Source organism: Podarcis tiliguerta, assembly GCF_965153285.1.
Source record: "Podarcis tiliguerta genome assembly, chromosome: 5".
NCBI classification, from domain to species: Eukaryota; Metazoa; Chordata; class Lepidosauria; order Squamata; family Lacertidae; genus Podarcis; species Podarcis tiliguerta.
In genome coordinates this window covers 52922183-53066361 of record NC_139538.1, presented here as the reverse complement: position 1 = coordinate 53066361, position 144179 = coordinate 52922183, and the positions used below count along the sequence as shown (strand labels likewise).

General features: G+C 41.1%; 1 protein-coding gene across 3 annotated transcripts; it reads left to right on the top strand.

The window, feature by feature from the left end:
- The first annotated feature begins 27611 nt into the window (after positions 1–27611).
- On the top strand, positions 27612–141540 carry FGFR2 (fibroblast growth factor receptor 2). 3 transcript variants are annotated; one of them, XM_083439618.1, is made up of 18 exons: positions 27612–28464; positions 36347–36610; positions 58633–58899; positions 60790–60864; positions 67560–67729; positions 82906–83029; positions 101494–101684; positions 102521–102665; positions 107029–107225; positions 116742–116893; positions 119892–120013; positions 121606–121716; positions 123727–123917; positions 129499–129621; positions 131039–131109; positions 132649–132786; positions 136723–136828; positions 139685–141540. In XM_083439618.1, the coding sequence occupies exons 2-18, from the start codon at positions 36436–36438 to the stop codon at positions 139847–139849; spliced, it is 2523 nt and encodes an 840-aa protein (XP_083295744.1). In that variant the 5' UTR covers positions 27612–28464; positions 36347–36435; the 3' UTR covers positions 139850–141540. The 3 variants fall into 3 exon arrangements, with proteins under 3 accessions (XP_083295744.1, XP_083295745.1, XP_083295746.1); XM_083439619.1 differs by lacking the exon at positions 102521–102665 and adding an exon at positions 104303–104447 and having other exon boundaries at positions 27808–28464; XM_083439620.1 differs by lacking the exons at positions 58633–58899; positions 60790–60864; positions 102521–102665 and adding an exon at positions 104303–104447 and having other exon boundaries at positions 27819–28464.
- The last annotated feature ends 2639 nt before the right edge of the window (positions 141541–144179 follow it).

Genomic DNA, 144179 nt, shown 5'->3' with positions numbered 1-144179 from the left:
AAATATGGATGGATAGTCCAAGGGATTTGGGAGATTCTTCAAGGCAAAACCAGTTCAGGTAACATTAGTCCAGTGGTTGCCAACCTTTCATGCTCCAAAGGCTAGCCATCTAATTTGACTCAAGAGTCATGGAGTTGATTTGACCTTTTAAAGTCTTGGCTCACATAAATCTTTCCTTGCTGATGAGAATGTTAAGTGAAAATGAAACATGCTTCTTTTATGAGACGGTATTTCCTGCCTTGCAACTTATCATTTCTCATAGAGCTTATTACAGAGGGCTTGTTGTTCGCTGACTAGACTGAACACAGGTATAAGCTGTCTCTGTACACGTATAGGTGTTTGTGTGAAAGGCTGTCCATTGGTTGATTAGTACAGCTCAGTTGCCATGTAAATAAGTGCACAGGTACATAGAGTGTACACTCACTGACTGTAACCTGCAGTGCTGTATCCAGGCTTTGTGTTCAGGTTTTCCAAAAAACGGAACAGGTGTTAAAACACATGAATTACATGGGGATGGTATTCCAGGGTTAACCACCAGCATCTGCAGTAGCAGAGCTTGGAGATATCTTTACCTGATACTAGTGCTTTTTTCTGGGGGGATGCAGGGGAACACATACCCCTAAACATTTTGTGAATCTAATGGGAGAAAAAACTAAAAAAATAAAACTTTTAGTTTCTTCTCTAGCACAGTGAATCACCAGTTTCGTGATTACCCCTGATGGCGGCCTCATTTCCTATCACCACAGTGTTTCCTGAGTCTCAGATGGAAGCGAGCGTTTAATGTGTGAAGCAGTATGGAATGTGGATGTGTGGTGTTTTACTGGTGAAAGTTTGGACTCATTGAGGGGCAGTATTTCAAAATGAGTAATGCATGTTCTTTGTACTTTTGTCCATTTACTGTATTTATTTTCCCCGATTTGAACTATAAAATGGTGATTTTCTTGAGTCAAAATGAGATTACCCTTAAAAATTTTTTAAAGAAAAACAAAACACTGCCTTATACCATGGGAACTTGTTTCCACTCTGAGGTGACTAAACTTGAATCATCTAAGTACAACCAATATAATTAAGGCTCTGGTAACCTCTGGCTTTTGAGTACAGTGGTACTTCCGGTTACGAACTTAATTCGTTCTGGAGGTCCGCTCTTAACCTGAAACCGTTCTTAACCTGAGGTGCGCTTTTGCTAATGGGGCCTCCTGCTGCCGCAGCCGCACAACTTCTGCTCACATCCCAGGGCAAAGTTCGCTACCAGGAGACCTATTTCCGGGCTAGTGGAGCTCGTAACCCAAAGCGTGTATAAGGAGGACAGTATGTAACCTGAGGTTCCACTGTGCTGTAGTGTATTGGTCATGGGGTGGCCTTTGAAGGCTGTTAGAAACTGTAGTTCAAAATACAGCTACCACGTTCTTGACTGAAATCTTGACCATCTGGTAGGAATATATTTTACCACTGGTTTCTGGTCCATATGTGAGCTTTATTAATGTATAGGGAATAGGATTTGAACTCATATCACTCCTGCTCCAAACCGCTTCCTAACTGGTTTTCTATTGTGATCTAAAGGCCTTTGGTCTGATTTCTGTGTCCGTTTTTGTTTTCTCCTTCTGAAATACAGACTGCTGCCCAGTCTTTTCTATGAGGAGAAGTTCCAACATTTGGGGCTTTTAATTTCAAGAAAATGTGAATAATAAGTGACACGATAAAAGTGTAGAAAAAGGATGACTGGCATGGAAAAGTGGCTAGAGAAAGGGCTTTCCCCTCTTTCTCATAACACAAGAGCTCATGGTCATCCCATGAATCTGAATGTTGGAAGATTCAGGGCAGATAAAAGAAAGTACTTCTTCACACTGTGCATAATTATAGTATGGAAGTCACCCACACAAGAGACAGGGATGACCAGCAACTTGGATGGTTTTGAAAGAGGGTTGGACAAATTCATGGTGGATAAGGCTATCCTTATCCTTAAGAGCCATGATGGCTAAGCTCTGCCTCCTTAGGTGGAGGCTGTATGCTTCTGAATATCAATTGCTGGAAACTGTAAGAGGAAAGAATGCTGTTCTGCTCAGATTCTGCTTGTGGGCAGAGTAGACGGGCCACTGGCCTCATCCAGCAGGCTCTTCCTAGGTTTATCTTACCGTGTTTTTTAATGGTTATGTTAATTATATGGTATGCTTTTATTTTAAGTTGCTGATGTTATCTGCCTGGAAAACTTCACTTTGGAATGGAGGGGTGGGATGAAAAAATACCAAAAGAAATAGTGTGGCTGAGGTGATTAACAATGTTGATTAATAAGGCAGGCAGGGAAATCATGAGGCTTAGAGGTTCCCCTCACAGGGCTGCAATTTCCAGCCCTCTTAAACTACAGTACCCAGGATTCCTTGGGAAGAAGTCACAGCCTTTAAATGTGTGTTGGATGCACTTTAAATATATGATGTGGATATACAGGGACTATATGCCTTGGAGAGAACTTCCCTCCAAGCATTTCACTTGAAGAAAAGACATCTTGGCCCACTGGTGACTGGAGAGCTCACTGTACCGAGCCAAGAACAGAAGGGTCAGATGGCTGAGGCAACCTTTAGCGAAGACTTGTAATGCATTGTTTCCTCTGAGACTCCCTGAGCCTTTATTGCTCCTTTAAAATGGAATTTGCAGCCCTGAAAGGCAGAGGGATTTATTTTATTGTGAACATATTTTCCTACTGAAAATGGTCCATATGTTTAAGTATTTGATGAATGCTGCAGTACTTAATAATACTATTTACTACAAATATAGATAGATAGGGAGTAAGCAGGCAGTGTGTGTGTGTGTGTGTGTGTGTGTGTGTGTGTGTAGCATCCACACGCAAGCTTTCCAGTGTCCAGATGTTCATGCTCATTGTGAGTCCTCCCATGTAAACATTTCCCCTGCAGACAAGCAACCTCTTAATGGTGACAGGAAGCAATGAATTGTTGCTGCTGCTAATTGTGAACTTCGTTGATTCTTGGGAGAAGATTTGAAGATTTGGGGTAGAGAATAAGTCTAAAACAAGGAAAGCCATTAAATGGATGCTTTTCTGATGGCAAAATCTATACGTGATACAAATTACTTAGGAAAGTACTTTCGAGTGGGTTGTAATTCTGCCACCACCAGAGCCATGAGTGAGCAGTCAAAAGTCTAAGATGAAGCGTCATCTATTTCCTTTTGTCTAGTGTGATGGGTTTGCAGGGGACAAGGATCCTCTACCATTTCTGTGTGCTAGTATCTCCATAATTTATGAAATTAGGAAATGCTGGGGTTTGATCAATGGATTTAGCAAGGCCTAAATAATTTTAAGTCAAGCCAGCTTCCTCAGGAGCTTGGTAGAGAGGTGCTGTCAAAGAGCAAAGGCAGGTGATGACAAAGTCATTGCCCTGACAAAAGGTGAGACATTCAGCATCAGAAAAGAAAGGAGAGGGCTACCAGGTTTACAGGGGGTGAGATGTCACCGCCTTTGAAACGAAGGTTGCCAGGGTGACAGGGGATGGATGCTGGAAGCAGAAGCCGAGGTGTTTTCTTGCAATGACTGTTGGGAAGAATCAGGTGGAAGTAGGCAGAACTCCATGCAGGGACTGAAGGGCAGCAGCCATGCTGGCTGGTTGGAGCAGGCTGTTACAGAGAGATGGGGCTTAGGATGCCTCTGAATCCAATGCTGGGCTGCTAGGAAAGGATGAGCCCCCTTGGGATTTAAATGCTCTGAACTCTCTCTACACTTAAATAGGTTGTAAATATGTGCTGTCAAAGAACAAAGGCAGGTGATGACAAAGTCATTATCCTGACAAACCATATCTGTCAATCATATTTACCCTGATAAACCATATTTCATAAAGATGACAGTCTCCATTGTGTCTTGATTTCCCAACAGAAACACAATCCTAGTTAAGTACCAAGACCACTGGAATTTTGCTACTGCTCAGCAGAGATTGGGCTGGCCTGTAACACCTTTACCCCATTCGGTAGAGTATGTCTTACTGAAAGGGTCCCTTCCGGACATTACCATACTGGCCAGGTCCACTGTACCAGTGTCTGCAATTCCATCTTGAAGATTTCATTATCCTTAACCATATCTCCTCTTGAGTAGCAGTTAGCTCTTTGCATGCGTGTCAAGGTTTCCTTGATGATTGCTTTGACCTAGCAATTAGCAGCAATTTTGCTGGTCTCCACATTTGCAAATCTGTCATTGTTGCATTGAACTGAGAGCAACCCTTGGGGTGGGGAAGCATTTCATATAGATGCTGTTTCTAACTACTTATCAAGATAAATCATGCAGGGGAATGCCCCCATAACAGATCAACAATAGGGATCTTGCTCCCAGACCACTGCCTAAGGCAGATGATCCTGTCCACGAGTCCAACAGGATTGCTGCGAATACTGCCTTTAAACCACCAAGCCTCTTGGGCTTGTCAGTTGTAATTACAGCAGTTCAAATCCATGTGATAGAGTGAGCTCCTGTTGCTCTGTCCCAGCTCCTGCCAACCTAGCAGTTCGAAAGCATACCAGTGCGAGTAGATAAATAGGTACCGCTGCAGTGGGAAGGTAAATGGAGTTTCTGTGCACTCTGGCTTCTGTCACTGTGTCCCATTGCGCCAGAAGCGGTTTAGTCTTGCTGGCCACATGACCCGAAAGTTTTCTGTGGACAAACACCTGCTCCCTTGGCCTGAAAGTGGAGATGAGCACCAAACCCCATAGTCAAATTTGACTGGACTTAGCCTTTACCTACTGTGAATAACTTTACTTAAGTATGATATAAATGTTGTGCTCACTTCTGTTTTGTACAACTATATTTTAGGACATTTATTTATACATCAAAACTGACCATGAAAAGGAGGCAGTTGATTTTGACAGAGGTGGAATCTACACACATATAAAAAACGTTCTGAAAATGCTTTTAAAAAAAGCTTTTTAAAAAAATATTGAATTTTCCATAAATTCACCATGGCCATCTAGTTCCACATTGTATATTGCATTTAAAACACTTAAAACGCTTATTTTTATTATAAACACTTATTTGCAGCTGTATAGCTGAGTCCTGAGTGAGTTGACTGTTGTAGCTTTTATTAATGGTGGTACTGATTGAAAGCCCACCTCAGCCATAAGTTGCCAAACTTAATTGGGCTATGTGTATATAGTACAAGACTCTGAGTTGAGTGCTTTAAACCTAATTGGCAAATAAGTTGCTTTTCTCCCCCATTTCATTGCTTGTTTCATTAACCAGCAAAGAAATTACCCCCCTAAATGCTAAATTCTCTAACTCTCCTTCATGATGTGATTTAAATGAATTACCAAGTACATTATAGCTATTAATCTGTAAAGTTTTATAGGCATGAACATTAAAATTTTGGCTTATGATTTGTTTGAAGGAGAGCAAAGTAGGAGTTGCCTATGGAACTATCCCAAAACAGTGTTCTGGATGACGACGCTGACGATTTACCCACCCTTCAGCCTAAGGTCCCTGGGCGAGTTTCCACATTAAAACACAACATTAAAAACAGGTGTGTTTTTTTTTAAAAAAATTTACACTCACAAAAATAATGTTTGTCCTTAAAATATACACCTCAAGTGTCAAAAACCAGTGTAAAGAGATGTGTCTTCAACATTTGCCAGAAACGGTATAATGAAGGTGTCAGAAGTACCAGGGTGCTTTACGGAATTAAGACGATATGAGTAAGAACATAAACATTTGATTTTTGAAAATCAAGACGGCATTCATTAAAAGTAGAAGAAAATTGAAATTAAGGGAGCAATTCTAAGTTGTGGGGGGCAGATTTGAGGCTGTTGGATCCTGTGGGCTTCCTTCTCTGCTGGTGGCAAGGGAGGTTCATGGGATAAGCAGTAGAGACTGGTCCATGCAGACAAATGCCCCACCAGTCTGTCCTCAGCCAGCACCTACCTGCCTGGCTTCTAACAACCAGTTGAGGTGGTAGCACTGGCTTCCTCTCCTCCTCCTCCTCCTCCTCCTCCTCCTAAGTATCAGTGTTGCCCTTGTAGAACCTGCAAGGAGGAGGATGGGGGACAAAACTAGAATCAGCTGACTTTGCCTGTTATTGGCCATCTACTGTTAGAAGCCTCCTGTTGCAGCAGCAGAAAGCTCCACCACCATAGCTGAACTGCCAAATGTTCATCACTTTTTATATAGTTGGACATTTTAGCAAGTGAGGAATAAGTGGAGTGGCTCTGCCAGTTTCTTGGAAATATTGGATTAGCCTTTATTAGAGTGAGGATCAGTAAAGTTGTTTTGGAAATGTGCTGATGAGTGGACCCTTCTGGCTTTCCTGCTGAGAGGAATCTCAAAGGGGTTATTTATTTTACCCATGGCATGCATGGGATAGATTAAGTCACTTAATTCTATTGGAGAGCTGGCTTTACTCCAAAGACAAGGAAGATGTGGGTTTTATTAGTCTCTGGTTTGAGATTCTACTGTTTAAAAATGGTTTAGTGGATCTGATTTCTGTATCTTAGTATTATCAATGACCATTGTTTGTCTGTGAAATAAGAGCACCCAAGTTTGCTCGGTGACATCAGGAGGCTTTCAGCACAGCCTAAATGTAAGGTGAGGCTGGGGAGAGGAAGCTAAAGATATCTCTAAGGGATTTTCAACTGCTGGTCTGATCATGTACTCAGTTTGGTTTAAGCTCCATCAAACTCTTTGAGACAAAAGTGTGGCAAGCTGTACTTAGGAACTGCAACTCGGGTTTTTAACCCTTGAAATTGGTTGAAATCATTGGTAATTTAAGTACTTCTAAGGTAGCATTCATACAAGCGGGGCATAATTTCAAAGGACTGCTGTGAACAAAACATGCTGGAGCATTTGGTTTGTGCCTGGGTGTTCTTGCAGAACTCCAGTAACCCAAATGATTATTGGTACTAGCATTAGCATTAGCTGGACCACATTGAATTATATTGTGATGGCACATCTAAATTCTGCAGCTTGCTCTATATGGTCCTCTCTAAGTTTTAATTAAGACTCAAATCACAAACCTTCAGATTCTGCTAACGTACGGCATGTCTGCCATTTTGGATACGCTCCAATGCTATCTGGCCTGTGGTGTCTGCATAGGCTGCTCAGGCAGTTTCTGGCAAGATATGTGATGCAGACACCTTGTTGAAGCTAAGCAGGTCTGGGTCTGGACAGTGCCTGGAGGACAGACTACCAGGTGACTCCCCCCCCCCCGCAAACTCCCTTGAGTTCTATGATGGAAGAAAGGTGAGATATAAATAATTTTTTAAAATCATATCGAAATAGTGGGGAGTAGTAAACATGGTTTCAGAGCAGGAGTTATTTTCCTGCTACCATCTCTGCCATGCAGCCTATTATCTGGCCTTATTGTCTGTGCATAATTTATCCATGATTGAGCTTCAATATATCTTTGTCCTCACTTGAGGAGGGGTGTTAGATGCTCAGCCAGCCATTGCTGCTTCACCTGCGGGGCAGGAATCCTGGAACGAAATCAATGCAAATAACAAATGACTGAATGAGCTACACTTAATATGTAGCTCCTCTTTGGGCTTCCCTTCCATGTAGCTAGCTGCTGGCTACCCAGGGCAGCATGGAGAGAAAGTGGCGGTCCCACTGTGCAAGGGCAATAAGACTGACTAGCTCCTAGAGACTCTGATTTTTCCACACAGAATATTTGGTGTACCATCAAAAAATAGGTCTGAATGCCAGTGCCATGTTCTCTCTTCACTTCTCTCCTGTTTTGAGGCTTAGGCTGGAACATACCGACCTGGATATGATTCTGTGACAAGCAGCAAGGAACAGCGCTATTGCAGACACCAATGTGCTCATGCAGATGTTGCGAATTTGGGAATGTGTCGTTTCCCTCCCTCTTGAAAAATCACAGCAAGTCATTTTTGACTGGCAAGAATGTTAGCTGTTAATACCACCTAGAGCTGATTTTCCAAGTCAAATATTTCAAATAGACAATATGCAATCGGTTTGAATGCTTTCCTGTTCTCTACTTCCAGTTGCAAACTTGAACTAGCTTCAGAGTGACACTGAATAGTGAGTAATCACATTCTCTCTCTCCCCCCCCTTTCTAGTAACATACACTACAATGGGTTTTGTTGATTTCCCCCCCAGGATCAGAGCCTTCCTTGTTTAGTTTGGCTGAATAGAGCAAAACAATAGGTTAAACTCTCATTCAGCGTTCCAGCGATAAGTTAGCTTTTTGTCCACTTCTTTGCTTTGTGACCTGAAATGCCATTAACATAATGGAATGGAATTTGGTCCCCATGTTCATATCACAACTCTGGGTTACATGTAAGAACATCAGCTCTATCCTAACACTTCCATAGTATATAACCATTCATAGCTGAGATGCCACTGGGCCATGAAATCTTTCCTACCTCCCCCCTATTTCAAAGTTGTGAGAAAAATGAAAAAAAAAAAAAAAAGTGTAAGTTTTGTACATTCAGTTTTGCACATTCTGCATTTCTAGCATAAACTCCAGAGACAGTCTCACCACCCATTTTCAGGGGAGGAATAACGCAAAGGCATTACGATGCAACATCCCATGAAGATTGAGAAATCGTGATAAAATGTTGCATGGTGTAATTCCTGTTTGAAGTTCAAACACTTGCTCAACCTCATACACCGGCCTTCTAATCTAAGGTGTCGTGTCTACATATTATTTTACAATATTGAAATGTGTTGCATGCCTCTGAGATAGATGGTGCAACCAGGGGAGGCACGTGAGGTCTATCATCGCGATCAGGTGTGAGTTTTTTTAAAACTCGAAAGAGCAGCCACTATGATGAGGGGATAGTTTTTGACCCATTTCCAAATGCTGCTTTCATGATCTAATTGGAACACCACCTGCCAAAGCTGCTATTTGTGATGGAGGTGGGGAAGGGAAGAAACACACAAGACCTACCAAACATTTGAAGCACATTTAAAGTATAGATATTCTCCTAAAGAATCATAGAATCATAGAATCGTGGGAGTTTCTTTTATTAAGGGTATTGGGAATTGTAGCTTTGGGTGGGTAAACTACCATTCCCAGGACTGGAGGGGGAGAACCATGTGGTTTAAATGTGGGGTGGATGTGACCACAGGTAGCTGTATGGTACCTATATATTTTCTCCCATGAGACAAAAGGCAGGTAGTTTGGAGTTGAAACCGCTTTCTCCCAGTACAGCCAGATGGAATCCCCCCCCCCCCGGAATTTCCCTGACCATTCGCCATACTTTTCTCAAATAATAAAAGAAATTGCATTTGAAAAAAGATCAGAGAAATTCAAAGAAAAAGATCAGAGAAAATACTATTGGGGGGGGGCACAGGTTTTTTGTTGCACTTACCTTATCTTTGAGGTAGCCAAGGGGTGTTTGTGAATATTGTTTTGTAAATAATCCAGTGATTTGCCCTCTGCAACTCCATTGTCTGAGGTTTCCTGTAAGTGCAGGAAGGCAGCACAACTGCCTGACAGCTGCTCCTGCTTTTCATAAATTTTAAAAATAAAAACAAATCCTTCCCTTAAAACACACCAACTTCAGGTGCTAGGAAGTAGTCCTTTTGAATTACAGCTCCCATCATCCTTCACCATCAATGGGCTGGGGTCATTAAGGGTTGTAGTCCATAAAATGTGAAGGGAGCCAGGTTGCGGAATAGGACATATTTGATAAATGGGCTATAGGGAACCAGCCAGTGGCGTAGCATGGCTTGTCAGCACCCGGGGCAAGGCAAGTAATTTGTGCCCCCTAACCTGTGGATTTGCGCCCCCTAACCCGTGGATTTGCGCCCCCTAACTCTAACCCCCAGATGTTGCACCTGGTGCGGCTGGCCCCCCCTGCACCCCCCACGCTACGCCACTGGAACCAGCACACTGTCGGCATCTTCGACTGGACTGTGCATCCATTGCATATGCAAACTCTTTTCGGCGCTTCTGTGTCGATTAGTGATTTGCTATACTAGCAGGCCAGAAGAATTTTTGTCCTTGTAGCTATCTGTGGCCTGATATTGGGAAAGGTGATATCATTTACCACCCAAGCGGTCCCTTGCCTCAGTGATTGAGATGGAGTCGAATATCACACTTTGTCAAAATGTTTAATTGCGCATTCCTAACTTGTGCAGCCTTGGGCTCCCCCCAAGGCAAGGATGCTAATCTAATTGCTATCTAAACCACCACCATAAGATCCTCCCCCGCACACTTGCTGCACGTTTGTGTCAGTCTGGTTTGGCAATCCCTTTGAAGCCTTAGAAGAGGTTATCTATGTTCTCTCCAGCAAACGCAGGCAGGGTGTGTCACTGCGGAGGTGCATGTGATAGCAGAATGAGTTATACAGGAATTTCTCCCAGAGGCCACGGTTGCCTCTCTGTTTGGTCTGAGTGCCAACAGATATGATCATTGGATAAGTATCCAAAATGCAATTACAGAAGTTTTGAGACAAGGGGCTGCCTCCGTTCATGTTAATGGCACAATTGAAAGCAAGCATTCTTCGGCTGCAATCTTAAGCACCCTTACAAGGAGAGCAAAGCCCCACCAAACATTGTAGGACGTATTTCAGACTAAACACATGTAAGATTGCACTGTCAGGCTTTTTGGTAAATGTGAAGTGTGCACTAAAGATTATCTTCTCAGTCTTATCTTCCTTTGTACGCTCCTCTATCTATAGCTATCTGCATAGAGGGAAGGCTTTGATGGCTCATGCTTACAGCGTAACTCTCCGATTTGCAGGGAGGGGAAAACAACATACAGGATTTGTCCAAAAAGGGACCAGAAAGTGCTCCAAAAGGACCTCTCCAAACTGAGTGAATGGATGGTGAAATGGCAAATGCAATTCAATATAAACAAATGTAAACTGAAGAATGTCATGACAAAAATAAAATAAAATAAAATCTTAATTTCACATATACACTAAAGGGTTTGAACTGGCAGTGGCTAACCAGGAACGAGACCATGGGGTTGTAGTGGATAGCTCGATGAAGTTGTCAACCCAGTGTGTGGCAGCTGTGTAAAAAGCAAATTCCATGCCGGTATCATACCGCTATTATACAAATCTATTGTGAATCCACATATGGAATACGATATACAGTTCTGGCCACCTCACCACAAAAAATGATATTGTAGAGTTGGAATGGTTCAGAAAAAAGCCACCAAAATGATCAAGGAGACAGAACAACTCCCCACGAAGAAAGGTTGCACCGTTTAGGACTTTTTAGTTTACACAGAAAAGGTGAGTATGGAACAGCATGATTGAAGGTTATGCATGGCATAGAGAAAGTGGATAGAGAAAAGTTTTTCCTCTCTCTCATACATAACACTGGAACTTATAGACACCCAATGAAGCTGAATGATGGAAGAGTCAGGGCAGACAGAAGAACTTCACACAGCGCGTTGCTAAACTGTGGATTTCGCTCCCCCAGGAGGCAGTGATGGTCCCCAACATGGATGGTTTAAAAAAAAGAATTGGACAAGTTCACAGAAAAGAAGGCTATCAGTGGCTACTAGCTATGCCCTGCTTCCATGGTCTTACAGAAATGCATGTCTATAATTCATAGCAGTTAATAATACTAATGTTCAGAGGCAGTAATGCCTCTGAATGCCAGTTGGTAGAAACCACAGAAGAGCAGAGGGCTCTTATGACAGGTCCATTGGCCTGATCCAGGAGACTCAGCATAAGTCCCGTGGTAAGCAGAAGGATGCTGGGTGGTGGTGGCTGTCTCCCTAATGTTGCGTTATGCCACACCCCCATGTAATCCTACCCCCATAAAATTCATTTTTGAGACTGGCACCCCAGCCTGCTTCAAAATTTTAAATGCACCCCCCCCCACCCCACTCCAGGAATGTTGGTGACTCGAGCTTACGGGAACCATGTAACCATGTTAGCTCCTAGAAAGGATATTGCAGCACTATTGCTCCTACCTTGTCCTTTTAACACAGCATGGGATGGGAGCTAAGCAAATATTTGGCTTAGTAATATGTCACCTGAACCCAATATCATTAGACCAATGATGACTAATTCACCTATTGCCACTCTTCTTTGTAGCCTTTCCCATCCTAGTGTCTTGTGGACATTGTTGCAATACAATTCCCATCAGCCCTGACCATTGGGTGTGCTGATCACAAGTGCATCAGTTGGGGAGAGGCTGGCCTACTTGGTGAATGAGTCCTCTGAAACTATTGTTGAAAGTGTGTGTGTTGCTAGGAGGTTTGGAGTGGTCATGTTTGTGACAAACAATTCAGATGGTCCACAAAATGGGATGGGGGAAGCTTGTAGCCCCATGAAAAATGGAGCCTTGAATTTCTGGCACAGCTGCCCTGTAGAGTTTTGCTTCATTGCATTTTCACACCATAGCACTGGAAGCTCGGGCTATCAGATGGACAGGAGAGAAAGATCCTGGGAAAGTGTTCAAAAGCTTTTAAACATGCCATTCACCCACTGGAAGTGAGGGAGGGAGAGTCAACAGCATCGGGAAGTTTTTTGGCAAACCACCTGCGGTCTGCAGATCACAGGGTGAGAACCAATAATTTAGAGCAAACAAATAAACAGATCAACCACAGGTTCACCACAGAAACCTCTCCCACATCCTCTGGAGGTAATCAAAATGTGTGTAGCTTTTTTAAAAAAAGAAATTTATTTCTGTTTTGTTTTTTTAAAAAATACAATCCTACTGCAGTGACCCAAACAGCTTGCTATCATTCAATATCATAATAGGCCTACATAGAACCAAAAGAAAAAGAAAACGGAACCTTTTGGATATGTTGAGATGACTAAGGTAGTGTAATTTCTGGGGATCATTGAAATTTGAAGAACATTTTTGTATCAAATAATTAAAAAGCAATGTGAAGTTATGGGAGGGGATAGGAATGTCCACAGCAATGTGACTAGAAGCTTGATTGTAGAGGAATCTTCCTGCCATGTGATCCTGGAGATAATCGCCATAGGACTGATTTGTGAAAGTTCCATGGATTGACTTCTGCTTGTCCAAGGGAGCTTCCCCTCCTTCTCCTCTCTCCGTTTGGCTTTTGAAACTGCTCCCTCGTCTGCTCTGGGGTTTCCTCCATCCACCTGGATCAGATTCAGCGGAGGGGTGTTCCTGTAAGGAGGTGAGGGAGAGGAAGTTGTTGGATTCAGTCAAATGTCATCATTTACATCTTTCTGGTTTAATACATGATAAAAAGGAATTCACCTGCACCCCTTTTTCTCTGAGCTGGAGAGCCTTTCTCTTCCCTGAACTTTATCACATAGTTCATCCACTTTTAGCTTATGAAGGAAGCCAGACAACATTTGAATCAATAAACAATAAATTTGTTGTAAGATTCACCACTATGTGATGGTCATCTTCTAGATTATTCAAAATTCAAGTTAGGGGCTCAATTTTTATCTTTGTACCTTTTATTTGGAAAGTAATCTCAGCTGCCTAAAATGACCTTTACAGTGACAACACTAAAACTTTGGGATTTCCTAAATTCTATATGGTAGGCTCAAGCAGTATGTGGACCGAGAACTCCCAGAAGTGCAAGGTGGATTTAGAAGAGGCAGAGGAACCAGAGACCAAATTGCAAACGTGCGCTGGATTATGGAGAAAGCTAGAGAGTTCTAGAAAGACATCTACTTCTGCTTCATTGACTATGCAAAAGCCTTTGACTGTGTTGACCACAGCAAACTATGGCAAGTTTTTAAAGAAATGGGAGTGCCTGATCACCTCATCTGTCTCCTGAGAAATCTCTATGTGGGACAAGAAGCTACAGTTAGAACTGGATATGGAACAACTGATTGGTTCAAAATTGGGAAAGGAGTACGACAAGACTGTATATTGTCTCCCTGCCTATTTAACTTATATGCAGAATTCATCATGCGAAAGGCTGGGCTGGATGAATCCCTAGCCAGAATTAAGATTGCCGGAAGAAATATCAACAACCTCAAATATGCAGATGACACAACATTGATGGCAGAAAGTGAGGAGGAATTAAAGAACCTTTTAATGAGGGTGAAAGAGGAGAGCACAAAATATAGTTTGAAGCTCAACATCAAAAAAACGAAGATCATGGCCACTGGTCCCATCACCTCCTGGCAAATAGAAGGGGAAGAAATGGAGACAGTGAGAGATTTTACTTTCTTGGGCTCCATGATCACTGCAGACGGTGACAGCAGTTATGAAATTAAAAGACGCCTGCTCCTTGGGAGAAAGGCGATGGCAAACCTAGACAGCATCTTAAAAAGCAGAGACATCACCTTGCCAACAAAGGTCCGAATAGTTAAAGCTATGGTTTTCCCAGTAGTGATGTATGGAAGTGAAAACTGGACCATAAAGAAGGCTGATCGCCGAATAATTGATGCTTTTGAATTATGGTGCTGGAGGAGACTCTTGAGAGTCCCTTGGACTGCAAGAAGATCAAACGTATCCATTCTTAAGGAAATCAGCCCTGAGTGCTCACTGGAAGGACAGATCCTGAAGCTGAGACTCCAATACTTTGGCCACTTCATGAGAAGAGGAGACTCCCTGGAAAAGACCCTGATGTTGGGAAAGATGGAGGGCACAAGGAGAAGGGGCCGACAGAGGACGAGATGGTTGGATAGTGTTCTCAAAGCTACCAGCATGAGTTTGACTAAACTGCAGGAGGCAGTGGAAGACAGAAGTGCCTGGCATGCTCTGGTCCATGGGGTCACGAAGAGTCGGCTAAACGACTAAACAACAACAACATGTTAGGGAGGTCCCAGCACACACACACCCTCCACCAGTTTCTAATAAAGACTCTTGTTTGTTTGCCTGTATGGAAGCTACAGAGGAGTGTGTGAATGTGTGGAGAAATTTGCCTGCTGTACAATGATAACATTTATATCCACTGGCCCCCCCCACTCACTTTTGTCTCTGGCCTTGTCCGCCAGTGGCTTGTGGTCCCTGGCAGGCTACCCAAAGGGGAATGTGGCCCTTGAGATCAAAAGATTACTCACTCCTTCTAGCTTCTGAATGCCCTACATAAAAATTACTGGCTGATTTCTGTAAAGTCTGGCAATGCAAACTGATTTATCATATGATTTCCATAATTTCCAAACTTCCACTTTAACCTTTGACAGTAATGGGGTGATATGATCCTTATTTTGTGACAAGTGAACACGAAAAGAGATGGAGATGCTTAGGAGAGAAAAAGAACAGTTAAAACAAATCAGAGAATAAGCCATTTTTTTTTGTAAATACGGCCAGCAACTTGTGCAGTCTGAACCTAATACCCACTCTTGTCTAGATTTGTGCTCTGTTCAGGGGTGCTGGGGAGGCATTGCAGCATTATATGAAATACTTATCAAACAACAATAATAATAATTTATTATTTGTACCCCGCCCATGTGGCTGGGTTTCCCCAGCCACTCTGGGCAGCTTCCACAGAGACCAAAAATACACTAAAATGTCACACATTAAAAACTTCCCTGAACAGGGCTGCCTTAAGATGTCTTCTGAAAGTCAGGTAGTTGTTTATTGCTTTGACATCTCATGGGAGGGCGTTCCACAGGGCGGGTGCCACTACTGAGAAGGCCCTCTGCCTGGTTCCCTGTAGCTTTGCTTCTCGCAATGAGGGAACCGCCAGAAGGCCCTCGGCGCTGGACCTCAGTGTCTGGGCAGAACGATGGGGGTGGAGATGCTCCTTCAGGTATACTGGGCTGAGGCCGTTTAGAGCTTTAAAGGTCAACACCAACACTTTGAATTGTGCTCGGAAACGTACTGGGAGCCAATGTAGGTCTTTCAAGACCGGTGTTTTGTGGTCTTGGTGGCTGCCCCCAGTCACCAGTCCGGCTGCCGCATTCTGGATTAGTTGTAGTTTCTGGGTCACCTTCAAAGGTAGCCCCACATAGAGCGCATTGCAGTAGTCCAAGTGGGAGATAACCAGAGCATGCACCACTCTGGCGAGACAGTTCGCGGGCAGGTAGGGTCTCAGTCTGTGTACCAGGTGGAGTTGGTAGACAGCTACCCTGGATACAGAATTGACCTGCGCCTCCATGGACAGCTGTGAGCCCAAAATGACTCCCAGGCTGCACACCTGTTCCTTCAGGGGCACAGTTACCCCATTCAGGACCAGGGAGTCCTCCACACCAGCCCGCCCCCTGTCCCCCCAAAACAGTACTTCTGTCTTGTCAGGATTCAACCTCAATCCATTAACAATTAACCTTTAGCTGATTACCCAGATATTGCTTAGTATTAATGACACTTTTGTTTGGGCAAAGGTTTTGTGCATTGCTTGCGCCCCGTTACCTTCTCCCAAGTTCATCAGGTTTAAACTTCTGAAGGATGGGGTGAGAATAGAAAGCTTTGGGTTCGTTCACAAAATACAGATCACACAGCCAGCTGCAAACTACTTCCTCTCACCCTTGCTGAAATAATTTAATTCTGACCTTCACTGGATAACTCTGTCCATTTTCACAGCTGGGAGTCACAGTTGTCCATATTCCATAAACACATCTGAAAAGTCCACATGGATTGCTTATAGTTACGTTATTCTTGCAGTTTCTTTTGCTTCTTTAGATTCCAGGTATAAAAAGAGAAAGGGTGTAGTCTTCTGTTTGGCTGACTCTCTGACTTGAGCCTTAACCATTCTGCTTGTCTCTTGACATTCCTCTTCTATTTTTCATTTTTCAATTATACCGTCCCTTTTAAGGAATTTGTCATCCTCATTCCTCCCTACTCGCTTGGAGAATGCAGCCATTTCTGTTCAAGATGTGTCAGCTTCTCTGTTTTCCAGAATGTAATTGGCAGCTTGTTTCTACATGCTGAGTAGGTGGGAAAACAGATTGCTGAATGTAAGGCTTTAGGGAATATAACTCACAAGCGAGAAATTGTCCTTTTCTGTGCTGCAGCTTTTTAAATTGCATAAATGGTTAGCTTAGCGTGAACCTGCATATTCTTCTTTTCTCTGAAGAGCTAGATCGGTGAATAATGATATTGTGTGTGTACCAGCTTGGTGTTTATCATTTTTTGGTGCATTCCTATATTTTAAATTACATTCTTTATTTTTTTAATTTAAAAGGCATAGCAACTATTTTGGATCCTGCTGGCATTTTTATTAGTGAGAAATGGCTTTAAGTTTATTGTGAATGTATTTTAAAATGCTGCATGGTATTTAGAAATGGTAAGCTATTTAGAAATGCAGTCACAGTTTTTCTAGCAGATTTGATATTTGCTTACGGTCCAAGAGCTTCCCTCTTTATTGCTTTTCAGAGCAAAATATTTTGAAAACTAGTGCATTGCTTGAAATTGCCCTCTATCCCAACCTTAATCATGCATTACAACTTAACAATGAAGTCCATACCCTCCAATGAAGATAGGGGCGTCCTATTCCTTACCCTCCAACATTTCTCTGATGGAGATAGGGACGTCCTAAGGAAAAGCGGACATTCCGGAATTAAATCAGAAACTGGGATGGCTTCTGTAAATCTGGGACTGTCCGTGGAAAATAAGGACACTTGGAGGGTCTGTGAGGTACATGCTCTGAGTGTAGAATTTACAGCACACAACAGCCATACATTTATTAGAGGCTATGGCTGCGTACGCACCATACACTGAAAGTGCATTGAAAACACAATGTTTTCCCCAATGAATCTTGAGAAATGTAGTTTACCTTCCCCAGAATTACAATCCCCAGCACTCTTAACAAACTACATTTTCCCGGATTCTTTTTGTGCTTTAATTGCATGGTGTGAATGCAGCCTATGCCCAGAATCCCTGGGACTTTGCCCTTTCGTTTCTTTGAGTGGCAAATCGCCATGTCATGTTGCAAGGTACTTTGGGAAGATGTTATCTGTTATGTATTCAGTGGTCTGTGTTTGCCTGAGCTTGAGTCTGGACTAAGAATTCTGAGCTTGAGTCTGGACTAAGTGTTCTGATTCAATACATGATATCCAATCATAGAACATTTCAAGATTTGGGTCTCTGCCATTGGCCCTTAAACTCTGAGTCATGATTCGCAGCTTGGAAGTTTAGACAGCCAATCACATTGGGAGTGGGAGTGGCCCAGGCCTTCAGAAATGTATATAAGCAGTTGCTTTGCCGCTGTTATTCAGTTCTGTAGTTCAATATAGGTTATTGCTGTTATCACTGTGCCTTGCCTTGCCTTGTGGAAACCCACCTGCACTTCATTATCCATTCCAAAATAGAAGTGGTAAGTGGCATGAGGGGTTGTGGCATAAGAAATACTAGTCTAAAGTTCCTATAGGCATTTGGAACTAGGTGTGTGATTATTTGGATCGAGGGCCACTAAAATTTCTACTATGTCTTAAAAATAAAAGGACAGGTAAGAAGAAATGAGTTCTACAATGTCCTATTTAAAGAGCTGGTATTCTATAGGTTACTGTTGGAAATTCCTTTAATTTATTATTTTATCCACAGTTTCAAACATCTCTGTGTGTGTGTGTGTGTGTGTGTGTGTATATACACACACACACACACACACACACCGTATTTTTCGCCCTATAGGACGCACTTTTTCTCCTCCAAAAACGAAGGGGAAATGTGTGTGCGTCCTATGGGGCAAATGCAGGCTTTTGCTGAAGCCTAGAGAGCGAGAGGGGTCGGTGCGCACTGACCTCTCTCGCTCTCCGGGCTTCAGGAAGCTATCCTCCCAGCGACGCAAGCTCCCAGCCCCGCAAGCTCTGGCTCCCGTTATGGGGGCTGGGGTTGGGGGAAGCTCGGGCTTCCCCCACCCCAGCCCCGCGCCTGGGGGGGGGGAATAAAAACTTTTCCCTTTATCCCCCCCCCAATCTAGGTGCGTCCTATGGGCCGGTGCATCCTATATGGCGAAAAATACGGTATATATAATGTAAAATTTAGGAGAAGAATTTATTCTTTCCCAGAAGGAAATCAACAGACCATTCTATTGTAGTATCGCATGATGATGCCTTGGCTTACCAAGATGGACAGCTTGTTGTGCATACTCCATAAAACCTTGTGAAGCCTGCCAGGTTTCTTTTTTCCCTTTCAAAATATACATGCAGAACAAAAACAAAAACTAAGCACAGCAAACAACAACATACTCTTGATCACTCAGGTTGTGATGGGGCAGTGTTTTGATTTTTCAAAATGGATTTTGGTTGCTTATGAGCAGTGCTGTTTTTCTAGAAAAAGTGAACACCCTTGTTCTCTTATAATGGCAATGGTTCCCACCTGAGAGGTGCCGGAACTGAGTTCTGGTGAGATCCAACTGAAAAAAGCCCTGCTTATGAGCAATATGAGGACTCTACCAGAAGACCTGCTCATATCACAGTATGTCATGGCTGATCCTGCTGTGGAGCCATTGTAGTGGTACACATCCAATCACAATGGGATGATATCCACCATTAGCAATCTTCAATTTGGGTGGTGGAGGAAATTTGGCTCACAATAATCACACTGTTGGGTGGTTTGGCCTCTAACGCAGGCATGGGGAACCTCCAGATTTTTCTAGACTACAACTCCCATCATTCCTGGCTATTAGCCATGCTGGCTGGGACTGATGGAAGTTGTGACGCTCCAGCTGTTGTTAGACTCCCAAGTTTCCCCTCCCTGTTTGTGCACTTATATATTATATTATGCAGAGCTTGGAAATTTAGTACTCTTGCCCACAATCTCCTTTTAATACTCTCTTAATTCTGGCCAGTGGCAAAGATCCAAATAAACAGTTTCGCCATATTGATCACATTGATCTTATCCGTTGACTACTGTTGCTGGATTCAATGCTGGGCATTTTGCCACCACCAGCCAGTGGGAATGAAAAAAATGCATGTAAATTGATGTAAACGTTTTGCATGACCCACAAATCTATTGTACAATCAGCACTTGTCTCTTTCTTAGGACTTGGCAGGATTTTATATAGGTTACTGCTGGGAATTCCTTAGAGTTGACAGTGACTCTGAGGGGAAGAAACTATAGAAGTTGGATTGATTTCCAAAATTTACAATACAAAGCATTTTCTTTCTTTTTGCTGATTAATATTACACACACACACACACACGCACACACACACACGTGTATCTGAAAGACTTTCTTGCTTTGGTTACCATACAACTTTGACTCTAAACAACGCTGTAGTCCTTCGATGGAGGCCTGGTGGTTACAGAAACTGCTTTCTGATAAACAGGTCAATAAATGTCTACACACATGAGCAGATCTGGCATATCCCTTCCACTAGAGGGCCATGTAAAGTGCTCTTATTAACAGATAGGTAGTGCAAAGACATGAACACATCCAACCAGTTAATTCTGAGACCAGTCAGTTTCTAGGCCCAGCGCCAGGTTTGGGTGCTTAGCTTTAAACTCCTTCAAGGTCCAGGACCAACATCTATTAGAAATGCACCATCCCTATCTAACCCCTTATGCCATCCACATTCAGCACAGACAAGGCCGTGTCCATGAGCTTTACTCTGTGCAAAGGGAAAGCATCAGCCGCAAGGAGAAGATTCTTTCCTATAATTGCCCTGAGGCTGTGGAATTCCAGGCCTAGTGAAGGTGCACAGGGGTGTAGCGTGGGGAGGACTGATTGGAAGGGTGTGTGCTTGCCCTGTTGCATCCTCCTCATGTCATCCTTCCAGCCTGCACTATATATGTTTGACTGGGGCAACCTAGCCAGATGGGCAGGATATGTATGTAAAGGTAAAGGTAAAGGTACCCCTGACGACTGTGGGGTTGTGGCGCTCATTTTGCTTTACTGGCCGAGGGAGCCGGTGTACAGCTTCCAGGTCATGTGGCCAGCATGACTAAGCCACTTCTGGTGAACCAAAGCAGCGCACAGAAACGCCGTTTACCTTCCCGCCGGAGCGGTACCTATTTAGCTATTCACACTTTGACATGCTTTAGAACTGCTAGGTTGGCAGGAGCAGGGACCGAGCAACGGGAGCTCACCCCGTCATGGGGATTCGAACTGCCGACCTTCTGATCAGCAAGTCCTAGGCTCTGTGGTTTAACCCACAGCACCACCCACGTCCCTATGTATGTATGTATGTATGTATGAATAAATAAATACATATTGAATAAGATGTCCCTATTTTAATCAGAGAAAAGTTGGAGGGTATGTCTGTGTATTAAATCTGTTACATAAATAGTGACCAAATAGACAGACTAACCAGGGACAAAGTGAATCCATGGATCTGGAATGCCAGCTCCCTCCCCCCTTTTCATTTCTCCCCCCCCCCATCCCTTTCTCACTTAGTCCATATGCTAAGAGGCAGCACTATTCCTTCTTTTGAAAGTTGTGGTGCAGAGGGGTAGTGGGCTCCTAATTTTCCTTATTCCCTCTTGATGTATCATTACCAGAATGAAAAAGGACGTCTCAAGAGCTTTTTTTAAACAGCGACTACTCGAGGCATTTTATAAAGGGGGAAGAAACAGCAAGATAATAGGGTTCGGTTGGGGGTAGCAAGTGTCTGAATGGGCGCCTTGTCTGCCTTTTCTTTGGCTTGAAACCTGGAGCTGTTGTTCCTATTTCAGTTCAAACTGTCACCTTTAGCTCTTGATGGCTTTACTGCCCTTGCTGCTGAACCTCGACAGATTGGGGCTTATTTACCTATTCACACTCCGCTGTGGAACCTCATTAATAGGCTTATTAGCCACACTATTCACGTGCAGCAGAATTGACAAAAAGGATTCTGGCCACTTTGAGAAGAAGAGGGGCATGGTGATGATAATAATAATATATAAAAAAAACCCGTAAAGAGATTATTCCTTCATTCAGCATCCTAACTAGTGTGAAAAGCTTCCTGGGCTTTCTGAGATCACTTGAAGCCTAAATATGATGACAGCATTGATTTTTTTTTTTTTAACTGCCAAACATGTTTCTGCTTTTCTTTAACTGAGAGGGTTGTTGTGCCCAAGCTTGAAAATTGGCTCATTTAAATGAAGAGGGTGCTATTGATAAATTGTTGTCTTTTCATCACCCGAAAGAATAAATTCTGAAAACTGCTTCCAGACATAAAAATTAAGTGTCTATATGTTGTCATCTTTGGGGGAGCTTTTTCTTTTTTTAGAGGAAGCCAACTTATTGATGAATGGAGTAAAGCTATTGCTACTTCCTGTGCTCCCCGGTAATTTATGTGAGAATGTGTTAACAATGTTTTCAATGGGAGAGAGACACACTTGGAGCTGTGAAATCTGTACCATGCTTGTGACATGTTAATTTCTGAATTAGAAAACTCAAAACTTGTACCAAGACGTGTGGTGATTAAAAAATAAATAAAATAAAGGTGCAATTCAGCAAAAGCCTTTTGTGCGACAGGGGCACAAAGTTGTAGGAGTGGAATTCTGGAAATTTGTAAGCAAATTTGTGATATCTGCAAGAATGCAAATATAGAGATGGAGGATCTTAGTCTTACTAAATTTAGTAGGAATCTGCATTGGCTTTATTTCAATTGAGAGAACCAATCTTGTTGCAGATTTGTTGTCCTTGAAAGTTGCATTTATCTGTTAGCATTGAAGACATGATACAAAATGTTCAATTGTATTAAATAGCTGCAGAATAAATTAAGGCTCTTGTTTAAATGTCACTTTGCTGTAATTTAATTGATTCATCTATGTCCTTTATTTCCAGATACACATTTTTTAAAAGTTGCAGTGTAGATTTGGATTGCATGTTAAGATTATTCCTAATGGAGCGTTTCTTTTTAGACAACTGTCTATCTTGGCTTAATAAGATATGCAATTTGTTTCTGGCATCGTAAATATGTTTCTTACTTCCCAAGATGTTTATAATTTATATTGGTGATGACATTATAATATATGCTATTATATATACTCATTTTTATCTCTTGACCAAAGAACAGTGTTTTAGAATGTTAGACCTGGTAAAGATACAGATTCCAGAGTCATGGGTCATAAGGACATAACTGTGAAGGTAGAACATAGCCATCATGGCTAATAGCCACTGATCAACCTCTTTGCCATGAATTTGTCTAATCCTCCAAAATGTTGACCATCACCTCATCTTCTGGGACCAGATACCATAGTTACGTATGCACTGTTTAACTGAGTTGTTCAACACTGCTGAGCAGTTGTTAAGGATCCAGGACCTAAGGAGAACTAAGCCCTGAGCCCTGGCTTGCTTGTAGTCATTAGATAGTGGCCCTGTGATGAGGAAGTGTTGGGTTCAGTTGAGGACATCCCTTCACCTCTTGGGTACCACCTTGGCATCCACTCTTAATATCACCTGTGGGTTCTGGGATGCTGCAGGCCAACTTGGTCACCGATGGGGAACTTGGAAGCCTTGGCCAGTGGAGAGGGGGCTGCAGGCACCTGATCAACTTCACAGCATGGCTGGGATCAATTGGCAGGCAAGGTGGGTGAGTGACAAATGGCTGAGTAAAGAAGAGACAGAAGAGGACAGGTGAACAGAGCCTTAACCTGTTATCGTTATCTATCTGAACATAAATATGGGCCAAAGCAGTGCAAGGTATCCTGGGTCAATGTGAAAGCAGTTTAAGTTGCTTTTGTTTTTCTGTTATTGCAGAGCTGAGTCTGAATTTGAGAAGGTTGTTGGCTCTGTTAACATGGTATGCACTTTTGTGATAGTGTTTTATAAAGAAATAAGAACAGCAGAATATGATGGCTACCTTTAAATAATGTTGTAAGTACAAATGTCAAATCATGATTAGAAATATGTGTTGCCTTAGTAGTGGGCTTCTGACTACCCAAAATAGCACTGCTGGCAAGGGTTTTGGAGGAAACTAATTCATATGTTATATCAATGCTGGGCATGTGCTTTTCCCAATAAAGAAACCTATTGCCTTCCTTGTTTAGTATATTTATATGTGGAAGGCTATTTCTCTGCATGCGGATGAATGAATATGTCAGTCAAAATTAAATAGATTTATTTCAGAACAGTCCATCTTAAATGTTCACACTGGACTCTGATACTCTTCTTGTTGAATTTTAATTCATGAGCATGTGTAAACTGACACGATCTAACAATGCAATCTTATGGACTTGCTATCACATAAATGTGTGGCTAAACCTCTCCATTTTTGTATTTAAATCATGCCAAACTCTTATCTGAAACTATAAGAATTATATTTAAAACAACAATTCTGAAATCCTCATGGTATCATTAATTATTTGATCTAAAATTGAATATCCACCATTAACTCATGAAAGCAAACACTTTCTCAGGCTTTGTTTATCTTTTAGTGATGGTAATAAGGTTGTAGAAATAATTTAATTGAGATTGTTTAGTTAAAATCATTTCAAAATAGGTCATAAATAAAGAGGAGTTTAACAATGATAAAATGTGGTTTTGATTTGCCGCGGAATGGGCAGATTTTATTTTTCCTCCTTGAAAATGTGTTTTTGCCAACTGCCTTCCAAAATGCACATGTTCTGCTTTCAAAAGAAAAGTGGCTAACAGTGAAAGAATAAGTAAAGGTTGGAAATAAAGAAAGATTAAACCAAAATATTGAAAATAATTTAAAATGAAAAATTTTCCTCAAATGGCACAAAATAAACATCATTTTATTTATTTATTTATTTAGATTCTCCACCTTAGCAATCATTTTTGTGCTGTTAAGTGACAAAAAATAAAATAAAAAACAATGGGGGACTGGCAATAAACTGTCTGGCTTATTTTGGCCCTGGCCTTTTCTTGCTGCACCTATTCCCTATATTTGAAAACAGGGTACTTTCTATCCAAGGTGAATGTTTGGATTGTCTCCCAAAGACAATGTATTGTTTTACTGGTGAATATTCTCTAAGAAATGCTGTCAGCAGTTCAACAGTGAAAAGATTTTGTAAAAATCTTGAACATGTTACAAAAGGGACAGTGACCTTTCCATTGCAACAATATATTTGGTAACAATCATCCCTTTATTCACACTTAAAATGTTACCTGAGCAATATTGGCAGATGTGTGTCAAATTGCCTCTATCAAAACTGATTATGCGTTTGGCACTCTGAAGAGCTCTTCTTGGTAAAAAAGAAACCACACCACCACCACCATCCCACTGTCATGTAGACATATTATATGTCCCTGCAATACTCTCAATAAACATACTGATGTGTCTAACATTCTTTCTTATTTCACTTTTTAAAACATGCATCTGCTCCCCCTTTTTTTCTTTATTGTTACCTCTACACCCCCACCCCCACACCCCCCCACACACCCGCACACCAATTTTGCTATGTTTTGTGCGCATTATATTTTCCTGCCATTTCAAAACATGTATGTTTTCTGGGTGTAAGCAACCTACTGTTTTGCCCCAACTTATTGTACAAAGTTTCCATAACCTGGTAAGTATGTAACACAAACCAAAAGCCACCTTGAGCCCCAGACTGGGAGAAAGGTGGGATCTAAATAAACTTATAAACAAATAAAAAAATCCTAAATAAATAGATATAATAGTAATAGTAATAATAAATCATGGTTGAGCATGAATGTGTGGATTCCAGAGGAAGAGATTAAGCCACTTTGGTCCTACCTCTGGTCCTTCTGCGTCTGTACTGGGGTGAGGTCATCCATTGCTTAGCTCAGCATGGCACCCAAGTCCAGGTGTATAATTTGTTTCATCCCAGATAAAGCACAAGCTGTAACCATGTTTGTTCAGAGACAAACCATGGCTTAGCACACAGCAGGAATAGTAGTAGTAAAGTGTTCAGGGGTTCACACACTCGCACTATGATAGTAATATCTACTTTGTGTAACAACAGTTTCAGGCTATTTGAGAAATGTCCCTTCTTCCTATTCTTGTTGTCTTTCAAGTACAGTGGTTTTATCAGTATGCAGTGTCATAATTTTCCTCTCCCTCTCTCTCTTCCTTCCCCTATGGATGGCCAACTATCTCCAATCAGTTTCCTCCTAAATTCTTTCTACTCAGTCTCAGAAATTGGCCTGTGGTCCCAAGGGTAACCCTCATTTTCCCCACCTCTCTTTCTCCAACAGCTCTCCATTGTTAGCTGCATTTTTCACACCAACTATCTTTTTCTACTGTATTTGTATTTCCCAGCTATCAATAACCTCCCTCCCATCCTCTCCTTATCATCACTTCATGACAGTTTCTATCTTTTTGTCCCTAGGAAAGGAATTTGCTCATATATAGCCCTTGTTAGGGAGGTTCTTTGGGTGTCTCTCCCTCTCCCTCCCCCCCTCTCTCTGCCACACACACACAGAGCAAATTCTCCATACCCTTGAATATGCATAAATCCCTATGTTGTGGGTGGGTGCTTCATTGCCCTACTGGTTCCTGCTGAGCCACCACGGTTGATATTGGAGGGACTGGAGACTGAGAGTTTGGGGTATGGTTACAACGTGATTAATGCTTTCATAATATATACAAAGAAAGTTAAGCAATTCTGCAAGTTCTCATGATGTACCCCTCAGGTTACTGGCTTACTCAGGAGTACTTGCAGTCTGCAGGATCATGGCAGCAATTCAATGCAGAGTTATGGACACTTAAGTCCATTGCTTTAAGTTGGTTTAAGCACACCTAATTCTGTGATGGATTGTGCTAGGTTTAATAGATGGTGACAATGAATGAATATGATATGGTCATTTAGTGTTGCAACTTGGATTTAAAAGTGTCTGTTTCCATATGTATTACTTGTCCCCTCCCCCCAGTGTTTTCATGTAGGAAACCTAAAATCTAAACTAGTCTTTCCCCAACTTGGCACCCTCCAGATGTTTTACCCAACAAATCTCAGCCCTAACCATTGACCTTGCTGGCTAGGGCGAATGTGAGTTGTCATCCAAAACATCTGGAGGGCACCAGCTTGGGGATAGCTGATCTAAGGCTGTTCTGACTTCTGTGCAAATCCAACTGGAAGTTTTCCTTTAAACATTGATTGAAATTAACAGAAACACACTAATTTCAACAGACACATGAGAATTTCCCAATGGATTATGGATATACGGAACATACTGGGATAGCTCAGTAGGTGAAGCATGAGACTCTCATAATCTCAGGGTTGTGGGTTCAAGCCCCACATTGCTCAAAGATTCCTGCATTGCAAGGGGGTTGGGCTAGATGACCCTCATGGTCCCTTGCAACTCTATGGATCTGTGGTCGGTGTGCCAATATTTTGGTAAAATTTGTTGGTGTCGGTGGGTGGGTGGGAGGCAGGGAGAAAGATTTATCTTTTCAAATCTGATTTTTCCCCTCCCCTGTTATCAGGAACCCTTTTTTCCTCTTCTCTGCTTTCTCCTTAACCCCCTCACATCTTGGCTTCTACAAGATGTTACTAGGCTATGCTGTGCTAGCAGAATGCTGCATCCATTTCAGTTTTTGTTCTACGACCATTTATGCCCAGTGCTGCTACAACAAGAAATTAATTACGGATTAGTCATCTTCCCAAAACGTTAAGATATGTCCCTGCGGACTGGACAAAAGTGATCTTTGCTGCCACACAGAACAGCTCTATTTGGTCTTGATGTGCATGTGTTTGTGTGTTGACATCTTCAGTGGGTCATCCTGCGCCCACCAGGTGGTGGAGATGCCAGAGGGCAAAAAGTGATCACTCAATTATCTGAAATTTTTTCTTTTTAAAGCATCTACAGCACAGCATAAGATGTTGGGCTGCAACATCATTTGCAAACTCCAGTCAAGGCTGTGAATATCAGTAATACACCAGGAGGCTGTGTGTTTGTGTGTGCAGAGATGACATTTTATTTTACTTCTTTGCTTGCTGGTTTTGTGGTGCCGCTTGGAGGCGTTTTCCCCCGGAGTGCTTTCTATGAGGTTGCGGGAGAGAGAGGCAGAGAGAAAGAGAGAAAGAAAGAGAAAGAGAGCCCTATTCTCCTTAATGCATCTCCAGTGCGAGGGGAAGAGCCTACGGAGTTCAACTATTGCTGAACTGCTGTGATTGGCAGAGGAACTGTCCAGGAAATGGCTCAGGTTTCAACTTCGGGGGAGTGACCAGAGGAAGGAGGGGGAAGAAAGAGGGAGAGGGAGAGGGAGAGCGAGAGAAAGGGCTTGTAGACCTGATAAAGTTTTCGAGTTTGCTTGCAACAGGGATTCTGAATGGACTGGATCTGGACTTAAAGGCAGCTGTGCTTTTTCCTTTTTCTGAGCAACGACAACTTTTGGGAAAGTTCTCCCTAAACCTGGATCTTTGGAGAAGTGGAGAAGAGCAAAAGAAAAAGAAAAATCGCGACACACTGCTTGCCTCCTTTTTCCTCAACCCTTTTAGTTTTTCCTTCTCTAAATAAAAAGAGCAAACGCAGCCCCGTTCTGCTGCTCCGTCCAGCTTTTTTTAATTTTTGGAGAGGTTTGGGGGCGCCGGAAAAGAAGGCAGCGTTTGGCTCGCCAGCGGTGATGGGGGCGACGGTGGCCCAGTCTCCCCGCGCGGGTCCGGGGCTTCGCAGCAACGGGTTGGAGCGGCTGCGCGCGGAGTAAAGGCGGAGAGGCGAGATCGCGGGGCTTTTATTTTTACTTTTTTTACGGAGAGGTGCTCCTCTCCTTCTCCTCCTCTCCCCGCTGCGGGGAAAAAGAAGGCTGCGGGCGCCGCCGGGCTTCATCCCGCACACACGCCTGCTGCAAAGGAAGAGCGGATCGCTTACGCGGAGCCTTTTCATACCAGGTAATTGGACCAGGCTTGGCTTGCAGTGGAGAGGAGAGGGGGGCCGGCGAGGAAAGGAAAGGGGGGCGATCGGGGAAGAGAGAGAGAGAGAGAGGAATCCTCAGGATCTCCAGGAGTGACGCTCCCTGGGGCACCTCCGTGCGATCGCTTTGTGCATTTGTGAAGCAACGTGTGCCGCTTGCGCGATCGAAATTTGCAAAAGCTTTCCCCCTGCAAAGCTGGGGCATCTCCCGGAGCGGCGACGTTGCGCAGCCTGGCATTTGGGATGTTTGCGCCGAGCGACATGTGGCAACTGCCGAGGCGTAGTAAGCGCACGCCCTCCATATTTTGCGTGGGTCTGGATCGGTAGCCCCCACAGGTGGCGTGGGGCCTGGCGCGGGTTTGGATCCACCCGAAGGGCTGGGAGCGCGGGACCTCCTTTCCGAAAGGGCGCCCGCAAGGATCCTTCCCGCTCCTCTTGCGGTTGACAGTTTGCACCCCTCTCTTCCTCCGTCGCCAGCCTCTACTTTTTAGCCCTTCGCGAACGGCGCTTTTCGCTCAGAGGTCTTCCGTGGTGATGTGGTTTAGATGGCATGGCAGGCGAGGCTGCGGTTTAACACATGGATTTGGAAGTGCGTAAATTCCAAGGGCTCCTGGGGGCTTTGCGCCCAGGTGGAAGTGCTTAGGATGGCAAAGGTGGTGACAAGGTTGTTGTTTCCTTTCAAGAAGCAGGCGAAGTTCAGAACCACTTCTCCTCTTCTTCTTCTCCATAGTAAAAAAAAGTTTAAATAGTATTGTTATTTATATTTCATCCTCCTCTGGCATGTTAGCCTATTGAGTTCAATAATTTGAGCAAAGGTGTACCTGCTTAAAAAACTGTTGCCAGGGCTTGGGACATTGGAAAAATGACAAGATGAACTATTGAGCATGTGCAGAGTGCCTCCCCATGCTGGCTGAGCTGCCTTAAAGGACCGTTGTTCCTAGGTCAGAGGTTTCCACTTGGCAGCTTATTTTTTTTAGGCTCTAAACCCCGGCTGAGCCCCCACCCCTGTTTATATTTCCAGATAAGATGATATGCAGAATGTATTCATACGGTTGTAACAGGACCCAAATTGTAGAGCTATGATTTAATTGGCGTGGCATTAAAGGGCTTTTGTTTGAAGAGGGGTGGAATTGGAGGGGATCTAGTTTATTCAGTTGCAGGAAGAAGGGGAACCGGGCTTTAGCGATGCTGAACACAGCAAAACCTACAGCCTGTGCAGATTCTTTCACCTATAGTGCTGTGGAAGGACCTAGTTAGGCAAAAAAAAACCCCTCACCCCCCAACCACCCCACATGGAATCCTTTAGTGACTGTGGCAACAATCTGTGCATATGGAGAGAAGTGATTTACATGGAGCTTAGTGGAAACGTGATGTACAAGTAACACAAACCAAAAGAACAGGAGGTCCTTCTCGTGGGGAGTTTGTGTGAGTGTTAGTGATGCGATCCATAATTTTCCTTCCTCTAAAAAAGAATATATATATTCTGTGTATAAAACTGCCTTTCAAACAGGGGCCCATTATGTGGCTGGTGTGAAGCGCCATCAACATTTCAAACCCCATTGTCTCTTTTGTACCAAATCCCTGTAAATCTTCTACTTGCCTTTACTCATTTTCATCTGAAAAGCCTGTTTGGTTTGAATAGACTGCAATAAGCGGCCTCTGGACCTCTGTGGAATGTCAATTAAAATGCAGATTTCCCCTTCTCTCTTTCTGATCCGCAGAAGACTTGGAGAAAAACAGGCTAGTCCCCAAGAAAAGTGAATGAAGGAAGTTCAGACAAAGCAAAACTATTGATGCTGCCAGGCTGTTTTCCCCCGAATAACCGTCCAGAATTAATGTTTAATAGCCGATCCCTTTGAAGATGGCAGTGTGAAGGGGTTAGCGGGGCTTCACTCTCCTCCTGCGATCAGACCCAGTCTACTGTCACTTAATTGCTATACAGCTAATTTTCTATAAGCTGGTGGAGGACATTGATCCACACTTGCACAGATTTTTTTTTTTTGGCTGTACTCTAAATGCCTAGGGAGGATACACAGGTCAGAGTATTGATTTGGATGACATACTCTCTGCAAATTACAACTTCCCTGGGGAGTGATAAACACTGCCCACATAACAATGGAGCTAGATTAAAATGAATACTTAGGCTTGGATTTAATTACTGCCTCTCTAGAACAAGCACAACTTGTTTGCGTGCGCATAAAAAAAAAAAAGTAAATAAATGTGGCAGCTTGAAGGAATTTGGTAGGGCTCCAACCCCAGGCTGTTTTTTCCCATGCTTGTCAGTTTGGCAAAGACATTTGGGCAGGTATGTGACTGAGGTGAAAATTGACTTGATGAGCGGGTGGCCAGGCAAGCCATCAATCATGGGTGGCTGACAACTCCTTCCCCAGTATAGGGCAGTATAGAAGAGAGAAAAGAGTTCCCTTTCAAGGGGAAAAATAAACACTACGTGTGGCTTTCACTGAGCCTGAGACTCCTGGAGGGATTATGCTATTGTAGTCAGGAAGCCAGAATTGTGAAGGCCAAGAAGCATGCTGGGACTGTGTGCCAAACATTGAGATAGGTACATAATTACCCCAGGGTAGGAGGTCTCCCTATAAAACCATCTAGCAAGACTATAGCAAGTAAGATAAGGGAAAGAACTGGAGTCTGGGTCCCCGTCCCCTCCACCTTCTAGAGAGGCCCATATGCTTGGAGAGGTGGAAGTGGGACTCCGTAATTGGGGAGACTAATGTTCCCTGTGGAAATGATGTAGTGAGAATTATGTAATTCAAAGGCTTGCTGAGTTTGCTGTTGACGTGTAAGGGGTATATTGCTTCCAATGTCTTATAGGGAAAGAGTGAATTGTGCTCTTTAAAAATATGTCAAGTTGGACTTTCAAGTTCCTTGCCTGGTAGTTTTGTTGAAGTTAAGTGTGTTGTAAGATGTTAGTCTCACTTTTGTTACAGCTTCATAGAATAAACTCTTCTGTCTCCTCTTCTCTCCCTGCTCCCCCTAAAGCCTCATGTTATATCCCTTTTTAAAATGACGACAGTCTATATTTCGATTAAGATAGAGTTATGGGTAACTTGTATACTCTTAGAGAGACTATGAATCCTGTAATAAGGCATCAGTAGTCTGGTGAGGGACTGATGGGTTTAAGAGAAGCACTTTAGGTGGTTTGTAGGAGCAGAACAAATGGGTCTCCGTGGTTGGCTATAACCATTATGCAACTATAGAAATTAAATTTATTTAAAAGGATTGCATGCTTTTAAGCCTCCCATGCCCTTTATTGATAATATATTTCACCAGTTTCTTTAATATGTCATGTGAGGTTGACTCAGTCCCATTTTCTAGCTTTAAGTATCAAATCAAAAGTGAACTTTCAAGAAAATATTGTGCACTGAAGGGTTTATTTCACCAAAGATCTTACTGGTAAAAGTTTTAAGGAATTGCATGTGCTGTTTCTGAAGCATGATGTACCTCGGGTTAAGAACTTAATTTGTTCTGGACGTCTGTTCTTAACCTGAAACTGTTCTTAACCTGAAGCACCACTTTAGCTAATGGGGCCTCTCGCTGCAGCCAGAACACGATTTCTGTTCTCATCCTGAAGCAAAGTTCTTAACTCAAGGTAATATTTCTGGGTTAGCGGAGTCTGTAACCTGAAGCATATGTAACCTGAAGCGTATGTAACCCGAGGTACCACTGTAATACGTTAGAAAACTTAGATTGCATTTTCTCTATTGGGCAGCAAACATTGTCTCTATAATTGTCCAGTTTTGGCAGTTTTATGTCAGATATTGAGCTAGAAGGATTTTGCCCATAACTACTTTTCCCTGATATACTTTGAGATAACTAGTGTGGGCAGCATGATAACACACCACTTCTAGATCTTTGGGTGAGCAGAGCTCTTTACATGTGCATCTTACCCCTATATACTCACAGTATGTGATGTATGTTAGGTTGAGAGAAAGAAAGAGCACAAGCTAAACAAAGAGTAGTAACTGGAATTTGGGTCTCCCACATCCAGAGGGAAGAAAGGTTTTTGAGTTATTGCTGTGCTCAGAGTGTAAGAGGGTAGCACAGGAATGAGAGCAGAATAGGTAAAATGAGAATAGCTTTATCTATTGTTCTTTCACAGTTGACAGATAACCTCTGGAAATCCATCACTGACCATATCACACAGAAGAGCATAATTGCCATGGCTGCTTGATTTATTTGCCTCCTGAAGTCTGGGTGCTGTGTTTGTGTGAGGGAACAAAAGAGGTTTTTGTTTGGTCCAGTTACTAAGGTGCTTCGTAAATGCTGTTCTCATCCAGACCAACAGAGGTTTCATGGGAGCTGTCGCCTTGGCTGAATTGTGTATCTCATTGTTTTATCAGATTGCAGCTACTTCTCTCACACTCTTGTGCATTGAATGTGGGTGTGCACAACCCCTTCTCTTTCACAGCGCTTCTCTTTTCAAAGTGCTTTGCATATGTTATCTCAATCAATCCTTACAAGCTCAGTTGGTTGGAGTGGGTGCTGATAAAAACACCAAGGTCGCAGGTTCAATTCCCGAATGGCACAACTGCATATTCCTGCATTAAAGGGGCTTGGACTAGATGATTCTCAGGGCCACTTCTAACTCTGCAACTCTATGATTCTCTAAGTGTCCTGCTAAGTTAGTGGAGGGACATGGGGTGGCGCTGTGGGTTAAACCACAGAGCCTAGGACTTGCTGATCAGAAGGTCGGCTGTTCGAATCCCTGAGACGGGGTGAGCTCCCGTTGCTCGGTCCCTGCTCCTGCCAACCCAGCAGTTTGAAAGCATGTCAAGTGCAAGTAGATAAATAGGTACTGCTCCGGCGGGAAGGTAAATGGCCTTTCCGTGAGCTGCTCTGGTTCACCAGAAGCGGCTTAGTTATGCTGTTCACATGACCTGGAAGCTGCACGCCGGCTCCCTCGGCCAATAAAGCGAGATGAGCGCTGCAACCCCAGAGTCAGCTACAACTGGACCTAATGGTCAGGGGTCCCTTTACCTTTAAGTTGATGGAAGCACTGTTTTGTCCATACTGCAGGTAGGGGAGTGGGGATGAAAACACGGTGGATTGCTTGAGACCAAGGACTGAATTTCCTGGGTGAGGTGCTCCAATAGATGCGAAAAGGAATCATGGGTAAAACTAACTCATGTTACCTGCTTCTCCTTTGGCACCTGCCTCTCCTTTACTCCATTTCCACAGCATCACTTCTTCCCGGCTTCCCCTTGCCTGGTTTAGCTTGCAAGCCTCCTGGACTGGGACTCTATCCCTTGTATGGTCTGCGCCATATGAGTGTTGAGCAATAACAGTTACAGATGTCAGCAAGATGAATCCAGAGTTCCCGATTTCAGGACAACTGCTTTTATAGACAAATGCGCATTTCAGCCCACAAATCACATACTCCAGAACGTTCAGTCTTGTAATCACTTGCTCCAGAACAGAATGCTCGGGAGTTGAATGTTTGGAAGATTTCAGACTTAATTGCATGAAAGGGCACTTTATTGTACACTTCCAAACCATGTAAGGCTAGCTCTCCCTGAACAGAGCTTCGAGTTGCTCTATCTTTATCTTGCATTGTCTGGCCGTGTGTACCTTGATAAAGAGAGAGAGAGAGTCTGCTCTAATTGATTCTTGGCCTTCTGCCATGCAAATTCATGGAAGGATTTGCACAGCGCAAAAATAGAATGTGGTAATTTTGTAAAACGAAACATGATGGGCCTGCACATGTATACAATTATGTTATTTGCTTAAAACAAACTTCATAGATATTTTTTGATTAAAGTAGCTCCCTTAAGCAATGTGCTGGCATCTGAAAACTCCTCAGCCCAAGAGCACGAAGAAATATTCACGTATCCTGGAGACATGGGTCCCATTAATACTTCTTTTCCTCCTCCCCAAAGGAGCAACTCCTTCCCTGTCTTCGCTGCTGCATCTCTCCAGGCAAGAGGGCCAACCACGCTGCTGCTTTTTCCTTCCTCTTCTTCTTAGAAACAGAGGAAGCTGCCTTCAAGCTTCATAACAGATAGTCATACAACAGGTACATAGGCACATAGGAAGCTGCCTTTAACCCAGTGGTGTCCAAACTTTTTTCAAAGAGGGCCAGGTTTGATGAAGTGAAGGGCCGACCAAAGTTGTTGGATTAAACCAACCGGCAGGCTGGATTAGATCTCAAAAACAGACTTTATACTGCCTTTATACTGTTTAGGATAGGATGGTTATAAATAGCTTTTCTTACTTAAGTTGGGTTTTTTTTAAAAAAAACTGGGCTACAATGAACAAAACAAAACAAAACATGGAACTATGCAAATGTTCATGGAATGGCGCAGTGCAATTACCTTCTGTGCTTTACTAGTTCAATAAAGCTGCAGACCTAAACACACTGAGGAATATACAAGCCCCATTCAGCATAGTGGGACTTACTTCCTAGCAAATGCGCAAGATTGCTTTGCATGTATAGAATGAGTATTTTCAAATGTCAGGTGTATCTGTTCAAAACTGAGAATGGGCTCCTGGTTTTAAATCCTAAAGAATATTGCATGGTTATTTGGGCCTTGAGCTGGTAATCTGCATTTTCAGGTTTAGAACTCTGCATTGTTGACGACTCAATACTGGAGGCGGTGACCATTTCACATGGGGTTCCGTTCCTGGCCCCTGTGTACCCCACCCCTGTTCCACCCTGTTCTGCTCCCGTTCTCCCATGTTGGTAACTGGATGTCAATTGGATGCACCTAAAATGGTTACTGCCAGTACTTGACTTTGTATTTGACTTTGGTTTTTAGAATGAAAACTGGAATATGTTATATATGGTAATTTAAGCAGGGGGGAAGTATACTAAGCCATAGTGTTAGGAGTGTTTGAAGGTTAGATTGATAGTTGCGTATTGCTGTTCCTTCTTGTTTATATCACGTTAAATGTACTTTATTTTGTTTTCCCTTTGGAACAACCCTGGAGGCAGGTTCACAGATTGAGACCTGAGGCTGAGCGAGAGATTTTAGTTTTTTGTCTGTTGCTATGATATAAAAGAGGGAGAAACAAAAGCAATATGGCACATACGTAGTAAAACTTTTCCTTGATTATATCAGTTCAGGGTGCGCATGGTTGATTGCATGTTCTGTCACTTCTAGGCAACACAATTATCTCCCTGAATACAGTAAACGAGCCCATCAGGGGGAAATGATGGAATGGTATTATTTTCAGTGGCACACACACTTTTCTGTGTGAGGGGAATTCTTTAGGTGTTGAAATACTCAAGCATGGAGGTCATCTGCCTGCACTAAAGTAGTAACATCCAGTAAGGTGCTATGTGTTATTTCTGTAGCTTTAAATTGGCTCAGTGAGTCAGTAGATGTAGAACTTGAATACAAATGTCCCAGAGCCTACTGATACTTATGTAGGCTTTGCCAAAAGAATGGACTTAGTATTTGACCGCTGTGACTATATTTCTTCAGCCTCAGATGATCCATGCGAAAATGAAGCTAAAGCTTAATGATGTGCAATTTGTAGCAGTTTCTGATAGTGTGAAGGATTGCCAAAAGAAGAGAAAGTTTATCAGCAAACACCCAGGCAATCCTGCTCTGAGCTTCCTTGTAATCCTTTCTGTGCTTCACACAGGCTTGCAGCCGGTTCCTACCCAACCTTATGTTGCTTATGTTACTTCTCCCTCCAACTCAGTTCGGGACTCCAGGGAACCTCCTATGTTGGAGTCCTCCAAAAAATAATAATAAAAATAAATAAAAAATGGAGCAGGTCCTGGATTTGTCTGAACCATTGATGAAAATGGAGGCATGATTGGGGATCTTGCAATTTAAATGCAGAAATTCTGGTTTCCTTAACTCACCAAATGTCCTTCTCCTTTTCCCTTAGGAGAACCAGCAGCAATCGGGAGTAAGAAGGTACTTATTATCAAGGCTTAAGGTGCTCCTTTCAGCCCATGCTTGCGTAGAGGAGCTCAGATGGGAGTAAAGTCCACATGGAGGTATGGAAGAGGATCAGGGACTGGCATTGAGAAGATGGTCAGTTGGAATTCATGTTGCCTTATCTGCCTGGTGGTGATCACCATGGCTGGATTTTCATTGGCTCGGCCATCATACAATTTAGTTGGTGAAGACACCACTTTGGAACCTGAAGGTGAGTCACTGTTGTTGTTTGTTTAAGTTTTGTTTTTTTGAATGGGGTCATTAATTTCCGAGGAAGTTCAGGCTCTGTATAAATAACCATGTACCACCAGCACCAAGGTGATCTCATCACTTGTGTGTTTTGTGGAAACTCTTCCACACAGGAACTTAGTTTTCTGTCACCTGTGTTGTTACCATTGACACTGCTCTATTGGACCCAACAGAAGAATGATGCTGTGACTAATTCCAGGTGTGACTATTTTAGCTTCAGTGCTAAGGGAGAAAATGTGGCTATGGACAAAATATAGGAGGATGTATTGGTAACATATATGTAACTACCATGTTGGTTATAGTGTGACCCCTAGAACAAGTATTTTCAAAGCTTTCCTCCTTAGAACTCGCAAGTAAGCTGCTACTATTTTAAGAAAGTTAAGATTGCGATTCTGTACACATATAACTGGGAGAAAAGCCACTGAAAACTGGGATTTACTGCTGAATAGACATTTATAGGTTTGCACTGTTTCTTGGTTGGTTAAGGAGATGTGTACATCTTTGCAAAATAGGGAGCTTAATTCATTGTTTGACAACTTAAGCCTACAAATAACGTCATGAATTTTGTTTGAGCTAAGCTTTGATTTCTGAAAGGTCATCATCTCCTGTACTCAGTCTTAAAACATGACATCAGTAACATGAAAAAAGACTGTAAGGGGCTCACACTGGGGTATCCATCGTCAAATAAGGCTTTAGTCATTTCTCAAGAGGAATAAGGCCTTCTAAACCATAGTATTTAACAGCAGTCTGTTGGGATTCAGTCCAAAATTTCATGCTAAGCTATTTCAGAGCAAAAAAGGCAACATTGTCCATAAAAATTGCTTCTCTTGTTTGAAAAAACAACAACCCCTTTCTGTTTGTTCATTGTAATTTTGTCCACAGGTAGTCTATTGAAAAGAGATGCATAGCTCAAAAATGACCACAAAAGCCATTTTATTACCACTTATCATTAATTGGGGGTGACCTTTAGCTGTCTCATGAACCACATGCAGCACAATTAATGTTTATATATCTTAATTTACTTGACAGAGCAATGCCATGCTTATTGGACTCATAGATGTCTACATCACTAGATTTGCATTATCATTTATTACTATCTACGCACCTGTAAGGATTTTTCTGTTGCATTTCCTTTCATCCCAAGCCCCCTATTCCACTTATTATTAGCTCATGAAGGTGTAGTACTGGCATCTTTTGTGTCATGGGGGGGAGTGGAGAATCTGTGGATACCATCCCCAGATAGATGCAGTGTCTAAAGGTAGGTTTTAGGGCTGTGGAGGTACTGCCAAAAGGTGCACCCCAGAATTTGGGAAGCTGTCCCAAAGACTTGTGAATATTCAAAGCTGGCAACTCTTGGACAGCACCCAGTTGATAAATGGTGCAAGTGAAGGGTTATCCTTCGTGGGCCCCAAAAACTGACATATTGGGCCACATTTAGTCCATGAGTAGCATGTTGTGTTGGGCTGTTAATAGAAAAATGGACCCTTTTTTTGTGGGTATGTTTGGTTCTTGCTAGTTTTCTAGCAACTTTTCCCCTTATTGTTTTTAAGCCGCAGAAAAATCCTGCGGTGCAAACGCTACAGGGGGTGTTCTGAAATCCAAACAAAATCTGCGTGCCGGTGCATGCCAAAGAAAACACAGAAGAATGACAACACTTCAAATTGCTATTGTGTCTTGTACAAATGAGGGTTTTTGCAGCCGTAATCGTTTGGAACTCTCCTCTGGAGCTGATATTCGTTTAGGGACATCCAGACTCCCAAGTTCCTCAATCTGTGGTATTTTTGGAATTTTAAGATGATGTTTTTGATTACAGCGTATGTATTGGGAGTAAGAAAGTTTGCATTATGCTGAATGGGATAGAGGGCCCCTGTGCTCTATCCCCCCCTCCCACCTTCTGGGCCTCACAGTAAGGGGCCTAGTGCATTCTTAATATAGTTGCTGTTATCTTGTAATACAATGAGCTAACACATTTATATTAACTGAACTGTCAAAACAATCTCATCAGTCTAATGTTCATGAAACGTGTCCTCTCCCAGATGCTTTGTTGAGGCGATTTGGCCTCTGTATATCATATAAGAAGACTAGGGCTTGCTTCCTCCCTCTCCCACCCCTCTCCTCCATCTGTTGGAATGCATAATTGATTCTGTTTCTTTTTGCTTACTCATTTGTATATGAAATTATGCCTTCCTAGAGATGCCCAGAAATTGAGAATCAATTCTTAGAGTTTATTTACATTGGTGATCCGGTTGAATTATGCATTTCCAGGAAAAAAATAAATCTTAATGAAGTGTAGTGATGGTGCAGCCTGTCATCAGCTGAGCCCACTAGAGATGGCTTTTTTGATTGGGTGAGATTAAAAGAGGCAGGACTCATGACATGTTTAAGGCATGCGCCTGCAGCTTGCTTGCTTGCTGCCTTGGGAATGCATCCAACTAAAGCCCTGCTGTTTTAAGGGCAGCTGAATATCTTATTGGTCCTCTATTCCCTCCACAGAGGTCTTCCAGACCTTGTTGGACTCCAACTCCCATCAGCCCCAGCCAGCCAGCGTTCATGAGAGGAATTCAGGGATCAGGGATGAAGCCCTAGCCTAATATTAAGAACAACTTATCCTGTGTCCTGACGTTATTATGCTGTTCATTTTCCTTCCTCCACTACCAGCAGTCGCTGCTGCCATCAGTATAGACTAGAATAGTGGGGGGGGGTTTGAAATGAAAAGGTGTCTAGCAATATTATGAGGTCGTTTTGGGAGAAGGTGCTGGGAGGGTAGAAACAGAATGGAAAAACAATGCAGTTTCCATCTTGCTTCTGATAAATCACCAACATGTTTTCTCTGCAACCATGAGGGCTAGCAGCCTGCTATACTTGTTTTCCAAAGAAAGTTTAAGGGTTTTTTGTTTTTGTTTTTTTAAAAACACACAAAACAAACATTTTGTGTGCTCCTTGGTTTATGTTCAGTAATTTGCTTTGCTGGCTGTTTCCTATTCTAAGCCCCCTGATCATAGACTTAAAGTGACAGGGATGTTTCTACAGCACAGCGCAGAATGTTGTAGTAAAGGAAGAATCCACTCTTTGGGGTCATCATAGTAGTTATTCATTCTTTTTAGGGGTGGGGGTTATCTTCTGATTAGCTCTTTGAAGGGAGTGTGCATTTTAAAAGCATCTTGCTTCTGGACTAGATATTCACTCTACAGAATCTGGATCTTATCAGCATGTGGCATTATTGAAAAACAACCAATTTTTTTTCCCTGCGGCAGAAATGTCGTTTACATATATGAAACAATTTCAGATGTGAGAACACTGGAGAATTACTAGCAGAGAGAAAACAGGCTTCCAAACCTAATGGCATAATAAGAACTTTCATGTGGCAGAAGAGATGCAGAAGTGTGGGATGATAATGGAATTCAAACGCCATAATTTGCTCAGCTCCTTTTGCAAACACTACTTTTTTACGCTGTTGTCATTTTTTTCAATGGTACATTCTGCAGAGAAAAAAACCATGCTTATTCTCTGGTGAGGTGTAAAGACCCCTCAGCATCCCCCTAAGCCTTACTACTTGAGTCAAGAATAGAATGTAAGACACTTCATGTGACTGTAAAGGAATTATTTAGTCAATTGGGTTAACATCAGAATCCAGCACATGCTTACATAGGAGCAACACCCACCGTGTAAAATGGGGCTTACTCCCAGGAAAGTTTGCCTGGGACTTCTTCTAAAAATGTGAGTGTAAGATCGGATTAAATTTGGATTAACCTCATCAAGCAAAGAAATTGAACATATTATTTTATTTAAAGAGAAAGTTCCCAGAACATCACATAGATATTATAGCATCTTAACTGGTGAGCACACAGTCATATTCTCTGAGCATCTCTACTCCAAAGTAATACCCATTGAGTTCAGTGAGGCTTACTCCCAGGGAAGGGGGTACAGCAGCTTTTCTCCCCTTTATTTACTACACTTGGGTCACATCCATATCATCCATTTAAAGCACATTTGTACCACTCTAACAGCCAAAAGAATGCTGGGAACTGTAGTTTGTTAAGGGTGCTGAGAGTTGTTAGGGGACTCCTCACAGAGCTACAATTTCTAGGACCCTTAATGAACTACAGTTCCCAGGATTCTTTCAGGGATGCCTGTATGGTGTGGTTGTGACTATAGTGTGCCTCATTTATAGAATATGAAGTCCAAAACCTATTACAGCAGTTGAACATTAACACATTTCAGGGACACTTTGGTGTTTGTGGTACTATACCTGGAAGAGCAGGCAGTGGTTGTGGCCAAGGGCATCTTTGAGGTGCACCTTCATGTAGGCTCCATGTTGAAGAACCTTACCTTCTCATTTTTAAGATATTTCTCCTAAAATTCAAGGACAGAATCCAGTGAACTTCCAAGCATGGATTTTTAAATGAAGCAGCACCATTTATGAAAGAGTATACCTAGCAGACTCTCATGAGTTCCGTTGGGGCTTCTGTCTTGGCACATCTTCTGGGACTTCAAAACGCTTGGCATTCAGAGTATCTGATTGAATATGTGCTTTCATTCAAGAATGATGAATTATGAACAATTCAGTTAATTTGATTAGTAGATGATACTAAAACCCACTATATGGCATTATTTTGATGGGAACATTTTCAAGGTGGTTAAGTAACTTTTACATGTGTCGATGATCAGTTCTTTGCTTGCCAGTTTCTCATAATGTTGTCTTAATTGCTGTTTGCATAGTAATGGATGAGACCCCAGTCTTGAGAGCAGCCTTCAGGCACTGCTGTTGTGCAAATAATAAACCATATTTGTACACCGGAATATGTTTGCTGTAAGCACACCATTGCACCTTGTGGTATCAGGTTTGCTGCCAAGCATAGTCATGATGACAACCCAGTATTACCATCACAGCCCCAGATGACTAAATACTGCATTCTGTTGTGAAGTGCCGTAAAGTAGCATGAGTAACTGCAGAGCTAGGCTGCACGTAGTTAAGAAACACCAGCATGTAGCTCCCAGTTTTGGGGGCCTGTTATTAGAATCCCAAGTATCTAATCTCATCTAGACAATATTAAAACATTGCCATCTGTGCTAGAATTTCTTCCAGGTGTAACAAGGCATGGAATGCTACGGAATTTCTGTATGCGAACTGGGCAAATGCCATTGCTGGAAAATTTAGATGGGCAAAATGTAAGCAAATTTAACAATAATAACAATCCTGGCTCAACAACCCAAAAGTATGCTACTTTGCTATTGCGCAAGCAGCCCGTGGCTGAACACTGAGGGTCTTCTGATAGATCGTAACTGGGCATAAGCTCTTCCTGGCCATTTTTTTCAAAATCCTAGCATCAGCTCTTTCTCCAATAGATGAGACTACAAAGTACCATACTAACTGCTGTGTTGTATCCTGTGGTACTGTCAGCTGATATAAGGCATTTTTCAGCAGAACAATGAGGGAAGCAATTTTGGTGATTCCCACAGCACTACCACAGCCCCTGCATCCTTCTTAAATCTGCTCTGGAGGGTTCCTGAACCCACTGGAGCATATTAGGAGTGGGGACAATGGGCAACAGCAGAAACTGCTCCCCCACATGATGGAAGCCTTATCCATCAGTTGAGTAACACTGTTAGATACAAACTAGCAGGGGTTCTGTTTCTTTGATCTAAAACAGGCTTCCTCAACCTCTGCTCTCCAGATGTTTTGAGACTATAATTCCCATCATCCCTGACCACTGGTCCTGCTAGCTAGGGATCATGGGAGTTGTAGGCCAAAAACATCTGAAGGGCCGAGGTTGAGGAAGCCTGATCTAAAACATAACTAATTCCCACCGCTTTTCCTTAGAGCAAGAACATTCTAATAATTGTTACTCTCATGGTAGAATGCATATAACTGAATGCGTGGCACTTTTGCTGGACTGGGAAATGGTGCTTGAATTAGAAGGGACAGGGTTTTTAATTTAAAAAAAATCCTAGACACAATTATGATTTCAGATTCCTATACGCAGTTGCTTTTTTGAGCACAGGTTTGGGATATGGAGGGTTTTCCTAAGCCCCATGTTTGCAGTATAGCCACATATTAAATATAGACAACTGATGATGTACTGGTGCTTTTCTTACATTGTACACTTTTGTACACATGCCTTGTGTCAATAAAAGGGAAGAGAGTAGGCTTAGCGAAATATTATTTATTTTCTTTCTTTATTGCATTTGTATTCCACCTTTCCTCCAACGAGCTCAAGGTGGCGTACATAGTTCCCTCCCCACCATATTATCTTAACAACAACCCTGTGAGGTAGGTTGGGCTGAGTGGGAAACCCAAGGTCACCCTTAGAGCTTCATGGCGAAGCAGTACCATTCTACTTCCCCCCATTTTCTTTTTATGACTTAGAATGGAAGCTAAGAGGTTAATTTTTTCTTCTGCACAGCTATTTTTGAACATCTGTAAAATTTTACTTTCTGGGAAATGCGGTAAATCTTGATCGGTCCACATGAGGCTGTATTCTAAGGAATCTCCAACATGTCAATCATCAGGTAAATCACCCTGGGGTGACTCTTCCTGATAAAAAGTGAGACTTGAGCTGCAGTTTGCCTCCTACAGTTGCTTTTTGCTAGTTCCTTTAAAGCAGGAAATCTGTATTAATTCTGCATTGTGTAAGTGGAATGCCTTGTGTCTTGAGAGAGGCTTTTAAACCTGATCAACATTCTTGTCACAGAGTGAACCCTAATGAAGTTAACCCTTAAGGGTGGGAGGTTTGACCGCACATACTGGTTGAAAGACAACTTCGTTGAATTGAATAATTAGTTTAGACATGTATTTGATAAATAGCAAGCTCACTCTTGACCTTCTCTCACTCACGTTGTCTGTTGAGAAACCTGCTGGGCTAGTTAATTTGGTCTCTCTTTGGCATTTAAATCCCTTTTCAGCTGGTGTACAGACAAACTGTCACTGGGTTTTTAAATAAAACCATTGCTAAGTTAAACTTCTCTCTTATTTTTGAAAACAAAAGTATTTGCAATCTTCCCAAGGTACAGTTTTTAAGCCAGGGACACCTTTATGGCTCAAGGGCACAGCAAAACTGGTGATGCTTAGAATTCCATCTTCAAACAAGCCCACCCCCAATAAAACTGAGGCAAAATAAGTAGACAGCATCTCCCTTACAAAACAGGCAAAGTGCCTCTACTAAACAAAAAGAAAAACTGGGCAAAACACCCCAGTCTTAAAGAATAGACAAAAAAATTTAAAGCATGCAAAACCCAAGAGGAACACACATCTATGCGGGGGCCAAAGGCTTTTGGGAAAGAGAGCGTTAGGAGTTAGGGTTAAGGTGGAGTGTTTGGGTGACTGCTTTTCATTCTAGCCACTTAGGACCACCCTTGGTAAAAGCTCAGGGGGTTTTTTCCATTAAAAATTAGGGGGTCTTCACAGGTGCCAAGGTAATGTGTATCTGCGGGCGCTATGCCCTATTGGTGCCACATCATGGACCCCAAGCTTAAGTTCTTGTCTTGGTTGCCTCCAGACTTCCATTTTGTTTTTCGAAGAGGTTTATACTGTGAAGAGAAGCATTCAGATGTTCACAGATTATAGTCTTGTGAGTCTTCTCTCATGGATCTTACTAGGGAATGCTGTAGAAGTGAACAAGAGTAAAGGGCTTTTATTAATTGCCATATGTTAGAAGCAAAACTATTTGTGTGAAACAATTTTCTTTTCTTTTTTTGAAATTTCAAAGTTTTGAAATTTACAATTCCTGCAGAGATTGGTAATTTTGGACCAAATGTCAGGATTTTGTGGAGTGAGGTGCGTATGCATTCAGACCCCACTGGCATCTGAGTTCCTGCATACAGCCCTAGATTTTAATATAAGCCTTACATTTCAGATTGAGCAGCTGTGCTTTTCATTTAAAATTGTATGTTGAATTCAGGAACTTCGTTACATTTACTAATTTTGGATGGCTATATTTCAGATCTAACTCACTGGCTCACTTTTAGAGAATATGCTCTGTATGCAGGAGTGATTAGATTCAATCTCTTGCATTTCTAGGTAGGCGTGGAAAACATCCTTGTCTGAAAACTCAGAGTGTCACTGTGAGTTAATATAGAGACAGTACTGAGGTAGATGGACCAATGATTTTTGTCTGTAGAGGGCAACTTCTTCTGTTTAAGGGAAGATAACCACCTCCTGTAGAGGAGAGTTGGGATCCATGATGTGGGTTGTCTCCACCCACTGGTAGGAAGTCTGAAAAAAAAGCTTTGAGGGATACTTCAGGGGAGAGACAACCCTCTTGGTCCAGTTCCATTTCCTGCCTTCGCAGGTAGGAGTTTTCTTGCCTGCTGTTTTCAAAAGAAAAATTTGGTGCCTTCTAGAGGTTGCTGAACTCCCAATACCCCCAGGTAGCATGGGCAATGGTTAGAGATAATAGGGAGCTAGAGATAATGGGAAAAGGATGCGAGTGGCGCTGTGGTCTAAACCACTGAGCCTACGGCTTGCTGATCAGAAGGTCGGCAGTTCAAATCCCCGTGACGGGGTGAGCTCCCGTTGCTTGGTCCCTGCTCCTGCCAACCTAGCAGTTCGAAAGCACGTCAAAGTGCAAGTAGATAAATAGGTACCTCTCTGGCGGGAAGGGAAACAGCGTTTCTGTGCACTGCTCTGGTTCGCCAGAAGCGGCTTAGTCATGCTGGCCACATGACCTGGAAGCTGTACGCTGGCTCCCTCGGCCAGTAAAGGGAGATGAGCGCTGCAACCCCAGAGTCGTTTGCGACTGGTCCTAATGGTCAGGGGTCCCTTTACTTTTAGAGATAATGGTAAGGGCACCAGGTTGGGGAAGCTGCTTCATGGAACCCTCACATGGCATCCACATCCAACATCCTACATAGCCTCCTTAGAACCCTTCACTCTTAGTTATTTTCCATAGACCGATGATTAAAATGGGAAATAGCCAAATTTTAAAATATTTTATTGTGGCCTGAGAATTTGTAATTACATTTTACAAGCGACAAGAGAGTTTACCATGAAAATGCTGACAGGACCAGAGTTCTTAAGGGAAGTCATGGTTTTATAATGGATGAGGCAACAAATGGTCAATCTGTGCCCATAATAAGTGCAGCGTGACACTTAATATTTTGTAGACCCCCTTTTCCAACTTTGCTAGAAACATTTTAATCTCCTTACTTTTAGTACCTCATTTAACCAGATATTTAATTCCTGCTTAAAGTAAATATTTTATTTGGAAATAGATTTATAAAGAAAAGGACTGTGTAATTTAAGTATAGGTAATATAGCAAGATATCTGGAAATTGCCGTTTTGAAAATGGTGAAGGCTATAGGAAACGATGCCTGAAACGATGCTGGAATACTGGCTGAGTGGCCATAGAAAGTCAGTGAAATTATCACGAGGCCAGTTAATTAAAATCAGTTCGTTGGAAGCGAGAGTTTCAAGTTACAGTACTATAATTGAGAGAGCAATCCTATGCACACTTATGTGTGAGTAAACCCCATTGAACTTCCAAGTAAATACACATAGGATTGTACTGCACTAGTTCATGCTTCAACCCATTGTGTGTGTGTTTTTGCCCCCAAATGTGAGGTAGGCCACCTCAATAAGGAAGGGTGGCCTTGTTTAATTATGACAATGCCTTCTCTTTATAATACTTAGGCTACAATGCTCAGATCACTTTCCGTGTTGTTGATGTTACTAAGTGGTTTGCGGGCTGCAGGCTTAGTTTGAGTCACATACACCATTCACAGGCATACAGTCAACAGAGCCTACATAGTTTTTAAGCTTTTAAAAGACAAATGGCTCTAAAATGGTTTCCGGGGATGGACGGAAAGCACAGTCCTGGGAAGGTTCCATTTCAACTTCCTTCACTTCAGCCTATGCTGCATTTTTAATTCCTTCTTGCTCTGTTCTTTGTAGGCACTCAGCAGCAACTGAACCTAAAACAAAAGGCTGCTCTTTTGTGACTAGTTTGGTCCTCAGCACAGAATATTAATCGGTTTTTAAAAGGCCAATAAAGGTTTTACATTTTGCGTGGGTCCCACTGTGCAGCTAAGTTGTGATTAATGTTGTGTGCGCACATTTTCAGGTTCTCTTGTCACAAAGCAGGCCAAGGCAGAGATGATACCTTTGGGTTTAAAAACACTCAAAGTCATGCACCTCCATGTCAGCTAATTATCTTTAAATAAAGAGGCAAGACACTATAGACATGTCTCTGTCATTTAGCTTTATGATGCCCTTCAATCTCAGTGTTTGTGCATGTGTAAGGTAATAGCTAGTCAGGCTCTCCTAATGGCAAGCCTGCTTAAGCAGTTTAAATGGCTAAGGTAGCCGAGTGTGTCTATCCTGGGGAAAATGAGCGACTTCATGGGTGCCTACCACTGATGGGGCAAATCTTGTCAAAATTGTAATGGAATAGTGAATGATTAATAGGTGTGAGTGATTAGCTCTGACTTTTGTGGAGCAATTGTCCTGTCTGGCCACAACTTGCCACCCAAGTGCAATATTCATTTCATATGACAGCATAGAAGAAAGTCACTGAAAGGCTTTAGTTAGGTTGAATGTGGGCTGCTTTTCACAATGTGAAAATACCGTGACTTGATACTCTTGAGTTAAGAGCAGTATGGTGCAGTATTGTTTTATTTTTATTGGAACTGGGCTTAGCTGGTTAAATTATTCAATGAAATTCACACCTTCTGAGTGAATATTGTATTTTTCTATGCATGTTCATGCTTTGGCAACTAGGTTTGTTTCTGCTGCATCCATTTTGGCCCTGCAGTAAAGCTGGTGACAAGGTAATGGTAGACTTCCGCATGTTGAGGCCAAGATCTGGGTCCTCTGTTTTCTCACTTTTTGTTCTTCGGATGGAATACTTGGATCTTTGTTGGTTTCTCTTGTTGATTCCCCTTGTTGGTTCCCTGGGGGGCGGGGGCGGGGAGAGACTCCTGTCATACAGAGTTCATTTATTTATTTACTTAGCAGATTTATACCCTGCTTTTTGACTAGGTTTCTTAAAGTGGCTAACATCGTTTATAAAACACAACAGATACACCAAGAACCACACACTCACAAAAGAAAACAACAGGCAAAGAAACAAGAGCCAACACCACATGTCCTTTCCTACAGGGCAGATGGTGCCAGCTGGCCCTGTAGTGAGGAGGGGACAGCCTGTCTCCGGAGCAGGCCCTGGTGGTGTATTTGTTTGTTTTCTCTTCTCTCTTCATCCTTCACACAGGGCAGATGGTATCAGTATAAAAGTCATACTTAGTATTTGGATGGCACTTTTGGATATTCACAGCACTGAAGTGTGCGCACTGTAGTGTTTAGAGCAGGGCTTGCCAACCTTTTTAGGCCAGTGAACACATTTGGAATTTCAAGAAAGAGCAGTGAACACCAGTCAGAAAATGGCTACTGTGGTGGCATGGCACAGGACAACATGGCTGGCAAATTTAAATCAGCTAAAAAAGAGGTGGGATCCCAAAACCGTGTAAGGCAGGCATATTCTTCCCCATCAGCTGCCCCATATATAGGAAAACACCTGTATTAGCTACCGCCACCCTTACTCACAATGAAGCTTTTCGCACCTGTCCTCTGCCCAGAATGGAGGGTGGGTGTCCTGGCTTGGCATCCAATAAAATGTGGGCATATCTAAGGGGATGTAAGAGAGCCAAGCCAGTGCAGACATTTCCTGAGCAGGAAAGGCAATCGGTCTCTTGCACATTGTGCATGTTTGAACGATATTTACAGAGACCTTTCCTGGGCACAACGGTGCATGTTGGTTTAGAGTGCTGAAATAGGACCTTGGAGACTTCAGATCCCCCTCCCTGAACTACAGTTCTGCTGGTGGTTTAACCAGCAACCCGTCTTTCCAGGGAACTCTGGGAATTGCAGCTCTGTGAGGGGAATAGGGGGACTCCTCACAACTCTCAGAGCACTAAGCAGCTGCCAGAATTCTTTGGGGGAAGCCATGGCTGTTTAAAATGGTGTCCTAGTGCTTTAAATGTGCGATGTAAATGTGGCCTAAGATGCAAGCACAGTTCATGCTGCAGTGAACTGTTACCTTGCTAGTTATATGGTTTCGGAGTCTGAAACATAGGATCCCTCACCTATAGCAGAGTAGCGTGTCTGGTGAGGGAGCTCATTCCAGCTGACTCCAAAGGGGCCAGTTTCCCCTTTCCGGTCATGAGTAGTCAGTTCTGTTTTTCAGGCACACTATAACTTGAACCAGTTTTTACTGTGTTTGCTGCTTCGCATTATCTTTTTCCCTTCTGAAAACTCCTCAGCCATAACTTGAGCCTTGAAAGTCTGTGTGGCTGTAAATGGAAGCAGAGTCTCCATTTTCCCTTTTGCATTTATCTTAAATATCAGTAATAACGGAACAGCAGATTTCTTAAGTCTCAGTTTTGCATTTCCAGATTTAGGAGTCCTCCTATAAAAGTGTTGGAAAATGTGCTCTTTGTTTTGGATATATCTGCCTCAGAGTACAATGAGAGAAACAGCTTTGTTCCCATGCTCTCCGCTCCCCCCCCCCCCAGCACAAACAACAATCTCATATTTATCACACTTTCCTGCTTGTATATTATAATTAAAGTTCCCAGCGTATGAGTTTGGTAGTTTGTCAAAGAGTTCGAAAATTCAGCCAAATTCCTTTCCTTTGCATTGTTCTGCTACTGAAGTCTTTTTTTGTATTTAGACGGGGGGGGGGGGGACTCACTGCCTTTTTGTAGGGCTGTCCTTGGCAGAGGAGGACTTTCATCGTCCAAGAGGATGTTTATGATGGGCTTACTGAATATTCATCAGCACAGCTGGAAAAGTTGATAGTTGCACAGAAAACCCCACATATGGACAATGTGGTTTCAAAGCTTTTCAATGCTGAGACCAGTTTGCTGAGCGGTGCACAGAAGTTTAGCGGGGGGGGGGGGAGGAGCAGGAATTGTCCATGGCTGTTTTTGATTTGATGTAATTTATTATTTCTGATTTTTTTATTATTTTAATAATGGTTAATCACACTGAGATATTTTCATGGGAAGCGATTCCTAAATTCAATAAATAATAATAAAAGGATAATAGTTATACAGTGGACCCTCGGGTTGCGAACGTGACCTGTGCGGGATGCACATTCACAACTCGCAGCATTCACAACCCGCAGTGGCGCATCTGCGCATGCGTGGGTTGCGATTCGGCGCTTCTGAGCATGGACGACTCCCGAAACCAGGAAGTAACCCGTTCCAGTACTTCCGGGTTTTGGCGGGTCCGTAACCTGAAAAAACGCAACCTGAAGCGTCTGGAACCCAAGGCATGACTATATTTTAAACTGATAAACGTATGTGTGCCTGTTCATACATGGGGAAACCTCCAACTCCTCCTCACATCATTCATGACCACTTGTTCTAGCTAAGGATGATGGGAGTTGTAGTCCAATAACAGCTGGGGACCTAAGTTTGAGAAGCACAGGGTCTAACTCCTGCTCTGTCTCTCTCTTACACCAGACCAGCCTACATTCTCTGGCTTCTTTCTCCTAGATCTGGTTGCACCCCATCATCTCGCCTGCTAATAGGACAGGCAGCTGTCTGAAGTCAGCAGGAAAATATACTCCTCCTTCCCCTGCCCCCCCAAAACCTGATCAACTCTAGGCTGGCAGCAAACTGGGTTCATGGACGTTCTCTTTCATAATGTTGCTGCTTCATTGACTGCAGCATGGTTTTTTAATCTCTCCGTTCAACACAGTAAAATTCGGAATCGAAGGAATCCTCTCAGTTTCTCACCGATACCAAAAGAAAAAGTTGGTGCATGCACAGTGGCAAAGTTTCCATGAACTCTGTGGTTTTATGCTCAGGTATGGAATACAGACCACGGGGCATCTTTGCCTGAGTAACGTGAATTTTAGCTCTGAGTAAGGGGGAAAGGGGCACAGGTAGAAGATAAAGGCACAGATAAGCGCATTAGGCAAGCTTAATGATTTGTGACTTGCACAGAAGTGGTTTGACCTATTCATTTATCAGGGCCGGTTCTACCATTAGGTAGAATGAAGCTGCCACCTCTGTCAGCTGATCTTGATGTCACAAAAAGGCAACAAATTGTTATATTTACTGAATTTCTTATTGCTTTGATTTTATTCCTGAGAAGGTGGAAGAGACACTGGATTTTCTTTCTCAGGTGATAGAATAGCTTTGTAGGCCTTGGGAACTGTGCACTTTGCCTGAGGTGAGGGGAGCACCACCTGTTGCTCTTGCGTCTCAGGTAGGAAAATGCCTTGGCTGGCCCTGACATTAATGTAAAAATCTGTGTTGTTTTTCTTGTTGTTGCTCAAATTACTAACAGGACAACATGAGAATGATGGCATTTATTTTTAAAATAAAATACTTCCCCCCCGTAACTCTGCTCAGCATATTAAGTGCAGTGTCTAGGTCCCAATCCATTATTTAAAAACAACAACAAAACCAAAAGAAGATATGTTGATATCAAACCATAGAGCAACCTAAATGAATATTTAATTTAATTCAGGAGTCATGCTCACTCCAGGTGACTTATACAAAATACAAATGATAATAGTGATACAATAAAATATAATAATTAATTTTCTGATTTCACAATAGTCTTTATGCTATTAAAATTTTGTAAGTCACTTGGAGACTAGTTATTCATCTAATAAATAGAATAAATAATTTTAAGATAATAAAAATGAACAATATTTCACAACATTGAAAAACAATATTTTTAAAAAATACATATCCCTCCTCTCCCCCCCTTCCAAACCAACCAACCAACAATCTGGCAGGTAAATCCATCCAAAAGAAGTTCAAACTTGTTTTCTCCTGCTCTGGAGGGTAGGACCCAAACCAATGGCTTCAAGTTATGAGAAAGGAGATTCCAACTAAACATGAGGAATAACTTTCTGAGGAATAAAAGTGGAATGGACTCCCTCAGAAGGTGGTGGACTCTCCTTCACTGGTGTTTTCAAAGCACAGTTTGGATGGCTTTAGTTGAGATTCCTGAATTGCAGGGAGTTGGACTAGATGACCCTTAGGGTCCCTTCCACCTGTACAATTCTACAGTGCAGTATAGGAAATCCCTCTTGAGTAGAGTACTGGAAAGAAGCAGGCTTCAAAGCTTTCCTGAAGGAGGAGCGACCATTTAAAAATGTGTAGTACTTCAGTATAGGGCTTTTGTTAGTCCTGCAGTGTTAATATTTGAAGGATGAGAAGTTGTCTAGTAGTATGTCAATTGGCAGTGGCATCTATTCAGGGCCAATCTTTTGTGGTTGCTGCTTCTGCATGCTCAAGCCCCATGCCAAACCAATAAATGACATGGGGAGCAGTGGCGTAGCGTGGGGGGTGCAGGGGGGGCCGGCCGCACCGGGCGCAACATCTGGGGGTTAGGGTTAGGGGGCGCAAATCCACACGTTAGGGGGCGCAAATTACTTGCCTTGCCCCGGGTGCTGACAACCCACGCTACGCCACTGATGGGGAGGCTCTATGGTTTGGGAGGCATGGGAGTCCTATAGTGGGAGCAGTTCCCTCTCCTGAGTAACTATGATTCCTACATTCTCAACTTTCCTTTTTTAAAAAAGAGAGAGTAAGGTTGTTGTTTTTTAGCATTTGTAGAACCTGAGATAGGAGGCAACACGTACAGGCATTATATTTATCATTTGTGTGTGTGCGAAACAAGCCTGCTCGCCACTTTGAGTGGTGTTTTTTTTTTTTACTTTGCCTCACTCTGTAGACAAATTCCTGTAGATGCCCAACTTGGGAGAGCAGGATAAATGATTTCCCATGTCAGTGCCATTGGCTCTGGAAAGGTGTCCTTTGATGGATGTAGCCACTTCATCCCGCACAGCCTTCTCCTTTCCCATGGTATCAATACAGGGTAAGGCTCAGCTATGCCAGAGAAGCTAAGCAGGAACAGGCCATTAGTCGATCCAGGATGGAGAGAGATAACTTCAGAGGTTTACAATACACTTTGCACAAAGCTAAAAAGAGATGCACTTTTAAAATGGGGAAGCATTTACCATAAGGCAAGAATGATACTTTAGGGTTTTTTAAAATTGATGGTATTTGCCTAATATTTGTAGCCTGTGTTTACAAAACCCGTTTCGTTAGATTCCATGGATTGATGATAAATAAGGAAACAGCTGTGAGCTGGTTGGCTGATTTTGTATTTTTATTATTATTTTAAAAGGCAGTTAGTGGTAGACTATTTCTGAGGATGGGCTTTTAAGAGAAGCCATTTTCTTTGATCCAAAGTGCTCAAGTAATTGTCTCTTAAAGCATGTTGCCGGGGGGCGGGGGGCTTTTTATACTTTCTGTAGGACTTTTAGTATGACAAAAACTGTTAAGCCTACTTCGATTAGCAGCTAGTCTAAAGCTCAATATCCTCTTAATTTTATTTTAGAGACACCTCGCAGTGGGAAACAATCTGTCTGTTGCAGGGTTGCCATATTTCAAATAGTGAAAATCCAGACAAAAAAGTTGTTGAGCTTTTTGAGCAAAAGCACAAAAATAAATGCCGCTTTTGAGCTATTTTTATGGAGAAAATGGCACTGCTGCCATGGGTTACCATATGTCCGGATTTTCCCAGACATTTTCCTGATTTCCGCTCAGACACTACTGCCAACTGGAAAATCTGAATGTATGGCAACCCTAGTCAGTTGCAACATTTGGGGGGCGGGCAATAGCACATTCTTAGACTGGTCCATGAGAATTTTGCAATAACAACCCAGAAGTTAGCTCCAATTTTCTTTTTTACTTCAGCTACTTTTTACGGCACCAGTAAAAGACATGGGAAAGATCTGCAACATCCTGCTGAATTTATTTATTTTTTTGACCTTCAATACCTGCTTCTTAGAACAAGCATGTAATATTTCGTGGTTGTAAAAAACTGGAATATGTTTTCATATTTCCTTAAAGAGAAGAACAGACTTTGAAAAAGAGCCCAAGGTTTGATCAGGAAACTAGGTTTGTGCCTGTGTCACTACTTTCTCATCCAAGTTTTGAATGGGATAAAGGGATAAATTATCTATAACAGGCAGCAGAACAAGCTTCCCATTGCTTCCAGGGTTCCACCTCCTCAGCAGAAAGGGATGAGCTCAGCCTCCTACAGTTCTAGGAGACACACTTGGCTACTTTTTAGTTTCACCTACTGATGGGCAGTTCATATAGCAGAAAGAACTTGGTAAGCTTATTAAGCTGCATGTCTCTAGTCCTATCCAGGCGTTGAAATCCACATGCTATTCATCAAGTGAAAGATTCGTGGGGATGTGTTCTTTGTCGCCACTGTCTCTCAACCTAGCTCTGCAGTGCTCCAGACAATGCAGTGTGACCGTCTGCAGAAGGGAGCCTTCTGTACTAGCTCAGGGGTTCTGAGTCATATGGAGACCCTACACAAGGTTTTCCAAAATAGATTTCCCCTCCAGAAAAAATACCAGTGCCGCATTTTCCCCGTGGAAATTTTTTCCATTTCATGAGTTCATTAGCAAAAAGTAAATGGATGCCAGTTGCAAATAAAATATCAGGCAACTTCAAGATGTTGGCCTTGCTACACAAGTAATATAAACATGCTAAGTTATATCACTTTCTAAGACATCAGAAAATTGCTTTTCATTAAGTAAAAAATCAGTGGATGGGCTGTTCGGAATACTACAGAGGGGGCAGAGACATTGAGTTTATCTCAATGAAATGAACCTTGAACACCTGAGTAGGACTTCTCGTATCCTGCTGAGGGAAATTTTTGCCAAATATTAGCATCTGATCAGAAATCTGGTGAGCTGTGGTCTGGCGATATTTATTTATCACAGCAATTGGCAAGGCATTGCAGGTAACCAGTTCACCAAACTGTTGTTATGCAGCAGATATAAAAACCCCCAAGAGGAACGAGTAGCTTCTTTTAGTTCTTTCTATTCCAGCCAGCTCTGAATAATTAGTTGCAGGTTAGACTGGGAAATTGAGGTTTACTTTCCTGCTTAAGGAATAAAGATGTTAGCTCCTTGGCTAGCACCAAGGGCCAAGGTATCTTGCTTGCTGTAGTGTTAAACTTGGAACAAGGGAGGCATCGCTTGGGAAGCAAGGTCTCTCTCCTTTATGAGCCGGAGAATTGCACAAACTGCAATGGCAGCTGCCAGTCAAGTCATGTGATGGGCTGAAAGACCCTACTGGGGTCTGAACCTCCTTTCTTCAGTCTTCACCCACCAGGACGCGTAAAGCAATGAGTTCAAAATTTTGTTGTAAGTCAGTGCAGGAGCTTATCTTTCATAGTTTTTGTGTGTGTTAAACTCCATGTAAGTGTAATAAGTATTTTTACAAGCTTGGCGGAGAGCACTACAGTGGGAGATGGGTTAATTCTGCAGAGCAGAGCAGTTTCCATGTTGGCTGGAACTCCTTAAGTGCTTAAACCTGTAGGACTTTTCACATGAAAGAATTGGACAGCACAATGCTGTAGTATCCCACCTGTTCTCTGTTTGCTTTTGGGCACATCGTCAAAAACTGTGCTGGGAGAGTTTATAGGCAAACATTATAAAAAGTGACAGTCTTTAAGTGTTGTTAGATTTGAATTTGGCAGAACAAAAAGCTTACCTGAAATAGATATTGATTTCCAAACTAATTTATATGTCATGAGAATTCTTGATATCCTATGTTTGCCATGGCATTCTTAGTCACAGGAGGAGCATCAGTTCCTTTTAATTTTGAAGTTCAAGCGTGATGCTCATGTAGTTCATGTAATGGCAGCACCACTCTGGGGTGGCGGCGGCATTCTCCAAGGTTAGCAGAAGTACAAACAAATCTTTAACGAAAAAGAACACCAAGGGGAGGAAACCGCAGCCCAGTGTGGACTGAGCATGCTCAGTTGCCACAGAATGATGACTGAGTGTTGGGCTGAAAAGTGGAAAACTTGGTGTGAATAAGAATACTGTATTAAGGAGTATCCTGAAATTGCATTATAAAGGTAAAGGTAAAGGTACCCCTGCCCGTACGGGCCAGTCTTGACAGACTCTAGGGTTGTGCGCCCATCTCACTCAAAGAGGCCGGGGGCCAGCGCTGTCCGAAGACACTTCCGGGTCACGTGGCCAGCGTGACAACGCTGCTCTGGCGAGCCAGAGCCGCACACGGAAACGCCGTTTACCTTCCCACTAGTAAGCGGTCCCTATTTATCTACTTGCACCCAAGAGTGCTTTCGAACTGCTAGGTTGGCAGGCGCTGGGACCGAACAACGGGAGTGCACCCCGCCGCGGGGATTCGAACCGCCGACCTTTCGATTGGCAAGCCCTAGGTGCTGAGGCTTTAACCCACAGCGCCACCCGTGTCCCGAAATTGCATTATACTGTAGATTATATGCCCAGTTCAAATCCTAAGAGAACTGTTCTTTTCCTTTTTCTGAATCATTAGCAATTTCCTTCCTAACTACGGTCAAATTTGACTCTTACCATCTCTTGAAAGTGGATTCAGTGGATGCTTATTAAAAAAACAAAGTAGAAAAGAGTGTGGGTTTTTAGCACGCAAGTGCCGCCAGAATAATGGCTGAAGACATTCAGGCCTTTTCAACTGAAATGTTCCCAGATTCTTTAATTATGGTTTAGGAAGCTGGGAATGAGTGTTATGCCTCCTTATTCCTCACCTCTCGCTTCACAAACTGCCTTGGGTGCCGCAGTCCTGATCTCTTTAGACTAACTTCCCATTTTGTCCAAACTAAGGAGCTCTGGTATAATGGTTGTTTACTGACCAGGAAATTAAACCATGACTTGATCCTGGTTAGTAAATAAACATTAAGCCACAGTTTTATGTTTCATTTCTAACATGGGGGCTGTATTTAAAGTAGCCTTCGGTAACCTGGTTCTCACCAGATGTTTTGGACTGCACCTTCCATCAACTCGATTTCTAGTCCAAAACATCTGAAGAACATACGGTCAGTGAAGGCTGCTTCTAAGTGGTCTAGGATCTCACAGTATGAAAGCTGGTGTGCAAGGGCAGGCAGGAAACATGCAGATCCAATGCTTCTTCCTGGCTTTATAATCACTGGATTATTAAATGGGGAATTTAACATCAACCTGCCATGTTGTGGCTACATGTTTCATTTCTATCCTTTTGGGGTGTTGTTGTTTTTTTAAATTAGGTGGCAAAGTCCCTCAGTGGGTTATTTAGACACTGTACAAAATTGGTATTTTAATAAAGTGATCTACATACAGTGGTGCCTTGGGTTAAGAACTTAATTCGTTCTGGAGGTCCGTTCTTAACCTGAAACTGTTCTTAACCTGAAGCACCACTTTAGCTAATGGGGCCTCCAGCTGCTGCCACGCCACCACCGCACAATTTCTGTTCTCATCCTGAAGCAAAGTTCTTAACCTGAAGTGCTATTTCTGGGTTAGCGGAGTCTGTAACCTGAAGCGTCTGTAACCTGAAGCGTCTGTAACTCGAGGTACCACTGTACATACACTCTTTTTGAAGGTCAATTTCAAAGACTCCTGGGAAATGCTGGCCACAACTAAGCTCAGTAAAACAAATTTACTACACCAGATAGAATGAGCTGCAGTGGTTACGGAGAACAGTGAATGCAATTCTATAAAGTAAACCAGTCTTGCTTGTTCTGAAGTGTCAGCAAACCTAAAATCAATCATTCGTTCTGTGACATTTTTGCTACATTTCTTGGATTTAACCTTTTACTGATATAAAATATATATGCAGAAAACAGCTCATTCTCCATCTGGATAATGATTCCCCCCCACCTTCCTAACAACCCTCGGTTGGTGCAAATTGTAACACCTGTATAATGGATTGATGGAATCCATAATTACCTCATCAAGTTTGTAAAAAAGAAGTGTAAAATTGTACGAGAGTTCATAGAATACTTGCTTGCCAAATAATTTTGATCTGTTGAACATTTTGAGACCCAGTTGTAAAATCTAAACATGTAAAATGTTAACATTTGTATAAAAATATTGTTTAGGCCTTAGTTTCAGTACGTATAGCAGTCATACAATCTTACCCTGTGAAAATGAAGAATTGCTTTTCCTTGATGGTGCAAATTGGAGAAGAGGCTGTGAGGGGAACATTTTTTCTGTGGAAAAATAATCAGTGGTACTGCAGAGCTAATTTACGGAAGGATTAGTCACTGTCCTCATGTGCAAAATTCTACCAGCAGAGAAACAGGATGTAGCTCAAATCACACCTCTGATTTTGGTGAAGGTTGCATGCTACTTAGCTTCTCCAGTTCAGGACACTGCAAGGACAATAAAAGAGTGAGAAGGCTACCTACCTTGCGCTTGGGTTTGTAAATAGCCAACACTTGCTCCCCCATATTGGGTATAAACTGTGAACACTGTTCCAAGAAATGAACGTCTCTCATTTAAATGTATTTATAATTGTGCTGTATATGGCCTTCCCTCTAGAACAGAGTTGAGAACCTGTGACTCGCTGGACTCTCAATTCACATCTTCCTTGACTATTGGCCCTGCTGGCCAGGGCTGATGAATGCTGGGAGTCCCACAACATCTGAATGGCCACATGTTCCAAGTCCCTTTTCTAGAGCTAGAACTGATTAGCTGTAATACTGAGAATTTGTTCGTACACCCCTCTCCTTGCATGCACTCCGCAGCATGGGAGGCTGTAAATTATTAGCAAAGAAGACAGAATGTCACATGGCACTTAAAAAAACTAATTTATTGCAACTTGAGCTTGCATAAGCCCTGGGCTTACTTCATCAGATGCGGTTATCAAGTTACTAGAATTCTTGTGTGTAGCGTATAGTCAGACTGCACACTTCCTGGCCTGAGCATCACCACCTTCCTTGAACTTGTGGTTTTCTTATCCAAAGCCATGCCTTCTACTTTTTATACTGTCCTGTAAGCTTGCAGCACATCATGGATGAAGCTGCTTCATCGGTTTTGCTTGTCTTTCCCCAATTTTATGAAAAATTCACACATTTTCAAAGAGGGCCTTCACTGACAATTGTTGGAAATTCTCTCTCCCCCCCCCCCTTGTCCCTTCTCCACCCTTCTTCTGTGCCCATCTACTTTCCACTTTTGCAGAGCCACCAACCAAATATCAAATCTCTCAGCCTGATGTATACTCTATACTTCCGGGAGACTCTTTGATGTTGCACTGTCAACTGAAAGATGCAATCAAGATCACTTGGACTAAAGATGGGGTCCATTTGATGCCCAGCAATCGAACAATCATGACTGGGGAATACTTGCGGATTAAAGATAGTTCGCCCAAAGATTCAGGCCTTTATGCTTGCACTGCTGTTAGGGCTGTAGACAGTGAGACCCTCTACTTCATTATAAATATTACAGGTGAGTTTGCTTTTTTACTACATGCAAATAGCTGTGACCTAAATTTATTATATGCGTATGTATAGCCAGTTTCTGCTCAAGCATTAAAGAGACATTCTGGTCGTATATAATATTCTTTATTTTGCCAGCTTGCTCATACTCTTAGATCATTTCCCCTGTTGCATGGTAAAGTGGGTGGCATTTTTAGCTGTGGTGCCCTGGAATTCGCCCTCTCAGGTGGCTCAATTAGGAGCCAGGGGAAAAAGCTTTTTCTTCTTTCAAGCACATAATATGTGTGTGTGTGTGAGAGAGAGAGAGAGAGAGAGAGAGAGAGATGTGTGTGTGTGTGTGTGCATGCGCGTGCGCACACTATGGACTGCTATATATAAATGCTATGGACTGTTTAGTGAAGTTTTTAATGTTTGATGTGTTATTGTGCTTTTAATATTCTGTTGGGAGCCACCCAGAGTGGCTGGTAAAACCCAGCCAGATGGGCGGGGTAATAATAATAATAATAATAATAATAATAATGTGGAATATCTTATTTGTTGCTTTATGCAATATATATATTTAAATACATTTTCCAAACATTTTCACAATAACCTTCAAATCAAATAATTACATTGTTCCACTAGTTGACTTCCCACCCTCACCTCCATGATGTTTTTACTCATGCTTTTTCTGCTACATTATATCATTATCCATTACAAAAAAGTTTCTCTATTACAGTTATTTTATCACTTTTCTTCCTGCCCATGATTTGACTATAATATTTTCTCCATTCTATTAAAAAATGATTTGACTAGATTTTCCTCCATTCTATTTAAGAAAAATAAATCACAATTTCATTGTCAGTTTTGTCATTTCTGCATAGTCCCATTATTTTCAAAAAGCCACCCCATGCATTTGTATTAATTAAGCCACCTTGGAGTTAGCTTTGATGAAGGGTGGTAGAATAATGTTTCAATGAAATAATATAAAAGAAGTTTATAGTGATGTCAGTTTAAGAAAACTTCTGCTTGATAGTTCTACCCTCCCACTCTGGTACATACAGCTACAAACTTTATATAGCAGTGATGGGGAACCTTTCTTCAGCTTAAGAGCTGCATTTCCTTCTCCACCACTTGAATGTAACCTAAAATCTGATTCATTGACAAAGAGATATTTTTTTTTAAAAAAACCTTAATTTGGTTCAAATGAGCGGTAATTTATGTGGGCCTATTTAGATGTATACTTGGGACTAGGGCACAGTGTGTATGGATAATTAAGAGAACTGGGTAACCAATGTGGAGACAATACTTGGTTCTACTGCACAGTCATGTTAGAAAATAAAAACACCCATCATTTGAAATTGTTCTCCAAATCTTCTCCATGATCAACTATACCAGAACTCCATTTTTTAAAAAGTATCGAAACCTTCAAAGACACACACACACACACACACACACACAATGTAAACCACATGCACTTTTTCAGGGACAAGTAAATAATCTTTTCTTGTTGTCATTTTTTTGTGTTTAATCTCCAAAGAGAGAAAATATCAGCAGCTCTTTAGAATAAGAAACTTTGCTTGGAAACATCTATGGCCATGACCCAACTAGACTATATGTACATGCAGGGATGAACAGTGCACTCAGTTGGAGGTTCCTTAGCAGCAGATACTTCAAAGACGCCTCTGGCTGTGTACACAGTTTTTACCTACACAAACATATAGCTTCAGTGGATCATGGACTATATATATATATATATATATATATATATATATATATATGCCATAAAGTGTGTGATGCTGCTTCTCTTAAAGAAGATCTGTTCCAGATGTGACATAAAAGAAACAACATGAGTCCAGAAAATAGGTGTGTTTGCTTGCAATGTGTAGTAGGTGAACAATGTTAAATTTTTAAACTTCAGATGTTCTTTCATCTGGAGATGATGAAGATGACAACGATGGCTCTGAGGATTTTGTGAATGACAACAACCAAATCAGTAAGTAACTCTCTGACTGCTCAAGGTGCCTGGCAGAATCCATATGGAAATATTTCCCCCACCTAATTTTCTGCACTCTTTTCAAGCACTTTCTTGGCTGTTAAACGCATGAGCAATCTATTAGCTGTAGATTTCAACTGGCTTGTTTCCTCTTTGTTTTTGTGTATTTCTGGTCTTCTGAAACATGGAAATAAACTATTATCATATTCTTGCCTGCTTGTTTATTCTTTCTTCTCTTAGTTGCCATTAACCGTTTAGCAATTCTTCTTTTTTAACTCAACATGTTCTGTACTGACACCTCCTCTTTCTTCATTTCTGGATCAGAGTTGTAATTTCTTGTAAAGACAACTTTCAAGAGATCGTTATGAAATTGAATTGTAATTAATTTTGTAGTGAAAAGAAAAATCTATGCAAAGAGAATGTAATGACCCTTTCCAACTTAAGCTTTCCTAATGATGGTATGGTCTAGTCCCAAAGAATATACTCTACTTGGTTAGCTGTCTAGGCAGACGCTTATATGTTGTTCCTACATTAGTAATATGGGTTGGAAGAATTTAAAACCAAATGCTTCCTTTAGCATTCTATACCTTAATATGTAGTTTTTATTAGGCCTACCAAATATTTAAAACTGGTCTAGTTTTACACATGCAGCAGAAGGAGGCAAGAATGTCTGTAAGGGAAGGCTCGTAGCTCGGTGGGTAGAATAAATGTTTTGCAAATAGAAAGTCTTAAGGTTCAAGGCCCAGCAAGCTCATCGACATGGTAAGAATTCACAAATCCTCCAAAGTACTAGATCAGCATTTGGAGAAATGGTTTGATTCGTCTCTGATCCTAACAGGAGCACCACCCACCCCATCACCACTCACCCACAACAGTGTTGCTGCAATATATTTTGCCCAACATAGTATAAAATACTGTGGATTGAAGCTCAACGTTCAAAAGACCAGCTCAACTGCTCAGCAGCCCCCAACCAAGACATTTTTTGCTGCTTGAAACAAAGGATGAGATCTTTCTGCGCCCTTCATTCCATATATTGAAAGACAGCCGAATCTAATTTCAATCCTGGTATCTTCCACTGCTCTTGACCAGCAGGCAGGCTTAAGGGCTGCAGGGCAGGCTCTGTGTGGCAGCCACAGCCCTCTCCTCTAGCACCTCACCACCACACTCCTTCCCTCATCATCTGCCACATCGAGGCAGCTGCCCCACTCTGCCTAGTGGTACTGCTGGCCCTGAATAGGCAGGGGGTGGAACATCTGCCTAGGTTGATGCTTCTGGAGGTTCTTTCTAAGAAACCAGAGTCCCATAGAGTCAAATGCCTGCTGTGGCTAGAGTATTGAAAATGTTTCGTGGAAAGAAAAGTCAACAAGTGGTTGTAAAGAACCTTGGTTGTGAAGAAGCCTTAACTTGGGGACAATTCATTTCCAGTAAGCCATGGTGTTAAATTATACAAAGTACCCTCTAGCCTGAACATTTAGAACAGGGGTTGCTTACCTGTGACCCTCCAGATGTAGGAGTGCCTCTCCCTGGAACACTGAGCATCAGCAATGCTGGCAGGTGTTGAGGCAAGTTGATGTTCAGCAACACCTGGATGTCCACAGGCTCCCCATCCCTGATTTAGAACCTTTCATCTCCAGATGCTGAATTATTATGAGTTTTCTGGGAGGGGTGAGTATATTTTCGGGTAATGCTAGTGTGGGCTTATGTGATTTGTAGGTGGGCTTATTTTACTTGCAAATTAGAGCCGTGTTTATTCACAGGCGTAGGGTTGTTTATAGCTTTAGGGGCAAGCCCAGCTATGTGTGTGAGCTTTTATATAGGCTTAGATGGCAGTTCTTGTAATGATCAGTGATAACAGGAGTGTTAGATTTATAATGTGAAAAGTAAGGAAAGGCTTTGCAGCTTGTTGCTTTAAGAGGAGACTCTGAACTTCACGTATATGTGTGTGGGTCATTTTCATTTGTCATTTTATGCCATGTTTATTTCTACTGCAACTTTGTGATGGAGACACACACTTATTAATATACGTTGTATATATAAATTCTTACCTCATCTGTGGGCAGATATCCTAACTGAGAAAACAATAGGTTAGATTAAATCCAAGCAGTATACTGAATGTGCTTTATATTACTTCCACCTATTGTTGGAATGTTACTTTTTTACCGTGAGGTGCAAACATAGCAGCAGCAAAAAATGCAGATCTCTGGCCATAAAGCAGAGAACAAAACTGATTAAATAATTTAAATATTTTCTGGATCAAGCTAGTCCATCATGCTGTTAATACGTTAGTGAACCAGATGCTCATGGGAAGCCTGCAAGTAATATTACAATGCAACAAGCTGAATGGGAATGCTTGTTTTAATAATAATAATAATAATAATAATAATAATAATAATAATAATAATAAAATAATACCACTCTTCATCCGATGATCCCAGGGCTATTAACAACAGAGAAATTCAAAACAAGAATACAAAACACAAAAACCTATACCAACACCACTAATTAGTGTTAATTTAAAGGAAGCATTCTTTAAATCAATCTATCACGAAAATATATGCTTTTGGAGGTGTAAGTGGAGCAGATCTGATTCTATGCATATTTTTTGCAGCTGCAGACACACACACAACAAACCCCACTTTGGGGCCACAGTACTGGATATAATACAGGAAATTGCTGAGTACCTATTATCCAGGAACTTGAAAACAATACTCCTGCATATTACAATCAGAAGTATAGTTCTCCAGTTGGTAACAGGCTTATTGACCATTGCTAAACCTTGCATTGCTCAACACTGAAGAAATAAAAACACTCTGGCTGTAACAGACTAATGGGGTGGCATACATACAAACATACAAAAGGAAAGCTTCAAGCAGTAACCAGTAAAGTAGATTGATGGCCCTTGACCATCCAATATTGGAATTAAAAAGCAACAGATAGCACTTCCCCATGAAACTCTTTCTCCTTAATATAGTACTCTATACCATGATGTAAATTTCCCCCTCCCACTTCATTTCCACACTTTCCAGTTATTATCCTCTTCCATCTCTTATTGTAAAAAGTATAAAAAACATTAATAACCATTAATGTTACAGTATTATGTAGCTGCCAATGTAATGGATCCCGAAAGATCCAAGACTACAGAGAGGTTAATAGGGGTTTATGTAACACCTGGCCTAAAGGCACCTTTGTATGGTCCTTAAATGCTGATGGTGAATACAGAGTAATAAATAAATAGACCCAAGATTGGCTGTGTTTCATCGATCTGCAACCTAATAGCAATAATGAAACTATCAGAAAATGCTATCGAAACAGTGCAGCATACAAAATGTTTCAGATCATATTAGTAATATGTACAATGAACCAGAGAGGGAGTCTCACCCTGAGAGACGTTGCTTTGCCCAGGGCCAGTTAATGTGCTTCCTACTCTGCTTGTTCTCAGATTTATAATCATTATGGTGGTGGGAAATGACGAGAAACCAAGATGGCAGTGTGATGGAAAGGCCCAGTAACTAGAAATCGGGTAACCATTGTGCTCTTGCCAAAGTGCTTGTCACTGATAACGGAGTTCACAGCACTGAAAGAATCATTGCATCTGCTGGGTTCTTGTGATTATAGCAGCGCCGGCTGACTCCTGTGCTCTTTAGCACCAATCTTGTTCATGTGCCGTTTGGATTAACTTTATCAGGAATTTGGGATTTGTTCCAGCAGGGTTATTTGTCTGATCAAAAGAAACTGCTTTGTGGAACGTGCTAGCGCTAGAGCAAAAAAAGAAAAATGTACTCATGTATCGGTACTTAATAACATTCATGTTAGATGAACCCCCTTTTTTGTTGTGATCCTCGACTTAACTGCTTTATTTCCACATTCCCCAGTAGTGTTGTTGCAATTTTGTATCTAACAAATCATTTTAATGGCCCTTTCTCCTATGTATCTTTTGGAATAATTAAAATTTTCTTGGTTGTGCAGTTTAATTTTAAATATTTATAATATTCCTGGTGTTATGCTTGCAACTGCATGTTCCATTGATTTTTCCACTTAATTAATTTTTAAAGCTTCAGGCTAAAATGAAATTGTCAAGTATCATTTCTAGAATAATTTTAATGCTTAAATTTGAATATTTTCTTTCAGTGAGGAGGCTTGTTAAGGACTCTGTTGCTGTATTCTTCTCCAGCTGTATTTTTATTTTGGTTTGTTGGGGGAAGTGGAGTGGAGGAATTCTATGTGTGCTGATTTCAAGAACTGCCATAAACGTTTGACGAACGGAAGGGTTTGTTTGTTATGGAGCGGTAGCTTGTAATAAAGGAAATGAATAAAGGCTGAGAGAGGAATGGTTATGTTTCTGGACCCCTCTGGTCCTAAAAATGTCCATAGTAAATGGATTTATTTCAGGAAGGATCTGTTGTAAAATAATTAAAAGTCCTTACCGTTAAATAGATTTCCATCCTTAATTTTTAAACAGGTAAATGAGTGAACTGAATTAAGCACAGTCATCATGTAACTGTGCAGTTAATCAGATTTCTTGTTATCTGCAGTAGAGGGCTCAGGTCACTACTGTACAGCAGGATAATTATGGATAGATACTGAAAACCTATTGTAGTAAATTCAGCTAAGCCAATGCAGTTCTTATGCTTTCAGATTTGTTTTCAGTTTTGTTAGTAATGATTCTGCTTTTGTGGGGAGAGGGCTTAGCTATGGTGTCCCTTTAAAAGCATTTATTTACCTTTGAAAATTCAGTCTTCTGCAGTTCATCACTGATTTGTTGACATTCAGTAACATCATTTTTTTGTCAAAACGTAACTTACCAGTGGGTGTCTTGTAGTGTCTATTGGCCAACAGAGATGTCCAGATGCCACATGTTATATAATGAGGCTCCACCCAATGAGCTGGGGCTCATGACTATGAGAAAGAGAAGGCCTTTTCAGTGGTGGTGCCACAGTTGTAGAGACTCTCCTGGCTCCCACATTGTGATCCCTTTAGTGCCAGCTGAAGTCCTTGTTTATTTTTACAGGCTTTTAATCATAAAACCATTTATGATCTTTGCTTATTCTTGGAGTTTAAAGATGTATCAGATCTGTGAGTTCTGTTTATCTTATTTTCTGCTGTATTGCATTTTATGGTTTTAAGACAGGATTGGAGAACCTGTGGCTCTCCAGACGTCATTGGACTCTGAATCCCATCAGCTCCAGCCAGCATGGCCAATGGCCAAGGATGATGGAAGTTGTAGTCCAAAAACATCGAGAGGGGGGCACAGGTTTACTAGTCATTTCTAAACAGCTTGTTTTGTATTTATTTTATTTTTTCTTGGAGACTACTGAGAGGATTTATGCTATTGGGGATAAACAAATATATTATGTAACGTTTGTTTTCTTCATAGTATTGGATTGGCTGCATAAACCCACATAATATTATTAATAGGCATCATTACTGAACTCTGGGTGTCAAAGGAGCTATGGGGGGGGCAAGATTTTTTAGGGTACTGCTTTGGAAAAAGTCTGCACTCAGAAACTCCAATTTCAAAATGAAAATAAAACATTGCTAAAGTTGGGGATGGTAATTTTGTTGGTTCTTAGCTAGGTGTTCTAATCCACCCGTTACAAGAATCTTCCTTGTTTGTTCCCGTGATTTTATACCTAGGCTGATTTTTCCTGGTATGTAAGATCAGTAAACACGGAACAGAGTTGATCACTTGGCATGGATTGGTACAAATATCTGGAACAGGCACATCTGTCTTCATGCCATCGTTATCTGTATTAACCAAATCTATATATAACTTTCACAAAACCTTTTGGACAGGAGAGGTTAGAAATAGTGTTCCTTTTCTATTGAAGTTAGTACATTGGTTTTTGTTTTGTTTTTTTGGTGTGTGTTTTTGGAGAGGGAACATCAGGAATATTCCCCTGGGTGTGGAATAGCTTTTGAGTAGCTAGTCAGAGTGAGTGTCTGTTTTCCCTAGAATTAAACCATGGTGTTTTAACAAGCACTCTGGTCAGAGATTTGTTTGCTTCCCATCCAAACTCTGACATAGAATTTCATACCATGTTGTACTGCAAGATGGGAGTTCAGCAGCAGAGAGAGGACCTTGTTTTGCTGTTGGGTTGGGGAAAATGCCAGATCCTTGTATGAAACAATTCCAGTGATTTTGTTCGTTACCATAGTTGTTCTCTCCTTTTTTAAAACAGCAGTTCTAAACACACACTGACACACATGTTATCTGAAAGGCAGTCATTGATTATTATAGTCCAAGCCAAAGGAAAATAAGGCCAGCTTTTCAAATGAAGGCTCTGATTCTCTCTCACACAGTCAAAGTTTCAAACATTTTGCATTTTAGTACAATTTTTATTTCTGCATTTTAAAATGGTTACCTCAAGCCTAAAGGCTATGGCAAGATGACAGGTGTCATTTTATTTTTATAGCTCTCTCTTTCTTGAAATAACTTTTCCTTACTTGCTGTAAGGCATGAATCGCCAGCAATAACTCTAGCTGAAGCAGGGTAGATCTTTGTCTTTAGGTACACACTGAAATTTCTAAGGTACTTGAGTGTCTTGTTTGCTTTGCCAAAGGCGACATAAATCAACAACGTAGAACTTCAGTGCTCCCCTTAAAGTATGTTGTGTCATACTGGAAATCATGCAAATGACAAGTGATTACATTCTTCTTCTTCTCTCTCTCTTTCTTTCTTTCATTTTTGGAAACAGAAGGACCTAAATGGACACAAACTGATAAAATGGAAAAGCGGTTACATGCAGTTCCAGCAGCTAACACTGTCAAGTTCCGTTGTCCAGCTACAGGAAACCCCCTACCAACCATGAGGTGGCTAAAAAATGGCAAAGAATTTAAGCAAGAGCATCGCATTGGTGGATACAAGGTAAGACACATCTTCCTTCCTCCACATGCCAATTGGAGTTGATGTATTATACATAGGAATGCCAATAAGATTTAGATGCAGCATGCTGTACAGACTTCCCTTATATCATGCTCATAACAGCCATGTAAAGCAATATGTAGAGCAGTCGTGAGAACCTGTGGCAGCCCATATGTTGTTGGACTACAACTCCCATCTGCCCCAGTCAGCATGGCCAATGCTTGGGAGTGGCGGCATTTGTAGTCTAATCAATGTCTGGAGGGCCACATGTTCCCCGTGGCTGTTGCAGAGGTATCACAGGATGTGGCTATTCTGTAGGAAAGTTATATTTCCATGTCATGTGACCTGGTTTACGTCAGTAGTTTATTTTCTCCAACCTATTCCCTATGTGAGTAACATGTGAATAGGGCTTTTTGGAGGGATGGGGAGCCTGAAACTTCAGTCAGTATGGAGAATACAGAGCTAGGTGGACCAGTGGTCTGGCTTTGTACAATGTGGGTTCCTATGTTCCTATTCACTGTGTTTATAATTAAACTCAGATTTGAAGCTCTGATATGCCCAGAAACCTGCCTCTGCTGGACAATGCTGGCCCTAACTATAGTAAATTTCTGTAGAGTTTTGAGTAAATGGTAAAAGCACATGCAGTACCTTTAAAGGAGTCTGGTTCTGGCTCTCTTCATCTTCCCTAGAGCTTTTTTCCTTTTTCTTATTTTCTGTTTGTAAGGTCAAGTTATCAAAAGATCAGACATTGTGAATAGAGCTCTTACTGAGTAAAGGGTTAGTGGTGAAACAACAAGGGGGAAAAACACTTTACGAAAAACCTTGTTTGTAGAAGTGTTCTTAACAGTATGTGCTTTTGTTCTACGACAGCCTAGAATATTCCAACTTGCAGACATATAGTAAAACAAAGCAAAACAAAAATCTTATGGCTTGGTGACTGCACACTTAATGAGCAGGAAGACTATTTTTATTGATTTTATGGTCTGTGAAATAGATGCAGAAAGCAGTGTTTTGAGGGCAAGTAATTGCAATTACTTAAAATGGTTTGCTTGAATTGAAAGTAGCATCGGATTAGTTGTTTCCATTCAAACTGTGAGTTACTGATTAGAAAGGACATCTAGAGAGGTTAGCTAGAGTGCCAAGTTAGAGTTAATATTAAACCTTTTAGGTACCTACTGGGGTCAGGGAGGGGAAAAACACTAGGATTTGATAATTTTGCTTTTATTTGGTTATTTAAGCTGACATGTGGATGATCTTTATGTATGTAAAAACAAAACAAACACTTCCACAAAATAACCCTCATCAACTACGAAAAACAAAAACCCTCACACGAAAAGAGCCATCATTAAAGAAACCTTTACTGTGAATAAAATATGCACAAAATCTAGTTGGACTTTTATGTACACCATTAGGCATGTTGAACTCTCCAAAAAAACACTGTCCCCTGCTTGTGGCAGCTCAGCCAATGGGAAAAGGGTAAGTAGCAGGAAGCTCTCTGTATGCTGGGCACCATGCATGATAGGGTGAGAAGCATACAAAGTGCAAATGCTTCCTGCCTTTTGTATTTTGCAAAACTGGCAATTAGTGATAGAAGTGGGACTTGCTACAAAATGGTGCAGGTGCGCTCATGAGGGTGTAATTTTGATAATGTACCTACAAATATCATAGCAGCTTTGTAGACCTGGAGAGGGAGCTTCAAATTGAGCCATGAAGCTCAAGCTCTCATAAGTATGGATGCAGTTTGTATATGCAAAAAAGAAGAAAGTGGCCTGGAAAATAAAAAAAAGGGACCAATCATGTCTAACTGGCCTAATCAGAGGAAACCAGGTGCGCTTCGAGATGAAATTATAATGGGGCAGATGAAGGCTTAGCTGTGGCAGCTACATGGGTCTCAGGGGATGCCAAGGTGCCCTCAAGGATGGTTGGTGAGGGCTATAGCATTAATACCCCTTAATGGCCTGTAAGGACTTTCATAAAGCATCCAGTTAAGTGGTTTTTCATTATATGAATTCTGCAAATATGAATTCATATATTTGTTCAAGGGCTCAAATGCCTAACTTCAGTTTGTAAATCTACAATGGCCAATTTGTTCCAGCCCTTTACTGCTCTCCATGGTTTTCTTACCAGGATAGGTTATAAGTTTTACCACAATGTGTGAATAACCTCTGAAAATATGCCCTCTGCAAATGCTAAAGAAGACAGGCTTTAAAATCTTTTATTTTTTTCCTTTCTAGCCAGATTTCCTATAGAAAGTGTCAGTTTTTCCAGAGATGGAGGCATGCTAATGTTCCAGATGAACATTAATTAATGAAGTAGACTTTTCTAACTACATTTGCTTACCTCATAAAATATAAAGGTGCACCTGGCAACACCTCCTTGCTTTTCGTAATACCAAAACGCATAAATGAATTGGCTACCATTCAATGTTACACACTTGTCTTGGGGATGATAGAGTGAAATGAAGCCAATTAAGAAAGTCAGTCTAGTCTTGGAGCACAAGAGAAACTTTGTTCCAATCCTAATGAGTGTTCTGCCTTTTAGGGGAAAAAGGTGTGCAGCTGTTTGTTTCAAAGAATAACAAACACATAAAACTGTAAGCTGATGTTCACTGATTAGAGTCACTTAGCCTACTTCTAAAATGGAGGGCACTTGGAAAGCAGTCTGAACAGCAGATGCTCCCACTCCCTGCAATATTGCAAGGGGGGAAATCCCACTTGGCTTGCCCAAGAAGAGTAGTGCTCTTTGGATTGTGGCCTTTCACTAGCAGAAAGTCGCAGGCTTATGCAATTCTTTGACTTGGGTCACCACTGTAGAGCATTTCCAGATTCAAGATTTTGGTAGGAAGGCAATGGACCTCCAAAATAGCTTTTCTAATGCCAGAATGGTCTAGGACAAACAACCGCTAAAGAGCTAAAATAATAAAAAATAAGCCTCCAGACTTTACCTAGAGTCTTTAACTGGGTTGGTTTGCAGGTGTGAAACTGACAAGGGGCTACTTCAGAGGTTGCCAGTTCATCTTGGCAGCAAGCCCCACCAGAAGAAGGTAGCTATTGGAGGAGGTTGTCGGCTGGTCTTGTCATCAAGGTGAACATGCAAGCAGTTTCTCCAGAATTTGCCTTGAGAATGTCTCACCTTGATCAAGAGAGCACAGCCCCAGAAATTATAAAAAAATAGAAATTGAGCAACTTTGCTTCCCCTGCCAACACATACATGGTAGTGGGAGAGAGCTTAACTACTCCAGTGGGCAGTGACAAGCTGGGATTTGTGATGTTCACACAACCACATTCCACACAACAATCTCAATAGAACTGAATGTCATACCTGGGATAAGGACAACACATTTCAGTAGCAAAAGACTGGAGTAAATGTTGAGAAAATGTGACACCTCCTTACCAGAAGCACACCCTTGAAGGGTCCGTGTGTGAATTGTCTGCCATAAATTAGAAGCAGGGGTATATTTGTTTGCTTTATGCAAAGTGTGTGTGGGGGTTAGATAATATATTTACCAAATTTAATGAGTACAGTCCACAGACACCCATTAGGTGTAGCAAAAGGTTCTCCTGTTTCTCACTGCACTTCAATCATTTTAAATGGTCATTTTTGTGAGCCTTTAAATGTGCAAATACAGCCTCTTCAGTTGTCACTGGACTCTCACCAACCCCAGCCAAGTAGCTAGCCAGGGTTTATAGGAGTTGTAGTTCAACAGCACCTGGAGATACCCTGGAGATAGCATCTGTAGATACCCTGGCTGGGGAAGCCTAAACTACAGAGCCCCCAAATGGCATGCTTAAAGTTCCATGAGTTTCCCCACCCCCATAATTATTACATGAGACCAATGGGTTTCATGGTTACCATTCCTTTCTCTTAAACTCTTCTGACCTCCATGGGTTGCTGTAGCAGAATAATAATAATAATAACTGGATAGGTCTGCTGTTTATTAGGCTGCATTGATCAGAACCAGTTATTTCAGGGAATCACTGTGAAGTCAATGGTTTTGCTTTAGCAGAATTCTGAAGTTGGGGGCGGGGGAAGACCCCTTGGTATTGGCTAATCTGTGCTTTAGGTTTCTCATGCTATCTCTCTGTATGGATAGGCATTAAAAAAAGTTGAACCGTTGAGCTGCATTCAGCAAAACATGCCAAAGGATTAGGTTTTTGTAAATCAGATTTGTAGGAAATGGCTCTGATTTTATAGGTATAATATTTCCAACAGACATATTCATAATCCAGATCACCACTAGAAGATAGAAGACATTTTGTGTTACAGTGGAATATTGATATCTGCAACTGCAGTTGACCTCACATACACAGACTTTTGCATTATTGGGGAATGGAAATACAGCTTCTTTTTCTGACATAGTGAACTAGACGAAGGAAAACATGACATTCCTTATGGCTCCTTGGCTCATCTTAGGGCTTATCCACACTGCTGTTTGCCCAACACTTTCCCCTGGGGAAACCCGATCTTTCGCACTGAATCAGAACAACAAGCAAGTAGGTTTTCTGTAGATTGCAGTTTGTTCCAGTTTAGCACTAAGGAGCAGGTTTTCAACGGGCAAAGGCATAACCGCTTGGATCCATTCCCAGAAGACTCAAATCAAGTGAATAACTGCTGAGACCTTTGCTTTCTAGGCACTGGACAAGCGGAAGAGTATGGACAAGCCCTTTGTTATCATTTTCCTTCTTGAACAGAAAGTGTGATACCCTTTAAAATAAACAACAACAAAAAAAACACCTGCCCATGACTGTGTGTTTAGCAGTTTGTCCTTTTGTTCGATGAATGTACCATTTCATTTTTTTATTCAGGATTGAGGTGTACAAATGATGCCAGTTCTCTAGGAAACTATAACTCAGAAGTTGATTCCTCTGTTGTGAGTGACTCTGTTTTTCAAACATTTGGAAACACTTGGGTTTTCCAAGATACGCAGAGGTCATATTTCAAAGAGCTGTTGGCTTCTTGTGTCTTTTCCAAGCTGAGTGTGGTTCTTCCGACTACCATCCCCATCTCCTCCTCACACACATGGCTGTGGGTCTTTGGAAGAATTCCTGTATAATCTCCCCCTCCCCAAATGGGGAGCCTGTGTGGACCGTAGCAAGATAGTGCATGCCAATAAGATTGAACAAGGCTCTTTACTTTCTTTTTCACCTCCCAGAAAGTAAATCGAGTCCTATCAGTTTTTACGCCTTTAAGTATTAAAAGGGGTGTTTGTTTCCACAGCTGTGTTTTGATAAGCTACGTTTACCACAGCCCTTTTTACACACCGTAGCTCAGCTTGGGTAAATATATGATAGTTTTCAATATATGGATGCAAATGTATAGGAGCCACGTAACCATTTGCCTTGTTTTGTGGAGATTGTGCAGAGTGCTGCACTTCATTCCTTTCTTTGCGGCTCAATTCATGATTTCAGTTTCTGATAACAGAACAGAAATCCATTGTGATTCAGAGGAGTTAAGAGGTATACAAAATGTTGCCATCCTATGATCATTTTTTATTATGAAAACACAAGAAGAGAATCAAAGAACTGTGGAGTAGGAAGGGACCACAAAGGTCATCTAGTCCAACCTCCTACAATGCAGATATCTTTCACCCAACATGGGGCTCGAACCCACAACCCTGAGATTAAGAGTCTCATGCTCTGCCAACTGAGCTATTCCCACTGTGTACAGAAATAATTAATACTAAGTGGTGGAGGGAGAGATTACCCTGCATCCCATTGAACTCACTGAAACGTATCCTGGCAAATAGAAGGGGAAGAAATGGAGGCAGTGAGATATTTTGCTTTCTTGGGTTCCATGATCACTGCAGATGGTGACAGCAGTCATGAAATTAAAAGATGCCTGCTTCTTGGGAGGAAAGCGATGACAAACCTAGACAGCATTTTAAAAAGCAGAGAAATAATCTTGCCGACAAAGCTCCATATAGTTAAAGCTATGGTTTTCCCAGTAGTGATGTATGGAAGTGAGAGCTGGACCATAAAGAAGGCTGATTGCCGAAGAATTGATGCTTTTGAATTATGGTGCTGGGGGAGACTGTTGAGAGTCCCATGGACTGCAAGAAGATCAAACGTATCCATTCTGAAGGAAATCAGCCCTGAGGGCTCACTGGAAGGACAGATCGTGAAGCTGAGGCTCCAATACTTTGGCAACCTCATGAGAAGAGAAGACTCCCTGGAAAAGACCCTGATGTTGGGAAAGATGGAGGGCACAAGGAGAAGGGGACGACAGAGGATAAGATGGTTGGATAGTGTTTTCAAAGCTCCCAACATGAGTTTGACCAAGCTGCGGGAGGCAGTGGAAGACAGGAGTGCCTGGCATGCTCTGGTCAATGGAGTCACAAAGAGTCGGACATGACTAAACAACAAGAAGTGGTGGAGGGAGACGTGGACAGGATCAGGCTGTGAATATCTCTTTGTATAGGTTGGATGTGTCAGCACTATCCTGTGTCTATTCCATCCCAGAGATCAAAACGCAGTTACTTCTTCTCTGTCACAGAGAGAAGGTTATTGACTCTCTTCCTCATTTGCATGCGTGGAGGAACTCGTGGAGATTTCACCATGACTATGGGGACTATGGTACCAAACTGGAAAAGGAAATGCCATGGATACCTCCATACTGGCATCATAAATTGGCTCCCACTGTTGTTTCTATATGCTGTAACAGAGGAAGATCTCAGAACAAGTCAGCTGAAGACAGGTGGGATTCAGAGCAACTGATCACTGCTTAAAAACCTGTTCACGTACTAGATCAGCAAGGCAAGTGAAAGGTGGCAGCTTGCATGTGACAGCCTATTTTCCTAACTATGTCACTGCATTTAAAAAAAACTTACTTTGGAGGCTCAAAGCTCTCGAAACATATGATCAGCAAAATCTATAGCTATAGCCACTGGCCTGGATCCTTAAAAAAGCTAACTAACAAACAAAAACCCATCTAACAAAATGGAGTACAAAAGTTCTAGTGTATATTGACCTTTTTCGTTCTTTTTTTTTTTAATAAGGAATCTAAATAACATGAAATGCACTCATCTAGAAGCATTCTGATTGGCTGTTACTATCCAGTAGTTGGGTCATGAGTTTTCCCCGAGACAAGTAAGATACAATAAATCTAGGAGGAGATATCAAAAGACTCTGTTTCAAATGCAGAACTCATTGTAACAGTTGGCAGCGAAGATATTGTCTTCAAGTTGGGGGATGCGGAATCCATTAGCTGAGGTTTCTAGTTCTCGAACAACCTTGCTCAGTGAATTGTCATTTTTAGCCCTCAGAAGGATGGTGTTCAGAGCTTGTCAAAACCTGCTTAGAGAAGCCAGGGTATTTTTTTTCCTACCCTTGCTTCTTTTTAATTAGAACAACATTTGTCTGTTATCCCAGTCTGGCAGGCATAGGCCAAATGTCATGCTGCAGAACCATACGAAGGTTGGCTTTGTAAATAGGTTAATTGTGCTGTCACTGCTCATGGTCTTCTTCCCGTCCACTCATGCTCATCACCCAGTCTAAAATTTAAGAGATTCCTCTTATTTCTTTGGAGCCGAGTAGCTTTGCTTTCCTGGTACTTAGTTTTGCTCCAGCACACAGCTTTCTGGGACTATTCTTACTGTATTCCAGCAAGTGGATTCTCAAAGGTTCCTCAGGCGGAACTGGTGCCCCTCGCTGAAGAAGCTTGAATGTCTACCAAGCATAATTGTGCATATTTGATATGGCACTCTCTGAACTTCCATTAGACGGGTTTGGCGAAGGTAGCATGTTGGAGTCCAAAACAGGATGCCTATAAAGCCAGCAGTTGGGTTGTTTATGCAATACTTCAAAGGTCTGTACCGGGATCTTTTTGTTAGTGGTTTTGCATAGTAAACATAACTGAACTCTAGTGACTTCCAAAAGCATAATTTCCATCTTTTTTGGCTGTCTCTTATGTGGAATAACATTCTGTGACAGAACATAGGTTTTCATATTATGGAATGTGCTGAAGCATAAATGGCTTGCCTAATGTAATAATAATAATAATAATAATAATAATAATAATAATAATAATAATTTTTTATTTATACCCCGCCCTCCCCAGCCAAGGCCGGGCTCAGAGCGGCTTACAAGCAATAATAAAAACAAGATGAATGATTACAACTTAAAACAAAAGTAAAGTACAACATTAAAATAATGGAACATTAAAATATTAAAATGTAGCCTCATCGGAGGAGGAGAAGGAAAAGAAAAAAGAAAGAGAGGGAGGGAATCAAATTGGCTCCAAGCCAAAGGCCAGGCGGAACAACTCTGTCTTACAGGCCCTGCGGAAAGAAATCAGATCCTGCACGGCCCTGGTCTCATGAGGCAGAGCGTTCCACCAGGCCGGAGCCAGAGCTGAAAAGGCCCTGGCTCTGGTTGAAGCCAATCTAACTTCCTTAGGGCCTGGGACTACTAGGGTGTTGTTATTTATGGACCTTGAGGCTCTCCGTGGGGCATACCGGGAGAGGCGGTCCCGTAGGTACGAGGGTCCTAATGTAAAGAAGAGGGGACGCGGATGGCACTGTGGGAGAAACCACAGAGCCTAGGGCTTGCCAATCAGAAGGTCGGCGGTTAGAATCCCCGCAATGGGGTGAGCTCCCGTTGCTCGGTCCCTGCTCCTGCCAACCTAGCAGTTCGAAAGCACGTCAGAGTGCAAGTAGATAAATAGGTACCACTCCGGTGGGAAGGTAAATGGTGTTTCCGTGCACTGCTCTGGTTCGCCAGAAGCGGCTTTGTCATGCTGGCTACATGACCCGGAAGCTGTACACCGGCTCTCTCGGCCAATAAAACGAGATGAGCGCAGCAAACCTAGAGTCGGTCACGACTAGACCTAATGGTCAGGGGTCCCTTTACCTTTAATGTAAAGAAGAGGTCGTGCACATGTCTATCTGAGGACTGTTTATTCCACTAGAAAGTCTCAGCTTCAGCCAGTTGTGTTCATACTTTGCATGAGCTAAATCTTCATTGAGTAGTGCAGAAGACTTACAAAATTTTGCTCCTCAGAACTAGTTTCATAAAGAGGAGAGAGGGACTCTAAAAAAAGAAATACGTGCTGTCTACATTAACAGTCTGCCCAGACTTTGTGAACTGATGAGGATTGATTAGCTGGTTAACAGCTTGATTCAGTAATCTCCCAACAGCTAACAGCCTCTTCAGCAAAGAAAAAGATAGATCTTGTTAGGTTTTTGCCTTGTCAACAAGATGAATAACTTCAGCCATTATAAATGTAGTTTCTTGACATGGTGTCATAAACACTTTGTGCAACTAAAGTGATTATTTGGTATGACGTAGGTAGGCTTAAAAGTTGTGGGCTTAAAAGTAGACACAGTATCAATCTCACTTAGAATATTAGATGAATATTGTCAGTGTAGCAGGTTCTCCCCCCAGCCCTACCCACAAACCTGGCAATATCTTCATGTTCATATTATATGCAATGTAACTGATGGTGTTATCTTCCCAAATTAGACACTGGAATGGCTGTAGTCTCAGACAGTCTGCTTTTCATATTTTCAAACCAGATAGGGTAAAGGTTTATGTTGGCTAACTATAAAAAAATTGTGTGTGCGTGCATGTGCGCACCCCCCCCCCTTACAAAAATCAGAACATATGATGGTATTTCTCTTTTGTTGTAAAATGATGATGAGGACTAGGTGTGTAAAATGTGAAGCAGCTGAGATGCAGGGGAATGTCATTCCTAAAACATTTTTGGACCTGGTTTCAAGCTTCTACTTGGGCAAATCTAAGGAGAATCTCTGCTTAGTCTAAGGAAAACAATTCTGTGTTTGTATGATCATATCTCTGCTTAATTAAGCCGAGATATAAGTGAGCCTTTTCACTCAGCATATAGGAGATCTAAAAGATTGTCTCACCCATCATAATATGCAGCTAATCACAGCGTTCTGCCAGATGGGGTCTCCTAAAGGTACCATCTCATCAAGACGTCCGTTCCATATGATGTAGGAATTGGGACTTTAGTGTGGGAACAGTTAACCTTTGGTGTTCCTTCCTGTTGTGTATCAGACAGGTGTTGTCTTTATTTTGTTTTCCATGTCTGTTGAAGACCATCCTCTTTCAACAAGGCTTTTAAGTGGAAATCTTTCCCCCAATCTGTACCCTTCTTGGATTTGAAATTGTTTTTATGTTGTTTTTTAAATTGCTAAATCACTTCATGAAATGAATGAGTAAGTAAGTAAATGCAGCCCTTTGCTTCAGCCAAGCAAACAAACCAGTGAGACTTCCATTACCTATTTTGCTGTGTCATCCCAACCAGGAAACTGTGCACAAAGGCTTAAGAACCAGCCGGACCATTATGTTGTCTTAATATCTGGATTTGTTCAAAAGCTGTTGCCTATAGTTTCTCCATTAAGATGATGATGAAGAGTTTGGATTTGATATCCCGCTTTATCCCTACCCGAAGGAGTCTCAAAGCGGCCAACAATCTCCTTTCCCTTCCTCCCCCACAACAAACACTCTGTGAAGTGAGTGAGGCTGAGAGACTTCAGAGAAGTGTGACTGGCCCAAGGTCACCCAGCAGCTGCTTGTGGAGGAGCAGGGAAGCGAACCCTGTTCACCAGATTATGAGTCCACCACTCTTAACCACTACACCACACTGGCTCTATTAATTTAAATTAATTTGAAATTTCCTGGTTGGTTTGCCTGCTCATCTGAAGGAAGAAGCAAAGGAGCTGTGCATGTCACCAAAGGTCTCATTCATATATTAGTTTATTAAACTGAGATAATCTGGACTCATCCAGGACTCTTTCATGAGAGACCAGCGAAAGGGGAAGCACAAGTAAGGCTGCACTCCTAGGCTTGCATACTTGGGAGTATACGCCACAGAGCTCAGTGGGACTTCCTTCTGGGTTAATAAACATAGGATTACACTGCAAGTCATACTTTTGCTTTGAAACACAAAGAGGAACATCATACCTTCATCATGCGTGAGAGATGCATGGGATCCAGATGTGGATCAGCTCATACATATCCCACAGTTTACACAATTTTTTTTTTTTACCACTTTCAGAAATATGAAAAAACCTTCGTCTTCAATTCTTCATTAGTAAATGAGGGAAATAATAGGGGTTCTACATTAGAGTGATTGGAAGGACATGTAAGATAAAGCCTTTAAGTACATTGTAGATTAACAGTGCTATAGTAATTGCTTCTATTGGTTACAATTACAGAATCATTTTTTTAAAAAAAATCTTTAGCTGCAGATATTGTAAAAGCTATTTACACACAGAGAGAAAGAGTGCTTGCAAAAGTGTGAAATATGGTAAAGCAATTCATAGCTATATAATAAATCAGTGCAAGAAGGAAAATATCTCTGATAAAGACATGGGGCATGCCTGTTAATTCCCATAAGGCAGCACACACACTATTTGCAAGTTGAAGAGTACTGCAATGGAGCTTAGAATGAAGAGGTCATTAAGGAATTTTCTGTGGAAAGAAGTAGATATTCTACATTACTTTAAATTGTATGAGTTTGAGATCAGCCTATAGCTAGGGATTGAGAAGACTTAAATATAGAGGTAAGGACATTGCAGCTTGATAGGTGGAGTGCTGTGGAAATTGTATAGAATTTTGGAAAGAAGTGATAAGATGGTGCTGGTAGGATTTTAGCAGACACCATCCAGATTCAATGAATGGCACTGAACTATAATGTAAAGGAACAAACAAGTTGTGTTTTCTGTGTGCTGGAGAACTGAATGAATTATCTGTGTTAGCTAATTCACTTAATCAGATTGATGTGTTGTGGGCTTTGGGTTGAAAGGGTCTTTGCCATTTGCAAAACGTTCACTGAAACAGTAATGATTGTTTCAAAAGGTGCCCAGCTTGCAACTCAGCCTTCATGCACCACACAAAGGGGCTGAAAGTGAGTCAAGCAATAGCACAATATATGGATAATAATAATAATAATAATAATAATAATAATAATAATAAATATTTATTTATACCCCACCCATCTGGCTCAGTTTCCCCAGCCACTCTGGGCGGCTCCCAATCAAGTGTTAAAAACAATACAGCATTAAATATTAAAAACTTCCCTAAACAGGGCTGCCTTCAGATGTCTTTTAAAGATAGGATAGCTGCTTATTTCCTTCACATCTGAAGGGAGGGTGTTCCACAGGGTGGGTGCCACTACCGAGAAGGCCCTCTGTCTGATTCCCTGTAACCTCACTTCTCGCAATGAGGGAACTGCCAGAAGGCCCTCGGATCTCAGTGTCCGGGCTGAACGATGGGGATGGAGACGCTCCTTCAGGTGACTGAGTGCTTGTCAAATTCATTTTTTAAAACCTGCTTCATTCAGTGCTGCCTGCTGCATGCACCTACACCATCCACATTCACAACCCACTAAGTTTAAGCGGGAGAACTACTCCAAAGAGTTGCTGTGTAGGATGTGGGAACTGCTTTGGTTTCACGTTCCTGTAGGGGCAAAGATGTATGCATTTTGGGTTCCCAGTATACATCAGTAAACATCTTTTATCCTTTCAGTTGCACCCTATAGTTAGCCCTCTTTTATATAACTGCTCTTTATAATTCTCTACCTATGCTGAGCTACTCCTGTCTGAGTCACAGTGAGGACGGGGGAATGGGACATTGCAGGGGCAGTGATTGTTAAGACCGAAACTTCGGCTCCTCACAGACTGTTTCCTGGTGTGTAATAGCTAGCTGAATGTACAAAGCACACCCAAATTTTCATTCTGGAATTGATGCTTATCTTATATCACATTCCTGACCAGGAGGTTAGCATTGGGCTCATAAATGTGAAAAAGCAAGAGTTGAAAAGGGGGGAAAAATGCAGGCACAGAAAATCTTTTTTTCTGACGCTTTAAAGTTCAAAGCCTGCATTCATAACATAGCAGTACCGGTGCCTTGCTGCCTAATGAGACTCTTAGGAAATAAAAGAGATTTTATGTTAACTATGGCCAGTAACCAAATAAGGACACAAACGTGCATTACTTGTGTGCGGCAGGATCTTTGCTGAGCTGAGAAGCTGCTCTTTTAAAAAGTGGGGATATCCCTTTGTTGATGAAAATTACTGCAGTGGAAATGGAAAGCTGCAACTGAAGTTCAGTGCGCGGTTCTCTCCTGTACGTTTACGTCCTGACCTACGTACTACAGACTTTGTGTACTTGAAAGAGAACCACGACAGTGGTGACTTTGCCTTAGTGTAAGGTGTTTCTGTTCTTTCAAGCCAGGACACCCATTTATTTATTTATTTTTACCAATCTCTCCTATCCATGAAAAGCCTCCCCTCCCCCCAGCTGCTTCAGAGGTCTGGAGGGTTGGAGAATGCTGCTGATCAGAATTGGAATTGGTTTTAGGCATTCCTGCATGGGGAGTGGGGAATGGGCAAAAATTCTGTGCCCTGACTTGTGCAAGCAGAAGCGTTTTCCCCTAAGAGTCGCTGCTGAATAAAACCCCATCACTTTTCACAAACAGCAGATGTGGAGGAACACCTGTTTCTAGGTGACATCATGTGTACCTGCAGGCTGAAACACACATGATGAAGTATTCCTCTGTCGAAACCAAAGCAAAATGCTAAAATCCTGTACATAGATAACCCAGTGTTGGGGCCACCCCTTTGCCTGACATGCTGGTTTTCTCTGTACAAAGCTGTTGAGTAGTTCTTTTTGTATAAAATAGCATATAATCTATCTGAGCTTCACCCTTTACATTCCTCCTTTCAGGGCTAAGCCACCCAAGGCAGATCACAACATAATAAGAATTCATTATGACATAACTACAGTCCATAGAACTGTAATCTATAAAACACTAAAATATATTTTATTTATTTATTTGTTTATTATTATTATTATTATTATTATTATTATTATTATACCAGCAGCAACTGAAACAGGATCAGCAGGGTATAAAATCAGGCAGCTAAAAAATTGAAAGGTTAAAAAAACAGCAGTAGTTAAATATAAAGCACTAAAATGCTAATTGAAAGCTGCTTGGAATAGAAAAGTCTTCAGTGCCTTTAAGGCTGACAGCATACTGGTCTTAAGAAGAAAGTTTATGAACATGGAGCTACCACCCAAAAGGCCCTGTTTATGATACCTTCCCCTTTAATATTTCTTGATGGAAGGCTCATGAGCAGAGCCCCAGAGGCTGTTCTTAAGGATTGGTCAGGTTTATGCAGAGGTCATCACTCCTTCCCATAACTAGGTCCCAAGCTCAAAAGGGCAGCCACCAGCACCTATGACACAAAGCTCTGCAAACATTAAACATCTGTTGTTGTTTTAGAAACTCTGTCCCCAGAGGTAGTGTTCACATATTGTAGTCAATTAAAAGAATGAAAAAAGGTCCTAGCCTCTCTGCCACATCTCTATATAAAATCTCTGATGTGCTATCAGGGATTTGCCAGAGAACGGACTATGTTGTTGTCCTTGAAATGGGAAAATGATATGTGTGAATTTCAACATGTAGCACTCCTCAGCACTAAAGAATATGGACTAGGCCATGTTTATTCAGAACTCCATGATCTATGTAGGGCTTTGGATTGCAGCTGTACCTCTTAAAATCTCAATAAACAACGGGAGCCATAGGTAGAGCGTTTAGTCATCTGGAAGTATATCCTCTGTGCTCATCACTGTTCTCCATCTCCTGTGACTTTTCATAACTCTTGTGAGCCAGTGTGGTGTAGTGGTTAGCGTATTGGCTGGAATCAGCACCCTCACTTTGCCACAAAACCGACTGGGTGACCTGGGCTCACAGGGTGATCTACCCCACAGGGTTGTGAAGGTAAAATGCAGGTGGGGAAAATCATATATGCCTCCTTGAGGTGCTTGAAAGAAAGTGTGGCATAGATTAATAAAGAGTAATTAAACAAATACTTCACTTTCTGTTCTGTTCTTTCCGTTCAGAAAATTGCAGATGTCGGCACTTACAATGAATTTGACCAGATAATTACATCCATGCAGAATTGCTAATTTTGTATCATTTGGGTTTTTGTTCCTGCTGTATTTGGAGTTTTGTGACACTGTCACCATGCTGACATAGTGATGCGGGTTATTCCACTATGGGTTTCTAAGCATCTGACTACTTTTCAAGGGTACCACAGCCATTGTGGTCTGTTAGAGTAGAAAAACATTGAATTATTTGAATTATTATCATCTTTGTGAGACCATGATGAGGGTTGGTGTCAGCTAATTAAAACACTTTTTGAAATTCTCTTAGGTCCGAAATCAGCATTGGAGTCTTATAATGGAGAGCGTAGTCCCATCAGACAAAGGAAATTATACCTGTATTGTGGAGAATATTCATGGGTCCATCAACCACACATACCACCTTGACGTTGTTGGTGAGTAAACTCTCAGTGGCTAAATGTTTTTTTCTTTTCTTTAAGTGATGACTTAGATTTATTTTCCTCCTAATTATCTTTTTTTTAAAAGGTGAAAATAACTAAATGTAAAACTTAAAATGGACTTAGAATGGAGCATATGTGAAGCAGAATAGGCCATACCATGAAGCAGTGACCATTAGTTGCTTCAGATCAGGCCCTGTTTTTCTGTTAGTTTGAATTCCTGTTTTTATATTCTTTTCTGTTACTGTTGTGTTTTTGTTTTAATGATCATTATTGTTCCTGCTTAGAGATTTTAAAATACTAAACTGTTTATAAGTGCTTTTAAGTACAGTAAATTAACAAATGGAATGATGGGTTTTTTAAATTTTAAAATTTTAAAATGATAGGTCCATGACATAATTCAGGGTTAATATTAATCGCTTTGATAGGTTTAATTTGTGGTGTGTGGCCTGATTCTTTAAGACTCAAAGAAACTTAGGATGTTGGAGAGCTATAGATATCTCTCTTCCACCTCCCCACAGCAAAATCTCCTTATTCAGCTGAGGTGAACTAACCTGGAGACTAAACCATTTTTTTTGTTTGAACACTTGTTTAAACAATGTTTATTGAAGGTGCAGCTCCAACGGCTGCCAGGAATGGTAGTAAATTGCGTTCCACATGACTCCATCCTGTACAGACCAGCTGCTGAAAGGGTGCAGCTGAATTATGTTCCCTCACCAGGGAGTGGGTGTGTCCACAATATCTAGCAAAGGAGGAAACCAAGGGAATATATACACTTCTCTCCTAAGAGTATTTTCTCCTTTCCTGGACAGTACTTCAAAGAATTGTGTTGCAGAAAAGAAGTAGGGGAGTCTAGAAGGAAAAAAACGTCTTTTAAAATACCAGGAATGAAACTGACTGAAAAAGACACTGTCTTGAAATCCCCACAGTGTGTGCAGTTTTACTTTTTTGGGAAATTTTCTTTTGTTTTCTGAAAGTTAGGCAAATATTTACCAGAAGCCCCTAGCCTCTTCTTCCTCTTTAAGCTTTTCAATGCCTTGCATTCAAGAATATTCTGCACAGTTTATTTTTCCTGGCAGAAAATATTGGTGACTTGCATGAATGAATGGAATGGTAATGAGAGTTATGTCATTTATTGCTATGTCTGCTACTTTCATAGAGAGAATCATAAAAGTAAACAGTAAGGCCAAGATTTTCCATCGTGATTGGGGGTTTCTGAATGTGCTCAGTTGCCATCATGGGGTCTCGTTTCTTCTTCTGAGGGTCTAGAAATGCACTTTTTCTGAAAGCATGTACCTCCCTTTCTTAAAGGAAATCTATAGTATTTACAAACCCATTTTGCAAAATGTACTGTTTGTCTGTTAATTCTCTTAATATTTATTTGGCAACGGCATCTTAGAATTTGGGCTTTTTAGTTACATTTTGAAACATTTGGTGCTGTTTTCAGTACTTGTTGGTCTCAGCTGCAACCATGGTAAGCTTTGTTTCACCGGGTTTGGGAAATGATCCAGAATTTGAAATTTAGCGCAGAGTAAGAGGAAACAGCACTGGTAATGATGGGAAAGGAACCCCGGGTTTCTTTATCCTTTAGTTTCTAACCTGCAGAAGTAAGAGGATTTTTCTTACACATTTAGGACTGTCCTATTTAGGACTGGCATCAGTACCTAGCATCCTTGGGAAGCTGCCTGGGCCTTCCTTTAAATGCCTCTTCCCCACCACCCCAGTTCAGTTCTCTTGCAGTTCTGGTTGGCTGGGTCTAGCCACCATTTTGTTTTCTCACAATACACCATAGTGATGCTGTATCAGAAGCATTGTGGGAAATAAAAATGGTAGCTAGATTCAGGTGCCCAGTGCTGAAGTGTTAGACTCCACAGGGGACTCTTCCACTTGACTGTTTGGGTTTCAATTTCTCCCACAGAGGTGGTTCTTTGGTCACTATTCATATTCCATTCATCTGTAAGAGCCACAAAGGTACACTGTGAAGATTATTGCCCCTTTAGTTAGGTGATTAGTGTAGCATAGAGTTGAATTATGTGGTAATGCATAATATAATTTAGAAACCTGCAATAGCTATTTCCCTTGAATTCCCTAGTGTGTGGGTCTCTTCCTTCTCAAGATAAATATATAGGTAGATAATACTTTTAAAAGTTTCCTTCTGTTACCCCAACACTGTATTCCTCATACTTCCCATTGCTAAACACAGCTCAGAATGGAACTGATTTGGTGCTACATTCGTTAACCAAACAGAGCAATCACATACTTAGATGGTGGTTAGATGACAGATCCAGGGAAAAGTGTGTAGAACTCTGAAGAGCAAATGTCCCTTCATATTTAGTACACAACTGACCACAGTCTGGTTGGCCTGTGCTGAACCCATTTTGCTAAAACACCTTGACCCTCAATTAAATTTGAAACAATTGAGTACATTGTAGAATAGAAACCAGATTTAAATTGGGCAGTATAAAATGAATTTCTCTTTGCTTGTTTTAGTTGTTTGCCCTTCTACATAAACTAATCTGTTGGGATTTATGTTTACTATTATTACTACTATTACTATTATTTTTACTATTTTCTTCACTGATGAGAGATTAACAGATTTTGAGTCAGGATTCTAGTTAGATGTGAAGCTCATATTAATGATCATTTTACCACACATCTTACCATAGATTTGCACGTTATGTGTAGTAAAATCTTCCTTAATACTTGGCTAGGATAATGCAGATGACCAAGCTTTTTATAGAGCTGGAGAGTAATTTACCCAATGGTAATTTGACCAGGGAGGAGGGGGAGAGAAGGAAAGGGTAGCAGAGGCAAATTATGAAGCATGTCTCTTACTGCCCCAGACCTGGCGAAGGTGATGCCAAACATGAAAAACATAGAGAAGATGAATTGGGTGTAGGAAAGAGAAGTAGAAGTACTCAGGAAAGTTAATTAAATCTTTAAAAATATATATATGTTCATGAATAATCCAGTTATAGTGTGTGGATTTGTGATAAAAGTTCAGAGCATTAACCCAGAAATCTAAACCCTTTCCCCTTTATTACTCTTTCATCTCTTCTTGTACTTGCCCTTTTTATGTTCCAGGGATGAAGAGGAGGAAAAGCAGTATTAATAGTTGAGCTTCATGTGATACACAGGCATAGATCAGTGTAGGGAAGGAAGCCTCTCAGACATTATTCGTTCCTTGTGCTTTCAGCTAAGCTAACCTGTTGGCTCCCTTCTTTTCTCTCTCTTTTCCATGGGTTCAGCTGATTTCAGAGCAGACCTGTTTGATATTAATGGTAATGAATAGTGTTAAAATATGGCAGTACATTATAGTAATGTGTCTGTGTGACACGTTGTAGTGTAACCTCTTATTACCTCACAGATTTTGGAGTTTTCTCAGCAAGCCTCTTGCCAAATGGTGACACAATGCTAAATTGGGAATAGCCATTATTAACTCGCCTGTAATAACTTTTGAAAGCCTGCATCTTTTGCCGTGCATGCACTAATAGCTAGCAGAATGTGAAGGGTTTCATTTGAAGTGCATATGCTAAATATTCTCAGCTGTTAGCTCAGATTTGTGAACGTAGGAAGTACATCACCATCTGATATTTTGCTGCATATGTGAGAAGAACATTTGGCTTTAAGCAGAATTTTCTTAGTAGTCCAGTTAGCTTCTGGCTGCACAGTAGAACTTGTCTGGAGACTCGGAAGTAAAACAGACACTGCCTTAGGTGGACATTTTGATGACTGGTAATGTTCTGTACTTTTCGTGTTTCTTGTACTGAAATTATGACTTTGATTATTTGCAACAGAATGCTGTGTGCTTGTGCATGTGTCTGGCTTCCACATTGAGGAGCCAGAAAAGCTATGGATGGGTGAAGTGATCCAAACTGGAAATAAGCCCACTCATTCCCAGGCAACCTGATAATGCACTCTTACCTTGCTCTTGGCATGTGCTTGGGATGACCCTGCAGAGAGGCAACTGCTGCAAACCCTAGATAGGAACATTGTTGATAGCAGAGAAAATGGAATAGAATTTGGGTACTAATCGGAAAGGCAGCCGTACAGTTTGGGGGCTGCAGATTACAGGAAAAGGCAGAGAACATTTTATTCTATTTTTTAGAGGATAGAACTGTAAGATCCTTCTAGCTCAGCATCTTGGCTTCAGTGGTACATATACGGCTTTGATGAAATCAGCAATTAAATAAGCTGCAAGTATTTTTCACTCTTGAGTTGTAAGTTACTGAAGGCTACCACATGCATTAAGGGTTTCTGCCTTGGCTATTTTAGATGCTGAGCTCTACTGAAAATGACTGTCTCTGTCTAAACTCACTAACTTAGTTGCCCATCATGTTCTTTTCAGTTCAACAGCATAATGTTGTGGGGGGAAAAACAAAAAACAAAAAACCTGGTCTGTTTAAAGTCTCTCTTGATCTTCATATGTCAGATAGCTACAGTTCTGGTGCTGTGAAAAAGTACAAACAACTGTTCCCTATTTACTTTTGCCAGTTCATTACATGTTTTATGTATCTGTTATTCAGCAAATGTCCTTGGCGTTGTCCCGCTTTCAAGATGGGGCTCTTGCTTAGTAGCTAGGACATGCCAGTGTTTACATTTTGGCTTGTATAGTCTCTATTGAAGGAGAGAAGATGACATGTTTTTAAAGCATCTATAGTACAGTTTGCCACTTCTGTTTTTCTTTGAGTACATCTTCATCTCCCATATAAATTGGCAACTTGGCCAGTAATTACCTGCCTGCTCCGCATTCATGTAAGTCTCTCCCAACCCCTTTCTTTTAATTAGAATTTCAGGAATTTCAATATTGGTCAATTTTTTAAATTATCATATTCCAGGTATAAGATTGCCATAATGCATATCCTTAAAACAGTGCCATAGTGGGTGTAATGTAGGTGGGAACGTAAAAGGGTGAGCAGGCACTGAGTAATATGTGTCTGTATTTTATGATTATGGCAATAAAAAACATGAGTCTTAGCCTGTGGAAGTAATCCTTTCCCCACAAGAATTGTACCATATAAACTAAACTTGTTGTTCAGAGCTTATATTGGGAGACGTTTGTCACGTTTATTATAAACAAAAGAGTTATGGGCCATTTCACTCAACATGAATTTTCTGTATGATATCACTTCTGAATGCCATCATGTGCAGTGAACAGAAGTAGTTATTTTACTGAATCCCCTGCATGCTTCTTGCTGTGCATAAGTTCGTTACATGCAACATTGCATGCATGCCTCGGGAGTAACTGATTTCATAAATGGTAGTGACATATGTGTAGGAAACTGATCGTGTGTGAAGAGTGGAAGACAGGCTCCATCAATCTAGTGCCCTGCAGATGTTTTGGGCTACAATTCCAGGCAGCATGGCAAGTGGTAAAAAATGATGGGAGTTGTAGTCTAACGACTATGCATTAAGCAAGTCTGGTCTACATCCATGTATTAATTTGGATAAGACACTCATACTAGGTGTGTGACTCATACTAGGTGTCGTGGCCAAACTATGGTTTGGGTGTTGGGAACATGCTGTACACTTTGCACATGTAGATTCTGTCCCCCATGTCCCACTGAGTGTAAGTTTGCGAAAGGATTGAACAGAGATTGAAAATGAGTCACTTACTTGGTCTTTGACATAAAGTATGGCTGATGATAGCCATAATTAAAAACGTTATGGTGTTACAACCAAGCAACAGGGTTTGTGTGTAATTATTACAGCAGTCAGAGGAAGGGTAAGTTACAAGTCTACAATGGTGAGCCTATGTCAGTCTGGAAGAAGCTCCGTGAACTTGTGCATTATAGCTCTGTTGAGTCTATGTATGGCTGTTCTGAGGCACAGTGGAATTTATGAACATAGGGAACAGCAGCCATATATTATGTCTGTGTAATAAATAGGTATTTGCAGTGGGCTTATGTAAGATTATTGTTGGGTAGGTTGTACTGCTGGAGTCCAAACACAAAACACAATAAAGGGTGTGAGAGTAATTGTCACGTACCTATCCACAGGTATTAGCAGAACTCTTTCTCCAAAGCAGTAGTGAGATATCACTAAAAATAAAACATAATAAAACATTTCATTTGTTTTCAGGAATTAATTAAGGGTAGCCTTCAGGCCTTTCCAAATGACTGCTCAAGCTCATGTTGATCTTTGTACAATATTCCACAACTCCTCTGACAATAGTGTTATATCCTTTGTGTAGTTGATGAGGGTGTAGGGAGAGCCTTTTTATCACAGGGGATATTCAAGTTGGTGTCCTTACAAGGTTTAGTTGAACCTTATTCTGCCACAGCATTATAGAAAACTCCATCCTTAATACAAACGTTCAGGTGCTGCTTAATTAATTTCCAGCAAGAGTTAAATGTATATAGTCTACCCAAGTCACAACTTGCTTTCTGGCAGCGAGGTTTGCAGTTGTTGACTAACTCTTTACAGGAGCAAGGATAAGCCTGACATACTTACCTGAGCACTTGAGGGCTGGGACGTGCTGAGACAGGGGCAGAGGCAGGCAGGAATCCACACTGGTGCTTGCCTCTAGGTATTTGGATAAACTGAGAAGGAAGAAACTTTCTTTCAAAGCAAGAGAAAAGCCTGACTGTGGACTTTACACCTGGCATGGGCTTTTGGCAACACTTGAGCAACTAGCTCAGAGAGAGGGAGAAGAAAGAAACCCTACACAAATTGTTTAGAGCTAGAGGCTGTGTGCTTTGCTCTTAGCGAATGTCATTGCTTATCAAAGGGTTTTAAAAAAAAATCCAGGTGCTGTTACTCATTGGATCTGTCATACTTGCATTGCGCCTTTTGGATCACACAGCCCCTCACTTAACTTACTTCCTTGCCACTACATGCCCATATGCTCACCATCTATTTGCTCTGTCCTTCTTAATGCTGTGCCAAAAATATATTATGCAATTTTGATAACCATTCTTCATGAATTAATGAGAAAAGAAATTTTCTTATCAAAGTGGAGAATTTTTTTTTCATGTAATTCTCATGAGTGGGGTGCAGGATATTTATTGCATTTGTTTTAATTTCATGGCAGCTGAAGTGTTTTAATTTCATGGCAGCTGAAGTGTTTTGTAAGTGTCCTTTCTTTGATTCTGCAAACCATATCTTCTAAGATATGTATTCTGCAGCCTCCCCAGATGCCTGCACTTTAAAAAAACCTCATGTCATCATTGGCTGGACTTTCGCATGGACACTGTGTTTCTGCCAGTTATTCTCCTTTTATTTTAAGTGAAGGCATTTTTGAAGAAGTCAGTGCAGAAATCATAGAACTGTAGAGTTGGAAGGGACCACAAGGGTCATCTAGTCCAACTCCCTGCAGTGCAGGAATCCTTTGCCCAACGTGGGATTAGAACCCACAGCCCTGATATTAAGAGTCTCATGCTCTTCCAACTGAACTATTAAGAAGGTAAAATGAATAACTTATTGAATAAATGAGCACACCAGTCTCATGCACACAGTAGCCAGTGCCCCCAGATTTCTGGACTTCAGTTAAACCCAGATGTAAATTCTCCCTTGAGGTTTTTTTCATATCAGGAAGCGTGGGCAGCCAGGGAGGCTGCAGAACTTTGGAGAAATAGAAAAGCACAGGGCTCTTTTGCAGGGGAAGAACACTTTTAAGAAAAATGGAGAACAGGTTTCAGAGTATAGAACTAGCCCTTTTCTATCATTTCCCCAGTTCTTACATATGCAAAGCAGGGCACATGCACGTCCACCCACACCTTTTGTTTCTCTCTCAAGTCCAAAGTTGATGAGAACTCCGGAGTAGAATTATTGCACTTTAAAGAATATCATCATTTTTAAATTTTGTAACCTTTCTCCAGGCCTGGAAACCAAATTGAGACATTTCTGGAGCAGGCAGCCTTCTAGCCCTGTGTTTTATTGAAAGGTCAATTGCTTTGCAATCAACATTACTAATTAGGACATATTGACATCTCATACTGCAGAGCAGCACTATGTGGAGGCTGCATGGTTGGCATGCAAAAGGTCCCTGGTCAATCCCTGCCAGGTACAACTGGCAGAGATCTGTATCTGAAACTCTGAAGAGCTTCTGCCACCCTGTGCATGCAATACTGAGCTAGATGCACTTAGGCTCTGGCAGCTTTTGACTTAAGTCAGGTTCCTATGTTCTTATCCTGTAGCTATGAAACAACATTCAGCTGCATTCTCTCTCCCTACGAAGTGTGTAGTTCATTACCATGCTTTCCTAGTAATGCTTTTAGTTGTATGTGTGTTACAGTGGTAAGGACATGACATAAAGATGACTATGGCTTATACTCAGACAGCACTTCATTCCATCTCCCTGATGTTTCCTTACCTGATAATTTCTGCATGATACACACTCTTTCACATGACATAAAAGCCCCTTTTGCAAACCAAGTGGAATCGACCAGAAGTTTGGTGCTCATTTCTGTGTAAAATGCTTCCAGAAAAAAATCTGTTTGCAGCCCTGTTAACTCAGAGAACTGCAGGAGTTTTGTGCTGTACTTTCCCAACCCTTTTCATGGATGCCAAAATTAGGGAAGGTAATCTTTCTGCCATTATCTTGGGTGAAAGCAAGCGCTCATGTGCATAAAGCAACATGTCCAATGACGTCTGCAGTTGTGTCACAGCATTGCTGCTGGTGTAAATGAAATTTAGCATGACATAGTGTTATATCAATAAAAAAAACCCATAATTCTATAACACAATTTGTAATTCAGTGTAAAAGGAATGTTGGAAACAAGGACAGAATGTTCGCATTACAGCCAGGAAAACGAATGCAATAATCCCAACATCTGAATGTACCCAGTGAACCAACCATTTATGTATCGTATCCTGGATGGAATGGGGCTGGGGCCATAATGATAGCACAGTCCACCTACCCTTCCCTTTTACTCTGTATCAGATTTGGCATTTCAGTGTTATATTTCCAACCACAATTACCAACCTCATGCAGCAGTACCATTGCAAGGCTGTATTGTGATGGGGCTGACATAAACGATTTTCATCTCCAAGCATTCCTAACTGCTATCGAGCTCCAAAAAAATATGATGATATATTGCCAAAAGATTCTAGAAGTGTCTCCCATTTGGCTGGTTCTATGTTTCAGCCGTGTGTGGGAGAAATTGCATCTTGCATTTCACATTCCAGAGTAGTTCTGCTTTATTCTTTTCCAATCCAAAAATGTTTTTTATATATATAACAAAGTAAAAAAAAAATCAGAAACCCTTCAGTCACACTATTTCATTGTTATGCTTTCCATATTTTCCCTCGCCCAAGCAAAGCTGTTCTTGGTAGTTCAGATGTTCTAAAGCTTTGGGTTTTGCCTGTGCCGTAACAAGGATCATAGTGGTTAACCCCACGATTAGCAGGGTAGACACGACAGCCTCTTCCTCTGGGGAAGCTCATGAAACACACACTGTGGCAGCCTAACAATGGGTTTCTCTGCATGAAGAGCAGACTGGTATTAACACCACTAGCCAGTGATGACAACTGAACATTTTAAAACAAGAACATTCATGTTGCATACTGCAGCTTCTGAGTGGCTGGAGGTGCATTGTATCACTTAAACCTTTGTAACAGATACATTTTCAAAGAGCATAGTTTGATTCTCGTGTGGTAAAACTGGGTGCATAATTAGCAGAGAACATGAAGGATAAAAACATGGTTCTTCCTTACCTATTAAGATATTGGGTGAGGATGGCTAAGTGAAGCTACTTTGTCTCACACATCCACACACACCCAATAGCTTTACAAAATTTGAATTATGTTTGTTGAAAACTCTGCTCAGTTTCCCCTGTAAGGAAAAGAAGCAGCAGCATCTGTTGCTTTGACATCAGTTGCTTTGACTTCCTACCAGCTGAGTGCACATGTTCAGTATTTGCGAAGCCTTTATTGCCAAGTGATGCCAGGTTTCCTATGGAGAATATGTGGGGAAACTTTGGTTCTTCAGATGTTTCTGAAGTACAACTTCCATCAGCTCAAAGAAGCATGGATGTTAGGGGTTGTTGCTCAGAAACATCTGGGGAACCAGAAGTTCCCCACACCTCCTAATGAGTCTGACCATCCATGAAGATATCTGGAGAATATAGTGGGCCACAAGATTAGCAATGGCTATTGCTCATTCTGGGCATATTTTCTTTGTCTGCAGTTTCAAGAACTGTGGTATCTGGAGCTGCATGGATGTGTGCCTAATTGAACTCATGAGTTCTAAAAAATCAGTTTGGAGGGGTTCTGTAGTAGCAACTGTTGAGAACGGAAAATTAAAAACATTCTAGTAGGCGTAAGGCTCATACATGGACCTCTGGATCACAGCCATAGTCAACATACCTGAGAGTTTTGCAAAGATACAGATTCCTGAACACTGCTAAGGATTAAATCAGTGATGAAAACATAGACAGAGGTACGAGTTGAACTTGGCAGCAAATTTCTTTAAAGATTAAACAATGCTGTCTTTTTTCAAACTGTCCTAGATAAGAATACTTTGATGTTGAGGAACCAGGCTTCAGATAGGCGAAGGAATAAAAATTGTAAATGTTTTATTGTGCACATACACAACACTACATGTACCTCTGAACTCTGGCTCATCTGATTATTGTTGAATCTGCCAATGAATCTGCCAATGTTTCTTTATGATTCTAAAACTGGCTATTATCTAGTAATCTCATTCTGCAGCATTTCAACAATACATTGTTTCCCTAATAGTATTGTTTCACTGTTTCTTGTAAGTGCACATGACTGCTAATTTGTAAAGGAGCTTAAACAGTGAGAATACCTTTTGTCTACTGATTATTCAGTCAAATATGCTCCTAGTTGCAGTGAATAATCTAGGGTCTACTGCCCTCACCCTAACTCCAGCCACTGAAAGTCTTATTGGAATTGTACCATTAGGTATCCCTGTTCACAAAAAGAGCCGAAATGCAGAACAGTATGTGCTTCATTTCCATGTAGGATTTGAAGCACATCTAAATGTGGATTGTATTGCAGTTAATGGCCACAATCCTCTTGTCATTTGCACAAAGTCCATGGATATTTTTGGGGATTTTCCAGAGACTCATGCCAGAAAGGGGGAGGGGAGCAACCCTCTTCTATCAGAAATTCACACTGTAAGAAAGCTAATGGCCCACTGTGGATCAGTGCACACCTGTAACCAACATATAGCTCATTTTATCCTTTCTCATGGCAGCCTGCAAGTGAAAGAGGTGTGGTATGAAGAGATGTGAATCTTGCTCTAGAAATCATTTTGCTCTTGAGCTTCATCTCACATACAAAACAGCTATGTAGCAATTTTCCTCACAGTTACAGCAGAATCATGAGTGAATGCTTAAACACATGAGCCAAGCATTGGAACAAGGCTGACCCCAGATAACATTCATTCAACACTTTCCACATTCTTTATCTGGCCTTTACCACAGCCAGAGATGCTGTACTTGATGTCTCAATAGATGAAATTATTGGATCATGAGAGTTCTTGTAGATGATGTGCTGAGTCACCTGATACTCTGGTATGTCAGCTGTCCATGGCTACATCACAGAGCTTTTATCTAAATTTTCTTAACTTCCCAAGAATTTTTCGTAACTTCCCTATAAACTTTGAACTCTAGTGATAGTGGAATTGTTTTACTTGCCTGTGTAGCAAGGGCAGTGTTTTAAGGATGTGCATTGACTGTGTGGTTAATGTAGCATTTTTACTTTGTCCACAAACTCACTACATGACCTTAGGCAAACCACTGTTCTCTTGGTCTCATCCCTCTGTCTGCTTATTCAATGAACATACAAGGATTTTATAAGGATTACTAGAATAATGCATGCAGATTTTGAGAACTTGAATTGCACCATGTCTTATTAAACACATTTTAGAAGGTGACTTCTCTGCAATTTGCAGCCAGATCAGAAACATTCACTGGCTTATTTTCCAGACACTGATATAGCTATTTTCTAGGTGAAATGATACCTACCACCCTTTGCTTACAGTTCCTCTCCCCCATGGAATTGTTGGCATGGATTGCATTACTAGGAGTAATTTCCCCCCATTGAATCCTGAACTGAACTCAGGGTAACCGAACTCCATAGGATTTTGTTTAATATATATGAGTGCATATTTATTCTTTCAAAGATCATCAGTGACACTGTAGATTGAAGTGTCCAGGAACTTCCCCCCTTGTATGTAAAGGCCCCTTAAATAAAAATTACAGGGAAAGGTGTTGGCATGCTTTATGCAACCCAACCATCTACATGTTCAAAATGGAAACTTTTGAAGTTTCAATTAGCAAAGATTTATTTCCCATGTGCCTATTTGACCTTTTTGTGCACGAGTAAATAAGAGAATACATATACTGAATACTGATGGATTTATAGCACTGGGAAAGCAAAGGCTCTGAAGTTGTGTGTGTGTTTTAAAATTCAACATTTATAGTTTGGAATGAAGAATTAATAAAGTTTTACTTTAACTGTTTTCAGATGTAGAACAAAATATAATTGGTCTCCAAAAGGCCAATATATTTATTTAGCATACTTTAGCAGTACTTTGTATTTTAGAGCTAGCCTTTGTCTTTAAGATATTTTCATAAACACAGCTTTTATTCTTCTTCAGGAATGTGTCATAGTCTCTTATCGCCCCTGCTACTTGCCCATATACCAACAGCTGCCTAACAATGTAATGTTTAATGTTTTAAATTACCATATTTAGTCAGAATGCACAGGCACGATCTGGATACCTGACAAATGAACTGCAGCAGATTTTATATTTTAATACACTGCTTCATGCAGGCGCAGTGAAAAGGCTTTGGTAAAAAAAACCCACAGAGCTATCAAATTAAAAGAGAACAATATGGCAACATTTGCCCACTTTTCCTCTCACTCTTATTTTGTCGCAATCGTGCATACTTTGCATATAATGATTATTAAATGCACCACTTCCCCAGCTCCAGCCAGCATGGCCAATGGTAAGGGAGGAAGGGAATTGTGGTCCAAAACATCTGGAAAACACGTAAGACTGAGCTTAGTAAATAGCTGGAGCCGCTCCATCAGTGGTGAGACTGCAGAGTCACTTAAATGAAAGAGAGGACAAGGAAAGGGAACCTGATCTAAATTTGGGTCATACTAGTGGTGTAAAGCAGTCATTCCCCATGTATGTCTATCAAATATTTCATATTGCTTGGGAACAGGGTCACAGTTTAAAGCCACTAGACTTGCATTAGATAGACTTACAGCATATCTAAAAACATAAAACATCAAGCGCCAAAAACTTCCCGATACAGGGCTGCCTTCAGATGTCTTCTAAAAGCTGTGCAGTTCTTTATCTCCTTGACACCTGAAGGGAGGGTGTTCCACAGGGAGGGCGCCACTACCAAAAAGGCCCTCTGTCTGGTTCCCTGCAACTTCACTTCTCGCAGTGAGGGAACTAGCAGAAGACCCTCAGAGGAGGACCTCAGTGTCTGGGCTTAGCGATGGGGGTAGAGACGCTCCTTCAAGTATATAGGGCCATGGCCATTTAGGACTTTAAAGGTCAGCACCGACACTTTGAATTGTGCTCAGAAATGTACTGGGAGCCAGTGAAGATCCTTTAGAACTGGTGTTGTATGGTCCTGGTGGCCACTCCCAGTCACCAGTGTAGCTGCCGCATTCTGGATTAGTTGTAGTTTCTGAGTCACCTCAAAGGTCGCCCCACATAGAGTGCAGTGTTTGTGTGTGTGTGTGTGTGTGTGTGTGTGTAATATCACTGAAAATTCAACAGTTTCTAAGGCAGAGCTTTCTAAACTGTGTGTTGCGACGTTAGTGTGTCAGCTGCAGTGCTTAGGTGTGTTGTGCGAATTCTCCATGCGCTCCTCCTGGTCTGGAAAGGGGTTAGTTTAACATCTAGTTTGCTAGTAAAACTGAATTACTGTGCTGCGAAATGATGCATGTCTAAAAAGTGTGTCACCAATATGAAAAGTTTGGAAAGCTCTGTTCTAAGGCAGTTAGATAGATGCCTGGATCTCTTTAGGCCAGATTACATGTTTGCTTTGTTACCTTGAAACAGCATCCTTCACTGTAGCAGTGTTGTTAGCAGCCAGCATACTCTGTATGATTAGGTAACCTGTATATGACAGCTTTATGCAGAATGCCTTAGTCTTTCAGTGACAGTTGCTGCACTCAATTGGATTGCAATGGGCAGCAATCAAGTTCAAGATTTAATGTTGCAGTCAATGAAAGTCATTTATTATTAGATGAAGTACCTGAAGAAGCCAATTGCTTTGATATGCAGTGCTTTACTAAAATGCCTCAAACTTTGGTAACATTTTCTACTCTTAATCATCCACAGCCAGTGCCTTACGTAAACACTTTTACACATCCCTTAAAATGTTAGAGCTAAAGATTCCAACCTCAGATCAGCTACATGTATTTCAGGCAAGCTAGCACATGTAGCTAAAAGTTAAAAAGTTTCAAGTGAAATAAACAAAACACATTGTGTGTTAATGTTAGTGGTGATTCTCCCCCCACCCCCTGCCAATGGTTTTGGGGACTCCCCACCCCCATTTAAGGGCAAGAAGTAAGGTCGTGAAGGAAATCAAACCCTGATGTGGATAAATGAAACATGAGGCCTACTGACTTTCTAAAAACATTTTAAATAATATTCTCTAAGGTTTCATTTTATACTGAAGGCGATTGTAATATGTTTTGGAAGATGGTGTAAGGTTTCCATTAAAGCGAGATCATACTTGTTTTTTCTTTTTCTTTTTGTACCCAAACATGGGTAGGGGAGATGGAGTTGGAGCTTATTTAGTAAAGGGTGGAAAGCTTTATAAGTTTTCTCCAGGACTATAAAAATATTAACTGCTACATTAAACCACAATTTGCATTTCACTTTTTTTTTTTTTAAAGTATACCATTCCTACATCTGACAAGGCAACACACAGAGAGTGGCTTGTGCAAATATAAGAAGGTTGATGGAGTTGCGCTTTCTTGCATTTGTTCATGTCCTTCACTTCCAAAGAGGTCCATGAGCTCTCCCTGCTTTGCTTATGCATTTCTCCATGAGGGAATTGTTGGAGTCCCACTTTGGAACTGTTTGTTCAGCTTAGCCTTCCCTGATGTTTAAGGCTTTGTGGATGTGATCCCTCTCACGCTGCCCTTACGTTGTTCATTTTTCCTGGTGATTTGAATTTTCTGTCACTTGATACCAATTTGTGAGGTCATTGTCCTAAAAGAAGAAGTAAAACATTTTAAGAATGAAATAAGAAATACCTATACATTAGGAATATGTATCAATACAAAAGCTTAAATTCCCTTACCCTTGTATTCTCTTCACTGAGTCTTGGTTAGACTACTGCAGTGCTTTGTATGTGAAGCTGCCATTGAAGATTGGTCAGAAACTGCAGTTTGGTCCAAAATGCAGCTGCTAGAATACGAATTTAGACTGGGCATTGGAAACACAACTCACCAGTGCTAAAAGAACTGTACTGCCCCATGGTCCATTACTGAGTGCTGTTCAGAATTAGTACTTAAAGCTCTGCATTGCTTGGGACCTGAAGGCCCACTTTCTCCATACAGTATTAACCTGCCCACACATCTTCTGCAGGGCTTCCACTGGGTGCCCCTGCCATCTTAAGTAAGGTGAGAAGAGGGCCTTCTCAGTCATGACAGCCTGTTTATGAAATTCTTTCCCAGAGAAGCTTTATAGGTGCTTAAATAGATGTCTTTTTTGTCACCAGATGAAGGCCTTTTATGTTCCCAGACCTTAACTATAGCAGATCTTTTATGTTGGATGAATTCAAGTCATACACACCATCCAACATACAGCCATGAAGTAATTTAAAAACAGCACTGCAAGAGCTACAAGTTAAATAAGGCTTCTGCTTTGTAGTATGTTGCCAGCGCTGCCTCAGTAAGTAAATTCCCCATAGGCATTTGCAGAGTGCCAAATATATGGCCTTTATTAAAGATCCTATTGTTTGGCAGTGTCATTATTTGCTGTTACACCCCAGTGTTGTGCTTTTCAGACACCTTTTTTTTTTTTGGAAGCCAACATGTTAAAGGCTGCAGTCCTATACAAACGCACCAGAGCTTAATCCCATTGGACTCAGTGAGCCTTATTTCTGAGCAGACATGTATAGGATTGCACTGCATGGCAGACTATATGCTATTTGGAATTTGGATGGCTTTTAATGTTTCCTCAAATCACTATAATTTGGTTTTAATAATTAATATATCTCTAAAAAGGTAAAGGACCCCTGACAGTTAAGTCCAGTCACGAACGACTCTGTGGTTGCGGCGCTCATCTCGCTTTACTGGCTGAGGGAGCTGGCGTTTGTCTGCAGACAGTTTTTTCTGGGTCATGTGGCCAGCATGACTAAAGCTGCTTCTGGTGAACCAGAGTAGTGCATGAAAACGCCGTTTACCTTCCCACCAGAACAGTATCTATTTATCTACTTGCACTTTGATGTGCTTTCGAACTGTTAGGTTGGCAGGAGCAGAGACCAAACAATGGGAGCTCACCTCGTCGCGGGGATTGGAAGCGCTGATCTTCTGATCGGCATTGGGTATGCTGACTGGAGCTGATGGAAGTTGTATTCCACTACATCAGGAAGGCGAAAAGTTCCCAACCCCAGTGGGTTCTTCAAAATAAATGAACAGTCCAAAAGAAATTGTGTGTAATTTGTTTACACTTACCAAAAAATAAAGCACTTAATAAGTTTTTCATTTCAGGTGTCTAATTGTTTGATTTATTTTCCTGTTTATTATAATTTGCCCTGAGATGAGAGGCAAAATAATATCAGATAAAGAAACAAACATGTAATGAAACAGAACAAGAACAAAAAAGATTGCATTTCTTGACATGTGAGATACTCTTGAGTTCCAAATAGCGTCAAGGAAAATCATTAGCTTCTAATCCCTTAATGGTGTTTTCTTCCCAATGGCATAAAATTACTGCTGAGTCTTAATACTTCAAGATTGCTGTGAAATAATTCAAGCTGATGAATAAGAACATACAGATTTTGCCAAGAAGCCAATTCAGTATTCTCCCCGATGACAATTTTGGAAAAAGACCATTGTGCATCATTTCACGATGATGGATGATGGAACTTAATAAGCTGACCCTTTTACGTTTGGTACCAAGTCTTTCAAAGGCCCAAACCACAGAATGATCTCATGAGTTCAGAGCTTTGGAAAGCCCATTATTAAAAGAAATAATAGAAGTTGTTTTTTAGAACAGTAGTTGCCAGTTGTGATCATGACGCAGAAGGCCACACAGTGAGCTCTGGGCATACAGTGTGGCTTCTGAAGCATGTCTTCTAAAAGCAGTTCCCTAAAGCTGAGAGTTTCAAGAGCTACTACCTACAAACCAGGGTATGGATATGAGGTAGTAGTGGTTGCTGGTGAAAGACCACCGGTACTCTGGTTCATGTGAGGTAATGGTCCTATGCACTGATGGTACCCTTTGGGACAGACCCAGTAGGCCTAATTGTGGAAAATCTATAATGGTTCCTTGACTGAGGCTGTTACATAACCAACATGTATATGAGATGATGCCATATATGTTCTTTGCAGTAATGTTATTATCAGTACTATTAATAGTTCATGATTATAGCTCACAATTAGTGAATGCCTTCTATAATAATATATATTAATTGATGCTCATTTTAGTCTTTTATTCTTTTTTTTAAAAAAATACTTGTTTTTGGTAGCATTTTTGTTTGGTCTTTGCTTCTCTTTTTCCCTTCTATGTTTTTATTTTTGCCTAATTACACAATTTCCAGTTACAATATACCTCAGTAAACCCTCACCCAAAGGATTTGGCAATACAGTGGTACCTCGGGTTAAGAACATAATTCGTTCTGGAGGTCTGTTCTTAACCTGAAACTGTTCTTAACCTGAAGCACCACTTTAGCTAATGGGGCCTCCTGCTGCCACTGCACCGCCACTGCACGATTTCTGTTCTCATCCTGAAGCAAAGTTCTTAACCCGAGGTACTATTTCTGGGTTAGCGGAGTCTGTAACCTGAAGCGTATGTAACCTGAAGTGTATGTAACCCGAGGTACCACTGTAGAACTGAAGACGATGATAGATAGATAGATGATAGATAGATGATAGATTTCCCTCACCCCATATAGTAGGGAACAACTCCAGAGAGTGGTTCTCTCATGTTTGATACCACATAAATAGAAGTTTCTGTGATTTAAAAAAAGTATCCTTAGTTAATTGTGCCCTATTTTCCCTTCCCCCACTTCATACAGTCTTCTGCTCTGTGCCATCTTTTTTCTTTTTCTTCTAAAAGGCTAGTCTTTAGACAGCACTCCAACTGGAGTATTCAAGCACCTCCTTTGAAGTGCAGTTTTTGTTCTACGTTTTGGTTACAGCGTTATTTCAGTGAAGTCAGCCAACAGGCTTACAGGGCTTTTTGGCTCATGTTCACTAACAGTTTTCTTGGCAGTGCTGCTTAATTCTGCTTCTTTATACGTTTCTCTCTCTTCTCCCCCCGCCCCATCTTTGCTTCCTGACAGAGCGATCGCCTCACAGGCCTATCCTACAAGCTGGCCTACCAGCAAATACTTCCGCAGTTGTTGGGGGTGATGCAGAGTTTGTCTGCAAAGTCTACAGTGATGCTCAGCCTCATATCCAGTGGATAAAACACACAGAAAAGAATGGAAGCAAATATGGGCCAGATGGATTGCCGTACCTGAAAGTTTTAAAGGTGAGCTTTCCCCCCCTTATTTTCTTTTGAACAATAAGCAATTCTTTTTAGAATGTTATAAAGCTTTTTGAACAAGGTCAAGGGATAGATTTCTAAAAATTGACTTTGCCAGCACACATAAATACAGTGGAATACTGAGTTGTTGGTATAAACAAAAGCAAAAATTCATTCCGCATTTCACCTTCTTTGAAGTCTTTTATCCATCAGCATGATTGTTTCCTTATTTTTCAGACATCATGGTTGTTTATTAAAAGAATTGCAGTGCCTTTATCTTGGCATCACTTGAGATTTGTGCATTGGCAAAAAGTATCCAAAATAAATCAAAGGAAATATATTAAGAGGCTTGGACAACATTATAGACCCTTCTGTAATGACCATATTTGCTGCCAAAGGATGTTGTCAGTGCTCATTTTCCTTATGATAAAGATACTGAGTGTGTCCCCTTCCCCCAAGTGTGAACTATTGACAGGGCAATCATTTTAGGGGTAGCAGCCATTTTAAAAATATGTCCTTTTTGCCTAGCTTTGCTCCTAAGGAACTGCTAATTTTAATAGTAGTGAGTTCCCATGAAGCTTAGCAGTAGAGCCAGAAATTTATGATTTTGCATAGTGAAGAAGCAAAAAAGGTAGTTTATCTGGGCAGAACCTTTCCTGCCCCAATTTTGTAAGAAATCTTTCTTGCTGCTGCTGCTGCTGTTGTTTTAAAGTGCAATATTTCAGTGCTAGCATTTGTAGTAACTGGAAGACTCCTTCAAGTGTTTTGGTGGCGGGACCATGGTGGTGTCTCCATTTGGGGCAGTAGTTACATTGTTCTCCTGTGTTATTGGTCTGTTCTAGCATTCGGGGATAAATAGTTCCAATGCTGAAGTGCTGAAACTGTACAATGTGACAGAGGCGGATGCTGGAGAATATATTTGTAAGGTCTCCAATTATATAGGGGAGGCCAACCAGTCTGCCTGGCTTACGGTTCTGCTAAAAAAAGGTAACGACGTCTGTTAAAGAAAGCTGGATGTAGAAGCTGGAAAAAATTGGTGCTTTGGGACTCTGCAGGCAGCTTGTAGGATAACTCCATGACCTCGGTGTATTTATAATCCTCTCTTGGAGATGCAACTGGTATTACTCCAGTAGCCATGGAAAAATTCCCACAAATACTCTTTTAGTTACCTCTTCTGAAACCTTTTGTCTTTTCTGTTTTTTTCTTTGATGTATCATTTGTCTTCGTATATATTTTCCCCCAGCAGAATCTGAAAGATTCTGATCTGACCACTCTGAGTCCTCCTTATTTTTGCACTGTTGCCTTCTATTTCTTTGTATTATATCACTGTTCTGGAAATCATAGCTACTCACTGAGGTTGGATCAAGTGATGAGGTGTTTCACATACCAGATTACCTCCTGTCTCAGTCTGGTAGAAGACTGAACATGGATTCATGGAGACCTATCCACTTGACAAGCCAGCATTTTATATCATTGTTTCCATCTTTACACAAGTGCTGTATAGCCATGTGATGGGTCTCATTTGGACCTTTTTAATAGTGTGGTATGCACTTTAGCTTTGCAAAAAAGCTTCATGCTCTTTTAAAAATGCAAATATGTTAAATCTTAATATTTGAATAGAACTAATTCTCTTCCATGGTCATTCGGCATACATATAGAGGTCTTTATTCCTTTTGTTTACTTCAAGACAGTGCAGCAATAGTTACCATCTTGTTAAGCAGGGATTGTTGAATTTTACATTCCCGTATTTGTAAATCCTATTGTATGCCTTATCAGTAGACCTATTTCTCACCACATTGGGTGGCCCAAATTTTTTTTCTCGATAAGGTGAACTGTTCAGACCAACTTGTTTCCAGACTTTGGGTCATCATAATACACCCAAATGTAAGCAAGTAAGCACATCTAGAGAATCCATTATCCATACATTTTATTTCTTTTATCGCTTGAAGCAGTAGTGGCCTGTTTACTTCTAGCACCAACTGTTTGTCTGGGCGTTCCTACCTGTGACACACCTGTGTTTGGGTTCATGATGGATCCCTAAACTGCTCCATTATATTTAAATCTCAGGTTTGACTTAAGTTATTATTTGAGGCAGTAATAGCCTGAGTTCTCCCTCAGCCCTTTGGTTACAAGGAATTCTTGGGGCTATATTTAATACTGGCTGTAATGAAAACACCTCTTTTTGAAGTATTTTTGTCTCTTTATTTTCAGCCTTTCCCTGTATGTCTCTGAAATGTATGTCTTCATTAATCTGAAGGACATTTTAAGTGACATTACAGAATGTCCTGTCCCCCGTTCTTCTGTCTGTTTCATCTTTCTTTGTGTTTATGTCATGTTCTCCTCCAAACATTTTGTGGACAATTTTTTCCATGTTCTTTGATTGCATGCCTTCTTAGGTGGTGAGAGTAGGTTTGGTGAAGGGTGTTGATGATTCATTCCTCTCTGAGGTGAGCTGGGATCTGTTGTTAATTGCCTTTTGGTTGAGGGCTTTGTGGATGGGATCTCCCCCCACGGCTGTGCACCGGTCGTTTCTTCTGAAGTGCCAAGCTCCCCGTGGTTCCACTTCCCATCCACAAGAATTCCTAAAATGTCTAGCTTTTCTCTTGCTTCCCTTTTTTTTCTAGGCTGCCGGTGTTAACACCACGGACAAAGAGATTGAGGTTCTCTATTTACGGAATGTAACTTTTGAGGATGCGGGGGAGTATACATGCTTGGCGGGTAATTCTATTGGGATATCCTTTCACTCTGCATGGTTGACAGTTCTGCCAGGTATATTACTGCTATCTTTCAGTGGTTCCCCTACCCTTCCCCCTGCTTCATTGTTGATTGCTGCAAAATTAGCACAGCTTCTGTCTCAGAAGTGGACTTTTGGTTTCCTTTAAAATGTTCTTCACTGCAGCAAAAGGCTGCACTTCAACTTAAAAAGATGAATTGTAATTTTTTCAAATTTCATTTAAACATCCCCTTTGCCCAATTACCGTAATGTTCATTATAAATTTGGAAAAAAGAGGCTTTCTTTGACACTTGATTATATAACCAAAAGTCAACAATCATAAACTTCTCCCTGAGAGAAACTCAAAAATCCTCTCCTGGGAAGTTTTTAAAGGGAAATTTCAAAGTCATATTTAATGAAATGCCACAACCCAGTCAAATTGCCTGGGTTTACACGTGTATATATGAGAATTGGCTGTGCTGAAATGTGATTACAGAAGCGGTGTTTTTTACATATCTTTGGAATCAACTTGGTGTATCTTTAAATGTTGCATGTTCTAAGCAAATGATGAGCTAATTTGCTTTTTCTGCAAAGCATGTATTGCCATGCTTGGATTGATGTTGTTTCTGTTTTTAGCAGAAACACACATTAATGCGCTTCATTGCCTGAAATTGGTTGTCTGTCGGAAAATATAGTTTTAGATGTCTGCACTAATTAAACTTTCTTGCTTTATAACTGTTCAATGCAGAGCAACTGCCGAATTACTTGCACAGTTAATAATTTGCTGGTCAAGATATATATTAAGTATTAATGTTTTTAAAATATAGGTTTGGTAACTGCATGTGTTCATTAAGTACTGTGCTGCTATATGAGTTGTTCTCAAGGTTTCTGTGTTATTTCTTCTCTCTTTGTGTAAGAGATAGCTTACATTACTACCATCTTTAACTATTAACCTTTGTGGCTTCCGAGATGCATTCACCACTAAACAGGTAGTCAGTGCTTAAAGTTGTAGTTGCTTCTGCTTGCAGTGTTCTTTCCATATTTGCAAGCGCTTAAGCACCACTTCTTAATCAGTTTGAGTGAATGCTTATATTAATACAAAATGAGACAGAAGAACATGTTGCAATGTGCATTGCTTGCATAATGACCAGATATTGCTGCAAAATGCTGATGGTGATGATTCAGAGTAATGAAGTAAAAGGATTAGGAACAGATTATAATAATAACAACAAAAAATATATTGACAAGTGCTTTGTCACAATTCTTATTTGCTGTCAAACCCCACATAATAAACTAAAGTGTCATCATTGCAATGTAAAAAATGGGAATGCTTTCTTAATTAGTTAAATCATGACTGAAAAATAAATTCTGTGCAATTACTTAATGAAGAGAATAACTGTAAAACTAGCATTGCCATTTGATGCCATTCACAGACTAGGTGCTGTTAAGATCTGAGTGTGATCTTCCATCCGTAGACTTACCTATATATGTGAATATATACCAATATATGTAAATTATTATTATTATTATTATTATTATTATTATTATTATTATTATTATTTATTATTATTATTAAAAATGCATTCTCTTTTTGGTTCTGGAACTTAGTGATCTACCAATGTCAGAGTAGAATCTCAAACTGCCCTCCTGCTATGGGACAGCCCAGTTTGAAGAATTCTTGAAGAATTTTGAAGAAAGCTGGATGAGTTTCTTTTTGAAGGGGGCAGGGAATATGCTCATACCTAAATCCAGTACTTTAGAACTGGCGTGGACCTAGTTAAGAGAAAGTGGTCATGGAGATCCACCAGCAGTCTGCTGTTTTCAGAGTATTCAGAGATAGCCACTCAATTCCTATGGACTTTTACAGCCCAAATTCTGAGCCTATTAACTCAGAAGTAAATCACACTATGTTCAGTGGGCTTACTCCCAAGTAAGTGTGCATAGAGAGGTGCTGTTGATACAAATTCGCTGTCCAATACATTTCAACACTTTTTGTGAATCCTGATTTTCAGTAGAAGTATTTGGATACCTAAACCAGGCCAGTTCATGCCTGAGCTTTGTTATGCTTCGGCGTCCCATAAGCCTTGCTTTTCAGCTAGCTAATTCAGTGCTTGTTTGCCTTTCATTGTGTGTTCAGGTGGCCCACAGAGTTAAACACAATGCTCTTGAAAAATTATTTTACTAAACCTGTCATTTGCTTCAGGCCAGAGATTGGGAGATTGGGATAAATATTGATTCATCTGGAGTGAATTACGTGCCCACTTCCCTGTCTCAAGCAGCTTGGCTAAAAAGAAAAATAGAATGAGAAGAAAAGGTATCACAGGCATAATTTAAGCATCTAGCCTTTCGTTGTGAAGTTAAATAAGATCAGCTATTCATACCAAAGTGATTTTGTCCAGAAGTACCTCACTAAGCTCGCTTAGCGGGGTAGCAGCCAGCTTAAGCCGACACTTTGAAAAATGGCTGCGTGGAGACTCTCAGTGTAGCTGTTTCCACGCTGTGGAAATCAGCAGCATTATTTTATCTTGTGTAGTTCATTGCAAACCAGACCCCTTGGTTTGATGTGTACTGCCGATTTGTTTTCACTACCTTGTAATTTTTCCTCATGACTCTTCCTCCTTCGTACTTGCCCTCTAGGCCCTGTAGAAGACAAACCGTTTCCAACATCGCCAGACTACCTGGAGATAGCCATTTACTGTGTAGGGGTCTTCCTGATTGTCTGCATGGTGGTGACAGTCATTCTGTGCCACATGAGATCTTCCACCAAGAAGCCGGACTTCAGTAGCCAGCCGGCCGTGCACAAGCTGACTAAGCGCATTCCTCTGCGCAGACAGGTAACAGAAAGTAGATAAAGAGTTTAAAAAACCTATTATCCTATAAACGAAACAAGCCAGCAGATCGTTTTTCATAAAACACGTGGGACTGAAGTGGCACTTGATTGCTAGGAAGAGAGGCTGTAGCACTCCATTTTGCTTTGAATCCATAACTCCCTGTCTCAAGCTTGGTGTCTCAAAGAATCCTGTAGTGGTTGAGTGGAGATGCAAGGGCTTTCTGCTTAAGCTCAGAGGCACCCTGCTCTTCCACCAGGTCTGAAGCTAGGGAGCACAGCTGTTACAGTTAATGTTGGATCAAGGTGATTTCACTTGTGTGGTTCCAGAACCTGTCTTGTGTTCCTGAATCTCGTACTGGGTTCTGACGTCAATAAACCACTAGGCCAAATAAAGCAGGGCTGCTGAAAATTATTTAATCTCAGAGCAGGAACTTTGATGCTATAAAGTTGAGGAAGCGTGATTAAATTTCCAGTGGAAAATGAAAAAAAGCTTTTTGAGGATGTGGTAAATGTGAACACTTTTAAGAAACACAAGAGGTAAAATAGTATATGTTCAGGTGTGTCTTCCATTTGAGCTACTTTTCAGATTAGCTGGTGCCACAGGCAGTGGAATAAAGGGGGAGGCACATGTTTTGCTAAAGCATCTAAACACAGGAACGCATAACTGGGAGGGAGTGTGCTTCCCCCCACTCCTCAATGTTTTCTCCCTTCCTTCCCTTTAAGTATTCTTGTGCAGAGACATTTCACATGATATATTTTTATAATATATGTTTGTTTCTAGAGAGGAATCATATTTTTAAAAATAATGAGCAGGTCACAAGTGTTGTTATCCAGCAAGGTTGTAAATTTGGACATGGATATATATCACTTCAACTGAACTGAACATTTGGTTGTAAAATATATTCTATTGTTTCCTTTGTAAGAAGGCAGCTTTCCCGAAAGTATGTATATTCAATGCAAATAGGTCTTTCAGGAGTCGAATGCTTTGTTTATATTCAGTTAGTGGATATAGTGATTTCTGAACATGTTGAAGTTGGGGGGGGCAGGGGGAGCTCGAAATATTTCAGGAATTTTTTTGTGCAATGATTTAGGCCTGCAGACGGAAGCAGTGTTAAGAAAGAAAAACTGAATATTTTTTGGAAAAATTGTATTTTTAAAAAATTCAGGTTATTTCCCATCAATAAGAGTACCTGTTATTTCTTGTGTTTAATCAGATTTCAGTGGAATTGGATTGTGTACAATGATATGTTTTTGCTGAGTATAATTAACGAGTGCACATTTGGAACTTTATTGAATCATGTGTCCCCTCCATTGTCCTATTTCATGTCCTATTTCAATCTCACCTATATTAATGCTTGCCCGTCAAATGGGTTTTGTTGTTTCAGCTTCTGCAAGTGGGAGGTATGTAGAAAAAGACCAACTTAACTGCAAGTGTCTTGAATTTGACCAAGGAGGCTTTGTTGAAGTCTTATTTGGATTCTCTGCTCAGCCTCTTCCCCTTTCTCTAAGGCTTCAGGGATTGCACCACAGGATATAAAATGCCTGCTCCAATATTTTCTGGGAGCTATTGGAAAACTCAGGGTTTGGGTTTTGCTCATTCTGAAGATCTAACTTACTGCTATGTGTGAGCCAAAGAGAATTTACTATCAGACCGACTGGTCTTTTTCTACAGGTCTTTTTCAGCTGTCATTTCCTCCATACTTGCAGCACACTGCAAGGTAGAATAGTTTAGATATACGTAAACGCTAAGGCTTGCATGCCGTTGTAGTTTTGCACTAGTGGAAATTTCTGATCATGCAAGGTGACATTCCTGTTTTGTGCTGATCTCTCCTACTTATTACAGCTCTCTGTGCCAAATGCCATGCTGTGGTTACTGTTAACTATAGTTTATTGAACCAGGATCGTTTACCAGTAAAATTGGCTTGTTTCAATAAACTACAGTTAACACTAATCACAGTTCTCAACTGGAAGCGAACAACAAACTATGGTTAGGTGAAACTGGAAGCAGGTGCTTCTGTGTTCCTTGTGGCCAGAGAGGAGCAGAAAAGGGAGTGCATGAACCTAAGGTTCATGTACTTTATATGTGAACCAGGCCAATGTGTATCTGCCCCTGGAAAGTTGCCCAATTAATTTGCACCCACAAGGTGTCACTTGAAATCCCATGGCATAGGACAATTATTCTCTGACTTAATTCTGCTCAAATTAAGAGTCTTAGAATTTAGACTCAAAGGCTTCCCAGTTGCTTCTATGTAGCTGGCAGTGTGGCCAAAGTCTTGCAGGGAGCCAACTTAATCCACTTGTAGAATTAAAATGCTTTAAGCAATTGTACGAGAGACACTTATTTCATTTACTCTTATGGAGTACTAAACTTTGTATGTGGGTGTCATGTACACGTGCATGCATTTGCACAAACAACGTATGCCAGGAAAATTTGAATGTTGTATTCTCTACTAAAGAGAGCTTTCAGTCTAAGCCCACTTAGAATAGGCTATTTGTATCAGCTCTGGAATAAAAGGAGATTATTGGGCTGTGACTGGAATGAAAGCAGCGAGATGACCTGATCATGTGGTGATGACAGCGAAAATACCATTGGTATATAATCCATCTGTCAGTGGTCAGACCATGGATTGTCATAAACTCACCATTTTCCAAAGGGCAGTTATCCCAGTCTGTTGGTTTGTTAAATACTCTTTCATCAATTGTCTCTTCCTTCGCCAACAGCAGACTTCACTGCCATCATTTGTCATGCAGTTGCACAATGAAACTCCTCTATAAACCACCTTTAAAACATTGTATTCTGCACGCTTATGGTAAACTTGATGCACTGTTGTTCATGTTCTGGTTTTGTTGAGTAGCTGACATTTCAGTTTTCTTACCTTTTTACCCATGTAAAGGAAATACTCCCCAACCAAATACTTTTCTGGTATCAACTGGTAGTTTTAGAAATGCTTTTATGTTCCAAGTTTATTCCATTCCATGTTTTCAGGTGCAGCCACTCCTAAGTTTTGGATTGTGAAAGTATCTGCTGTAAGCTTTGCAAGGAAATGTGTTTCTATTTTCATAGTTCTCAATACATTTTTGCACTGAAGTAATGCTCTCTGCCAACAGCAGCAGTTAGAGAAATCATGGTTTCCAGAGGCAAAGACTAATGTACTTAGATTTTCAGAAGTAACTGTTTAGTTTCTGTACATTAAAGGTTAGGGTTTCATACATTTGCTGTAAATCTGAAGGAGTTAGAAAAACAGAGGGTGTTTTGTTTAACAGGCGTGTGTTCCTGGATTAGTTGAATAGGCCTATTTTTTTGTTGCAATGCACTGAGTCCCAGCAAGCCTTGGTTGTATTTTTGAGACTTGTTTCTTTTCCTTTTTAAAAACCTTTAAAAGAGTTGGCAGTAACCTATATATCAGTTCAGTCAAATAAAAAGTTGCAGAGGGTGTTCTTCCATACTTTTGTGATCTGTAGCTTTAGGAGTAAATAACCTGATTACCTTTGAACAGGATTTATGGATCAGTTAGTTTAGGTGACTTGGTAGTTGTAGAGAAGGTTGATGGCACTCTTACTTTTTAAAGCTGAGAAGCAGAGTCCCAAAGGAGATTATTTGTGTACACTTGGGGGCTTGCAAGAAGTGATGCCATAACACAGAGAGATCACCTTTCAGGTTTCTCAAAAGGATATAAGTCACAGTCCTATGCCTACTTACCTGGAAATACGTTCATGGGACGTAGCATTAGTTGTCAGTAAACATGTATAGGATTAAGCATCAAACTTTCCAAAATCACAGTTTGTGGTATGGGAATTTCTGGTATACTGAGTGTCATAAGGCACCCTCCATAAGGCTGAGGCTAACAGGAGTTGTAATCTAAAACAGCTTCAAGACACCAGGCTGCCAAAGGCAACCATGGGCTTTGTGGGCCTCACTGAAGTTGAAATGTCATATTAAAAGAAATCAGTCTTCCAACGGATTAGTAATATTTTTTTTTTACAGATTTGAGCACAGTGGTACCTCGGGTTAAGTACTTAATTCGTTCCGGAGGTCCGTTTGTAACCTGAAACTGTTCTTAACCTGAGGCACCACTTTAGCTAATAGGGCCTCCCGCTGCCGCCGTGCAATTTCTGTTCTCATCCTGAAGCAAAGTTCTTAACCCGAGGGTTAGCAGAGTCTGTAACCTGAAGCGTATGTAACCTGAAGCATATGTAACCCGAGGTACCACTGTAGTGATGTTGTCATTTTAACTTTATTAGAATAGTTATATAAATGTGCAGCTCTGCCTGAAAATGTATAATTCCAACATAACATCCTAAAACTACAATGGTACCTCGGGTTACATACACTTCAGGTTACAGACTCCACTAACCCAGAAATAGTACCTTGGGTTAAGAACTTTGCTTCAGGATGAGAACAGAAATCGCACAGTGGCAGCAAGAGGCCCCATTAGCTAAAGTGGTGCTTTAGGTTAAGAACAGTTTCAGGTTAAGAACGGACCCCCGGAACGAATTAAGTACTTAACCCGAGGTACCACTGTATATAACTCTGTGTGTCTGTGTGTGTGTCTGGAAACAACGTCTCCTTAGAATGTGAGGTGAAGATCTCTGAAATATAGTGCTTTTGTTTAAGGAGCCATGGTGTTGTTCCTTCTGCTTGAATGGCTGAAGCCCTGACCATGATGTTGTAGGTTCTGTATGTATGAGGTTTGCACAGAAAGCCCTGTGTGCTTTTCCTTCATTTTACTTTCCCTAGCTTTCACATTCCCCCACATCCCTTTTGCCATGTACTCTGATGTGGAGAGAGTTAAATAATGGAGGAATCAGGAAGGAAGATCTGATACTGGTAGTCTGATACTAAACATTGATGTTCATCTTGGGGCTGTAGACATGTTTTTCCGCCTTTAAATATTCTTATTTCAATCCAGAGGCCTGAAATGATCTGAAGGAGCACCTTCTACGATGTGAGACCTCTCAGTAGAATTTCACCCTAGCCCCATCCACCACTGAGTCCTGCAGAAGGTTGGCTTTGAGGGAGTGCAACTCTAACTTGTGTAGACAAAAGGCTCTAAGAAGCAGATCTGTGTAAAATGAAATAACCTATAGAAAGTGAAAATGCCCAGGCATTTCTCTTTTTTATTTCTCAGTGGAAGAACAAGGCTTTTAAAAGTGTGGGCTGGTCCCAGAAGGCCTCCCTGGATCCTGTGCCAACTTGTGCTGCTATACTCTTCTTTTTCCAATGGACAATTTTTTTAATAGTCCTTCAGCTTCCATAATACCATGCTCTGCTCCAATGAATCAATCAAAAATACATTACCTTTGAGACTGGCCCGATCCTTTTTTTAAAAAAATAGCTAATGCTAAATATTTCTTCTAGAATGGAGTCATTTTTTTGTACGCAGTCTTGGTATTTACGCTGAGGACTTGTTTGATGTTACACTTACTGGTGAGTTTGCTCCCCCCCCCCCCCCGCAGACATAGAATGAATTGGCAAAGTGTTCCTTCAAGCTTTTCCTGTAACGTCATCATGTGCAACACAGTGCAGCTATGGATTTAAAGTTTAAACAGGCTTTCCACAGCAAAACTGCACACCACTATTCTCTGTCTAGGAAAACAAATGATATGACCTTTTGAGATAAATGTTGGTGAATTGATATGTGAGTGGTGAAATGAGCAGATTTCAGATCATTTCCCAATATGTATGATGTACCATGTAAGGAATCTATATTTACTTTAAAAGAGTCATAGTTCAGTACTCTGAAAAACAGCGTCTGGCTTTGGGCAGGATGTCTAACATCATTCTGTAGTAGTCCAGATTGCCTATTTTCTCACTCAACATAGAGTTGGGTTGGACTGATTTTGGCCAAGTTAGTGCTATACTGAATTTCTGCCAGGTTTGGATTCACTTTAAAAAATTCCCAAGCAATTTTGTAGTGTAGTAAGGGCAACAATTTGCACATCACATAGTATAGAAAAAAACCTGGTTTAATGTGGATGAGAAGTGTGTTGACATGTTGTTAGATAAATTATGGCAGGGATGGTTTTAAAAGATGGTTTTGAAATAAGATTAGGGAAATGCATTGGAGATTGAGACTGCCAATTCATGGAGGATCAGTGGCTGCTAGTCATCATGGGTGCGAACTGTCACCATTGTTGGAAGCGATATGTCTTTAAATACCAGTTGCTAGGAAGCAGAGGTGGGAACAGTGCTGTTGCATTCAGTTCCTACTTGTGGACTTCCCATTGGTGTATGGTCTGCCACTGCGAGTATAGGATGTTGGTGTAGGCTGGCCTGATCCAGCAGGGCCTTTCTTACACTGCCCCAAAGTTTACGCAATGCTCCTCCTATAGTCCTGTTGCTGCCACACTGCAGACAAAACATGTCCGAGTGTGAGTTGTCATGTAGTCCAAGCTCAGGTTCTTGGCTTGTTTTTCATGCAAACAAATCATCAGCAGTAAGCTCAGAACCAACCTTGGATTGTTCACATTAAATAATAGTTTGTTTTAAACCATGGTTTAGCATGGCGTGCAAACCAGGCCTTTCCACCATGCTCAGTGCTCTCCTTTCTCACAGGAGTTTACACCGAGGTTATGTATCTATTTGCATTTCTCTACCAATTTCTCTCATAATCTGCCCTTTCTCTTGAGACTTCATGGTGAGATCTCAATACAGTTCAAGACAAAATGAAATTAAAATAAATGGAAAGATTTCAGAAAATAATAAATGTGGAGCCACTGCTTGGAGCCAGTTAGCCATCCTGTCCATTGTAGCATGCTAGCCATTGTAGCATGTTAAGTAAGCATACTTACATTGTTTATTTAAGCTGTAGATGTTAGAATTCAGGCTAGATTGGTTTTTGGCGTGTCATTGCAGCCATTCAGAAAGCTATGTTGTACCAGGTCAGCAGGTTCTAAGTCACAGTGAATAGAAGATTCCAAAAATATATAGGAGGTGATCTTTTCCTTTTTCTAGCACAGTTTTATTGAAAATAATGTCATTTGTTACTCTGGAGCAAGTTTGAAACTCTTCAAAGTGCTTTTAAAACATGTAGAAATTGATAAAATAACTTGCATGCGAAGTCTTAAAAAAATGTTATATCATGATTAAGGTCAGGTATCTTGTGTTAAAAGGTGTGCAGTTTCTAGTTTGGGTTGGGACGTTGTAATCACCTGCTCTTCAAGTACTTCTTGTCAAGTGATAAAGAAAACGTTTGGCACGAGAACGTCCATCTATCCTTCTAACAAGATAGTAGGCTATGGGCTGCAAAACATTTCAACATCCATCTGGAAGGAAGAGGTAGAGGAGGAAAAAGCCTATTCATTTCAGAATTATCAACCACCAGATTGTGTTGCATGGAATGGCACTTCCATGTATTAAGTGGCATCATTGCTTGGTCTTATTCCAACAGTGTTTATGAAAACAAAGTTCCTTTGTCCAGTTTTGTTAAGTGGTAAGTATTGTGAAGCCACTTCAGTTTCGGAACTGCATTGCACATTCAATGTGCTCTTTTGCAAAATGACTGCAGTAGGTGTAGGTGACCCAGCTGAAACTGCACCCAGACAAATATTGAAGCAGTGATCAGCAACTGAAGGCTTACAAGTGTGTGTGTGGGTGGGGTGGGGGGGAGTAGAGACACCAGGATAGCAAACGCTCAGCCTCCCTGGCGCCCTTTTTCTAGTTTCAGATTTGAGGCGTTCCTGAACCTATTGCAAATGGAATTGCATGTTGCAACAGTGAGCAGGGAACTGTTTGTTTCGTCTTTCTACAACTAATGGGGAGGTTGTGGTGACCTCATACAGGTTCAGGCATGATGACTGTTGTTTGTGCCTCCTAGAGTGTGCTGCATGTGCCCTGTACTTGAGCACTCTCTGTAGGCTTGCATATTTCTAGTGTGTATCATTATGGCCATATGTTATGTCATTGGGATGAATGTTACTGCCAAGGCTTTCAGATGGCCGGTGTGCCACCAGCCCTATGGAGATTGATGGGATTGCATTGTAAGTCTCTACATCTGCCTCCATGCCTGGGGCTGGTTGGACACTGCTGTGCCATCCTGCTGATCCTTGGGAAAAACCTATTAAAATAGCATCCAGAAATCTTGACCCTATGGAATTGTTTTGTTTCTGCAAACACCCTGCCACTTTCATGTTTGAATCAGACATGAGCAGTCTTCATCCATGCAGTATTTTCTTTTAGCCCTCTGGACACAATTCATACTGGAGTTTTTAATCCGGCTGTGAAGATCTGAACTATTTGGATGCCAGACACCATAGAAACATTTCTACTGTTCTGATACTTTGCAAACAGTGACCATATTCTGACAGTCAGATCTCAGCTTAATCAGCTGATATATGCATGAGCTTCATGCGCTAGCACACAGTCCCCTTTGTTCCTGTTTCACTCTTCCTTTCAAAGTGGTGAAACAAGGCAGGAAGCCAGAGTTGATATGAACTTCCAGTTCCTGACTTGTTGGAATCTATTAACCAAAGTTCCCTTTTTGGATGTAAGCAGAAGCTTACTGTGGCTTCCTTGGTCACTCAGATAAATGGGAAAGCAAAGGAACTGCCTGCAGGTGCATAGCTCTCAGGCATATCTCAGCTTACTAAGGGGAGCTGTGATCATTCAAAAGTGGCTGCTGTTTACTGACTGCAAACACACCTATCTGTAAGATTGACCAAGAACACTCTTATCAGTACTATTGGTGATATAGAAAAATATATTGATGTCCATCACTAGAGAGTCCACTAGTTCCTAAGGAACTTCCAAAAATTATGTGAGAACTTCATATTCATATTGGCCTGTTGTCATTTTGATCTGTAGAGTAGTGGAGATTTAAATTTTGTTAGGATTTGACAGACTCTTATTATTCAAGTAGTAGTATTGGAGAGGTGCTACAACTTTCCCTGGCTGTGTGGATTAAAGGTTTACTAAGTAGATACATCAAGATCTGAACAGATATTTTGTTTGCTGTTAAATAGAAAATAATATTTGGATACCTAGGATAATTCAAGTGGTTTTTAGCAACACAGTAACAACACTTTTTTGGCTGAGTCACTTGGTGCTATAAACCCAAGGCGTGACAAGTTCCTTGTATGTACTGATGAACATAATAAGCTCGCTTCAAATTTTAAAAACACATATGGATGGAAAACCACTTCTAGTTGTGCTTAATTTTTTAAGGAGAAAAGTTACCATAAAGAGAGAGCAAGAGAGAAAGAGTGCTCTCTTAAAAAAATATTCACTTGCAGAATGAGAGAGGAAGATGGTTACAAACAGTGGCAGTAATGCAGTTATCCAATTATATCAGAATATTAAAAGTTTGGGTTTGTAGCCATAACTCATCTTAATATGTAGCCAGTTAGCAGAAGTAAGGCAAAACTGATCGAAACCCTGAAGTCATGTTCAAGTGCAGTGCCTTAGTGAGCGTTTCAGTAGCCAAGTGCCATTTATGACCTGGCTTGGTTGCTCTCTATTGCCAATTTGCAGTAATTGGACCAAGATTACATCTTCGTTTTGCATCTTGTATTCTCATAACAGGTGTCTGCAGACTCTAGCTCCTCCATGAACTCCAATACACCTTTGGTGAGAATAACCACTCGTCTCTCCTCCAATGCTGATGCTCCAATGTTGGCAGGAGTCTCAGAGTATGAACTACCAGAAGATCCAAAATGGGAGTTCCCAAGAGATAAGTAAGTGAAATTTTGCCACTTATGCTATTTCAGTAGCTCTAGTAACTGTGGAGCAAGGAGAACTCAGTCCATGCTTCCTATGCTCTTTTCATTTACAGTTCTTCCACTTATGTCATTTGCATTTGCTGATGCTAAGGCAAACCATAGTAGTGGGGCCTAGGCAAATTATATATATTTAAATTTAAGACTTTCCTCTGAAGAACGTAGTATTCCTTGAGGAGATGCTATCTTTACTATCAGCTTCCTGCCTGCATATTTGTATAAAATGGCCAAAAAAATGAGAATGACCTTAATGGAGAAGTATATATATTTCTTCTCGTTTGAATGCTGTCTCCATTATTTATTGTTCAACAAAATGTTGTCCGGTTGAAAAATGGACAAAGAAACATTAAATTAATTCCCAGAAATTAGTAGACACAATTTGCAGCCCATCATATTGACTTCCTCCCCCCCCCCCCCCAAGACTGGTACTTCCAGCAGCCATGACAGACTAAAAAAATATTCTTTTTTTAATAACACAAACTGATATTTTGTGGATTCTCTTATGCATCCTATATGTCATGTGCTACCTTTCACTTTTGGAATGCCATCTGTGGTGTATCAATAGGACTAACATGATGGTGCATCAAAAGGGCTAAGGGGCTTTCAAGCGACATGAGCAAAGCTTTCCCCACTGCCACCATGAGCTGATATGGAGTCATATCCAAAAGTAGTGCTCAGTAGACAGTACAGTTTCTGTCCAAAGAATGTATAGCAGGCATAGGCAAACTCAGTCCTCCAGATATGTTGAGACTACAATTCCCATCATCCCTGAACATTGGTCTTTTTAGCTAGGGATGATGGGAGTTGTAGTCCCAAAACATCTGGAAGGCTGAGTTTGCCTATGCCTGATGTAGAGGGAAGCCATTTTCAGTAATTCCCTGTTTCCCTTTCAGCCTTCTCTAAATCAGTTCCACAGGCCTGTGGGCACCCTCCAGAATACTGGGGGCCGTAGGGGAGAGGAAGAATCACTGAAAACTACTCCCCTGGACAAGCTTACTGTCAGCTGAACAACACTGTTCGATACAACCTATGTTCTTTAGTGCCTGGTGTATGCTATTGAAATGAAACAGGACACACATTAAAACTATAATTAATTTTAATTAGTGTTGAATTTACAGGAAAAAATAGAAACATTTTAGAAACTGTGCTACTGTTTGAAAACTTAAAAGCACTTTTTTGAAATTTTACCAGTTGATTAAAAAAAAAGGGAGAAAAATCTTTTATGTGTATTTATGGAAATAGTCTTAATTATGTGGATGAAAGATGGTGCCATGCATTTCACTTGCCACCTGCAAGATTCTAGTCAACAGTGGGGGTCTGTCTATATAATTCTGTCAGTCCTTTCCCTTAGGGGAAACATTAATGCGGAAAATCTTAGAGCATTAAACGTTTGAAAACAGCATTCGGCATAAATGTGGGTGGAGAGGGTTTGTAATGAAAGAAGGCTCTTTAAGAGCAGTTTATTAGATTGGGGTCCGCAGAAACACAATGACAGAATTGTTGTGTTCATATTAGAAGCACAAGAGCACATAAATTAACCATTTTCCAATGCAAATGTTTGCTTTCTGCCAAGATCTTAAATTCAATTTTTGGTTTCGGGGGGGGGGGGGTATGCAGCATGATCTCAGCACAAAACATACAACTCTTTGGTCTTTGTGTATTGTCAAAGTAGCATGCGATTTTCATAACAGATATAGCCCAGTGTATACATTCACATTAGCATGATTAAACTGAGAGCTTTTTTCAATTAAAAGCCCCTATTTAAACTCATCCCATTTGATTTTTAATCATGGCATTTTGCCAAGCCCACTTAATTTTCTCCAGGAGAGAATACAGTGGTCTCCTCTTGCGCAGACACATTGCCAGAACTAGTGGAAGAGGTAGGCAGTAGAGGCTCTGCTGTTAGTTTAACATATGGTCTATGCTTAATTTCTAATTGGAGATTTTTATCAACAATAATTTCTATCTGTCTGCTGTGGAAAACTGAAAAAACAATAGTCAAAAATGCAAAGCAAATTGCAAAGAAAACAAACAAACAAAGCTGCATATGAAAAACAGGATCACTTATCCCCAATTCATTTCAAGATAAATTCTTGCTCCAGGGAGGGCGCCTTTTACAATTAAGTAAGGCAGTTGGGTCACCTTTGCAACATTGACAAACAAAGAGCTTCCTCGCAGAAATCTCTCTGAATTCACAGTGGTAAAATGTACCTCACAAATAATGATTCACTGTATCAATATAAAGGTTTTCTGCCTTCATTCGTACAGGAAGTTCTTTGGCCATTAGTATCAAGAGGCTGAGGAGATTCTAGTACCATTGTTGTAACGTTTCCAACACTTTGTGTCTAGTTTCTGTCTGGTTGTAGCTGCAAATACAGGGTCTAGTTGTGATTACTTAGCAGTGAAAGATACTCTTCACATGCTCTGTGGTGGTTCATCTGAAGCACTCCCCAAAGTTGGTAGAAAAGAGAAGCCTCTCCAATTAAGTTTCCTTGTCACTTTGTGGCCTTTCTGGAAAAGGAAGGAGGGGGGAATTAAACAAGGCCACATCCACACCGTACAAATTGTACCATGTTAACAATCAGGGCTTCCCACAAAGTATCCTGTGAAGGTGCTGAGAATTGTTAGGAGATCCCCTATTCCCCTCAGAGTTCCCTGGAAAGACAGATTGATCACTAAACTACTCTGGGAATTGCAGCTCCTCTTTCTGCAAGTACATGAAGAGGGTTTGTCATGTAAGTGATAAGTGCACACACGCAGAATTTGTTCCTCAGAAAACTCGCTAGAGGCGCGTGCACAAGCCCTGAAATCTAGTAAGACCCTTGTTAGTTCTTTACAACAAATGCTCTGCTCAAAAGTGGTCTGCTGAAAGATTATTTTATTTTTCGCTCTTGAGTTTCACCGACTTCATCTCCTCATCAGATGCCAGGCGCTAATCCTCTGTTTACATCCCTAGGTTGACGCTGGGGAAGCCCCTTGGGGAAGGATGCTTTGGTCAAGTTGTTATGGCGGAAGCGGTGGGAATCGACAAAGACAGGCCGAAAGAAGCCGTTACTGTTGCAGTGAAAATGCTGAAAGGTAATATGGGGTGAAAGGGAGTATTGAGCGAGGTGGCAGGTTCTGTGAATAATGTTTCTTTTGTGGCGTCCAAACTCTCTAACTGTAGAAGGCCAAAGTTCATTTTGTTCACCTCAGGCTTCAGCAGTTTTCGGTATAAATCAGTGCCTTTGACAGCCTATTTATCTTTAGCAGCAGGTATTTACAAGCAAGTCAAAGTCTTGGTACAATTGTTTATTCCTCAACTCTTGATTTGATCCACAGGGAAGTCTACGTGCTTTCGTTTGGTTGGCTAAAAGTTACTGAAAGGCAACTGTAGCATAAATGCCTTAGGTAAACAAATGACAGGACCTGACCTAGTCTCTTTTAACACATTTAAAAAATGTGCATGTGTGAGAGAGAGTGCAAACATATGTAAAAGGCAATATATAGAAATATGATGGTGATGATGATATTTATTCTGGGATCTAGTATATGTTTATGTGTATGGGATTTTATACAATTGTGGGCTTTTAAATTTTGTAATTTTATCTTGATACTGGTCATTGACCGTAATAAAACAAATATACTATACTTATTCTGGGATCTTAACTTTAAAAATACATATTTATACTTATGCCTGAATAATGACTGACATTGTAAACAAAATAGTTAATTCTTCAAATGCCTTTTGCCCAAACAAAAGTCTCCAGCATGATAGGGAATGCTTATAAACAGAAAAAGACCACTTAGGATAACTTCTGAGTGACATATGCATCACTTAATTATGGAGCCAACCCATTATTTAGTGAGCTGTTCAGGTATCTTGTACTGTATGTCGTCTAAATCATTGTATGTTTATTGTATTAATATAATATATATTTTTTTTTTAATCACTGAACACTGGAAAAAAGAAAAGTATTTTGCATGAAAGTCTTGCCAGTAATTCTCTGATATGTTGTTTGCAACTGGGATATCTGCATTCAAGGTGCAGAGATGGGCGATTAAGGAGGTCTTAATTTAAAGTGTTACTGTTTTATATGGTCTGATATGACACAAGGCATATTCATCTCCTTATGGAAATCGGTTTTAAGTTTTATGGAGCTGGAGAACCACAGTAGGAAATTAAAGCTTTCCAAGGTTGGCTTGTTTTACAACCTCCCCACTTTATATATATATATATAATGGTTTCTCAAGTTGCTTGAACTCGTAGAATTCCCAGACAAGAGACTGATAGGCATCACATTGAAATCGTAACATTTGGGCTACATCATACAGTAGGACTTTTTGATGGTATATAAGTTTCTTAAAATTATTTGTGATACAGTTTCCCTTCGTACTGTATGTGTGTGTTTTCCTAATTTTTGTTATATGTTCTTCTGTTTTCATGGAGGTTTGCTCAATGAAAAGCAGAGCCCACAGCTTAAACAACAAAGGACCAGTGGTTTACTTTGTTGCTGGCCTTGGGAACCAGGGTTGCAGGGAAACAAGTGTTACTATATCTGTAACTTAATGGCCTGTAAAGTACATCAAGCTAGTTGGAGAGCCTGCAAGGAAACATTGTAGCAGAAAAAAACACTTGAGCTGGTGTGCTAGTTTAAAACTGTTGGTGGAACTCATTTTGTCTTGTGCAGATGATGCTACAGAAAAAGACCTCTCTGACCTAGTGTCCGAGATGGAGATGATGAAAATGATTGGGAAGCACAAAAATATCATCAATCTTCTTGGGGCCTGCACTCAGGACGGTGAGTGTCGTTTTGGTTTTACAGACCAAAGGTGGTGATATAGTGCCGTTTTTATTATGTGACATACTCTGTTAATTCTGTGCAAGTGTAATAAAAATGATACTGTGGGAGAGTGGAGTGGATAGCTGGGTGCCATATTGAATTTGTTTTGAAAAGCTGCAGGAACTTGCATCTCTGGCTAAAAGGAGAGGAATATAGAAGCAACATTCGTCATTTATTTTTACACAGTACTTTTCTCTGATTCAAATGCTGGGTGGATTAATTTATGTATTTATGTGATTATTTTTCAGCCTGCCCATCTGATTGCTAGGGCACGTTACAATAACAACATTAATTAAGTTCATTCTAGGGGTGGGCAGACTTCAGGCGTTTGGGATCTACTTTGTTTTTTTCACTGGAGCCAGGTGCAGAATACTGGCTAGGGAAAAGACAACACTCTCTCAGAATTAAGGAACAGGGCACTTTGATTGGATGCTCAGTGCAGGAATGTCTATAGCCCTGCCACTTCAAAATCCACAATCCACTCCTGATTCCCTCCACCCCAGCTTTCATCATCACAGCAGCCTTCCTTAGTTAGAAGGGAAACAAATATTCTTGTTGTTGCTATTGTTCAGCAATTTGGAGCCAGAAACCTTGCTGATCTACTGCAACTCTTGCACAGCTCTACCGACAGAATGTGACCTGCATTCCTCCTGTATTACAGCCTATTCTAACTCTTTGGTAACTGAAAGCTAGCGTTGAAAACTGAAAGCTAGTGTTGTGCTGAACACTAGTTTCACAGTGGTTTTTGTTCCTGTTCATTTGATGGAACAATGTAGAACAAATAAGATTCCAAAAAGTAGTCGGGAATGAGTGGGTGGAACTTCCTGATGAAATTCATGTGCACAAGTTAACTCTTCAGAGGACCTTCTGCATTTCCTTGATGTCTGAAATACATGAGATGACTTTCACATGGTCAGAAATGGAGAGGAATAAAAAGTACAAGGCATGTTAAACTTCCTGCTCCTTTTGTTTTACCTAAACATCTCGTGCCAATCTCAATAGCCCTGTTCATATGCTCTTTGCTTTCCACCCCCACAGTTATTGTCACATGAAAGGGAGAGCAAGGGTGAACTCGTTTGGCTCACCACCTCCCTCACATCTCTGCCAGCATTGCTGCAAACCCCATATGTTGGTGCTGAACATTTGCAGCTGGGAGCCTGCTGCTTAGTAGAATCCCTTCCTGATTTAGTTTGCTAGACTTGTTCATGGAGCCTACTTGGGTAGAAAAAGTTCCCTGCTGCAGAAGTTCAGACCCCAATATGTGTGGGGCTGTACAAATGCTGAGAGATGGTGCATGTGAGGGGGTGAAGCTCATGGGTTCATCTCCTCTCTCACCTCCAATGGGGGAGAGACTTGAATCTGGTTATTGAACTTAAAGAATACAAAGCAGAAACTGCTCCACCTCCCTTCTGCTTTTGGTAAGACTGGAAGGGAGTTCTTATGATGAAGGCAAAATGTGGCAAGAGTGCATATTCTGCTTTGTGATCTTTTGTATGTTCACCTGTAGTAGGTGGATGGGTAGGTAGGGTGTCATAGTGTGTGGGGGGAGAGAATGTGAATGTTTGAAAGCAGCTGATTTGGACTGAATGTATTAAAGAGTTGGGTGTGTTTTGTACTCCAGTAACTTTTACTTTGTGAGAATCACCTCTTGTATTGTATTTATACTATTCTGCTCTATTTGGAAATAGTTCTATTTGTTTTATCATTGCAATTGTTTTATCTCTTTTTTATAATTGTATATTATATTGTTGCAACCTGTCCTAGAACCATAAGGTGAAGGGCAGGTGAGAAGTCTAATTAAAAAATAAACATGCTACAGATAAGAGTGAACTTATTTTCTAAATAAATACATGGCAGGAGCATTTTGAGAAAAATCATCCAATGAATTGGAAAAGATGCATGCTACTATACTTTTATGGATCCTGGTTTTCATTCATTCATATGCTGTCTTATCTGCTCACTTTGAAGGACCACTCTATGTGCTGGTTGAATATGCTTCGAAAGGGAATTTGCGGGAGTACCTGCGAGCACGGCGGCCACCAGGGATGGAATATTCATTTGATATTAACCGGGTTCCTGAAGAGCAGATGACATTCAAAGATTTAGTCTCATGTACATACCAGCTGGCAAGAGGCATGGAATACTTAGCATCACAAAAAGTAAGCCAGTGTTATTGAAAGATGACAGCTTTGTGTTACTAAATGAGCTTGCTCCTTCCTTCCTTCCTTCCTTCCTTCCTTCCTTCCTTCCATCTACAAATTGCATTTTTGAAGAAACAGATCTGAAACATAAGATTGGCATCCTGAATGTCACAACACATTCTGAGTTTTATACTCATCCACCTGTCCCAGTGTTACATCAAGCTTATGGGCATTGCTCAGGCCCAGAGACAATAGCAGTGTTCTTAACTATTTGGGCAAATGGGTATTACATTCTAAATTCCAGTGATGATTCCTCTGGTAGAAGGTGAGGGAGTCAACTCTGGAAATCTAGGGGAAATCCTGTTCCGGATGATTCAGGGAAGGTGGGACTGTAGGGGAATAGGAGGAGAAACCTCTCATGGAATTGCAGAGCATTTCCAAATGCAGTTGGCAACAGTCATAGAATATTTTGCAAATTAGGTTGATCGGGGCTGCAAAATTAATAAATAAAAGCAAGTAACCCTTAGTGCTAAATAACTTGTCCACTCCATCCTTTTCAAGTTTTTCAGTTTGATCCATTTGAATGGCAGCTTCAGCTATTTTAATATTAATAGGCATTTTTACTAGCAGAATTGTTCATAGAGGCTCCAGTAAAGAGCTGCATTTAATTTGGAAGCAAATGTATGCGTAAGTAATCAAATGCCAGGTTATGCCGGCTAAGGTTTCTTTTAAAGACAGAACAAAGAAATCATTATTCGGCAAACAATATCAGAAAATGAACTTAGATATTCATGAATTCCAATATTGATGTGGATAAACTGTGAGCTGTTTAGCCAGGCAACAAAAGCATAACCTTGAAATTTGCCTTATTAAACTAAAGCCCAAACAGTTTACTAACTTACTGAATATGAAAGAGAGCGGCATTCATTTCCCAAGAGGTTTCGAGGGAATTCCATCTGCCGGCATTGGCTAATTGGTGAAAAGAAGCAGCAGCAATCCTGTGAGCAAATTAGTCATTTGTCTTCACTTAAAATATTTGCCTGCTGAGAAAACTAACTGCAATAGCATCATTTTCATATTCAGTCCTTGGAGATCCCTATTTGGCAGATTCCTACACAGCTAAACCTTAATTTTTCCTGTGCCTGTAAATACAGTGCAGTCCTCTGCTTAATAGACTAAATAAGGACGATGGTGGAGGTGCAAGGCCAGCTTTCTTAGTAACTGAGTCAGACAGAACATAATTGGCTTTGTTGTTGACTACAGCATTGTGTACTAGCACATGCTAATCAACGTTCCTTTATGTGAGTTGCTTGTTACACCAGAAGTAGTATTTTCTAAATATTTTAGTCTGTATTTAAATTTTGCAGGCAGACATTCCATTTTTTGGATGCTGTGCTTGTGCACATAATGCCAAACCATGGTTTAGCACCGTGTGGGAACATGGTCATTGTCTTTTTGGCCTGCAAGCCAACTTCAGCTGTTTAAATAGAGAAATGCAGTTGCACGTATCTTCTGCCCTAGAGAAGGAGAAACCACATCCTTGAATGAATGCCAACCCCCCAAAAGAACTGAAATGGACCAGCATAATGGAAGGTTTTGAGAGTGCAAGGCATTAAACAGATAGTAGTCACATCTGAGAAACACATTCTGATTCTTCAAACAGCTTAATATTGACATTTCACCAGCTTCCCCATACCCTTACTTGATCCTTAGGGCAGAAATAATAAGAGTTTATATTTTCAGGATGTTCTTACCATCCAGGAACAGAAATACACTGAGAAATTCAGCATGTCCAGTTGCCATCTTTATAACGTGACATTAAATTTTAAAAAATGCAAATGCAACAGATTTTATCAGGCAGTTAAACTTGTAATGAAATAATGCTTATTTCTTTATATCACCACGCAGCCTTGTGGGACTGGTAAGCGAAAGAAAAGTCCCTCTTCCTCCCCTTTATACTCCCTTCGGCTTGACTGCGGTGGATAGAAAGAAATCACTGAAAAACGCTTCCTAGAATTGAAAAAAACTGTAGTGTTTACAAGGGTCTTACTGCTTCTCTGAGTCATGTAATGTGCTGCACCAGCAAGACTGTGCAATCCAGAGGTGGATTTAGGGGAGCATGGCTGGTTTGATTGCACTGGACCCACGGGGGAGGGGGGTGCCACAACTATGATTTAGAATGGAACATGAGAGGCAAGGAGATGCTGATTTTGGCGTTGCCCAGGGCGCCGCTGAAATTTGAGACCCCGAAATCTAGATCTGCCCCTGTCATTTTGAAAATGATTTGTAGAATGAAAGAAAGGCCCATTCACAGTCTTGGCCACCTCAAAAGTAAGGTGACATAAACCCTCTGCACCCCACCATGTGAATTTCAATGACGCTTTCTCTCCCTTTTTGATAGTTTTTGAATGCTGGGGAAACTGCACAGCACTAGTTCTGACTTGACACTCGGCCAAGGTTCATAGTTTTGTTCCTTCCCTGTGAGATTAAGGGGGAGGAAAACATTACCATAATGTGCAAACTGGACCACTGTTTTTGTTGTGATGCAAATATTCTCCTGGAATTTAATGGCATTCCATGAAATTCTAATATAGATCTTGATGTTGCTGGAATTTTATTACAATGTTTTATTTTATGGGTTTTTATTTTAGTGGATCAAAGCCAGATTTGCACCTTGTGATTCGGATTTGGTTGAAAGAAATAACATGACAAAGAGTACTTTTTGTTTAAAAAGTCCATCAATAAGAGCATGTAGTGTTGCGCTGTGGAAGTATGATATCCTGGACCAAAAGGAGAGGGGGAAAAATCCAGTAGAAAGTTTCACAACATGTTTCTCCTGCTGCCTCTTATTACTAATGACAGAAAAGCTTAAAGCAAGCTATGGTTTCCATCAGCAGGCAGAACTTCCTTTCTGAGTCAAGAAAGGTCAATTGTACATTTTCAAAAAGGTGCTGACGTGAAGGGAGGAGAGAAGGTTAAGGGTGTAGGAGACCACTTTCAAATTTCATTATTTACGTTTTCTACAAAATGTTAGTTTTTTAAAAGTCGGTAACTTGGTTTCAAAATGCCAGTCAGCTGGTATGCCGGATATCTTAGAGGGGACAAATGTGCTACATTTCAGCCTTTTTTGGGGGTGGGGTAGAGAATATAGTTGTTTTTATTTTTATATACTTCTGCAAAAAGTAGCCACTCTGACTGCACATGTCAACTTGAAATCCTGTTCTAATGTAACGCCCAGCTTGTCCGGAGTTTTGGGCTGGGCTGCCATCAGTACGCTGATGACACCCAACTCTATCTGTTGATGGATGGCCATCCTGACTCGGCCCCAGACACACTGACCAGATGCCTGGAAGCTGTGGCTGGATGGTTTCGTGGGAGCCGGTTGAAGTTAAATCCTTCGAAGACAGAGGTCCTGTGGCTGGGACGGGGCGATATGGGATTGAGGGGGCAACTCCCATCTCTTGCGGGGGTGCAACTAGTGCCAGCATCGTCCGTCAAGAGTTTGGGTGTAATCTTCGATACCTCCCTCTCTATGGAGGCGCAGATTACAGCTATAACAAAGGCGGCTTTTTTTCATCTCCGCCAAGCTAAGCAGTTGGCTCCTTATCTCTCTCGCCCTGACCTAGCCACTGTGATCCACGCGACGGTCACCTCCAGACTGGATTATTGTAACTCGCTCTACGTGGGGCTGCCCTTGAGACTGACCCAGAAACTCCAACGGGTGCAGAATGCCGCAGCGAGACTCCTTATGGGGTCGTCACTGCGAGATCACATTCATCCAGTACTATATCAGCTGCACTGGCTCCCGGTGGAGTACAGGATCAGGTTTAAGGTGCTGGTTTTAACCTTTAAAGCCCTATACGGCCTAGGACCCTCGTACCTGCGGGACCGCCTCTCCTGGTATGCCCCACAGAGAAACCTACGGTCTGCAAATAAAAACATCCTGAAGGTCCCAGGCCTCAGAGAGGTTAGGCTGGCCTCAACTAGAGCCAGAGCTTTCTCGGCTGTGGCACCAATCTGGTGGAACGCTCTGTCACAAGAGACTAGGGCCCTGCGGGACTTGACATCTTTCCGCAGGGCCTGTAAGACAGAGCTGTTCCACCAGGCCTTTGGTCAGGGCGCAGCCTGACCCCCTCCTCTGGCAATCTGCACAGGGTCCTGCTTGCTGGTTGCCATCAATTTGTTTCTGATTGATTTTATGGTGAAAAGTTTTTAGAATGTTGGATTGTTTTTATTGTTGTTAGCCGCCCTGAGCCCGGCTTTGGCTGGGGAGGGCGGGGTATAAATAAAATTTATTATTATTATTATTATTAGAAGTTGTTAAGTCCATACAAACGGGGTTTATAGTGGAAGTCATTGAGAGGCTATTTCAGGAGCCGTATGATACAATTTAATGTGCAGTTTTAAACATTTGATTCAGTTGAAGGATGGTCTCCTTTCGCAGCATAAAATGGAGTTGTGAGTTTTCAAGTGCATTTTCTTAGAGATTTCTTTAGTAGTCACTAAGGGAAAGATTTGATTGCTATCTTGCAGTATTTTAAACGCTCTCATAAAAGCAGTGGAAAATAATTACTTGGTATCACTGTATACTTTTGCAGAGCTGTGCTTTAATGGCGAAAGATAAAATCAGCAGGTTTTAAGTGGCAGGAGACTTTAGACTGGTTTCTTAGGAAAAATGACAGTATTTCTGGAGCCTTTGGTACATGTTGCTTGACTATTTTTAGGGATGTTGAAACCATCTTCCCAGAAAGCTTTAACATGAGTGAATTGTCTTCTGACAAATGTGGTTTAAGTATAGAAAGTTGGCCAATGGGAATTGTTTTCTATGCTTTAAAACAAAACCTACCTTCAAGTGGTTGCCACATGTCATTTAGTTTCCACCTGTATTCCCTACCTCCTCACCCTTTCTGAAGTCTCCCAGCAATGTTTTTTCCCCAGGTGCAGAAACACAGCTGAGAGAAATAGTGGGGAGGGTCAGATTATAGCAGCAGGAATCGAATGGTCACAAAATTATGTTGTTCTGTACTTCCTTCCACTCCCAATTGTTTGAGGCATAGTCCATAGGACAGAAACAGATCCATCAACTATGCCAAGTGAAGGAAGATCACAATGGCAGTGCCCTCCAAGAGGCAGAAATGCATCTTGCTCTTGCATTTTTGAGTTGTGTATTTTCAGTGACTTGCTTATCTGCTTGTTCTCAGGACTTGCTTGTCCACAGCATAAACAAATTGTAGTGATCTGTGCATAATTTAATACAAAAGTCTTTGTGTTACACCATTTTAGTTTTGAGGGACTAAATATATGAACTCCTTGTCTTCTTTTGTTCATCATTTTAAAAGAAAACGTTTCATAATCCAAAAATGTTTTACATTTTTTGGGGGTGTAGAGAGAAGTGCTTTTTAAAAACGGGGGAAAACCCCTACTTTTTCTGGAATGATTCCATTTTTCTCTGAGCCTTCACATCTGTCCCTGACTGTGTGTACCTGAATGAAGCAGTGTGAATTCTGATGGCTGAAGGTTTATCAAGTTGGGAATCGGGTTGCAGATGGGATGTGTGTACTCACTTCTGTGAATTCAAATTTTAAATTTTATTTTCCAGTGCATCCATCGAGATTTAGCAGCAAGGAATGTCTTGGTAACTGAAAACAACGTCATGAAAATAGCTGACTTCGGGTTGGCCAGAGACATCAACAATATAGATTATTATAAAAAGACTACTAATGTAAGTGGATGGCAGTCTTATCACTTGATCCGGTATCTTTTTTCCTTGGTGCATTTAAGTATGGCAAATGTATTCCTAATGGACTTCTTGTACAGCAGCCTAACTTTTAATCAAAGAAATGAAAATAATAGGCAAGTGTGTTAGGATTCCTAACCCCTTTTTACTAGGAAAGGGAGGTTATCTGCTTACACCGGCTGGGAGAGTACGTGTTACATGATGCTTTCTAAAGGATAAGCTTTAGCCTTTTTCGTTTTATGGCCTCCATGAAACTTGCAGCACATTCTTTGACTGTTAGCTAGATACCGAATATGAATATAAATTTGGCTTTTTGTAATCAATGGATAATTTTGTGGAATGTATCCATTATGAAATTACTAACATTTGGTTTTAGTTTTGTAGAAGTCTTTTATTACCCACATTTCAGCAGAAGCTTATGACATTCTTGGCAATCCGCTGGTTAAATAACAAGCACTCCCCATTTAAATAGCATGCCCTCACTGTGGATAGCAGCTTATTCTGCTTTTTGTTGTTTTTTTAAAAAAGCAACAGGATCTCTTAGCATACAAAGTAGTGATTAAATCTATATAGAAAAGGCCTAACATGTGGGGCTTCTCTTGCACATTATACTAGATGCCCCTGCGTGGTCATTCACATGAATCATATTTCTGGGTCAGCTGTCATTTTAGTTAACTTATTTGTTTAGTACATTTATATTGCATCTTCTTTCCAGCACAGAAATCAGGGTTCTTTACATCGGTGGTCTCCCATTGGTCTCCCATTTAGGCATTGAACAGATCCAGTCTGTGGGCATGTGACACTGAGAAGGACTATTTGACTTTGGTTGAGGAGAGGAACTGCTAAACAGGCAGCGATCATTTTGTGTTTGTCCAACTGACACACAATCACTGATGCCCAGGTCCTTTTGGACCTAGCAGAGGGCAGAACAGGGGCAGGCTAATGCAGTGCGTGCGGGGGCTAGGAATTGGAATCCCCATGCAAAATGGTTGCCGCCTGCACAAGGGCATATTCCAACATTTTGGTTTTTAATTTTTTTTACCCCTAATGTAGCAAAGTAAAGCGTTCCCTGTATTAAACAGGTTCTGCAGAGTGCTGATGATTAGGGAATGGTGCCTTGGTGGGGTGGAAGCTGTGGCAGAGCTGGACTTTCTGATTCTTTCAATTCTGAATAAGACATTTTAAAATTCTCATTCTATAGAAGTTTATGAGAATCACAGCTATGTTAATGAGCCAGGAGACTAAGGAAAGAGGGGCTGCGTTTTCTAATTTTTCATGGAACTGTTAATTTGCTTTAGCAAAATTTAGTATTGCAGCTTGACTTAATCTTTGCCAGATTCATTGCTGAAATTGACTAATGATCAGTAGATAACCAGTTGCTGCCTTTCTATTTTATGTCCAGGGTCGGCTGCCTGTGAAGTGGATGGCACCAGAAGCTCTATTTGACAGGGTTTACACACATCAAAGTGATGTGTAAGTAACTTTATCTTAGAACCTTACTTTTATCTTTTTATTCATTTATAGCTTCTTCCAGTGTACTTGAATTACATGTAATAGAAATATATATGCAACAGATTAAAATATGTCTCTCAACCTTTGATCCACCAAGGTAAATTAATTTACTACAAGCCAGACACCTTTATTCTGGCAGGTTAAAAAGCTGGAAAGAAAAGCTTTTTGTGCTTTGTTTTTTTGCAAAGGCTTTTTTGTTTTTTTAAAAATTACCATGGAAAACTTCAGAACCAAAGAAAACAATGGATATTTTCAATCTCATTGCTGCCTCATGGACTCATTCTTTCAGCAATATTGTTGACCTCACTTTGGTAGATTTTATATTATTTTCCCCTCCTTTACTTCCTGAGACCTGTGGCTGCCGTTTTATTCCCCAGTAAGTGGTAGCCTTAGAAAGTGAGGATTTTCTGGAAGACTGCAGACCAGTGCTCTGTTACTAATCTGGCTGGCTTCAAAGCACATGAAAGGTAGAAAACACTGGCTTCCTCTTGCCAGTGCGGAAGTTTACTTCCCTTGAACCTTCTTTACAGATGTGCAGCTCTGAAGCATTGTTTTAAATGGTTTGGTTGGAGCATTTTCTGAACCAAAGCATGGAGACACAAAGACTTGAGTTGCTGTTAATTGTTCGTAAATCTGTGACTCCAAGGGCTTCCTCAGAATTGCAGGTACATTTGGACAAGAAGCAAAACAGTCAAAACAGTCTGTTTCCCATGCTAGTCCTTGTCTGTTTCAGAACCCCATGCAAATGTCTGGTGCACATATTTGTTGTATTCATGCCACCTTTGGGCTGATCAGACTTATATAATGGGTGCACATCAGCCTCTGATAGCAGATCACACACAAATGCCATTGCCTTACGCAGTCCTGCCTTTATGGATTGTCGAGACGTATCTGCAAGCAAATATGGTTTGGATTGTAACCATGGAACAGGTTGCTTATATTTGGATCAGATTCAGCCGGACCCTACTTAAATCCCATGATTCCGTGGTTCCCTCCATATGTTGTTGGACTACTACTTCCATCATTCCTGCCTATTGGCCACATTGGCTGGGGCTGATGGGAGTTGTACTTCATTGGCTAGCCCTGCCATACTCTTCGCCCAAGGCACTCAGAGCAGTTTCTGCGTGATTCCCAGAGGTTTTCCATCCAGGTTGTTTGCAGAAGCAGATCTGCTCAATTTTTAGCAATAGAACTGAGTCACCCCCAACATTTCTCTGTTTTTGTTTGTTTTCATCATGAAGGTACTTCCTCAAACAAAATGATTTTTATATTTGGAGGGGGGGTTAGATTATTGGTTTCTGTAGGATTGGTAAAAAATGGAAAGGTAGATGGATAGCTCTCATTATTCATCTGCCGCCAGAAAGAGGAAAACAAGCAAGGAAAGTAGCGTTAAACAACTTTGCTGCTCAGATCATAAGGTAGGTAGCTAAAAGTAGATGTCTCTATGCTGTCTTTAGGAAATCTGATTCATTGCAATTTTTATTCTCTTTCTTGTTTTAGATGGTCATTTGGTGTGCTAATGTGGGAGATCTTCACTTTAGGAGGGTCACCGTATCCAGGAATTCCAGTGGAAGAGCTCTTCAAGTTGCTGAAAGAAGGACACAGAATGGACAAACCTGCCAATTGCACCAGTGAACTGTAAGAACTCTTTCTTGCTGGACCATGGTCTGAAAAGGGATGTGCTGATATACCGTATTTTTCGCTCCATAGGATGCACTTTTTCCCCTCCAAAAATGAAGCGGAAATGTGTGTGCGTCCTATGGAGCGAATGCAGGCTTTCGCTGAAGCCTGGAGAGTGAGAGGGGTTGGTGCGCACCGACCCCTCTCGCTCTCCAGACTTCAGGAGAACCCCAGCGCCAGCCCCACAAGGTCGGGGGACAGCGGGGAGGCGCAGCGCATCTTCCCGCTGTCCCCGGACCTGGTCTGAAGGCAGGCAGTGGGGAGAAGAGCGCTTCTCCCCGCTGCCTGCCCCGCAAGCTCCGGGGACAGCGGGGAGGCGCAGCGCGTCTTCCCGCTGTCCCCGGACCTGGTCTGAAGGCAGGCAGTGGGGAGAAGAGTGCTTCTCCCCGCTGCCTGCCCCGCAAGCTCCAGGGACAGCGGGAAGGCGCAGCGCATCTTCCCGCTGTCCCCGGACCTGGTCTGCATGTGGGCGGCGGGGAGAAGAGCGCTTCTCCCCGCTGCCTGCCCCGCAAGCTCCGGGGACAGCAAGGAGGCGCAGCGCGTCTTCCCGCTGTCCCCGGACCTGGTCTGAAGGCAGGCAGTGGGGAGAAGAGCACTTCTCCCCACTGCTGGCCCCACAAGCGCCTGGGGGGGGGAAATAAATTTTTTTTTCTTTATTTCCCCCCAAAAAACTTGGTGCGTCCTATGGGCCGGTGCGCCCTATGGAGCGAAAAATACGGTAAATCGACAATGTTTATATGATAAAATGGGAGCACTATAACATTATATGCATGTGCGCACAGGGCAGGTTCAAAAATGAGTATTAAAAGAGATGAAACTAATCAGTCACAGGAACAGGGAGGGTCCTGAAAATACACATCTCAGCTGTTAAAAGCCAGGATAAACATCACATGTCTGATACTGCATATTTTTAGCAATGTGAACAGGAAGCGTATGATTTGGGAAAGTTTTAATTATGCAGTCAGTTGTGGACCTGCCAAAGTACACCTCAATAAGTTGATCTTTTTGTCTGAGTTGCACTTAGACCAGGTCCAGCTGCAGACTTCAGGGGCCCTCAGCACAGCGCTGCTGATGCCCTCTCAACACGCATGCTCTACGCATACCCAGGGTGGTCAACCATTTTTCTTCTGGGCCCTCAGATGGCTTTTTAGCAGTGGGTGGGAATGGCTTGGTTTCGATCCACAGTGCTCACATGCCGTATTTAGACAAATTATTAGATATTAGAATAATATATTAAATTATTGCAGCCCAAGGATATAGACAAGCTGCTTGAAGAACTGTGGCTGACCACCTGCTTCCTTGACCCTTGCCCACTTTGGCTAGCCATAGGGGGGTTGACTGGGTGGATCTCAGGAATGATTAATGATCCATTAGGCGGGGGGGTGGCACCATTTGTTTTAAGAAGACCTGGCTTAGACTAAGCACAGGGACATGAAATAGATACCCTCAATCATCAACTTGTGTTTTGCCCAACCTTAGCTGGGCAAATGTATTCCACCACATTTATGTAGCACTTTACAGTTAAGTACATGCTTGTCCTTTCCTGAGTTGGAACTCCTCACCCTAGTGATCGTTTTTCACCCACTTCTAGCCAGAGAACCATCAACAGCAGGCCTTCTACCCACTATCTGACTTGAATCATGCAAGAGTATATCTTGTCTGAAGTATTGTACAGGGTCTGAAAATCCTACCGGCTTCTTCATGTACCTGTCTCATACATCCCAAAATTGCTTTCCAGACCCGTTTTAAGCACAGCATATGGTTCACAGATTCATCAAGTAACCAGCAATAGAACTGATTTCTGCTCAAGTATATGCTGTGGCACAATATGTGGGGCCTTCCAGTCAATTATAGGAACATGTTTTATCTTTAGTGCTAATGCCAGTAATGTCCTAGCTCATCCCCATATAATGTACCGTATTTTTCGCACCATAGGGCACACCGGACCATAGGGCGCACCTAGTTTTGGGAGGCGGAAAACAAGAAAAAAATATTCTGAACCCCAGAAGCCAGAACAGCAAGAGGGAACTGGCTTCTGGGATACAGTGTGGCTGTTCTGGATTCTGGGGTAACTGCGCCAAGCCTCTTCAGGGCAGCGGGATGAAGGCTCCCCATGCCCAAAGAGGCTGCGCAGGGCTAAAGCAGAAGCCAGGACAGACGCGTCACTGAAGGGGCACTGCGCCTTCTCTCTCTCTGCGCAGCGCCTCTCCTTCACAGGGAGGGAGAAGGCGCAGCGCCCTTCAGCGAAGCTGGAGAAGGAACAGAAGGGGACCCTTCTGTTCCTCCTCCGGCTTCGCTGGACAGGCGCGTCGCTGAAGGGGCGCTGCGCCTTCTCTCTCTCTGTGCAGCGCCCCTCCTTCACAGGAGAGGCGCTGCGCAGAGAGGGAGAAGGCGCAGCGCCCTTCAGCGAAGCTGAACAGGCGCGCCGCTGCCAAGCGGGAGGAGGAACAGAAGGAGTCCCTTCTGTTCCTCCTCCGGCTTCGCTGAACAGGCGCGTCGCTGCCAAGCGGGAGGGGGAACAGAAGGAGTCCCTTCTGTTCCTCCTCCGGCTTCACACTACAGGCGCGTCGCTCAAGGGGCGCTACGCCTTCTCTCTCTCTGCGCAGCGCCTCTCCTTCACAGGGAGGGAGAAGGCGCAGCGCCCTTCAGCGAAGCTGGAGAAGGAACAGAAGGAGACCCTTCTGTTCCTCCTCCGGCTTCCAGGACCAGCGCGTCGCGGCAGAGCCTGCATTCGCTCCATAGGACGCACACACATTTTCCCTTCATTTTTGGAGGGGGAAAAGTGCGTCCTATAGAGCGAAAAATACGGTATTTGAAAGAGTGTGGATAGTGATCCTGTAATTCTCAAACCTGGGGCTGGAAATGGAGCTGTATGACTGTCACTGAACAAAGCCAGTGCTGGAACAGGCTATGCAACTGGCAAAAGTGAAGAGTATAGGGGATGGAAAAGCTTCCCCACTTTTTTTAAAAGAAACTTAGGGTAGCATTCCACTATGTTTTACTCAGAGCAGACCCATAGAAATTAATGGAGCTAACTTATTCATGAAGACAGGAGTGCCTGGTGTGCTCTGGTCCATGGGGTCACAAAGAGTCTGACAGGACTAAATGACTAAACAACAACAACAACTTAGTTATTGTGATAATTTAGTTGAAGAGCCACCTATTTCAAAATCACTAATCCCAGCCGATATTGGGTTTGGATTGCTCTCTTAGAGTTATATGAATGCTCCAACACTGTGGTTCAAATACAGATTTACAAATTGCCTGAGCCTGGGGTGGGAGAAGTTGTGTCACTTTAACAATGCTCCGAAAGATACCCCTTGGCCAATCCCTCAGGCTTTTAGATATCAGCATGAAGCATTTGTTTTTAGGCAAATGGTTGGTTTGTATATCCTAAAATAATCCTGAAGCAAGATACAATACCACTGAAATGCAATAAATTTGTATATTAAATTGATCAACAGTAACACTGCTGAGAGTGCATACACTGTCAAACAAATGAACTTTTGTATTTACAAATAGTGAAAGAATTTCCACAAGAACCGTTCTCGATTTGCCTAGTGTATGCTTCACATAATGGTTACTCAAATTCTCCCCTGTGAGCTGCCTTGAGCTTCATTTCAAAAGACAGAACATAGGCTACTAAGGATAATAATAATAATAATAATAATAATAATAATAATAATAATAATAAAAAAATAATATATGTAGAATACAAATAAGCATCAATGGGAATCGCCATCGTTCATAATGCATGCATCTTAAATATTCCAGACTGTAACATGTGAACACACCCTGACTTTAACTGAACAGCCCTGAAGTATTGTGAATATGGAAGATGCCTGACATAGACACATTGAGTTAATTAACACAGTGAAATTCTTCCTTCCACAGCTACATGATGATGAGAGATTGCTGGCATGCTGTGCCTTCCCAGAGACCTACTTTTAAGCAGCTTGTGGAGGACTTGGATCGGATCCTCACTCTCACAACTAATGAGGTGAGTAAGGCGCTTGCTTTTTAAACTTCTGAAAGAACAAGTAGAATCCCTGTTCACAGAGTACAAAGCACTGAGCACTGGTTTTGCCTACACTACAACCATTAATTTCTATGGATAAACTAAAAGAGGTGTATTAATCTCATACTATAATCCCAGCCAGTGAGAATCACCCCATTCCATCCTGAGTTCTTTTTCAGTGTTAAAGTGCACTGCAGTTTGATTCTGATTTCTATATATGTAGATATAGTAGAAATAGAAGTCTGAACACAGCACCAAGATCAGTTAAGTATTGTAGATGAGAAACAGTATTGGAGATTCTGTTGAACCCACAAATTATAAAATTTCTTAGGCTTGCATTTTAATTTGAAATGGAGTTTCTTCCCAAGTTGGTATTTATTTTTGAAGTAGTGCACCCTTGAATACCAGCTATCCTGGATTGTCTTCCATGGTAAATTGTGAGCTGCGTGGACTTCCCCACATCTAGGGGTCACACTATAGCCGCATATTGAAGCTAACAACCAAATAAGGATTATCACATAAATTCGTCAACTGAACCATCCTTCAGTGAATATATGGATCTGTTGAATATGTGTGAATCACATGGATAAAGTCTTTCACTGGGTATCCCAATAGCTTTCTCCTTCCATTTGTGGTAGAAATTTCCCGCTCCATATTTTTCCTAAAAGCTGTCATGCTAATTTATATTGAGGAAATGACAACTTCTTTTGAAGTCAGTGGGCTATTTGCCATTGATGGTAGAGGCGCCACAATTTTAGCCTGTGCATACCGATAGATTCATATTGTCTCTAAATAGACACGGAGATCACAGGGACCAGACATGAAAGAGTACTTACAAGATATGGAAGTAACATCAGATCAAAAGTGTACTATGAACTTCTTTTTTTGCTGTGTGCCATGTTCCTGTTTATTTTACATTGAATTAACCATCACTGTCTTAATAGGAAAGCATTCACCGTTGGTTTTTTTTTTAAAAAGAAAAATAACATAATTTGTTAAAAACACACGCACGCACGCACACAGCCCAGCTTTTAAAAATTGATTTTTCACATCTTAGAATCGTAACTTGTGGTTTAGCAAATGAAGAGATTGGTATTTAAATGAATACAGCTGCTCTGCAGAAGTTGAAAGAGAAGCAGCATTTCAAGGAGAAAAAATAACTTTATTCTCCTGCCAAAACTGTTGTTTCAAGAACTTCTATAGCCCTGGCTTCAGATTCAGCTGACACTATAGCTCTTTTTCTCCTCTTCCTCTTCTTTTTAAAGATTTATTTTATTTTCATTAAACATTTACAAATAAAATGACACAGAACTGTAGCTGTTACAAGACTGTACAAAGCAAAGTACAATACAGTAGCAAGGGAAGTATCCACCAATGTAAGATTGTGAGCACTCTACTCCCATGGACTTGGAAATTCATCTTAAGGCAAGGATCCTATGCCTTATATCCTATGCCCCACTTTCAAAAGGCCTTTCCACATAGGAGCTGGATAGACTGTGGGATACAAAGTATGCTTTTCCTTATATATGAAAGGGAAATAGAAAAAGCAAACTTTCTCAAAGCTATCCCTTTTTGACACACCACACCCTCTGGCTAAGACAATCCAGATGTCATGTCTATGTCACAGAGAAAATTAAACCAGGTCTCCATTGGTGGCTCTGGTACAGCTTTCCAGTGACAAGACGTGGTCACTCTGCCGTCAACAAGAAGAATCCTAGGTCCCTATGCTTAATCACTGGGTTTTATTTGCCTCCCCCCCCCCAGCTATGAAAATGTAGGACACAAGCGACTAGGAAGGTTATCTGTGTTAGACTCATTGAATGAAAGTGCCATGCTCCTTCTGATTTCATTGGGGCTCGCTCAAAATCATTGCTAAGTTTATTGAGTTCCACAAATGCTGGTGGAAGCAACTACAGTGAGCAAAAATATATACTTAGAGTACTGTATTGCAGGGACTTGGGTATTGAGCACATGTAAATTGAAATATGATATTATAAAATACAAAATAGCCAAGCTTAACCAAATGGATATTGGAAATAAAGGATCGTTCTCTCTGCAAATTGTTTCCATGTGCTGGGGGGGAAAAAATAGTTCTGTGTAGGGTGAAATTTTGTTTTTATCATCGTAAGCAAAATGTTTGCTTTTGATGTGGCTACAGTATATGTCTCGACTGGTGTGGTTAAAGTTGATGTTGTTAGAACTGACACATCTGCCTCAGAATTCCCTTTTTTGTTGGTTTGGGTCCCCCACTCCTTTTTCACACTCCTCTGGTGACTTCTAGTTTTATGAGTAGCTATTACCCTCCCACCCCCTCCGTTTAAAAAGCTTAAGGCCTTCTTTCCCTACAGTGTTATCCTCACATCTACTATATAAAGTTGAGTTAGCTGAGAAATGAAGCCAACAACCCAAAAGAAAACATCATGGATGGGTAGGGATTGAACTTGAGTTTCTACAGTCTTAGTTCTGACACTGGCCCTGTGTGCACATCTTGAGTAAACTGTAGTTTGTACCATGATTGCTCTCAAGAGGGCTCCTTCATGCTTCATGCTCGGTAAACCAAGAAAAACCCTTTGGGGTACAGAGCACCAGTGAGATCAGGAAAAGTGACAGCGCCTTCTTATGCATGTTTACAGTAAGCTATTAACCATGGTTTACTGTGATATGTGAACTGGGTCAAGAAAGCTACTTTTGAATGCTGAATGGTGTCAGCCTGTTTTTTTTGTTTGTGTTTCTATATGAATGTGATATTATTTACACACACACACACACATTCACACACCCCACAAAAGTAAATGTGTACACTCCTAAAGTAAATACTTGTATGAATTGTTCTTACAGGAGTACCTAGATCTTAGTGGACCACTGGAACAGTATTCACCTAGCTACCAAGACACAAGGAGTTCCTGTTCTTCAGGTGATGACTCTGTTTTTTCTGCCGATCCGATGCCTTATGAACCTTGCCTCCCTAAGTACCAGCACATAAACGGCAGTGTCAAAACATGAAAAGAACCCTTACTTTATTCCTCAAAGGAGTAAGAAAACAAGAATGTCTACCTACCATGTGAAAAAAAAAGAGCCTTCCTTCAGATACACAGGATTTTTGTTTGTACATATGAATTGTAGGGACCAAAACAAAAGCAAAAAAAAAAATTGGCAAAAGGTGTTACGATCACACCGGGGGGAAAGTGGTGTACTTTGGAATGCCAAACAATTTTCAGAAGAAGAATTTTATGGGCCATATTTGGATGCCAGTTGACAGGTCTGGATGCCGCAACACACTTTCTACATTCAGTGGACCAGTTGGACTTGAGGCAAATGCTGAGTCAGCCTTCCTTGTTTATTTTGTAATATTTGGAGAAAATATATGTTGGCACACACTTACAGAGCACAAATGCAGTATATAGGTGCTGGATGTATGTAAATATAATCAAATATGTATAAATATATATTATATATATTTACAATGAATTATTTTTTGTATTGATTTGAAAATGGATGTCTCACTTCACCAAGCAAAATTAGCCTTTTTTTTTTTTAAAGAAACAGCTACCTGTAATTGCTGTTCATACATAAAACTTTTCTTTTTTAAAATATCACCACCTAAAGGTGAAAAATACTTTGCTTTCAGGGAAAATTGTTATCTCATTAATTTATTAATTAATTGGTAATGTACAAAACAATTAATCTTTTATAGGGTTGTGTTATTTTGTAATTTAAATGGCATTTCTATGCAGACAGCACAGAGAACTAGTAGATATATTGCTCAAACTTTACTAGTTGTCAGATCTTTTTTTTTAAAAAAGAGAGAAATATTTACGGTATATAACTAATTTTGGGAATTAAGGTTTTAATTAATTTGGGTTGTTTTTTTAACAGTGACATGCTACCCTTTGAGTTCAGCAGGTATAGGATTGCAGCCTAAAGTTACATGAGAGGTTATTGCTGTAACAAACCAAAACTCTCAGAAATAAAAAAGTGTCCTTTAATGAGAACATATTTTGCTCCCTGTATTGCCAAGTGTGTAGCTGTTTTGGTTGTCACACTTTACAACTCCTCAAATGCAAAAATTTAATTAAATTGCTCAGTAGAACGACCCAAAATTCTGAGACTTATTCCATTGTCTACTGAAATAAGGACATATTCTAGCTTGTCTAAACTACAATTTTAAAATGCCCTAAACCTCAATTCTTAGCTTTCTGTACATGCTTCAGATTAGCAACTATGTTTGCTGAACATCCAATAACGCTTTTGGATATTTTGATCAAACACACACTTTTGATGCTCCTCTTCTACTACGAGAGCACCAAGGTTGTCATCATGGCAATTACAGAACTTCGTGTTGGAATCTGACCATCTTTCTGAGGGGTTATTTTATTCTTGCTCCATTACAGCTTTCCAAACCATCCTGCTGTACCAGGTGTCAGCCCTGGTGCCTGGGCAAAAATATTACTGCATTTCTATAACTTGTCTTTCAGAATTTAAAGCATTATGTTTTCACATTCAAATCACCTTTTCACCCTGGTGTAGCCATGCAATATGAATGCAATCCATACCGACTTTACATGTTTTTTAAAATGGGGGGGAGGGGTAAAAAGTATTAAAATCTGTTAATTTTTGTACTGACAATAAAAATCTTTCTACGGATATTAATGTTAACATTACAAAATAAATGTCATGCATCTTATTTTTTTAAATCATTTGTGTCTTACAAAATGGCTTCGGGTTTTCTACGATAATATAGGCAGAAATGGAATAAACACCCTATTAGTTTGTGTTAGTTATCGTTAACGTATGGCCGTTCACATTCAGCACAATCCATTACATGTCCTTTCCAGACCATTCCCAATTTATTTCAGTACAGTGGTACCTCGGGTTACAGACACTTCAGGTTACAGATTCCACTAACCCAGAAATAGTATCTTGGGTTAAGAACTTTGCTTCAGGATGAGAACAGAAATCGTGCGGCGGCACGGCGGCAGCGGGAAGCCCCATTAGCTAAAGTGGTGCTTCAGGTTAAGAACAGTTTCAGGTTAAGAACGGACCTCCAGAACGAATTAAGTTCTTAACCCAAGGTACCACTGTAGTTGGAAAAGGGCAACCAAGTATAGTTAATAATAATGCTAGTAGTAAGCAAATAGACAAGCAAAGTTTGTCCCCATACAAAAACCCCGAACTGCAAAAGATGATAAAGCTGCATTGTACCAATGACCCTGCAATGGAGTGTTTTACACTGGGCTTTAAGAGTTCAATTTTTTTTGTTCTCTCGGGAACAGAAAGGGTCATGAAGGGGTCATGGAAGGGCTAGAAGAGTGCTAAGTGCAGCACAAACTCCTTCACATGCCCCCCTTTTAGAGAATTCAATGGCATAATCTGTTCAAACAAGAAAAAGTGAGAATTTATGGAAAACTCCATCCTGCCAAGAACCACGTTTCAAAGAGGGTTGTGGCCAAGATACAATATTTCGTCTAGACATTTCTCTCTGGCGCAGTTTATTTTATTTTTTTATTTTTTAAAAGGTCTATATTCAGTAGAATATTGTGCTTCTTTCTGCCCCAAATTCTGTTGCCACAGAGATGTACAAACTGGAAACTAAATACTGAGCTATGGACACTTACAAAAACAATAGCATCAATGTCACAATTCTGTCATTATGTCCCAGAGTCAGTGTTTTCAAGGAAACTTCAAACATTTGCTATAGAGTCATCTTATGTTGGGAATCAATATGGCATGTTGCCTTTAAGCCAAATATGAAGCTATTGATTCACACAAAAGGTTTGCCACTGGGATCTATAACATGAAAATGTCCTCTCTCCCTTTCATTAACTCATGTGTGTGCATGTTTGCATAGAGTGTTAAAGCCTTCAAAGTTACTAGTAGCATTTATTTTGATGCTAACTTACAGGCAGATAGTATCCCTGTTCAAGATACCCATTGAACTTCATGACTGACATAGATTCTAATTTTTGCTTGGTCACTATCAGTCTAACCTACCTCTCTTGGTTGTTGTGAAGATAGAGAACTTGACATGTACACAGCATTGAATTCACTGGAGTAAGTGCAACATAAACATTTAAATGCACTTAATGAGTTATTCTATGAATTACTTAATGTAATTTGACAACTGAATAGTATTTTTTGCAACATGAATGGCTATAGCTGCAATGATTGTAAAATCAGAAAAACAAAACAAGTGATTTTTGCAAATTAGATTTAGTTTTTTTAAAAAAAATTAACAAGATGTCCTTCTAGCATCTTAGAATACATTGTTTTTGGAGGGCTTTAGCAAAAAGATCAGAGGCTTTTGAGCTATGTCTAATCTGACTTCTGACAAGTTCATGCAGGCTGCTCCCATACATAACTTAGAAATAAGTTCCAGTAAGTTTAGTGGGACTAACTCCTTCATATGTGGGCATAGAACTGTAGCTTTTAAAAGTCACAGTAGTTCGTTTCGTTTTGAGTGTTAGCTGTGATAACCTTTTGCCTATCACTCACAACCACACCAAGGGATGGTGAAATCATGCATTCCAGGCCTCCTTAAAAGTCAATAAACTTAGTTCTCACCCACACATGCCCTCATACAATACTCTGTATCCCAGATACGAAGCTCTCAAACACTTGCCTGCCTGCCTGCCTGCCTAATGATGCAAAAGAACAACAACTTTTGGATCATTTAAGGAAGTTTGCAATGTGTGCTTAGAAGAGTTTGTTCCAAAAGTGATGCACCAAATAATTTTGGGGCCAAATCATTCTGAAATGGGCCAAGAAATTTCACCTCAATGGAAGACATTTGTTTTAGGATGATTGCATAGTTTTCCCCCTATAATGGGATCAGGTAGCATTTTATTATCTGTAGCCTGCTAGCTTCACCAAATGGTCCCAGGGTATTGTGGAAAGAGCTATGGGTTCAAGATTCAATGCCATCTGGATATCCTGCTATATAAACATGAAGGTAAAGGATAGTAGAAGTCTTGTCAGTTACAACTGAGAACAAAGCCAGAGAAGACCATTTGGGAGGGAGTGAATTCAGTGAGATAGTGGCTTATTGTTGTTTCAGCATTTGTTGGGACATGAGGAAGGAGCAGGGCAAGCATTTTGAAACAAGGAGATTTGAAAATCTCTTCAAACTTTCAACATAGACGGGTTCTTGCAATGGTCCATGGCACTGCAATGCCTACAGCAGAAAATTTAAATCACAACCCTCCCAGCATGGTGGTAAAAATATAACGTGATAAATTTAATGATTAATTAAATTTAATGATAAATTAAAATTTTAATGAAAATTATGGAGAAAGTGGTAGAGAGTTTTTCTCATAACAGCAGAACTGGACATCCA

Bases quoted from the DNA above. Each gene is read 5' to 3' on its own strand.
- FGFR2 (XM_083439618.1), top strand. From the start codon at position 36,436: ATGGGAGTAAAGTCCACATGGAGGTATGGAAGAGGATCAGGGACTGGC. The intron at 67,730-82,905 runs GTAAGACACATC...AAATTCTCTTAG, and splicing joins ATCGCATTGGTGGATACAAG to GTCCGAAATCAGCATTGGAG. The intron at 129,622-131,038 runs GTAAGTGGATGG...TTTTATGTCCAG, and splicing joins ATTATAAAAAGACTACTAAT to GGTCGGCTGCCTGTGAAGTG.